We start from the raw sequence: 144,179 nt of genomic DNA, 5'->3' as shown, positions 1-144,179 counted from the left end.
GTAGTCCTCTGATTTCATTCCAGATTCAGTTGGGAAGAATAATAGTTTATGGTATGATATCATGGATTCCCATATAAAAGAAAATAACTGCTAGTGCCTCTCTGTGAAAACATTACTACGTTGGGAAAAGGCCAGAGAAGGGCTTCTGTTCAGTGCAAGCCTTGTCTTTACAAACTGAAACAAGAGCCAGTGAAGTACAGACCGGATATTTTTCTGGGTATTGTTTAGTGTCAACATTTTTGGTTTAATGATTTTTATTTAATTTGTTAAGTAGTTATTTCCAATTAGGCAGTGTACTCTCTTGGTTATTCATCTTGGATGCTCCATAAATAGGAAACTGAGAGAGACAACTCAAAAGGTATAATCTTAGCCTCATGGAATTCCTAAATTTTTTTGGGAGGTTTTTCAGTGTGACTGGGATTTAGGTTTTGATAATTAGGTACTACTGACAGGCCTTATCACATCCCTGAAATTAAACTCGGTTCTGCTGCTTTGTTACATTTTAGCTGAAGAGCTAAATTCAGATCAAAGATCAAGTTTCATTTGATCACAGAACGACCATTCAGTGTTTCATACACAAAATAACCAGAGTAAAAACAGAAATGAAGAGTCACACAGAAAAAAAAAAAAATTTTGTGGGAGAATTGGTCCACTGATTCCTATAATGTGGATAATTAGAGATTTCCCCTTTCAGAAAACTCTTAGGTAATTTTTTGAGAGTTAAATATTCATATGTTATCTGAAAGTAGACAAAAGGCAAACCAGAAATCTTTATTAATCAGCTTTGTGGTTTTAATAGTAGAGAGTTCAGATACTTGCCAAAGCACTTGAGTTGTGGAGCCACTGGGGTCATTGGGACTAATCTGTATGTAGTGTGGCAGCATTGAAGTTTCCCAGGTGGCTGTAGAGAATAGGGAGAGGTAGCTTGGAGCAGTTTGCCTTAGCCGTGCTGCATGGGTTTTGTGATTTTACACATCACTGTGCATCATGCAGTAGCAATCTCTGTCTGCATGCATGCCTGCTCTTTACCTCCTTGCAAATGTGAGATGAGGTGGAATAGCTGCAACCTCCTCCATCAATATGTGCCATTTTTTTTCCCAAAACCTGAGAATACAAACATGATTCATGACTGTGGCTCAATGGATGAACAGCAGTCTATGAAACTGGTGAAACCTTGCCTGTGCCCCAGATTTTAGATAAGAGGTAGCTGGTGGTGAGGTCTTTCAAGATGAGGCATTTTGCCAGTGCTTCTTGCCCTTCCTCCACGTTTAGGGTAAAAGGGTAAAAATCTGTGTGCAGCTCTGGGGTAGGGGATTTTCTTTATTTGAGTACTGACCTGTATTTAACATACTAAAATGATATGTAGATGGCTTTAGGGCAGAGTGCTCTTTAGTGAAGTGGCCTCTTAAGTGCAGGAATTATCAATGGGAAGTGAAGAGACTGCAGAATGCACAAGTACTCCCCTGGAGGGAATTCTGGGTTTGAAACTAGAGAGGTATCAGGCATGTTTGGTACAATTCTTCCAAATAAAAATGTGGCCTCTGTAAAGAAAATTTTGGATTCTGGTTAACAGTTTTCCTACATTTTATTCCATGAAAAATACAGAGTACTGTTGACTGGGGCCATTTTTCAAACTCCATGTAAAGGCAAAAAAGTCAGGAGAACTTGTTCAACTTAAACTGGCCTTCTGTAGGAGCAGGTGGAGAGCATATTCTTTGGAAGATATTTGTTGAAATGCCTCAATTTCAGGATCATTATCCTTATGCCATAGGCCACAGAAAATTCCAAGAGAAACCGACTAAGCCTGTGAATTTTAGAACATGCTTTGATAGTGACCTTTTAAATCATTCTATGAACTGGAAATAGTAGTTTCACACAGAAAGGAAATGTACAGTACACTTGAACAAGCAGATCACAGTAGGTCATGGAAACAAAGACCATACAACCCAAGGGAGCAATTCCACTCTGGCTCACAGTCTTTATTTGTAAATGCCATGTGGCCTGGATGTCAAAGCACTTGACATCTCTGCTTTAAATAATTTGTCATGGTTGCTTTTAAAGTTCAGAGCACTTGTTCATGGCCTCTCTTGAAAACCCACAATAAATATTATCATTGCAGATGAACTTGATTGTCTTTGAAGTTGTTTTGATTCTAAAAATGGTAATAGAGGTTATGTCCAATATTTTATTTTCCAAAATTAAGACTCTCGTACACTTATGGCACAAAAAATATGTACAAAACCCTATTTTTTTTTCCCACCTGAGATTCATTGCTCCAGAAGTACTGCAGTAGGCTGCACTTTGCTAGTTCTTTCAGTGTGACTTTGCACGGTGAATTTCATTCTGAAAGGCTAACAAGATTAGGAGCCTAATTCTGCATCATTAAGCCCCAAAAACATTACAGCTGGGTTTAGTGGAAGCAATATCATAGCGAAACACCAGGTGGTCCTTTGGTGGCAGGACCGCTTTTGCACCAGTGCCCAGAGAATCAGTAGAGAGAGGGTAGTAATGGATTGCAGAAGGATGAAACTTGGGAAAAAAATGTCATGGATTTTTTTCCTTCTTGAGTGAAAAGTAACCTCAAGAGTCATTGAAGAGTAAAGTATTTTGATAGCAGAAGGCATGATTGTGGGATGAGAACTGCTGGAAGGAAAAATAAAGTTATTGTTTTGGCAAATAACAAAGCATTTAACATGCAAAAGTGGTTTTTCCCTAAGCCCAGAAGGAGGAAAGGTCTAGGCCTGGGAAGCTGAACAGTGGGAAGAATGACTGGAAAAGCCTCAGAAAACAGATGAAAATTTGATTTACAGCCTCTTTGTAACTTGTGGCTACTAATATTTCCAGACTCAGATACAGAACACTGAAAAGACAGGACCTTACTTGACAGAATGGCTTTAAAGTCACATATTTTTCTACATGTTCTCATGTAGTTTATGCTCAACAAGCTTAAATAAGAACATGCTTTATGTGTCACAGGAGATTGACAACACTACATTTTCTTGAGATAACTAACTTGTGTTTTATCCTTAGGAGTTTTTTCTTACCCAACCTATTTTGCCATAAGGCCACTTGAATTTCAAATATCAACTGTGAAAAATATTCTGGAGGCTGTGGTCCCATTTTGCTAAGTAAATTAAACTGAAACACTTGTGCTCTGAGTGTCTGGATGGATTTTTTGCTTTTTGCTTGTTTTGAATTAATCAACAAAGTTGTCTTGTTTCTTCTTGTTCTTAATTAGAGTCCTAGAATTATTTTCTTAGCTTTTTGTCCTTGCTTAGTTTTCCTTTTTATTATTGTTTTGTTGAGATTCACTAAGAGAAACAATTCTATCCTTTTCTCTTGCTTTTGAAGGTATTACTGTTTTGCTTTGTATGAAAGATACTGTACAGAATGAAGCTCCTCTTTTGTATGATATCCTTGCTGGAAGAATCAGTCAGTCTCAGTCTGACCCAGCTCTTCTGTCACATGTGTTTAAATAGCAAAAAAAGGCTGTGTTCAATTTCTAAGGATTTTCACTTTAAACAGTTAAAGCAACTGCAGCTCATGCTCCATTCTAGATGCTAAACTGCCCTTCTGGGTGCTTCAGGAAAAGCAGTACTCACATACAGATAATGTTTGCATCTTCCCTTAAGGAGGATAAAGGTCCTCTTTTATCTGAGGGAAGGAAAACAGAGTTATGATATCATCTTGGAAAAACAGCTGATAGAGTTACAAGTGGGACAGACTGGCATTCTGGAAGAAATGGTGGCAACAGTCCTCAAAGGGGTACTCCTCCAGCTGAGATGTACTGATGTGACTAAAATCACAACCCTTCCTTCCTGCTGATGCTGCACTCAGTGCTCAGTGCCTGGCTCCTGCTCAGCTCACTATCTGATCCTAAAAACTACTTGTTTTGCCTACTATCCATTGCTGTTCCTTTTACTGCTTCTGAACACTGTTTCTGCTTTTGCTTCTTGTCACTATTTTGCTGCTGCTATTCCCTCTTATCTGGACACATCTCAGCACTGCAAAATTTCTTCTCTCTTGTGGTACAGCTGCATCAGCTGTGGGTTACAGCACAGGTCTGAGCCCTACCCGAAACCTCGTGATTTAAAAACCCCGAATCAAAGTTCTAGAGGTATTTTGTATGAAACTAATCCCTGTCTCTGTTTACAAATCCACTTATGTCTGAGCTAAACTTGCTTGATTCCCTCTACAGTTAAAGAAGTAACTACTGTAAGAGCACGATTCATCTTGTTCTGAAAATGATGCTCAAAGTAGGTCAGGCAAATTTCACCAAAAGCATGTTCCATATGATGGGGTTCCCAAAGTGATTTTCTCAGATGTTGACATCTTTGCTGTATGCCTCTAAATTCAGGTTAGAACTGAATCAGGAGGGTATTAGAGCAAAGCATCCTGTTCTTTTTCTCACAGTGGAAGATAACTAGCAAGCAGAATGAGGATCCTTGCCTAGATGGGCTTTTTGTTAGACTCAGTACAGCCATTCCTGTGTTCTGGAGTAAGGTCATCTTTTGTGCCTGAAGTGACTTTTATGGTATATATTTGCAAAAGTGGCAGCAGAGGTCTAAACTGAAAAATCAAAGTATGAGCTGCAATTTGCAGTCACAGTACACTGCTGGAGAGGAATAAAGTCACCCAAGCCCTCTACTTCATCCCTCTTCCTGACAGTGATGATCTTTTTTGTCTTCTGTCATTTCTTACCTCATTTTAGGCTTTCATTCTGCCATGGCAGCTGCATCACTGCTTGGTGTTACTTCCTCACATCCATCATAAAATAGGATGTCCAACAGTCTCTTAAATAAAAATACAGATGTTAATACCATGCTTAAAATGTAGAAATTTTTAACATAATTAACCGTAATGTATATAACGTACAAGAAAATAAAAAGCAGGTAAAAAACCCTACAGAAATTATGTGAATATTAGTAATTTCTTCTTCCTTTAAAATCATGAATATACCAACTGAATAAAAATCAGGCCAAATAGGCATGTTGGTATCAGATGAATTTCATGAAAGGAAGGAAATATGTAGTTATCTTGGATTCACAAAACCCCCTTAAATCTTCTTATGAAGCTATGATCTATTTTATTCAAATTGGATCCTATTTTCATCTCATTTAAAATTCAACAATTCAGAAAAATCAAACATATTTTGTGTGTCAGTGAATAGGGTGGAGATAACAAAGAGAATGAGACATCACTCATATGGAGATGAGGGATAGAAAACTAAGTAAAACAAGGTTGCTGAGAAAGGATTTGATGCTATATATGTGGTTTCTTGCTTATAAAGCAATAATATTGCTGTGAAAAAGCCATGATTATAACCTGAAAGTAGTTTTATCAGTCAAAGAGAATGGCCGAAGCTGGGAGGAACCTCAGGCGATTGCCTAGTTCAGTCACCTTGCTCAGAACAGGGTCTGCTAGAGAAGGCTGCTCAGGGCCATGTGCAACTGGGTTTTGAGCACCTCCAAGAAGGGAGCCTTCAGAGACTCTCTAGGCAATCTGTTTTGGATCTGACCACCTTCACAATGAATTTCTTTCTTCCTATGTTTAATGGTATTTTGTATATTTCAAGTTGTGTCCATTACCTCTTGTCCTGTCACTGATCACCACGGGGAAGAGCCTGGCTCTGCTTTCTTTACTCTCAGCATTAGGTATTTATGTCCCTTGCTAAGATGTCCCAGAGCCTTTGGCTCTCCAGGCTGAACAAACCCATCTCTGTCTCTCCTCGTATGATGGATGCTTCGAGCCCTCAGTCACCTTCATGGCCCTTCACTACACTCACTCCAGTATGTTCATGTCTCTCTTGTAGCAGGGAGCCCAGCTGTGCACACAGCACTCCAGGTGTGCCTCACCAGTGCTGAGTGGAGGGGAAGGATCACCTCCCTTGACCTGCTGATGATGCCCTGCCTCATGCAGCCCAGGAGGCTGGTGGCCTTCTTTGCCTCAAGGGCACATTGCTGGCTCATGGGCCACTTGTTCCCTGCCAGGAGCCACAAGCCTGCAGTGCAAAGCTGCTTTCCAGCCAGCTGGCCCCTGGTTGGAGGCTCCCACAGTGTGAGTCTCCCTTTCCCGACTGGCTAAGCAGAGATGCTGCTGATCCCTCCCTCAGTGCAGCTGGGGCTGAAGGTCATGAGGCTGCAGGTCGCAGAGAGGACCCAGCCACCCTGTGCCTCTTCACCCTGAGGCTGTGCAGGCTTCTGGCCTCCTCCTGCTGCGTGAGTTTCCGGGTGGTCACAGCCTCTTTCCCAGCAGCAGCACCCTGGTGTTCCTCAAAGGGTTCCCAAGAGTCCCCTGACAGGCTCAGGAGAAGTTCCCAGAAGACAGACAGGATCTCAGAGCACAGCCAGAAACCACTGCCTGGACTGTGGCGTCTGCCAGCCGTTCTGTGCTGTGCTGTGGGGCTCTGTGGGACTGGAGGGAAGCAGCTGCTCTTGTGCAGTGTTTTTGAGGAAAAAAAAGAAAAAAAAATGACCATCAAGGAAAACTAACCACAAACAGAGGAAGACAAATTATTCTTCTGTGAATAATAATACACACTTCTAAAAATACTTTTAGAGGTCTTATCAGTCCTTGAAATTTCTGAGAATGTTTGGGAATATTGATATATGAGTGTATTATTGTACTAAAGGCCTCTGAACACTTTCCTCTTTGAAAAGGAGAGATCAGATGAAGTCGTGGTTGCAGGGACTGTCAATTCTCATAGTTGCTGCAAGTAAATTCTTAATGGAGTGTTGTGATAAAGCTGAAGTGCTTCATTCTTCTTTTATTGTGTTGATTTCTATAGTAAGATTTATAATGGAAAGCTTTAGTGAGAAGAGTCTTTTTGATTTATTGAAATGAAAGTCCAGATAATACCCAATAATTCTGAAGTGAATTTTTCTAGAAGTTTCACCTCATGGGAAGTTTTGACATTTTATTTCAATTTCTGTCAAAAGGAAAGGTTGAAGAACTAAACAGTCATGCAGAACAGAAATTCCAGAATTTGGGCACTGTAACATTCTTTGAGATAGAGATTGTGGTGTTTCTTTCCTCTTCTGCCTATCCTATTCATTTCATATCTCTTATCAAGTTACATTTTAGTAGTAAAATCTGTACAGGGCGAGTAGATTTCAGTGTGTGCTCTAATGAGATTCATGTGGAAACAAAACCTCTGTGTTTGCAGAGTTGCTTGCATAGCTCTTACATTTCTGGTTGCCTCTTTCATGCTTGCTGAGTTTGAGCAGAACCACTTTATAAGGGTCCAGATCTTCCCTGCAGTCTCTTACAAAGGCTGAATAGCTTTGGAAAGCAGGATGAGTGCTGCAATTGAGAAACCAGTAGTTTAAATGCTTTTATGTTTAACATACTTAGTGTTTTCTCCTTTCTGGAGAATAGTTAATTGTAATGAATCTATTTTCTCTTGGTCTTGACAATGAAACAATCAAAAACTTGTAGCAAACAGAACTGTGTTCCAAAGACGTGGCATTACATAACAATAACACATTGATGTTAGCCAGAGAATATGGACAGAACTGATTAGTCAGGCAGAGGGCTCAGTTCGGTACTCTGTTTTTCATAAAATAATTTTTGATCTGTTTTTGCAGTAGGCATCTCCTTTAAAAGATTCTTTCTTGGAAATTAAAACTCTTTCATTTGAAGATACTTTCCTATTTGAAGATTATAGGATTAAAACCCCCCAGAACTCACTGTGAGTAGTGTTTATTCCTGCTTTAGTGTGACAGGCCCATGAAAGTAAAATTAGATTTGAGGAATATAACAATTATTATCTGGATTTAAATCCTGGGGTGAAGGACTACACAAATAAACACAGAACGTTCTCAGAAATGTGTTCATCTTTTCCTAATTATTGCCTCTTGGAATTGTCAGTCCAATAAGTGGGTGTGGACATGAAGGTTGCTCCATCTCCTTGGTTCTTCCTCCATCAAGCATCTCATATGACCGCTTTAAATGCAGCCATAAAATAAACAGCCCCATCCTTGAGAAGCTGTAATTTCAAATGCATCCTCCTACCCTGCAGAAAAAAATTGGTATGAAGGTAGGAAGGAGCTAGCTTTTAGTACTGGGAATTTTCTTTCTGTATTTTTCCTAAAGAGGTTCTTTATGGGATAATAAATAAGTTGTTATAGAAAATTAATGCTGTTATTAGGAAAAATGAAATGAGAAGGGTATTTTTTGTTTGCAGAAAAAAATTAAAGCCATAAAAAATAAAGCCCACCAGAGCCTTTCTTACCAAAATTCAAATACAATATGATTTAAAACTAATTGGGAATTATTTATCCCATAGGACTTATCACAGGATTAATAATAATCTATCATGTGCTGGAATGAGGGGCTTGTTTCATCTTCTTAGTTGCATACTCAGTTATTTTCCAATTGAGATCACTGAAATGTGATCCTACCCTGAATAAAAACAAATTCTGGGTTCCTCCCCCCCGTATGACTCTTTGTAACACAGCTTTATTTGTATGTCATGACATTCTGTTTCAGACATGCCTCTTTTCTGTGAATAACAACAACTTTTTAAGGCACATCTCTAAGAGACAACTACTGTGGGTCAAGGTCACTGGAATCATATCTCCCCAGGAGACACATTTTGAGCATCTGTCACTGAGAGCCTCACAGATGTTAAGTTTATTATGCACCCCTCATTTTTGGCACAATCACTTGTTTCTTTGTAACCACCACAAAAAAGTATTCCATTATAATTTCCAACAGTAGTCAGGAAGCTAAGCCAGAAAGTTAATCACTGGAAAAGTCATTACCAGGTCATCCTATGATTCAGTTCATGCCCAAAGCAAAATTATCACTACATAGTTCCACCCTACACCCTTTGTATTTTGTGTCTGATCCCTAAACTTTGCTCCTCAAGTCTCTCCTCTCCTCACCCACAGCTTTGGGCTGTGCCTGAGAACTCCTCATGCTCTGGTTGCCCTCTCCCATGGGTGCTGTGGTCCCTATCTGGGAAAATCACCTGTCTACGTTTGTGAATGCAAACTGAAATCCTATTTTAATTGCTAGGAGGGCTGAAGCAAAAGCCTGGGGAGCTAAATCTGCACTTATCTTTGAAAAGCAATGTTCAAATAAGTGAGAATCTCACTGTATTTTAATAGAATCTGGAAACTAATGCAGTTATTTACCCTTTTACAAAATTAAGCCCTTGGAATACATAAAATTTCAGAGTAAAGCATTACTAATTTGGAAATACAGAAGTTAAAACCTCTGACAAACTTTAAAACATTCCATCACCATTCAGAAGAGGATGCCAAAACCTCAAGATAACTCACAAGCATAGTCCAGGGCTAAAAGACACCAAGAATCTTCATTACTGCTGCCAAGCCTAGCATCTTTCACTACAAAGTATGACAGTGAAATGACCTTTAAGAGACTGTGTCTGGTAAACTGAGATCAAGAGTGACATCAGTCCTGAAGCAGCTGCACAATGGGTGATGCCTGATAATTTTTTCAAGTAATTTGATTCTTCCATTAAGAACTGGACTTTCAAATGAGTTCATAGCTCAGTAGCACCATCTGCAGCTCCCAAAGGTAAGGCCAGGCTTGAAAAAACACCTCCCTCTGGACACTTTCCCCTAAAGTTGTGGAAAAACTCACTAGTACAGCACCCATGTAAATTGGTGAACACCACAGCACTAACCTGGTGGAGAACTAGCTGGTATCTTAGACCTTTTCATTGCTTGCTTGTAAATATCTGATCCAGCACTGCCCTGAACCATACATAGAAAACTCTAAATTTTACTTAGTACAGTTTGGCTTCTGAGGAGGTTCTAGAAGTCAAAAAGCAATTATGTAGCTCAAACCTGAAGTGCATTAGCAGATTTATGTGAGGAAGCTTTCACAGTGGTTTTGCTCTGTGCCTATATTAAACCAAGGCTATTAATAGGGTGGAAATGTTTTGGTAAGTCTCATGAACTTTCACATGAGACAGAAACTTTTTTAAGTCTTGAAGAAACTCTTGTGTACTTTTCTGTGACTTGCTCTGCTTACCTCTGTTCTTATTTATTAGAAAAAACAGGAAAGAGAATGGTCAAAATGAAATATGAGGAGCTGTTCTCACGGTGATCCTGATCTGCCTGGCAGCCAGAGACATCAGAAATTGCCTGAGTATTTAGCTTTCCTTTATAGAAGAAAGGACCAAGCATGTTCCCAATTACAACTGGCAACCATAATAACTAATCCAACAAATATAGCTCATTTTTAGCTGGCAACAGCTAACAATACACTTTGAGTGATGTGTTCATTGCTTGAAAGCCAATGAATACTCTACTCAAAAGTAATGTAAGAGATAACTAGCTAGGAATGTCTGAAATATCTGGGGTTTGACTTATGCCAGGGATTCACTGTTTATGACTGCAGGTATTACTTCAAGGATTCAGCATGCTTAAAAATTGTGATCATTGTGTCAAGTAATGAAGAGAATTAAAATAATGTCACTCAAAAAGAAGTATGACTTTGCATATGGTGAAGGTTCTGAAGCCACTTTTTTAGTCTTCAAACATTTTTCTTCTTTGTACCAGCATGATACCAACATAAGCTTAAACTCTGCTTGTCCTCATCCCACACATGCACATTAACATACATGAACACATGCACATGGTTTTATGGAGGAACAGTTTTACACTGTTTGTTTCCATTGCTTTACTCCATGAGGAATGGTTAGTGTTCTGTTTCAGACCTTTCTAACTGGGTATCTCTTACAGTCATTAACCTCTTCCACTGATATATTTGATTATATACCATAACTAAAATTAATGAATTGACTAATTCAAGACATCAGTTTTTATCATATGCTCCTGAAAATATTCTCTGTTCCTCTGTGCCTGGGGAGACTATGGAACTGTGAAGAGTCTTCTGTGCATCGTTACGTTTATAAAGCAGTGTAATTCACATTCCCAAATCTGGCCACTGGTGTATCCTTCCTTCTCACCTTCTCATCCATTTTAAGGTGTTTCATCTATGAGTCCCACTTTGTCCACAGTTTCTTATTTGATTTGTAATACTTTCTGTCTTGCTTGACAGAATCCTTCACTTGAAGGATCCTGCATCATCCAAGAGTTTGTCCACATGTCTCCCTCTCATTTCATCTTCACTCCCTCATTCACACCTTTTACCTTGTTCAGTATGTCCCAAATACTATTACCACACAAGAGACTTTTAAACAAGAAAAAGGATCTGTCAGACTAAACAGAAATACTGTTTAAAAATCTTTAGTTTTGTTACCATGATTTCATGTCTTAGTATTTTTCTACCTTTCAGATTCTGTAGATTTGTCTTTATTTGTTATTTTTTTATAATTTGAGAAGAAACTTGATAAAGCAATTTATTTGGGTTACCTCAGAATTATCTACCTTTCTCTATATTTTCATAATTATCTATACTAATTTATGTATGTTTTTGAACCTTGTAAAGATGAACACACTATTAGTGAGCAGCAGTTAAAAATTAAACTTTTCAGATAAGTGGTTCAAATTAAAGTGAACTTCTGTATTTCTGATTTGAATTACAATGAGGACAGAAAACAAGATCCAAAAATATTTATGACAATGCTTTGTAAAAGTGCAGCATTACTGGGAATCAAGTTATGCATGGTAAACAGGGTAAACAGGCAAATAACATGAATCCAAGAAAGACCTAAAAAGAAGAGAAGCACAGTAACTGGTTATAAATAGCCTTGATTCAAAAGACTTAACTTTCCTTCTGTTTCGGAGCATATTTCACAGCAGTGTCTAATGTGCCTTGAAGCATAATTGGCAGGAAACGTAGTACAAGGTCATGTAATGCATGTTTTCAAATATGGTATCCTAGAACCCTGCTCTCAGATGCACTGTAAATATAATGTTGGCTGTCCCTCCAAGAGGTGATACTACCTCACAAGGAAAACTGCCTCGGTTCCTGCACTGGCTGTAGCCTTGGATATTGGCATGATCGTCCTTGAGCCCACAGAGAATTCAGGTTACCAAATGCTTCCAGCAGAGTGCCCATGGGTCCGACTGACACTTCACAGGCACTGCTAAAATGTACAGCATCGTTTGCATCAATGATCCTGGTGGACTCCCAGATGATTTTTTTCAGGATTGTATGAGTGTTTGTCAGTTGCATTTGGCTTTAGCTTGCCTCTTTATAAATAGGAAACAGAAAATTAATATTGGCTTTGTTAATTAAGCACAGTGTCCTCTGTTTAGTACCCAAATAGCAAGTCAGCTACATACAGTAACTCTCAGATGTTACAAATTTTCCTGAAATAAGGCTACGTGCTGCATGAGTCTTGCCTTTGTGATGATTTCCCTGTTTGTTGATATTAAAATCCTCTTCCCAGGAGCACAAGTCTCAGGCAGTCCAGGACAGCATGTACTGAACACAAGTCAGACTGATTTTGAAGGCTCTTTAACACAGCGATGGTAGCCTACAAAAGGAAATTTCCATTTCCTTGATATGAAATTACACTGACATAAACACAAAAGAAGCATTTACTAAACCAGGCCTACAAATTACTACCCCAGTCCCAAGTAAAATTCCAGTCTCTCTGAATTTCAGGTGTAAGGCTTGATTACTGTAGTCCTATCCTGCCCTGGAAAGCAATGCAGTGTCTGAGTAACATAAGAGCCCAAACCAAGAAGGAATGTCTCAGGAGAAGTGTAGAGTGTTTGTTTGCTGATAGGGTGTCTGGCTGACTCTTTATTAAGATTTTTTGAACATCCTCTCAATCACACATTTTTGCCTGACAGTCCCTGTCACTATGTAAGTTACTACTTATATCTTTCCTCAAATACAGCCTTGAGGACTCCTTTTTGACTTTATGGGTCTATATAAATCATACAACTGTAGGATTATGACTAATGACATGGAGCCATTGATGCATACTGCAGCACAAATAACATATTGGTAATAAGGTAGCTCAGCACAGCAGACAATTTTTGGAGGCTGCTAACTTTATAAACAGAAATCATTTCAATAACTAATAAAAATAATATAATAAGGACAGTCTAGTCAAACATCTGTGTCTTAATGAAGTGTCTCATAGCCAGTCTCAAGTAAACATCCTGCAGTTAGAAGAAATTCCATATTGGTATGGTGAAGAAAATTCAGAATGCCAGACTTCTAATATCGGTTTGTTCATGTCTCTTGTTCAAAATTTAAAGAGACAAAATTAGAGCAGTTTTTAAGTACCTCAGCAATGGGTTTCCCAGATGTTCAACCACACACCCCTAGAAGGTCATTGCTTTAGGCAATGGATAAAACTCATACTGTACTATTTGGTTCTACCAGGAGGTCCCAGATCATGGTGGCAGACAAGATTCATTTTCCTCAGGTCAGTGTAGGCAGGACTATGTCACCCATTCCTCCACTGCCTGGGGAAGAAACATTCTCATAATTACTCCATCATCTTGTCCTCCTGTGCAAAACCAGTGCAAAGGTCCAAGGTGCGTAAATCATACTATATTTGTCCTCCAAGTTATTTGCTGACATACAGACTGTGCAAGGTCATTAACTTGTAGTGGGGCAGCAGGAAGCACTTAGCCTGGATTAAGTTGAAATGCATTGAATTTTCAAGGGATAGAAAGAAATATGTGATGTTTAGATTCCTTGGGAAAAATAGTGAAAAAACTCACTAGGGAATGAAAACCTTTTGTCAATCCAGAGTCAGGTATCACTGTTTTGTCAGTCCTTCTGGTACATTTACTATTTTGATGTCATAAGCACATTCTTAGTACATAGGTCATGTGAACATGACTTATGAAGCTCTATTTTTAGCCTGAATGAATACATATTTTATGAGAGGAAGAGTTTTCTTCACAAAAAGAGCTTGCAAATGATGTGACTTAATTTTTTCCCACAGACTCTTACACGTATGTTGCAGACATTCGGAGTAACAAAAGTGCTTAATCTGACTGGCTAGGACAGCTGCAGTAGTTAAAATATAGCTCTAAATTCATTGGTAGATGTCTCTATTACCAGATGTTCAAATTGTTCATCCTCATACGCACTGAAAACTGTAAATTAAAGAATAATCTGTGATTGCATTATGATCTGTACTCTATTGCACTGCAGATTGTAGTAATTGTTTCAAAAACTTCCCAAAAGTTGAGGAACTGACTATAGCTCAAAATACTCTCCATTTGCTCTGTCAACCTTCCTTTCTCATGCAGAAAATGGTTTGGTTATGGCTGGAGAATTGGTATTTCTATTACCTCATTGATTATACATGATTCTTCCTCAGAGTGAGCCTGAGGTTCCCCAGGTTGCTGGCCAATGCATATGAGTATTTTGCCTCACAAAAAGGAGAGGCAGGTCCATAGTTAAGAGAATGCTTATATTAACTTCCTGCAATACACCACTCTTTCTTTTCCCTTGTCCCACAAGGGAAATAGAAATCCCCCCAAACATGTCACAAAGGAAATATGAATTAGGATTTATTTCAATGCCACTTTTCAGTTTTGACTGATGAAAACCTCTTGCAAAGCATAAGACACATTGTCTTTATGTGTTCTCTACTTGACTTCACCAAAATGGTTCAAAAACGAGTGCACTGGAGTCAATTGTCTTCTCTTGTCCTCTAGCAGTTTTGTGGGTTTTCAGTGTATTCTAGTTTGTGAAGTAATAAATTTTTTTCCATGGGAGCTATGGACCCTGAATAAAAAATTCAGACCATAATCGTGTACTCTTATTTTCCTTAGGGTGTAGTTGCACTGATATTTTTCAATAGGAAAAATGTCAGAGCAAATCTATACCTCTCCCATAATGCTTGTTTCTATGCTGTACACCAGCTCCTCAGATTTTTTTATGTAGCAGATTGTTGATTCAAACAATGATATGGTTAAAAAATAATCATGGTAGCAGAAAAATCGTAGAATCATAGATTGGTTTGGCTTGGAAGGGATCTTAAAGATTATCTAGCTCCAGCCCTGCTGCCATGGGCAGGAACACCTTCCACTAGATCAGCTTGCTCAAAATAGGCAATTCAGGCATGTATTATCCAAGACAGCATTTGCATGCAAAAAAAGAAAAAAAAGAAATTCCAGTTTATTGTGAATGCTGCTAATAATTTACCCAGTGAAACTGTGTTCCACAAAAACCTGATGGCAGCCAGCTGCTGTTCCTCTGCTAATTGCAGAGTTAATGTAGAGGTGATCAAGCAGCCTGTGATGGCATAGAGCAGGAAAGGAGTGAAGTACAAGTCTTTCCAGCCAGCTGTTTTCAGCAATTGCCAACATACTCACTGCCATGGGTAGGCAGAGTCCATCTGCCTGTTACCTACTAAAAGATCATTTAAACATCTACAAATACTTTTTCTTTGTTTAGTGTTTGCACAGTCACTTGCAAATTTATGAAAGGCTGGATGAGAACTTGTGAAATGGATATCATGTCCCTGTTTACAGAACAAATGGTTCATCACAACTGGCCTTACTGGACTCTCTTTTGCTGCCCTTCCCTCCTTGCTGTTACTGCTGGTGTCAGCACCAGCATTTGTATGCCTGCTCTGCCACTCAGACCATGAATCTAGTGTTGATTTGTTCTTGGTGGTTTGTTTATTTGTTTGTTTGTTTAATATTTTTCAAGGTTTTCCTGAAAGCCCTTCCCAGGCACCGGGTGGGAACCAGCAAGCAGGAGGGTGAGGGTTATGGGTTATTTTCTATCATCATTTCTATCAAACATATTGTAGGCTTAATCCACAGCCTAAGCGTGGGTTGGAAAAACCTGCAAAGATTAAAGTAGAAATCAGGGAACATGAAGTTACCTGAATTAAACTACCCACACTTGTTTCACTACACAGATAATTATCAAGCCTTGGGGAGAAGTAAGTTTTGAAACATGAGATTAGGAGACCCAGGACACAGATTTAGGATTCTACCAGTTTAAATGCTAATTGGATTAGAGTTTAAATCCTTGTGAGACTCGGGCACAAAGACACAGTTTTTACAGTTCCTTATTCACCTTCCTTTGAAAAATGTCAGTTTCTTCCAGGCTACTCAGTTCAGTGTTATGACTTTGCAGCCTAAAGTGGTAATGCTAGTGAACAGCCCAGCTTTTCAGAAAAGTTGGAACAAGAAGCAGAAAAAAACAGGTATGTCTTGTTCATAGAAAGAGGATTGGTTTTGGTTTCATTCTTCCCATTTGGGAATGTGCAAAATTAACTTAGAAATAAAAATACTGTGTTGGTAGATGTAGACACTTTTGCTGCTACAAAGAGTAACAATAATACAGAATAGTTCCTTTTATATATAATTTGTCATTGGCTTCTCTGTGAAGTACGCAGAGGAATCTTGAGGCCTTTGAATTACTAATCTCTCAGAAAGAATCTATCCAGCCTCAAAAACTGGGCTTATTTAGTACTTAAGACACCGAGCTCCAAAAACCTTCCCTGCGTTAAGCATTCATCAATTCAGCTTTTCAGATACCTAAAAATGTTAAATTTAGTTTGACAGATAAAAATCCACTGTATATATTTGTAAAGTAGACAGAGGGGCACAGACCAGGAAAATTTATATTTATATATGGGTATTTGTAAAAAAATAATCCTCAGACAGAGGAATGAATTTTTTTCATAGGGTCTTATAGATGCCTTCTTGTTATAAAATCAGGGCAATGTGTACACTCAGAGTAGGAGATTTTTTTCTTCAGGGGGACAGCTGGAAACATGGGTGTTAAAGGACAGACCAAACAATTGTCCAACTATTTGGGTCCAGTTGCATATCTTTACAGGTAGTGTTCCTAGAATTCCTATAATTGATTAGGTTACTGTAATTTTGGGAAATATTTAAATATTGGCTTTGCAGAGTCATCTCTGTGTGGTGCCATCTGTTTTTACTATACTGCAGCTTTCATTACTCTCTGACCATTTTTCACTTGATGCATGTTTGATTACCATTAATGAAAATTCCAAGTTTGTGTCAGATGGAGTCTAAGTCTTCAAGACTGGAAATAAAAGCTTTATTATTTCCTGCAAAGGTGATGTCTGGAGAAAAGACAGGTTTAGTTCTAATAGCTACTTCTTCCTTTTCTGCTCATTATGTGCATGTATTTACCTCTAATTATAAATTGCTGTTTTCAGAGCTACCGTACCTTTATTCAAGGATAAACACATTACACTTAACCAGAAGTACAATTTTGAATCTAAAATATGAAACAATTTGTAGTGTGCTTTGGGAAGTCTTAGAAATGTAATTTAGGTTAGAGAGATCTAGAATAATTCTGTAAGCACATACAGACACGGATTTCTCAGAAGAAATTACAAGGTTAATTATACCTATGTGGCATGATGGGACAAGTCCAGGTCATGAGATGCAATTGTGAGTCTCCTGGCTCCTCATTTACTCATATCTGCAACTGTTCCTGAGCACAGGAGACCAAGGATTATTAAGAATCTGCATTGCATTTACTTATCATTTACCTGTCTATTCTTGTTTATCATTTTAGGCTTAGCTATAAATAGAAAAAATGATTTTGCTTTAACCTACGTAGAAAATTTTGTATTGATAAAATTCATCAGCAGGTGACAAAAATATTTTTTTAATTCCCTCTGAATAGGGGCCAGGCTGCCAAAATCTCACCTGAGACATAGACACCTAAATCAAAGATGTGTGCATTTCACCTAGACAACAACCTAGACTTTCAGATTTCAGGTACTGACTAGTCCTGTAGGCACTTACCTACCTAGCCTGAAAGACCTTCAGGAATCCACCTTTGGCTCTCAAACATGCTCCAAAGAGGAGAAAACATTCCTTAGGAGAATGAGTAGGCTATACTTCAATCATAATCCAGGTTTAGGCAGAGAGTTACCTACGGTCTGTGCAGCTCCTGGAAGAAGAGGTATTACATATGTTTTTGCACTTAACATTTAGTGGATAAAGCACTCACTGCCACTTTAAACTTTCTCTCAGTCTACAGTTTCCACTCACTCTTCCACCTCTGAGAAAATATCCTCACCAGCACTGAGGGATGTTGAACTGGGAATGCTTCCTACAGCTCCTCATGGAGCTGAGTCTGGCGTCCAAGTCATGGGGCCAAAGGAAGAACAGACACGGGGAGTCTGATTCCAGCCTGGTTCTAGGCATTCCTGAAAGGCTAATATTTTGAGCCTGGACTTAGTTCCCAAAGGCATTTTTTCCGTACTCCTCTATTTCTTTCTCCATTCTGTGTCAGATTTGAAGCAGGGTGGATGCTGCACTAGAACTGGCTGGTGAAAAACACCTGCATACTCAGCCTCCCAGTATGAAGGGTTTGAACATCTAAATCTGATTCTACTGAAATGACATTTTAGACATCTGAAATTCTTCATTGAGCTCAGGCTCCATTTTTAAACATGCTTGTGTTAGTTCTTTAAAGATGAACTGACTTTTTTTTCCCTGTTTCTATTGGCCAAGGTGATGCCTTTTCCTGGTCTTAAAATCAAGAGGCATACATGGTTAGAAGGGGAAAAGGGATTTTACCTTGGTATTTATTCTTAAGGATCCTTAGGTGCACACATCCAGGTCATATGCATCGAGATGCACCCCACCGAGTCTTTCCCTGTGTCTCTGTGTCTCTCTTCTTCCGTGTGTCGTGTGTGTGTGTGTGTTCATCCCCCCCAACATTGGGTATAACCTTATAGGCTTTACTAATTAGCATATCTATCAAAGATTCCCCAATGAGAGGTTCAAGTGAGCCCCCCCTCCCCAGGGAACCTTCCCCTGGATGGTTCTATCTTGGTTTACAGAATGTGCTCTGGAGAGGACCTTGGGGTCTGGGGCACACTGATCCCTAGCTACGAAGCTTCTAAAATGTTTAGTCTCTTAGCTTAACAAACAAGTCCAAGAATGTAGGCAAAAAGCACTAGGAATACAGAAGCTGTAAAAAGGTATAATGGGTATAAAAGAAAAGGCAAAAATCTTCATGGCATCAAAGGCTTGCCTTAGTGTTGCCATGATGGTTTTGCCATAGTTGAGGTGCCAAAACTGTGTGAGTTGTAACAAGACACAAGTCTGTGCTAGTCAAAGTTTATGTTAGGAGTAGTGGTGTGCTTAATGACAGTTTCTTCTCATAGTTCACCTCCCATTTGCAATTCTGTCACTGTTACAATTAATACTGTAAAAAGAATATTAAGATAGCATTTATAGAAACAAGATTGGATTATCTCCCCTTCAAGATAACTTTCCTTTTGCTTACATTTTCCAATTTCTTTCCTGAACTGTAAAGATTTGCATTAATTAGAAATCACTGTCACTGTGTAACTCGTAGTGCCTGATATTATCTGCCTTTTGTAGCAAATTCTCTGTTATATTCTTCTGTTCTTCCACGTTTTTTTAATCCTTCCTTCAGTTCTATAAGAACAAAACCAAACAAGCAAAGAAGAAGAAAGACCAAAACCAAACAGCCAGAAAAATTCACTGGCTGAGCAAAGCACAAGATGGAATGACCTTTTTTTTTGGAAAGGGAAGAAAAAATATTTTTGAATAATGGAGAAAAGGGAGAAATCCTCAAAGCATCAACCAGTAACCAACACTAGCACTCCTCTTCAAGAATATAGATCTGAAGTTGTGGAAATCCTTAGGCCAAACAGGATCTAAAACACAAGGTTCCCTTTTCACCGTTGAAAGGACTTGTGATTAGGTTATGAAGCCTATGAATTCATTTTTTTCAGAAAAGCAGCAATGACTAGATTTTTGAGGACCTGAACCAATTATGAGTCCCAGAAGAGGCAGCATTATTTCTCCTAGGGTTTGGATAATGATCCACAGCAGACAGGAGTTCAGAGTCCAGAAACTTAGTTGAGAGTGTGCTGATGTAGAACGAGAGTTCAGGATCCTAAACATTAAGTGAGGGACACACAGCATATGTTGGTGCTTTCAGGATCAGTGAGGCACTAAGCAAAGGCATTTACGGCCTTTGGATCCCAAAGTTCATGTAAATGCTTTTCCAGAGTGCTACAGCCCTTTGCTTCTGTTCCCCAGTGCCTCCTTTTTGTTCTCCTGTACCTGAAACCTGCTTAAGACAGTACTCTGCAGTTAGGAATCCCAAATACTTCAGTCTGTGGCGACACTCATGCTGAGTTATTAATGTGTGCCCTCTGCTCACTCCACAGCCATGGCACATTAATCCTGGCTTGGAAGACTTTCAGCTCTCTGTAAGACTACAGCAAAACAGTTTAAAGAAAAGAGACCTGTTCAGAAGCTGTGATCTGATCCATTCTGGGGAGGCAGTTCCAGCTAGCCACAGGGTAGCTGTTATCTTCCACCATTCAAGCAAGAAGAAACAATTAAATAAAAAAGCCCCAAACACAAAACCCGACAACTTGCAATGCTGGGGAGAGAAATTTAGTACCTGTAGTGCAATTTAAAGAAAAGCAGCTCAACAAAGATTAGAGAGAATTAAAAGCAGCAAGTCCTACCTGCTGCCTAAATTTACGTGCAAGAATTGTGTGGTACTTGCTTCTGAAGTTTGTGGATTTGAAGACTGAACTCTGGAAGAATAATGCTCATCAAGTTGACAGAAGGAATTATTTCAGACCTCTGGAATTAAAGGCATGCCCAGCCCCAAACCCTGCAGCCATGAGCATCTGACAGTGCTGAGCATTGAGTGCTGTTCTAGCATGAACAGCAAGACTTGTACCCTTTCCCTCTAAAGTGAGCTGAAAATGTTGTCAGGGACTGTTCCATGCTACATTCTCCATCTGAACACCAGAAAAAAAATATGTGGGTTAGCTTCTGTCTGCATGGGTCATTGCACACTGTTTCCTTCTCTTTAATGTTTGTAGATAAATAGGATTTACAAAGTATCTTGATTTTAGCCTATGCTGAAATCTGATGAAGCTCTATCACAGGTACAAAATCTGGCTCATATCAGTTGTGAAACCCGACAATCTTCATTGGGAAAACATCCAGGCCAAATAGGGGTGTCACTGAAAAATGAGACCCTGCAGATACAAAAAGCTCTCACCCCCCAAGTACAAGTAATATAAATATATAAATACATAAATATATAAATACATAAATATATAAATATATATATGAACATACAAATATAAATATATATATATATATATATATATATATATAAATGATACATTGTGAAGCTAAGAATGTATATCATTAGAAAAATCCAGCTCATAACCAGACATGAAGGAGCATGTAACATCAAAGTTTCCTATAAATCTATTTTTTAAGATTAATTTTCTTTACAAATCTTTGGCAAAGTAAACTGCAGGCCTCTCTCAATACCACCATTGGGAATGTCTTGCTTCTGAACTATTGCTGCTGCTGCTGCTGCTGCTGCAAATCCCACATAGCCCAGTTATGCCCTTGACTCATGATGACACAAGACAGACATTCTCACTTGGATGCTCAGGCAGGTATGATGCTTCATTTGGATGCTTTCCCTCTGTGTCACATCTGGTAGTTACAATTGCTTTGATTTTTGCTGAATGGAACAGAATTGTTTTGCTTGATATCTTAATTGCAATGACTTTCTGAAATCAATATGATTCTGTAGAAAAGATCAGGAGTGAAGGTTCTTTTTGGGCTGTTACTCATCTTCATTTTAAAGTGGTATGCTGTCTTCAACTTATGTGACTGACACTGTTCATCAGTCACTGCCATTGGGTGCTAATGAAACTAAAAACCTGTTAGAGTTTAAGGAGCATTTAAGTGAAGTGTGGGGGAGATGGAGAGCCTGGGATTCCCCAGGTTGGAAGGGTGGGGCCTGGCACCAGACCTGGGCCTTTCTTAATCACTGCACAGCCATTAATTTCCTTCTCACAAGCAAAAGAGGTTACTTGAAGATTTCCTAAATAAGTTCATAGATTTCAAGTATTCCAGCCTAAGTGCTTGTGGTATTTCATTTTACAGATAATGGGAAATTTGTGTTCCTGAGATCAAATGTTGAGAATTTGACCTTCATCTGCAGACCGAGTTTAGTTTCCATCTTCATTTTTTTTTATATTTGTCCTTCTGTTGGTCACAGTCAATAAACAAAGCCTCAGCCTAAACCAAACAAAGTTGACAGCAATGTGGAAGATGATGACAAAATATAGAAATACATCTTTCATTTTATTGCTTTATGGATTCTTTTGTTTAATCTTAATGTGTAATTAATTCTTTAAGTATGCTTAATCAAGGTTATTGAAAATTGATTCCTAGTAATTTAAATTGACTACTATTAAATTTTATTGGAATTAATAAAGTAATTTCAATCCAGTACTTCACTTGAAGAAAAACTCGAAAGTTGATTTTCACAAAATATTTCTTATATTTTCTACTGGATGTACTTTAATTTTTATTTCAGAATTTAGCTCAAAAGAGTCATAAGGGTTCATAGAAGTACTGTAAGAACCTTCTAAAGTTTCTCTGATGCTCCCAATGAGGACTGGTACCAAATGGATTCAAAAGTCTTGAATCACTTGCTTAATAGCACAGAATTGATGGCTCAGTAAAATCCAGATATTGGTAAAATAATTATATTTCTATTCTGGACTAATGGATTTTTAAAATGTAACAAATTACATCTCTGTCAAACATGGGCTCAGTTAAAACAACTTAGTGATTTAATAAAACATAAACTAAAATTAAATAGTAATGATTAATACAAGCTATAATTTCTTTTATTGTCCTTACACACTTTTGGAGTTGGTACTGACAGTTTATGGACACGTCTTTCCCCAGTTTCCATAACTCCTGGCCATCAGATGAAATGCACACATATAGACTATGTCAGTAAAGTTCTTCTTTCACATGATAGCATGCAGCCCTAGCAAGCCCATTGCCCTCATTTTTCAGGAAGTCCCAGGACTGAAATATCTAAAAACCCAAGTGCAATTTCACAAGCTCCTCATAGCATGATATAGTTTGCTGCCAGCAGAACTGGTTCAAAAATTAGTAATTTTCCACTCCTTTTAGAGTAAATATTGAAGCATTTAAGCAAATTAGGCTATGGCTGTGGTCTATTAATATTTGATAGCCCTGGCCATGTGGGTAAACTTTAATGTGTTTGCTGAGAATGGCAGCTTGACTTGAACACACCTTCCTGTTCATCCTCCCTGCACTGGCACTGCTTCTTTTCCAGCAGTGAGGGACCAGTGCTCACCTCTTTGAGATGAGAATGGAAGGATATTTGATTATTTGAAGGCAGAGGTTTAGACTTTGGAAGATTTGTCCTCTGGGAAGTATAGGAAGATTTAATTACTGTTGCATGGAGACAATTTTATGATAGTGAGTAGAAAGTGTGTCTTGGTGCATGTTTTTAGATGAAGTAATGAGGAAATAACTATGTTTTAAGCTGCTGCCCAGTGCATCTGCATCAGGGCACATAGGGTCTACTTAAAAAACATTAAAAGTTTTTTTCTGCTAAATCCTGCTGCATGCCTTGAGTTGGTTTACTTTCTTCAGCAAGTTGTACAGCCAAGTCTGGGCCACTGTCAGGGAAATAATGCACTGCTCAGAGATGCCAGAGTTGCAGTATCTCCCCTAAATATTTTTCTTGTGTTCAATTTGGGAAACAAATACAAAAATCCACTCTCTCTTGAAGCCTCTAGGCACTGTTAGTGCCACAATTGGAAATGTCAAATGTGGCTCTCTCCACAGTCACTGTTAAGTATCTCCAAGGCTTTCAGACAACTGGCTAAATAAGAAGATGAATCACTGTCATCCATTTAAAAGGTAGAGAACAAAGAGCATGTCAAGGATGGTGTGAGAACCTCCCTAGCAGTTACCTTTGAGCTGAAACTATTATAGGCTCTATAACAAATTGCTTGCCTACAGGCAAGGTCACTCCTATTAATTTTTATGGATTGCCTTCACAGTTCCTTGAATCCATGAAATATGCAACCAAAGGCAAGCAATAAGCTTCACTAAATCAGTGTTTCAACCTTCAATAATATCCACAGCCTTTTGGAATCGGCTCAGTTTTAATTAAAGCTTATTGAAATTGATTCAGAACAAAACTTGGTGAATATGTGTCAATAAATAACATCTTTAAAGGGCAAACTTGCAGGAAGACTAAAAGAGACAATGGATCACTGGATCTACTTCTGGTCATTCTTTGTGCCAGGAAACAGTTTATCATTTTGTCCCAGTATGATCAAGCTATATAAAGAAAAACAGGCTTCCCACCGACTTTAGTGGGAAACCCAAACAGCTCTTAAGCACCAAATTTGGTGGAATGATTGCATGATGTTTTGATACTAGGACCTTCTTCAGGGTTGAAAACTGAGAGTTACTGTGTTTGGAGTAGAGCTTCTATTTACATTTTAAGTAGGTGCTGACATTATGGTTGAGAGTAAAGCTGGTCTAGAGATGATGAACAAACAAAACCTAGATTATACCTCTTCTGATGCAGCCTTACCTTGAGTAAGCAATTTTAGCTCAAGAAGAGAATTTACAGCCTGGATCTGCCAAAAGAGGCAGTCCTACTACTTTCCCCTTTCTTGGCCCTACTTCCCTTGCTTGGCACTGGCACTTGTCAGATTCTGTGATGAGCTGATTCAGCTCCTTAAACTGGCAAAAATGATGCATTTGTTTCTGATGGGTTCGTTCTTTGCTGGTTTAGTGAGCAGAATTGGTTCACCCTGATGGCAACCAGAGTGGTTCCAAGGGAGGGGCTGGGATGTGAAATCAGGAAAGCTGAACTGGAAAGGAGGGAGGAGAAAGAAAAGGACGGGGAGGCAGGGTTTACATTTTGGTAATACATGTTAGAGCTGCTCAACACGTTTGTAAATCTTCAAGTCCAGTATAATGTCTCTTAGACCATTACCTTTCCATAATATATGAAGAGTAAGACATCCATTTGTCATCCCTTCTAACTGAGCTCCTGTTTGCCTGAAGTTTAGGCAGTAAGAAGGCAAAACATGTTATACAGGGCAAAATATGACTTTGAATAATGGGGCTAAAATATAAAAAAAGATGTACAGGAAAGAAATTCCAAGGAAGAAGTAATTTGGAGAGTGACACAGGAGCAGCCCAGAAGGTAGCATGAACAAGGGAGTTAAAGTTAAGAGCACTTACAGAAAGCTATGGGGACAGCCTCAAAAGACAAACCTGAGGCTGATGTTGAATTATTTTGTGTACAGGATGAAAGCCAAGCTCTAGCAAGTGCATATGTGAGCAGATGCAAGGCATGTAAGCCTAAGGCATGTGTCTGTTCAGTGGGAGACAGAACTGGGACAGAGCATGTTTTGACTTTTTTTATTTTCTCACCAGTACATTGCACTTGACTTTAAACTCTGTCTCCATTTGCAGCTAACGAACTAAATTTAATTTAATTTTAAAGCATTTGAGGGAGGGGTTATAGAGTACTGTAAATTTAATTTTTTTTAATCTTGTGGATGCAGTTGAATTTCTAGTATGTGTTGTTGAGGATTTTTAGGATCAGGTCTAGTAGCTGTATAGTATCAATTCTGCTATATCAGTTTGTTGAGAGCATTTGGGCTCTTCCCTATTTATTTTGTAAATTCATTATTTATATCTGAGGCAAAAGAAGATACTATAGAATATATAGAGGCCAGAGTGACAGTTCTGTAATCCCCCTGAGCTTACTGAAAGAAAATAGTCCTTTTGGTATCCTGCAGGTCTCACCGAGTAAGAGCTCTAATGTATTCTGCAAAACTTTCTGTGTGCAAACAGCATCTCTATCCCTTCTCAGCCAATAACAGATATGTGCAGCCATACTTGCAATCAAATATCTCACTTTCGTATACGGTTTGGCAACACAAGAGTGTCTGAGAAAATGAAAAGAGAATGTCCTACACATCCGGGATATAAATGGAAGGAATTTTAACCAAGTCATTTAACAGCCAAAAGCTGTAATGTACTTGTAATGGGAAAATTAGTTAGGTGGGACTGTTTGCTCAATTCCTGCTTAGATTTGGCCTAATACCCGGCTCATGCTAAAGCTTGATGCGTGCTGGGAGCAGTGCCATTAGGTCAAAGCAAGGACTACACATAGGCAGGACACCATGGCCAGAGTGGGCTAAAGGTCATCACGTAGCCACTGCCACCTGCAGCTTGCTGTCTCCTGTGAGATCAAATTCCAAGCTCAAAGTCAAGAATATGTCACCTTACCCAAAACGTTCTGGAAGCACATCCAACAGCAGCTGGACTGTTGAGCCTTTTGTGCTTGGTGTGATAAAGGGCATGACTGTGGTGTGGCAGAGGGCAGAGAATGAACTCCCTCACTGTCGGCCAGTAAGTTGTGCGTAGGTGCACAAGGTACAAGTTGTAATGAATGTAATGTATGAATTAGAGAACTTGTGAGTTAGAAACCTCATGAACTAAGCAATGAATCAGTGAGTCACTTGTGAGACTAGTCTGTACAAAGGGGATCGAGCCCTTGTTTGTCATTTTTGTTTCTTTTTTTTCTTTTCCACTAATCTCATAAAAATAAATTAAATTTACAGTGGACACTGTCCTGTAAATTTGAGATCCAAACACACTGTGAAAGTCAGGCTCCAGGAGGGCTGTTTTAAATACCACCACAAAAATCTAATTCCACCCCCTCAGTGTTCAGAGTGCACTGCAGTGATGCTGCTTATCATTACTTCAGCCTGGTCTTTGATCACAAGTAATATACAAAAACAGTGATGGATTTACTTCTTGGAACTTTGAGCTTCATAAATTAATAGATCTAGACCTTCTAAGATTTTTTCATGTTTATTAAAAAAAAAAAGAACAAAAAAAAACCCCCCTAAAACAAAACAAACCCCAAAACCCACAGAACAGAAAGAAAAACAAAGAAAGGGAAAAAAAAGAAAAAAAGAATAGAGTGGTCAGTCAAATTTCTGACTGAATCAAGCATGTGAACTTGAGTGGTAGAAACTCCTCAGCAGCCAGAGAGTTTTAAAACTTTAAAATGGCCTTGAAGCCATTGGGCAATATTGGTGAAACAGGTGCAAACATGTGGGTATGTGTTAGCTAAAACTTCTCTACCTCTGAAAAATGCAGCTTTGCTTTTGGCATGTCACTCCAATGACTATCATGTTTATTTTTTGGTGAAAGAGAGTGAAGGACTTCTAAGTGGTGCTTCTAATTCAGGAGGCTGTGTCCATTTCCTGACACTTGGCTGGCAGATACAGCAGCTTACACATAAATTGTAGTTATGTTAGTAACTCTGCTAGACAGATGATCCTTGAAATGCCAGGTTTCATGTCAAGTGCCTGAATTTTGTATGCTTGCATGCAGAGTGTGATTCCCCAAAAGACAAAACTAGATAGAGGGATACAGGAGAGGAATTCTGTAGAGCATGCAGGCCTCAATACTGCTCTCTTTTGGAGCTAAAATTAAAAAAAAAAAAAAGAAATTTACCATTGGATTAGGATATAGAAAGGCACAGGCTAAGAAATTACATTTTTAGGAGATGGAAACTGAGTGTTAGCCTCTGCTCAACAATTTGATGTAATAAACACTCATTTTAGAGCATCTTCTTTCTCTATAAACATGTTTAAAATCAGTTCTTAGCTAAAGTGCTGCTTCTCACCTGATTCCAATTTAGCAGAGCTGACGGACATTCCCAGTCCCTGGGACAAGAGGCTGAATGAGCCCAGTTGTGCACATAACAGCACACACAGCTGCAGAGGAAACGTCAGTGACTCAGGTGTGTGTTCTTAAAGGAGTTTTTAACAGCTGCTCATGGTGCTATAAAGAAATTCCTGAAATCTCAAGTAACGTGCAATTTCTGTTCTTCAGTAATAGAGCTAAGTTTAGCACCAGGCAAAAAGGAATACAGAAAATGCTGCCATAATGGCAGTGAAATTTATTTTGCATTGACAGAAAAATCATAAACTATTTCTAGAAATGCTGCTTGCTGATTAAACTCCAAGCAAACACTTGAAAAACGAAGCTTTTAATCAGTGAAAAGTAAACTATCATAAATAATAATGAACAGTAAATAAACATAATGATAAAATGTATAATTTGAAACTAATTTGCATGAAAGGTAAACAAATAAAGAATCAGTTGTATCTTATAGGATTTGATTTCAGATTTCAGAACATCTGAAATTCCTTGGTGTTTTCTCATAGAATATAAATTACACTTCAGGAAAAGGAGTAGTGTCAGAAAATTAGATTCTCAAGCTGGACTCCAGCTTTCTTGTGCTTCTCAGCTAGAACTAGGCATCAATACAGTAAGTTGCAGTGTGGAAACACACAAGGAAAAGTTTCCCCTAGATAAATCTGCTAGAGCATATAAGCAAAAATTTACAAAATCAATATATCTTTGAAGTGTTCAAGGTTGGATGGGGCTTCCAGCAGTCTTGTCTAGTGAAAGGTGTCCCTGCCCATGGCAGGGGAATTGAACTGGATGATCTTTAAGTAAATGGACTAAGATAGAGGCTGTATTTGATGAGAGTAAATCACAGTAACGTCCTCAGTACATCTATTGCCTAAGCTACTATTTAATGTATGAGCTGTTAATCTTTTGCTTCTGGTGACTCTTCTCTGTGCCAGCTGCTGCAATTCAAAATGCACTTGCTGGTGAAGTGGTGAAAAAAGATGAGAGAATGCCCAGGTGCAAGTTGTTCAGGGCTGTGAGGCTGTTTTCCAAGACAATTTCAGACTAGATAGTGCTTGCAGACAACTCTGAGACAAGAATGAAATGGAGGAGCCATAGGAGGGATTAAACCGTATAAATGAAAGCTGAAGGGGTCCAATATTATGGTGCTTTTGTATGGATGAGAGAATTTATCCATCTTTCTTTACTGTGTGCCCAGTAACAGTAAAGGCTAGCAAACCACAGTGCTGAAAGCAGTGTCAGATTTTTTTTCCTGAACTTTTGTTACCAGAAGTAATTGGGTGAGAATTAATCATCTACCACTGCAGTATGAAAAAGTCAGCTCCTACTTGACATCTTTGCAAAGAAATTGGCCTAAATTGCAGTGACTAATATTTCTAGCACAGTGGTGGTCTGTCCATGCTTTTTGAAGAGGTGCTTCAAGGACTCCAGTGTTAACCAAATCTCCTTTGAGACACCGTACAGGCATCCATGCTGGATATTGCTATGAAGGGTGGTCTTAATATTCCTGAAGCTTTATTTATGCCCCTAGTTTGTGTCTCAGAATATTTCTTGACATAGTTTGGAATAAAAAATTGGAAAACCTGGCTATCACACAGTAACATATTTAATAAAAAAATCACTGCTGGCTGAACAACCAATCAGTATGTTTGAAGCTAGAGTTTCCCAGGAGGACTGTTGTTCAATCTGACTTGAAGAGTATGTTTGAAGATAAATCTGTTTAATCACAAAAGCCATGGTTTATTATACCCTGTACAATGCTTCTGTCAGCACCTGACTAGAAGCAAAAAGGGACAAGTTTAGATATAAAGGAGTCAGTGCTAACATGCTTATTTGTGCCTCCCAGCAAAAGGGGAAATAGGAAAACTAAACTAACATATTCATACTGAATGAGCTAGTTTTTTTCACTTATAAAGCCTAAAAATTGGCTTAAAAAATAGTTTTTATTAGAGGGAAGAAAAGAAGTCTGAAGAGGTGGACAAATGAAGTAATTCTGATCTCACAGCTGATCTTGTAATACCAGTTGAGTGTTGGCTGTTGCTGGTGTATGGACCAAGAGAAAGCGCACAAACTATAAAAGAAAAAGTCAGTAGAGAAAAGGAACATTTGATACTTAGAGATTTTTTTACACAGGAGCTCTAAGATTTGTGGGGAAATCAGTAGAAAATCATTTCATGTTTGTCGATGTGTTGTGTGAGTATGAAAGGAAAAATGCTCTCTTACATAGGAAACCTCCAGGAAAATGTGTCCTCCAAGGCACATGCTGCAAGGTGAGGGGGTAAGGTGAAAAGATATATGAAACCAGACAAGAATAAGGTGGTAATAACTAAATTTTGGCTAAAAATCCAAAGGCCTTTCTTAAACATGGCCACAAGAGTCATTCTGGAGTGGTGAGGTGAGGAATGAAATATGAACTTACTTTTAGGTGAAATTCAATAATAAATTTATGATGGGGATTATATGACATAGCACATTCTGTAGCCTAAATGATTCAGGAGGTCTTCTTCAAGTCTACTTCAAATGATTTGAAGTAAAAGTATTCTCTGAAAATTGTTTATAGACCAACTCCATAGTGTGTCATACATAATTTTCATTGACAGTGAGCAATATGTAATTTGCGAAGCATCTCTATCATCATTTATACAGCAATAAATTAAAAATTGTCACAGAAAATGTGCTGTTCCAAATTAGCCATAAATACTTCAGTTTTGAAGAGATATTATACCTTTTTCTTCTTAGATTGTTTTGAGGGGAAAAAAGAAGAGGAATTAAAAACAGCCCTTGTCCTTGAATTAATAAAAGTGCTTAGTGCTGAATATTTCAAAGAATGGAGCAAAGAACTGCTCATGCATGTGCTCTGAAGTCATCAACTATACACAGGTACATGGAAACGTTGTGAAGTGGGTTTGTATATGTGTGTATTTAAGTGTATATATGGCTCACCTCAGGGCAGAAAGGCATGCTTCAAATGCTGCCGTTATGGACCGAAATCAAACTTGAATGCTGAATAGGATTGTAGTAATTTTTTTCCCCATATTTGACTAAATTATTCTTTGAATGGTCCATAAAGCATGTGCAACAGATGCAAAGCAGTGCCTCCTGCAGATGTCTGAAGCACTAAGATGCTGCTCTCACACAGGAAACAGTAATTTTTTTTAAGAACTGACTTCTAAAAAGCCCCAGAGAAGAACTAAAAGTCTTTTAATCTTTCAAATGGATACCGACCCTAAGGAAGCTGTTACCATGTCATATATGTCAGCTGGAAATGAAATTCATGTATGGACAAGAAAAGCCTGAATTCCTGCAGTAAAGGAGAAAGGAAAACATGTTGGGCTAAGGGTTGGGTAATGGGTGTTCATCACAGCCTCATTTATTGCTAAGAAACTATTAGAAAACAGCACAGCTGTGCCTAGAACATGATCTTCACAACATATATTTTTTAAAAAATACTCACTAATTTTTCTGGTTTGCTCTGGATTAATGTCTATAAAAATGTAAAATTTTCTGTAAATAACAGAGGAAGAAGGAAAAGAACAGAATTTGATGATGGTGAATTGCTTTTCTAACACTAATGTAGTTATCTTAGACCAGCATCATCTGCCCTAGACCAATTAAAGTACCCAAAGGCATTCTAAATATGATTTTTAATCCCTGTCAATATATTGTGTAATAAATATGAGAAACATATTTTAATGAGACTTCACTGTGGATCATCTCATGGCGAATTATCACCTCCTGTACTCCCTGCACAAACTGGCAACATGATGCCTCACCATGCAGGGGCTTCTTTCAAAGAGAGGGCTGCACCCCAGAGCTTGCATTCTAAATGGGGGACCTCTACCGTACCCTTGTCAGGGGATCAAAATCAGGAGTTTGGTGTATAGGCAGGGGAGAGTGGCAAGCACCTTTGCAGAAGCTAATCAGAAGACAGAATTAAATGGATAAATAGGTTAAAATCTTCTATTAACTGATATGTAGCCACTGGTAGGTGAGGTTCATCTCTTAAAATTGTATCAGCTTGAAAGAAATGTAATCAGGATGATACTTGTGCTTTACTTCACAAGGTAGGCAACCCTCCCACAATAAAATTTCTAAGCAATTCTGTCTGTACTTTGTGGAATCAAGAACACAGAAATTTTTTGCAACAAAATATCTTGAGATATGTACAGGATAAATTATTTTAGATGGAAATGAATCATGCTCCTGCAGTGAAATGCCTCTCTGAAATTGCTCAGTAAGAAGTAATATGGAGTCAGTTTTGCAGTGATGAAAACATCACCCTGAGAGAGAGACTGGTGAGGATAAAAGCTCTGCTAGCTTTGACACTCATGAAATGTGGAGATTTACTCACACATCACTGATTCTGCAACTGGTGGGTTGCAGCACAAAAGCACGAAGTCTGAGGGCAGCTATGCTTCTGGTGGTGGATTTTATGATTATTTTTTAACAGCACTCAGTGATCAGGACAGCTACACTGGTAAAATAATTAGATTTGTTTTGGATGCCAACAGAAGAGGCAGATGTGCAGACTTACACTAGGAAATAGAATTAACCCTTCAGAGTCATTAGGGTTTGCCAAGAAAATTAAGACACCCACACGTCTTCATTCAGGCTGAAGGTGATTAGGAATGGAGAGGGCTCTGACACAGCAGCCATGAAATAGAAGAAAAGTGATCCAAGGTGAAAAATGGCTCAGAGCCAGCATGTATTTGCCATATTTAGCTCAAGAACTAGCTTAGTGTTTTTTGGGTAGGGCGATGAGATTGGACAGGAGAGAAGGTAATATTAGCAATGAGTTATATTATTTGTCTGGGCTTTACAAATGACAGCAATGTGCGCAGCATGGACTGGAGGATTGAGGCAGTGATCCTAATTCAAAAGAATTAGGGCTGGACACAAAAGGTGACACTGCATCAAAAAATAAAATAGCAGCCCAAAAGCACACACAATATTTGCAAGCTTTGGCTTGGATAAAGAAAGGTAAAGAGGAAAAAGCTGTGCCAGAAACAATGATATTAGGACAACAAAGAAGTGAAACAGCTAAAAGCTGGGCTGTGTAGCACTGGTCTTACAATAGAGGGTGTGATTATACAATAGAGGATGTGATTATCCAGGTACATACCAGCTGGGAAAGAATCTGTTCTGTAACAATGCTGAGGAAAAAGGTGGGTAAGATGAAGGTAGAGTTCTCAGTTTTATTTACAGGAGAGCCACTGGAAAGGCAATAAACTGTCTGAGGACAGCCCAGTAGTCAGAATACAGACCTGTACAGACTAAAGCTGAAAAGTTCAATAACTCAGGGTCAAAACTCAAGAAATGCTACCACGGCCCTAGAACAATCCAAGCCATGGAAGATGGGATTCAGGATGCAAATAAAATATCTCAATTTATAAATGTGTAAATGTTTGCTTATGCAGAAGTTTGTCCAAGCTTCTGAGCCCACAGAGATTCAAAATTGAAGTTGGTTGCTGATATGTAAGTATTTAGCCCTCCCCAGTTTCATGTTTCACAGGAATGTCTCCACTACCCAGAGGAGACATAGATTGGGCAGCATCTGTTTGCCAAATTGTGCATGTTTAATGCCATTGTAGGTCAATGGCTGGTTTTGCTGAACTTCCTTTGGCTGTACCAGTGAAGTGTGGATTTCTAGTGGGTGCTGCATCAATTTGCCAGTCCTTTGTGGAACTTATTTGATATCACTAGAGCACCTCAGAGGGTATTAGGTATCCATGATGAGGAAAATTCATTCTGCCGCTAGCATTAGATCACGGTGTCAGGGAAAGGACTTGGGGCAAAATGTGTGCTCTGGTTTCCCTAGCTACCTCATAGAAAAATTCTGGTACCTAGTATTGATGCCTTTTCCTGGTCTTAAAATCAAGAGTCAGACACGGTAAGAAGGCAAAAAGGGATTTTACCTTGGTGTTTATTTTAAGGATCCTTAGGTGCACCATGCCCAGGTCAAATGCACCTCAATGCCCACTGCAATGCACACCACACCAAAGACCTGGTATTACATTATAGGTCTTACTAATTAGCATATTTATCAAAAATTCCCCAATGAGAGGCTCAAATGAGCCCCCCTCCCCAAGGAGCCTTCCCCTGGATAGTTCTATCTTAGTTTACAGAATGTGTTCTGGAGAGGACCTTGGTGTCATCTTGGGGGGCATTTTGATGCCTACCTACGAAGCTTCTAACATGTTTAGTCTCCTAGCTGAACAAACAAGTCCAAGAATGTAGGCAAAAAGCACTAAGAATACAGAAGTTGTAAAAAGGAATAAAAGGGTATAAAAGAAAAGGCAAAAAATCATCATGTCATTAGTATGACCTAATAAAATATTTGATCTTGGTATGTCAGCCAATACTGGTATTCTCTTTAAGAGCTACAGGACAGAGACATTTAATATTTTTCTCTAATATCTTGAAAAGAATATGTAAATGTCATGTGCACATTTTAAAAATTCTGGGAAGAAAGTCCATGTTTTAGTCTTGCCTTAGATAAACAACTGTGTTATGGAACTGGTCAAGAGTCTTTAATATCTCAGAAGCTGGATGACTGGAGCAAAACATGCTGGGAAGAAATTTGTAGGAATGATAGCCCTCTCCCAAAAATAAATTTAAGAAATTAATCTAGATTCATGCTTCCTGGTGCAGCCATACCATAAAACATGCCAGCTGGACAGAGCCCTGTCTGTGAAGGAGCATGCAAGACGTGTTACGTACCTCTGTTCACCTCATGCTGCCTCTGCATTTCTCTTTGCCCCAAGCCCTAACAAAGCACCTGGTCTCTGTTGGAGTGAGGCAGAAGGGAGTCAGTGCAGAGGAGGAAAGCGGTGCCTGCAGAGGTGTCCCCAGTGAGAGGTTTGTCCTGGCTTCCCCTGAGGCCCAGCTGGACACTGGCTGGCATGGAGGGAACGACTGTCCCTCACCGATGTTACAGCTCTGTCCTCCTCAGCAGAGGGAATGGGCTGACACTGCTGCTCATTGTACAAAATCCCATTAATGCCAGCTGAAGGATTTCTCCTGCATCATGAACGGGCTCTTGCTGAAGTCACAGCAGAACTTAAATGCCACTCTGCTGATGAATGCAGTTTCATCAGGATGATTAAGTAATGAGGCAAGTGAAGCTTAACATATTAAAAACATAATTTCATGTGTGGTAAAAATGTTTTGCATTGCTTGGGTAGCAATACCTGTAGATATTTCAGGAAAAATCCAAGTGTTACAAATAATCAGCTTAGAGAATTTGGCACAGTGAAAGAATGACATTCATTCTTAATTAAACTAATCTTTCTACTAAAGAACTAATATTCGTTTGTCAGACAATGGATTCAATTTCAATTATAAATTATAAACTACTAGGCATTGTTTTAATGTAGCAAGTATGAAACAATATGAAACAATATCAATAAAAGTCCTGGAGAAGAGAAAGTCTGGGAAAAATACTAAATTAAAAAAAGTACTGTCATGACCCAGAAAATATTTTTGAACCCAGACATACACCTTGTTGATGCAGGTGACTACACAGGAGTCAAGGCACCAGGAGTAGAGATGATGTAACAGAATCTCATGGACCTTGATTCCCTGAGTATTAAATATTATAAATATTTCCAATCCAGGAAGTCCCATTTTCAGCTGAGCTACCTGGGCCTCTTGGCAGTCTTGCCTGTGTTTATTTAAAAAAGATTATCTTAATCTCAAAAGCAAGACCCAGTGACGTGAGTCCACAAATACACAAAAACTAAGCAAAACATCTGTGCTTTCATTTTAAGTCATGAAAATTACTCAGATCTTCATGTAAGAAGATTGCATTTACGGAAAAATTAAATTCAAGCAACTTAATGGAGGAAGAATAATTTTTAGAATTTTTTTTAACATATTTTTCTTTATGGTTCTGTCTCGTTATGAAAACTGCAGTTCAGATCTAAATCTTTTTCTTTTGTTCTCAAAATGCCAATTAGACTTTTGCCAATAGTGTCTGGCATAGTGGTAGTAATTCTCCTGTTGTGAAATCTGTATATTGCTCTCTGGTACATCAGAATTTATTGTAAGCTACACTGCTGCTACTCTTACAGCTAAAGCACCCTTCCATACCATGACACGATTTTTTGCATTTAATGGGGCCACTCATGAATCTGTCTTGTCACTTCACTATACTTTGAGTTTTTGATAGCAAATCTGTGTGTTTCCAATGCTCTTCTTTTCAGACAGCCGAAACGAACAGCTTTTGGTTAAGTCCTGTAATTCAGTCTGTAAACTAGTCTTAGTTACAATTTGCTATAAGTAATGACCAAGATGGGAATGAACTGAATTTGTTAGTTATAGTGAATTTAGGTAGTTATGAAATACAGTTATCCAAATACGTACTTTACAAGTCTAAAAAGAGCTGTCATAAAAGGTTTTTATGATAGAGCAGCAACTGGTAAGATTATCACATACTTATTTACAATTGCGAATACATTAAAAAGCAGATTTCTCCAGGTATTAGTGCCATCTGATTATAAATAGTTTAAATATTTTTATTTTCTTCGAAATTGACAATATATTTCATGGAAGTGTGTAAAGAGGTACTGCTCCATATCGTAAATCAGTTATTCCAACCCAATTTCCCAGGCAGTGTAGAGATCTAGAGCCATATTATTAGCAGTTTTCCTACTATCTAACACAAATCTTTCCAGCCTAACAGGAAATTTTCTAGCCTGTTACTACTGGAATCATTAGGCATGACCATGAAAAGCAATTTTTTTCATTCCTTTTATATAAACCATTTATCAATTTCTTCTCTGAACTATCCCTAAGCATTCAGTGGTTTTCCTTGGAGTGCAGTTTCCAAAGCTGAGTGCAGTATTAGGGCAAAATATTTACCAGTGTGGTGCAGAGAGTAAGGACTGCTTCTTGTGTCTTGCAGGCCATATTCTAATAAACACACACATTTTTAACAATTAAGATGTTCATAACTGATTTCGAGCTTGTGATGTCCCTAGAGTTTCTAGGAAAATATTTCTAATGAATTGTTCCCCATGACACTTGTAAGCTTCAATATCCTGAAATAAATACCTTCTACTTATTCCTGTTGAATTTTGTCCTTTTTTTCCAGAACCCTCCACAGGAGCTCATTTTGTATTGCAGTTCTGTTTCCAAGGCAGTCTTTTTTCTCAACCTCTTGTTACTGGCAAATTTAATAGCACATACATTCTGTTCAGTTTTTCAGGTGCTACAGGAGGCTATTGAATAGTACTGAATCCAGTGCATGTCATAAAATCCCAGAATGGTTTGGGGTGGAATGGACCTTAAAGGTCATCCAGCTCCAACCCTCCTGCCATGGGCAGGGAAACGCTCCATGAGATCAGGTTGCTCAAAGCTCCATCTTAACTTGGCCTTGAACACTTTCAGGGATGGGGCATCCACAGCTTCTCTGGGCAACCTGTGCCAGTGCCTCACCACCGTCACAGTAGAGAATTTCTTCCTATTATCTAAACCTACTCTCTCCTTATTTGCAGCCATTACCCCCTTGTCCTACCACTACATCCCTACTGAATAGTACAACCTTGCATTTTGATGTTCAACAAAAAATAACTACTATCTGAATCAGATTTTCTAACTAATACTATATCCAGCCTACAGTAGTTGTATCATGTTTTAGAAAAGTGAAGCCTAATCCATTGTTTTGCCTGTGAAATTCTATGCCATACTTGACAAGCACACCAATGGCTTCTGCCAAAACAAGGGCTTCTGCCTGTCATGCAGTGATGGAAAAAGCTATTCTGGTTTGACAGCATTTGTTCATAACAAGTTTGTGTTAGTATGTCTTCATTTAAGATCTTAGCTAATTATTTTTAGGAGAATTTCTATGGTAAAATAATTGGATCAGTTTGTAAATGCTTGACTCCTTTTTTTAAGGAAAGGTGCTGTGTTTGCCTCCTTTCTCTATTCTCCACAACTTCTCAAATAGGGCAGGCACTCCTCTGATGCTGCTTTAGCCAGTTCTAAGTATCTTAAGCTGACATTTATCAGGCATGCACCCCCTCTACTCAATCCATTTTAAGCTGTAGTTTTAGAATGAAAAACGAATGTGTGAAAACATTACTTGCATTTCACTACACCTAGTCTGTCTGTAGGTTTTGTCAGGACATGGAGCATGTGCAGCTACAGTGATAGCCAGTGGTATAGAAACAAATGGGTTCTGCTTTAAGTTACTTTTTCGCCGTGTTCTGTGGGTTGAAACATGCACTACGATGTACTGCTCTAGGATCTAACACTTCCTTCCAAAGGTTATTATTCTTTAAAAAAAAAAAGAAAAGAAAAAAGAAGGCTAAAGGAAACCAGGAGAATGTTGCACTTTGCACTGCAAGAACAGTATTGCTTTTCAAGTGCCAGCTGGATTCTTTTCTGAATTGGGAAGTCTTTACTGTAATTGCCTGAAACACCCTAATCTAACTGTGAATTCCTTACTGAGATTGTAAGAAGGTAATTAGAAAGTAGTTTGATTTTATTTATTTAATGTGGTAAATTCACTATTCCCTGTTCCAATAAGATTATGTCCAATTAAAATGCAATTACTTCTAGACTTCCTCAAACAAGTAACTACACAAGGGAGACGTTTTCAGGCTTGGGGAATCCTTTCTTGTCCCCATTCACACTCTTCTACCAGAGTGTGGTAAAATTTTGTTGATTTTTGTGGGGTTTTTTTGATGGTTTGGGGATTTTTTGTTTTGTTTTGTTGGGGTTTTTTGTGGGTTTTTTTTGGTTTTTTTTGGTGGGGGGATGGGTTGTTTTTTGGGGGAGGTGGTTTTCTTCTTTTTTTGTTTTTAATTGGGGTTTTGTCTGATTGGGCATCTATAGTGAAAACATATCAGTGAGTAATATCAGCTGGTAGAAGTAGATGTGAGCATTACCAAAGAAGTCTTTAAACATTCCGAGGATGTTCTGCAGTAAGAGGTAGATGCCCCTTTCCCTCTCAGCACCTCTGTCCTCAGCCTCCCTTCTGTTCACCTTCTCGATTTCAGCATCCTTTCACAGCCTTCTAGGCTTTCTTTTTGTAAAGTTTCTACCACAGTAAACTTTAATTCTGGTTGCTGTAAGGTATGAGCACAAAGCCGAGGTCACTGATAATAAGTGAAAAACTGTGGCAACTCAGATTGAATCAGTAAGAGCCAACAGCCAGGGCATGAAGATCTGTGAACTTTGTGGAAAGAATTGTAGTGCTTTTTCTCTCCCCAGACTGTGCATCTCTTCTTCTGGAAGTCCTTCAGTTAAAGCACTAGAGGTTTGTGGTAGCTCTGTAATATTTGTGGTGGCCAAATTTCATTGTTAATTTGGGCCGTTAGGTTAATATTGCAAACAATAGTTTCACAGGCTTTTTTTACTGTAATCAGTATTTTCCATTTTCAACATTCTCAAATTATAAAGTGATCCTTACGGTGAGGAATGTGTTCTCCAGACCTAGAGTCATATATAGATTTGGGCTATCTCTGGAAAAAAAATAGGAAAAAATCTGGAGAGGAATTACTTATATATTGGAAGAAAGAATGTAATTTTCACAGGCTAACTGTAGCCAGGTGACCTTTAGCAGGATGGTGCTCTAGTAGGTTTGAAAACAAGGAGGGAGTGTAGCAGCCAATCTAAAGCAAACATTCAAATATATGAAACAATATGTTCACTGAATATGGGCACTGTCTGTCTTTTCCTTCCACACCACTGGCCTTATGTACAGCAAGCATGAGGGTCTCTGGCAATGAAAAATATTTCTGACCTTGGAAGATGTGTCATCAAAGGCCTAAAATAGCCAAACCAGGCTGGTCTTCCTCTGGAAGACACCTAAATACGGCTGATTTGGAATGCCAAACATCAGAGTATACCTAAGTGTAAAACAACCTACACTGTGGATTTTTAAAAAAAATCTCCTTCCAAGAAATGCTATTAGAAACATAACCACATAAATTCATCATGTTTTGTATTTTGTATGTGGAAAGACTTGACAAAGGGAAACACAGATATCCTGATGAGACCAGTCTTCAAATAGGTGTGCAAATGAACAGTTGGTTCGTGTTGGATGAGTGTGTGTAGTGCACATTACTGGCATTTGTAAAATTAAGTTTTGGGAAAGCTTAGGAGATTTGTATTCTCTTTCACATGCTCTTGCAAAACTCTGTGTGAAGATTTCAGTGTATCTATAACCAGCTCATGAAGCACCATGTATACATCAGTTAATCCTGGCATATCTCCATTTGTTAAAAGACACATCAAAGCAGAATTCATGAGCTTTAAGTGCTTTCACTTCCTAATGGCATGGGGAGTGCCACTGAGAAGTTGTAGTTTCATTTAAGTACAGCCAAAAATGTTTTATTTCTTCACTTTCAGAGGAAAGTTTTCTTTTGAGGAAAGTAAAATTTCTTGTTGCATGGGAATGAAATTGAGTTCTTGGAAAGTTGTGGACCTAAAGGAGCAGTTTAACAGCTCCTTAAATGTCAAGTTGAAGAAACACCTTCTCTTGGGCTCCATTCTCTCCCTTTCCATTATTGATCGACGAACCTAAACAGGTACAAATCCCAAGGAGCACTTCAGGGGCCCAAATATCTGTGACAAGTGCAATATGAAAAGATGTTTTATTTAGCTTCCCATTGCCACTTGTAGGTCAGGCATGGTTGATTATCAAGTACATCTTCCTCATACAGATGTCTCAGATACATCAGTTTATTGCCCACAGTGACTCAATTATCAGTATTTCTGTTTCTCTGAGGAAACACTTTGACTGCTACAGTCTAGAACTGTATTTTTTCTGTCATGATTATAAAGACCAGTGACTCACTTTCCACCCTTATTTGATTTAGACAATTAGATCTCTCTCCTGGTTGTCAAGTTTCATCTCAGTTCCGCTGCTGCAGTAAAGACCACATTTATTAATAGTTCTATTCATGATTTGGATGCTATAGAGCAATACTTGTTCCAAGATAACCATTTCCTTATAGTGAAATATTATTGCTGTATGATTTTAATAATTTCCACACATAAAAAGTAATAAGTGCTTTTATAGTAAGGAAGGAAGAAATATCAGGAAGTGTATTCAACAGTTCCTATGTTTTTGGTATATTTTCATGGATATCATCTGAGCCTACATCCTTTGAAAAGGACATCAATATAAACATGAATCCTTGCAACCACTGTATTTTTTTTTTCCTTCTCTTGCAATTTTTGTGACGGAGATGATTACCATAACATCCCATAGGAAATTTAATAACTAAGCTTTCTATACAACTATAACAGCTATTAGGCTGTGTTAGGTTAATAGTCTTGAAGTAAGTTAATAAAAAATCCCCAGTGAAAAGAACTTCTATAGAAAAGTGAAGAGAGAAGTAGGCAGTAGCCTTGTCCAATAAATAGAACCAAGAAATGCATTTGCTCAAAACATGTAATTCAGATCCATAGATGATGCATAAAGTTCATGTGAAAGTTTAGAATATGTTTTCATTCATGCGTGCTTGAGGTCTGAGACTAAATTATCCAGAAAAGATGTCTCACATGTTATCCAGCCCAGTTCATAGTCCAATAAGAGAATTACTTCATCTGATAACATTTAAAAACTTTTAGATGATATCTAACTTTTAAAAGATAAAATGGCTGCCTCTCTTGTTGTTAGCTTGCAGCCCAAAAGAACAGTTCATAACCCAAAAGATTATAGTAATAACCACTTTCAAGTACTGTAAGTTAATGAATAACTCAAACATAAATGCGCTATGATGAAAACAATTGAGGTTGCTAAGAGACAAAAATACCATGAAAAGTAAATCACTACTTTTAACATCAGTTTATTCAAGCAATGAAGTCGTATGTATTCTTGTATCACTATCTCACATATGCATACCCAAGTCTGAGATTACACCCTGAGAATTTACAATTCAAGTGCATATATTCATAATAACAGTGTTCTTTCATAAAAGCATTTCACAGCTCAAAAAAAGGCCAGGGTTTCAGTAATAGGAATTCATGTTCTCCATAGATCCCCAGTATATTTCTGATTATGCATCAAATGTTGGACACTTTAACTCCAATGAAAAAGTTAATAGGTCTCTGTGCCTTATGCCTGAGAAGTAATTGTCAGTTACACAACACCATTTTTTCCCAAACAGGGAAGCATTTGCTTTCAGTCTGTAACACTGCCATGACACAGAATCATATTTGGAAGGCTGTAAATGAAACTAAGACCTAGAAAAAAACAATTGATGAATTTAAAAAAATCAGTCATAAGTTTTCGGGTAACATGTACATGTATTAAAAAATATTAAACATCTAGGAGAAGAAAACTGCCATGGTATTCTCTAACTTTAATGTGAATTCCTGTGTGCTAAGCATCAACACAGAAAATCACTGCTACAGTAACTTCAGGCAGAGACCAGTTCAGATGCTCCTAAATCAAGGGGGCTGCAACTGAGCATACCTTGGTGCTCTTCTACAACCCTCATTTCATTATGGTTTCTGAGCATCTCACAGTGTTTAATGCTCTGTCTCTCTCACAGTGGTGCTCCCCCTCACGAGATGGGGAAATAGTAGGACATTCAATTTTTTCTGGTGCTGGTACAATCAGATATTTGGGGGCTTCACTGCTGCACTGAAATGCCCCATCCCTGCCTATATGCTTGACGTGTCCATGAAGTGCCTGGGAAGGAAGAGTGATGCCCCAAAGCAGAGAGTGCCCAAAGATGAGAGCAGCTAAAGCAGAGCACTGGCTGGGAAGCCATCTAAGGTCATCCTGTGGAGAAACACTGAAAATAGGCTATATAATAAATGCCATTTCTGTCCAGGGATGAGATGCCTCATGCAGGGTGGCAGATAAGTGCTTCTCTCCACTTGAGACTACCACTTCTGAATTCTACAGCAGGGATGGCACCTCTTCTTTCTTTCTAAAGCAGAAGCAGGAACAGTTGCTGTTAAAACTGAATCTTTAGTCATATGCTGCTGGTTTTGTGCAGTATCTTAGCACTTGCTCAGAATGTGGCATCCTCACATTCAATTCCCTCTTGCACCCAAGTGAATTTAGGCCTCTTTTTCCCTGGAAACATCCTAGCTTTAAGTTATTCTTGGGTTATGATATTCTCCACCTCTCTGGGTTTTGTACTTGCTGAGCAGCAATTCCCAATGGGAGATGGAGTAAGTTTCAGTTTCTGCCCTGCTCAATGGGGTGTGAGGAGTGGAGCTGCAACTACTCCATGGCTCAGAGCCTACAGGATTAAATGGCAGAAAGAGCAGGCCCTATAATTCAACAAACTGCAGTTCACCTACACAGTTCTTCAGCTTTGGTTTATCGCTAATTACAATCCTCCACAAACTGAATTATATGTCATTATAGGTCATTATATTTTACCAAGGCAGCAGAATTTTCCGTGAGTGACTGTTTTGAACAGCTTTGTGTGGGGTGGTTCTGATCACAGTGTCCCACGCAGCCTGGCCATGTGAAATGCAGGAAAATTGGCTATAACAGAGCCAGGAGATAATTTTAGACCTTTGGCTTGGATGCTTGTGCTGGGCCCTAAGAACCCCTTTGCAGTAACAGCAGCCTTTAGAGAGTGACTGAGAACAGCTGTGCTGGGAGCCTCCTCCACTCCCACAGGGGCTCCCACCTTAGGCACAAAGTTAAATGCCTCAAGAAAGGAGGGTGAATATTGCCGTTTTCATTAAGCTTATTAGAAATGACAAAAAGGCCAAATCGTCATGTGCTGATGCCCTAGCAATTTTTTAATGCAGTGCCCTTGCTGTAACAGCAGAGAATGTCATCCCATAAGATTCCTCCCACTGTTTGATGAGAGAAAGGTTAGGAATAGATGAGAACAAATATCCTGAGATAACAAAATCTTTAGGATTTTGCAATGGATTACTCCTCAAATAGTGAAAAGCTACATGGAAATCCTAAAGTTAAATATCTTGAATCTCCATTTTGATGGTAGAAATTAACCCCTTCATGAAAAGCACAACCCAGGATTCACTTCAGCTCCTCAATGTGTGTCTCAGCCACAGGGCTCATCACCCCAGCAGCAACTTAGCTGCTTTTTGAGACACAAGGGGGTCTTTACAAAGTGTTGAGTGGCTGCTGATGTCACTCATAGTCCCAGGGCTATTAACTTCTCTCAGTAACTCACTCAAGAGCTGGAGTGTTTCAACCACCTTCACTTGCAATGGTTGTGGACAAAGGAGCACACGAACCACTTTTTAATTCTATAGTTTTGTGTTAATACAACTGAATGCAAAAATACATGGATATTTACTGGGGCTTTAGAATGGGGCTTTTGAAACTTTGTGTACAGTGGTGCCACAAGGGAACTTGAGCTAACATCAAATGTGTTAGTGGGAAACTGGAAGCTATGTGTCCATCCTGTCAGGGTCTCTTTGGACCCAGAAAGAATTCAGCTTGGCTCAACTGATGAGTAGGTGATTTTCCTATGGAAAGTCCAAGTGGGATTTGAGATCCTCATTCATATTGGTGTCCTAAATGATCTTGTCATTTATGGGATATTTTTGCTATGCAGTTTCTGTTAAAGGTACTATAGATTATGTTCTATCATCAAGATGGATTTTCTGGTTGTTCTTCAGCCAGGTTTTTGAAATAGAGCTGTGGAAATGCAGAGGTTTGTTCAGAATATCTTATCTGAGAAGCTGTAACACTTCTTTAGTTTATAGCAGCAATTTTGGTAAATATTCTTGTTTTGAGGAGAGCAAGGCTACAGCAAATATGCAACCAGTATAGGAAAAACATGCGTAGGTAAGAATCAAAAAGAAACACTTCACATCTATTGTTAAAAAAGTATGTAATACCTTTCCTCACATGGAATTAAGACATTAAATTAATGAGTGCATAAGGAAGAACAAGTACCATTGTAATATATTCACAATTGCTTTGGCAAAACATTTGCATGACTTGCAGTTTCATATGACTTTAAAATATTACAGTTGTCTCATGCTCACAATTGGATTTATCCCTTTGGTTGTTTGCATTGGAACAAGAAAATCCAGACATGTTTCAAAACTGCTGTAAACGTTCAGTGGTGTCCAGTGACCTGGCAGATCTTGCAGAGCAGTCTTCTGGCTCAGCTCTGAAGAATGGCAGAAATTACAATTGTTTAACTTGATTTTGCTAAAAATCAAGAAAGCATTAATTATTAAATTCTGAATAGTCACCTATTCCTGTCATCATATTATCCTGTTTCAGGCCTGAAGTATTTTTTTTTCTGTGCAACTATTTCCTTAGGCCTTTGCCAGAATGTTTTAATGAAATTTTCCTGCCAGAGGCACAAGGTGGGTATTCCCAGCTCCCTCAGCTCAGCTCGCCCTCTCTGGTAGAGTGGGACTTGCCATACTCTCTGTAGAACATAAATGGAATATAAATCACATGTTCTTGGAAGAATGAAACATTTGTGTTTAATCTGAAATTAAGTTTCCCATAGTTTTTAAATAGTGCTTAAATATTCCCACTTCATTCCAACTTTCTTTTAGCTGTTGTTTTTTTTTGCTTTGTTTTTCTTCTCTTCATTTGGACATGAACTAAAGAGGCATTTTTCATACAGCTGTACATTTTAAGTGACTTGTACATTTTACAGTGCACATACCAACACTGAGGATAGAGACTTCTGTCTCTAATCCTTTCTAAGCATTATATAGTACTCTGTTTATAAAATCCAAGTCAAGGAAAATAATCCAGAATTGGGGTATTACATTGCCAGGATAAATTATTACAAATACCTCTGGGTATGCAGGTGGAATTCCTGAAATCCTCGGAAATTAAGACACTCACTCTGGGCCACACAAATAGCCCAAATGGGATTCTGAATTATTTTTCTGGGGTTAGGCATAGCACAGAGTCATTTGTGTTTCCTTTGCTGTAGGAAGCATAATTACAGAAATTTATGCAGATAAAACTTCAAGTGCACTTCATCAAATTTGTTTTGCTGAGGTATGGCTCTAGGAAATCAGCCAAAACAAACAGCAAATAGCAATTGATTTACACCAAATTTTTACTAATGCCCTCCTTATTTTTTATATTATAAATCTTCCTTTTTTCATGGTGCTCTGCAACGCCATGGTTTGGATAGGAGCACATGCCTAGTTAGTTTGGCTCATAAAGTGCGCAAAGCAACAGCCTTTCATCTTACTCTACAAAAAGATTGTTTATTATCTAGGTTTTCAAGCAAACAGAGGCTGGTGATCCATAGAAGCAGCCTCATACATTTTCTATTCTTGTTAGTTTTATCTTTCACTGTAGAATTTCCATGATCAACAGTTTGATTTATATCTGTCTCTTGCTGTTCTTTTCCTTTACAGGCAAAAACTATGTTTAAAGGCTCTGTTCACTTCATGTGTATTATGGCCTGCACAGTGGACATCTGTGGGATGTGTTTTAAATTGTCAGATGAAAAAACATTTCATAAAGTATTGGAAAAACAAATTCAAACATAACGAAGCCTCTGTCAGCTTGTGAAGCTTCTCATTTGGGTAAGGTTTGTATAAAAAGAGAATATCGCGTTCAGATTTTCCAAATTGCCACATGATTAATTGAAATGTAAGCGTAGCCTCTTACTCTTCCAAGGCACCATGCAACCAGAAGGATGAGGGATAGGTCTGCCAGAGACATTCCCACTTAATCATGGGTAAGTCACAGCACTTTGCTCTTTCTCCATTCTTGGTTATAGACTGTAGATAATCTGGACTTCATAAATACTTGACGTACTTGGTAATATTTCCTTGTAATCCTCTCTTCAAAGTGGATATTGAGTAGAGCACAGATCAAGTCAGATAATTTTTTCAAATTAATTTTCCTTTCTTGAAAAAAATAATGCTCTTTCAAATTTTTTTTTTCATAGGAATAACTGCGATGTTGTACATATAAGTTTTATGACGACTCTACCAGAAATCTTTTCTCCCCTCAAATTCCAAAGACAAGCCAAAATCAGATTTGTATGGATTACATATTTTGCATCTCAGAATTTATATCATGATCTGCAAGACTCACCTAACCTGGAAGGATGGCTTGCTTGTGTAAAACAACATTAAAGCTAGTAACAAATCATGAAGAGTAAATTTATGATTATTTTTCCTTAAATAAAAGATTTTCAGAACATCAAAAATGCTCACCCACGTCGCAGAACTATAAACATTCGAAATGTAGCAGGTCTGCAAAAATGCGCAGAGCATGAAAGAGTTTCAAGAAATCTGCTGAAAAGTGTTCTGAGGCACTGAATGCTTCATCATTTGGGAAAAAGAGGAATGATAACAAATAGTTAGTTAAATCAGACTTTTGTATGATCTTCTCATCAGAAAGCTGAATTGTTGCATAAAATCAGTGGCAACAAATGTGTTCTTATCACTCAGTGCTTGAATTGATGGCGTTGTGTTGCTGCATCATGCACAAGTCTGTGTGCTGAAAAACTGGGGCTGAGCTGCTGCATCAGCCAAGTAAGGGAGTTCTCTGCTTCTGCTCCTGTAAAGACCCTGCGCAGCCCTTCTTGCCAGAGGCTGGTGCGTGGGAGATGGCAAGGAAGCATTAAGGTATATACCATTGAAGACAAATGTGTCCGTCTCTAATTACCCTTTTAAAAAGTAATTTTACACCCAATAGTGGATATCCAGCCAGGGAAAAATTGCTATTATCTGTCTTTTGTCAGGGTTCACTTCATCCAGCTTCAACTATCTGATTTGTGCAAGTTGCCTAGTGTCAAGAACAGAATCAAAACAGGAGAGGAAAAGAGCTAGGAAAAAGCACTGGAAGAGAGCAGTCATAACCACTGTGTGCCTGATGGATGGTCCTAGGACTTCCAAAGGAGAAAGCAGAAATACTTTGATGAAATTTTAATATGCACTATTGAAAGGTTCTTTCTTAGCAAGATGAACGTATAAAATTCCTTAATAAAACATAAACAAATATACAGTGTCCTATTAAGCACCAAGGAACTGGTAGTGGGTAGCTAAGTCTGCAAATGTCCATGTGCTTGTATGCATGGACACTCATATAAACACACAGACAAAGCTCAGAGGTTCCCTTCTGTCTCTTCACACTCAGAATGGAGAGATCTCTGAAGTATCTTGTGTTTGAAGACCTGTTTTCAGTGCTGCTAAGCCTAGAGAGCACCCACTGCGCTGCATTCAAATTGCCTTCTGCCTGACACAAGGACATTGCTGTACAGGAGAACTTTCTCAACATGCTTGTTGCTTAAAAAAAGGCAATGATCTAGAAGTACTTTAGAGATGGCAATGTTGTATGTGTACTTGGAATAGGAGAGTCCTTCTCAAGAAAACCATCACATCTAGTGAGCAAAGGCATTATGGACTTGAGAAACTGTAATGACATCAGGTCTCTGCTCTTGAGTTTGAATTTATTTTAATGTTACTGCTATTTTGAAGACTACAAAAGGATAAAAGATGTGTCATTCAGACTAAGGTGGTCACCTCTCATGAATGGGGTATTGCTGTAGATTTTACTGAAAAACCCCTTACACTAAGATTTTGGACAGATATTTACTTTACAAGTCCTACTGCACATGGTTTTCTGCAAAGTGCTCATCGCTTTATCTGTTCTAGAAGAGACTCCCACACTCTTCTGAAAAAATCAGGATGAGGGAGAAGGATTTGTGCAGACCTTGCATCATTACTTCAAGAATACAGGACATTCGCAATCTGCGGCTTCCTAGTTTACTGACTAAAAGTCAATTGTCACACATATTTGCTTTTCTTTCAGGAGATGATATAGCACTTCTTGAGAAAATGCTTTGCTCCTATTACGACTGTTATTCTGACCTATATGTTATCAATTTTCATATTGGTCTGATATTATTTGATCTTTATACTTGGTTTCATATTTTTCAAATCCTGTTCATATACACTCACACCTTTTGACTGCATAGATAAGATGGGTTGACATTTTGATAGATCACTATATTTCTATTATTTCTTTTCTATCCTTTATCTTCAGAAATCAGTTTATTTCATCTGCAGAATCTGTGAGATTCTTATAATGTGCTGGTGTGTGGTGGGCTCACTCTGGCCACAGCTAAACCCCACTCAGCCACTCACTGACTCTTCACCTTTAACTGGAGAAGAGAGAGATTAGGAAGAGCAAAAGCAAGAAAACTCATGGGTCAAGATAATGACCGTTTAATAAGTGATGGAGTTGCGAAAAACACAAACAACACCTGAGTGATGTAGGCATCAAGATGGCCAGTAGCAGAGCAATGACCAGTACACATAACTGTTTTATTTTTGAAATAAAACATCTAGAACATACACTGTGAGGTATTTCACCACCATCACCAACATAGGTGAGTGAAACAAAAAATAGTAGTGCCTGCACTGTTACACCTCAAAAAAAATTACTTTGTATCCAAAAGATTGAAGTTAACTGCTGGTTTATTCTTTCAGCAGCTAGACATTAGCTAATTTATTTATTTTAAAGATGGATGTTGTGAATCAGGATTGTTCAGTTGATGTGAGAATCTAGTCCACATTGAAATTGCTTACTCTCCTGCTTGGGATGGACTGAAGAGAAAATCAAATTTCTAGACTGGAGATTTGAATGGATTTCAAGTCAACCTCTGTACAGGCATCTGAAACAGGACACATAAATTTCAGTGACATCTGTGTTCTGAACAACAAATCTCTTAGACATGCTCAGCAGCACATCTGCACATATAGACCTCTAAAATCTATTACCTTCTATTGCTTGTAAGAGACTGATCTAGGACTTTTAAAACCATTTCAGTTCCCTCAAAATCCCATCCAATGGTGCTGACTGCTGCTCATTGTGCTGCATTTGAACATAATTCAGCTTCAGAAAAACCAGCTGAATCCCAGGCTGCAGCCAAAGTAGCGTGGGTGAGGGAGGGGATTCTGCCCCTCTGCTCTGCTCTGGTGAGACCCCACCTGCAGTGCTGCATCCAGCTCTGGGGCCCCAGCACAGAAAGGACATGGAGAGAGTCCAGATGAGGGCCACAAAAATGATCAGAGGGGTGGAATCCCTCTGTTATGACGAAAGGCTGAGAGAGTTGGGGTTGTTCATCTTGGAGAGAACGTTCTGTGGAGGTCTTAAACTGTTCTATGATTTTTGTTCCTCTCAGGGTGAAGAGTTAGCAGTAGCAACACTTCATAATCAAAAAGATAAATCTGAGAGTCCATGTACAACAGCCTTTAGAAAGATAAGATTTTAGAATTCTAATTACACAGTATTATTGTGAATTGCTATGGGATTTTATAAACCTTACAATTTCAAACAGCCCAACAGGAAAAGTTATCTTTTCTCTAAATCAGATGTTTGGTTGGTGCAAATCACACACAGAGTATCAGATGAGCCATGTTTCTGTTTTACAAAAGCTGTCTACTGAATACACTGATGCCTATTTGAGAGAAAATTTTGAGAGTATTAGTTTGTCTCATGTGTTTCTGCTATTTATTCCTAGGTGGGAAACCAGAAGAGGAACAAATGAAACATACAATTGTGTTGAGATAAATTTTCCAAAGGTTTTTCCTCCATCTCTGGGTTGAGATGGAGGGAAAGTAGTAGCTCTGCTTTTCTGAGCTTTTTTACAGTGATTCTGTGAGAGGAGCAAGAATGAGGAATTGTTTCTAGGCTCTCTGTAGATTAAAAACTTCAAAATACCCAGAGCCCTGGATTTGTGGTGCACCTGGATGTCCCCACAAGTGTATGTAGAGGTCAAAATGAAACAAAGAGCAAAATTTTGGCTTGTTATTCTTTCTTTCTTTTAGATCTTCTACATACAGGGGATGCCTGCTGCACAATGATCTGAACGTGGAATGAAGCAGAATAGGAACCGCAGAATCAGATTCAATATTTCATAATTTTACTTGGATCAATTCTGACAAATACGGGTCTAATATGCTTGGAGTGTCATTTCCCAAAGCTAAATTTGTGCTATTCTTCAACACTAAGAAGATGAAAGAGATGCTGATGAGTTAATTGGTAAATGAGTTAATTTTGAATGGTTTTGGCCTGATTATTTAGTTTTGTTTTAAGAGCATTTTCTTTAGTTGGAAAACACACTGAAATGAATTGCTAACCATACTAGGTCTCCTGAATTTAGCTGTGCTAATTTTAAGCAAGTAGTTTGATTCAGATACTTTAATTGCTTGCCTAAAGAAGGACTTAAATATACACATATGGACCAGACTGCACTGCACCATCAACGTGCTTGTGTGTAACAGCCCAAATGGCTTTGAAGGGGTAATTCAGTACCATTTTCAAGGAGCGTCACAACCTCCTTTGGTCATCTACCTGCCCCGGCATGGGCTCCTCCACAGGCTGCAGTTCTGTTCTTCATTCTACTTCTCATCTGTATTGAAATACAGCAATTCAAAAATCTTCTGTGTCTTCATTTACCCATAATTCACTCTTGTCTCCCAAAGTTGCTTCAAAGATTCATTAATTAATTGAAGTTCATGTAAAATTCAAAGTCCTTAGCTGAAGTAATGTGTAAGTGCTGACATGATAGAAAAAAACCCCATATTGAACTCTATAGAAACTGTGGAGGGAGTTCAGTGGTAGTGCATTTTATCAGATATCAAACTAACAAGTGTAGGACTGTGGCTAGTTTTATTATTTATATTGTCTGAGAACGAGACTGTAAAGTATAAAAACATGGATATAAAATCAAGTGGGCAATTGTGTATGATAAAAGTTAAACATAGCAGCACACTAGATTTGATTTTTTTTACAAGAAATCTCTGAAATGCTAATTCCCCCAAATTAATTATTTAACACAGATGGTTGAATTATTCAGGTTTAAAAATACAAAGTCATGCACAATAAAACTTATTGTAAGTTACGCAGGAGGTACTAAATCCTCTGGAACAAGCTCTTTGATCAGCCTTTGTTCAGCCCAGACTCTCATAGGAAACTTCCAGTGGAATTTTGTTGAGTGAGGGTCACACTGGAGCAGTCTGTGAGGATTTTGCAGTAGATGAAGATGGTTCAGGTGAAAATCAACATCTTCTGTTTAGGGCTTGATGATTAAGAGAGGAGAAAAAAGTTTTAAAACTCCTCATATCTAAAGATTTGGACGGGAAATGAAAGTTTGGCCAGGCCATTCTTCTAATAGCCTAATGGTAATTAAGAATTAAGGGTTTAACATGACAGCTTTAATGTGCATATATAAACTGTGATGCAGCACTCAGTGTGAAAAAAACACTGGAACAGACTCATAAAGAAGGAATGCATAATAACTGCATAATACTGTGTGATACCTTCAGAAACAGATTGCATAGTAGTGACTTACTGCTAATGGATAATTACTCAAGGACTTAGATTGCCTTATTCAAATTCAATGTATCATGGACTGTTGAATGGGTTCTGTCTCTACTGTACACCAGCGGTAACATCTAATAGCCTACTAAAAACATATTACATCTAAAACTGCAGCATGAAATGTAAGCAAAGAGCAGCAGGAGATGAGGAAAAGAACAGTGACTGCAACGGCAGTAGGATCAAGTTTAAAATACAGAAAAAACAAATCAGGGAAAGGTGACTTCATGAAACACCTTGCTGAAGTATATATGTACTGCAGTGGAGTAATGGGATCACAGCAACTCCACTAGGTTTAGAATCACAGAATGGTTAAGTTTGGAAAAGACCTTTGAGATCAAGTCAAACCGTCAACTCAGCACCACCGCTACGTTCACCATTAAACCAGGTCCTCTCGTGGCCTAGGCTGGTAGGCTGGTGTAGGCTGTGCAGCCTCCCAGCTGTGGCACGAGACCATTGATGACACCAGCAAGTGTTAATCTAAGAGACTGCTGCACCCTCTGCTCTCCCAGAAAGTAGTTCTGGACTAAGTTATTACAGTTCTGTTTCAATCAGAATGAAAGTCAATAATGCAGGAAAAAAAAAATATACTAGTTTTGTTAAAAGTAGATTTTGGAACCTATGAATTGAGCACCCAGTTGTCAGAGATTTGTATTACATTGTGTAGTATTATATTTCCTTCTTGCATCCTGTGCAATGTAGCAATATCTCTGTGTTTGGAAATTTATACTTCTCTCCTTGAGCAGCTGGTACCATCACCAGGACAGTATTGGATGTTGCTTAAAATACAATTTTAAACAAAACTGTATAATTGTGTTTTTTACAGATAAACTATATAGATATTCTAAATCTATTATGACTGATTATCAAAAGGCCACGTTTAAGACTTTTCAATTCCACAACTGGTGATTCAGTTCTTGTGATTTTGATGCCTTTTCCTGGTCTTAAAATCAAGAATCAAACATGGTTAGAAGGGAAAAAGGGATTATACCTTGGTGTTTATTTTAAGGATCCTTAGGTGCACACATCCAGGTGGAATGCGCTGAAATGCACACCACAATGCACACTGTAGGAACCCAGAGTGCTGAGAATATTTCTCTGCCTGTTTTTAAGGGTTCTTACCCCCCTGAACAGCGGTGTTTTAACCGCCAACCTTGGAAAAAATTACCAATGATCAGACAAGAACTAGAAAATACAGTGGTGTGAATTAGGTGATAGACTACTCTGTAAGATTGTCACAGGGTGAAAAATATAGAGGTTTTCGGCTTCTCTTTGTAGTAAATAGATAAGAGTAAAAAATATCAAAATGGAGGATTGTTGTTGTTCTCTAGACCTTCTTCTCCTTCTTCTACTACTCCATATTCTGCAGTAAAAGTAGTTTGGAATGATTGGATAGAGAATTCTGCAGTTCCTGCCCGTGTAATTGGTAGGAAAGTGAAAATAATGTACATTTTTAGTAACTATTGGTTAAATTATCTTTAAAAGGCTGTGTAAATCTTGATAATTAGACTTCACTCCTGCTTTCTGTGCTCTGTGCTGTACCTGGGTCACGCTAGTGGCTCTGTTCCTCTGATTAGACTTAATAAACAACTATCCAGCAGCATTGAAACTCCAGGAAAAGTCTCAGTTTATCTTTGAAACTCCTTGCAAGGACTTTTAGAAAATTCTCTCCCATCAGGAGGGATTTGATTCATGGCATGGTTCAGTGTCACAAACACGCAATAGATCTGGTATAACATTATAGGTCATACTAATTAGCATATCAAAGATTCTCCAATGAGAGGCTCAAATGACCCCCCTCTGCAAGGACCCTTCTACTGGATGGTTCTATCTTAGTTTACAGAATGTGTTCTGGAGAGGACCTTGGGGTCTGGGGCACACTGATCTCTAACTGCGAGGTTTCTAAGATGTTTAGTCTCCTATCTTAACAAAATAAGTCTAAGAATGTAGGCTAAAAAACACTAAGAATACAAAAAGCTATAAAAAGGTATATAAAAGGGGTATAAAAGAAAAGGTAAAAAAATCATCATGGCATCAATTTAAATCTGACAAAAGAGCATCTCAGCTCTTCTCAGTTGCAAGATATGATTTTGAATTAGTATTCTCACTTTGAACACAACACTTCATAACTGAGTGGAATTTAGAGCTAATTTTAACCTACCTGAAAAAAAGAGCTTCTTCTAGAGTCCTGTTGAAAGGGCTTGGAAAGGCCTTTTCATTGCTGCTTCAGTGGGTAAGAAGAGGATACTGGCACAGGGAACTTCCCAGAACTACTGTGTCTAAACTGGGAGTCTACTGCATTTTTTTCCCCTTATAATTGGAACCAATTCCTATTCTTCTTGAAGTCAAAATTAATTTTAACATTAAAGCCTGAGAATTATTTTAAACATTATTCCCAAGAGGCATGTGAAGTGGATTCTTATTTTCACTTCTGTCTTTGCAACTCAAAGCTTTTTTCACTGAGAATCCTCATGCAAGTAACATGGTCCAAGAGCTGATAAGTGAAGAAGTTGAGCAGATTCTTTGACTCAAGATTCCAAAGAGCTATTTACAATATGCAACACTTTACTTAGAGATGAATAACAGCAGTCTTGTAATTCAGAAATAGTTCCATGGGAGTCCAAGAATTTATTAAATAAATTTGTTAAGTTACAACAATTTATTTTCTCCAATGAAAAGGAACTTCTGAAGTAAGCTGTTGCCTGAAAAATCCTCTTTAGGATGCTACTGTGGCCTTGGAAGTCTTGCACTTAGAAATATTAGTGTTTCAGAAAAAAACACAACAAAGAGGACAGAAACCAAGGATTCATTTTTTGCAGAGATTTCTTATCTCCAGCCTCACAGCTCACATGTTCCTTTCCAGTGGAACAACATACACTCTTAGAAAAAGTATTGTAGCCAAAGTAACTTACCAATATTTATCCACTGTAGGTACCTTAGCACAGAAAATGGATACTAACCATGATTATGGGATTTGAAGAACAATTCCAAAACACTTTAGTCCTGCAAAGATTATGTATGAAGCTTCAAAAATGTACATGGTGAGTGAACAAGGATGCCCATTGTCCTGGTTACAGCCAGGACAGGGTTAATTTTGGCAGCAGCCAGGAAGGTCATGGCCAGGACCCAGAGGTCATTTTCCAGGGATGAGGTAAGGGCTCCCTTATGGGTCAGTGTAGGGTGGCAGAGGGAGCAGTCAGGTTTTCTTGTGAATTTTTTGCCTCCCTCTTGTACCCTCTGTCACTAGTACTGTTGCTATTACTGTTGGTTTTCTTATCTCATTGCTGTTTCCAGTAAATTGTTCTTGTCTCAGCCCGTGATCTTTGCCTTTCGTGCCTTCAGTTCTCCTCTCTAGCCCACCATAGGTAAGGAGTGGGGTGGGGGGGAGTGAATGAGCAGTGCATGGCTTGGAGTGGTTTCAGTGGGAGCACTAAGTTGGAGAATACCATTCCTAAACTGCAACAGACTTAAAAACACCTGCAGAATTTCAGGATTTGCTAGGTATAAAATGCCATGATATAGCAACCCATTAGGTCTTCTGAATTCGGTGACTGGATCTATAACTGATGATTCTTCAAGCATTCATCAAACATTCATGACTCTAAAAAATATAACATTGCAAGCACAGATAACGTAATTCCATGTAATGATAATTTTTAAAGTAATTTTCAACAATTCCCAGTAAGCAAGACCAAAACAATAAAATGGAATTCCATGGGGCTGGCTCATGGTTCTGGGAGAATTTTTGGTATTATTACTAAGTATTAATGTTACAAAGATGCTCATCTAGCTCATCCATACAGGTGGGATTTGCTTAAAGCTCTCACCAATCCGGCTAATATGCAGAAAAACTCTTGTTGTAGTCCATTGATGACATGATTTCCATGGATTCCAGTGGGATCAGAATTTTATCTCAATAGTTAGTTCTCTGGTGGACTATCTACTGTGGAGGCTGACAGCAATAATTTTATCTTTGTCAGTAATTCAAACAGTTTATACTAATTGTCGCTGTTTGGAAAGATGAAAATGTTTCAATGCTTAACCAATGGGGAAAAAAATCAAGTTTACTTGGCTTCCTGAATCATTTAACTCTGAGGGTGTTTAAAGCATTTCATTCTCATTTTAGGTTTTCAAATGTAATTACTAAAATCAAAATAAAGTAATCATGAAAAAAAAGGAGATACATTTTGAAGTGACAAAGAATGACTGTTTTTCATTTGGGGATTTAATTTCTTTCCAGGACAAAAAAACCCTGTCAAGTAATAACTGACAATTTTGTGGACACTGGATCTTCTGAATATTTCAGAGAAAAGTTTTGTGAGAAAAAATTCATCTAATCAGAATATAATTAACATTATGCAGATTAGCTCGTGCATCTTGGATAAGACTCAGCATTTATGTATTTTTAAATTCTTCAATACCTTTTCTTCTTTCTACCTCAATGATCCTGTAGAGACCAGCAAAATATTTTGTTAGTCATATTCTCAAAGATGCCATGTAGAGTTAAAAGTACAGTGGCTCATCTTTTTATATAAATGAGGAGGGTTTTTCTATGAGGAGATTCACCCATGATGTAGTTTGGAGGACTCAGACATGATTAAAAATACATCATACAAGTCTGGATTCATATAGGTGGCATGGACTACAACAGAATGAGTGCAGGACACTTGCATAGTTTTTACTGCAGACATACTCCCTTTGGAGTAAAATCCCAGTAACACCTAATTCAGTGAAAAACCATCTTAGAATCAAGGTGAACTGCACAGAACAAACTGTGCTCCACAAAACTGATGTGTGCAGTAGATCACTGCTGTAGTTTGCATAGAGTTAGGGTACTTTTTGCAGTCTGTTTTCTTCAGCTCTGAGGAATTAGCAGACTGGTGAGAATCTGGGAACTGTGAAGTCTGGGACAATGATGCTTTGCAACTGCAAGTTGTTTAGCAACTTCACCTAGGTGAAGAAAACAGAGACCTGCTGACTAAACAATCAAAAATCTGTTAAACTTTACCTGGAAGTGTTGAGTGAATAGCTCATACCTGGTGAATATTCACTCTAGTTAGTGAAATTCACTCTAGCTAGTGAATAACTGTCAGCAGGCCTGCTTTATTCAAAATTATTTCATATACTTCAAAAATGTATTCAAAATACCTATTTTTTCACCTGACAAATTTTCTCTGGGAGAGTTTCTTCAATGTATTGATCATCAGTAATCTTTAAACATTGACCATGTCCATAAGACTTAACTTTCAATCCAGTCTTGCTTTTTACATGCATCTTTATTCATTCCTCATTAATCCTACTTCTCAGGAATGAACTGAATACCCAGATTCCTATTGTGGTATCTGTGCATACTGATACTGTGCTGAATCTCATTACATGTGGTACATCTGGTCTCAGGGGATAAAAGAAGAACATGCATATTTACTGAAAAGGATATGAGCATAAAGATTCAATGCTTTCATCTCCACATTATATTTCTTTGGTAGCATTATTTACAAATACACCAGCCATGCAGATACTTTACAAAGCCTGAACAAAAGTAAGAACCAGACTTTAATTTATTGATACTAAATTTAAGAGATCATAAGAGTATTTTGGAAAGATTTCCTACTACATATCAGTTGTCATAAGATTATGGAAAAAAAACCCCAACCAGATCTTTCTAAAGATGTAGATTTTCTCCAATTTTTGATGAATATTTTTTAATCAGAAGAGTAAAATCATGTTCCTTAGAGCTGTTCTGTCTGTTTGCCTGCCCTAACTTCATCTCCATCTGTCCCCATGCCCCAACCTCATCCCACTTCTTTAGTGGACTAATTTTATGTCAAAAGGTCTCTGTTAAATTCTAGAATTGTCTTTTTCTTATCTTTTGAGGGTTAAGTGGTCATGGCATGAATTTTTGCTAGAACTGTAATATGTTTGTCACTCTTTATGATACTTGTTTACCCTTTATACATTTGCAGGTCTAAATATCAAATCTCCAAGATAAGCACCACATGATTCTGCAAAGTATGTTCATGGAAGGCTTCAGTGTATCACATTCTTTGCTGCAGTGACAAATTTAGGTGACAAGTGGAGATGCTTTGAACCATTCAGGCAGGACACAGAAGTTAATATAGTGCCTTGCATGAACATGGAACGGACATTGAAAACCTCTTAGGTTAGTCATTAAAATGACAGATTGAAAATATTTTATTTCTTTCTGTAATGAAAGAAGGTAGAAAGGGGAAGAAACTTAATCTTGATCTCACTTAGGCTGTAAATCTATTGATTTCTGTCAAATAAGTCTTGCTTTTTATGACACACATGATCTCTGGTCCAATATCTCTTTCCGTATACACCCTGACTGGAAGGTTAAAAAACTTTTCCACTTCCTTGGAAACTAGCAAGACATCTTCTAGTTAATTCTATCTAGTTTTGACTTCAAGTGTCCTCCTACTCACTTAAAATAGAGAAGGAGTATCTTATTATCTGTAATGGGAATAGGGGCTTGATGACTAGTACTGTTCTTCATCTTTGAGCAATATGCCTCAGACTACTGGGTTGGAAACACAGTATTTATTCAAAACCCACAAAACTATGTGCAATGAAACTGCAATGGATTTAATGACAATATTTCAATTGGACTGACTTTCACAGTGTAGATATAGTACAAGTGGGTGTTAGTGCGTTTCAAAATTTTTAAATTATTTGACAATAATTAATTATACCACGTAAACCAAGGCAAATGTAGCCTGACAGATCTTGTGTGAAGGCACATTGAGAAGAACTGTATGTTTCTGTAAAGGATAAAGGCTAAGTGGGATCTTGTAAGGGAGGGGCAGTGTGTGTACACACGTTTAAGTGATGGGGGTAGGAATCATCCCTAGCAGTCCAGCAATAATGATGCCCCCAGAAATCTCTGTGTCCCCACAAACTAGAGTCCTGAGTATAAATGTCCCGGCAGAAACACATCCTTAAATTAATTCTGTCTCATTGTAGACCCTACTTCTCTCCCTACTCTCTTACAGTGCAAAACTCCTTCAGTATCTCTTGCCCATGAACAACCAAGACTGTTCTTAGCCAAGACACTTTGAACAGCTTTTGAACATGGTTCTCCTTTTCCTGTGATTCAGTCCTATTCTTCTCATCTGTCTCACTAGCCATCTAAGCCCAACTCATCAAGCTCTCCTTTGCAGAAAAAAAGGTTCATCTGTAATTTCTGACTAAGTGATTAAAACTTGCACTTCAGTTTCATAAATACATCCAGGCAGCCTTCTGTGCAAATAAAAGGGATGCAGCTATGAGAGCCAAGTCATAGAATCATAGAATGGTTTGGGTTGGAAGGGACCTTAAAGATTGCCTTGTTCCAACCCCCCTGCCATGGGCAGGGATACCTTCCACTAGACCAGGTTGCTCAAGGTCCGATCCTATCTGGCCTTGAACACTTCCAGGCATAGGGTACTCACAACTTCTCTAGACAACCCATTCCAGTGCCTCACCATCTTTGTAGTGAAGAATTTCTTTCTAATATCTAATCTGAATGTGGAACAGCAGGTGGGATTGTGGCCGGAAGAGACTGTACAAAGGAAGAATTTTAGAAATAGGGAAAGGTTTCTGGTTGGCACAACATGATTCTGCGCTCATTCACATTTAAACAAAGGCAGAAAGCAGCTGTGATTAGAATTAGTAGTTGACAATGGTTATTCTATTTTTCTTATGCAGAGGACTAACAAAACTACTAAGTAGCAATGGTTCCATTTTCAGGCTTTCTAAAAGCAAGTCCCGAGTTCTGTACTTTGGAGCAGGAAAGAATTCCATCAGGCAGGTTACACATCCTTCACACCTCCAAGCATTCTTCTTTTCTTTCCAAGTGATACTCACACCCAAGTGACTCTGCTTAGCCATTGCACAGTTAAACTGACTTGCACCTTTCCTGGTTTATTCAACTGTGGTTTTGAAAGTATTCCCAATGCAGAACAGAAAGCCAGGAAACACTACTATGGCATGTGCAGGAATACCCTTGTTAGTGCATTCTAACTAGCTTACACAACAAGACTTTGGTTAAACGTGAGCAATTAAACATCATTGCATGAATCCTTGAAAACTTCCTTGGAAGCACAGATTGATGTTGCCACTTTCTCTTGTTCTTGAACAAGTTTAGATTAGTCTACAAGTGAGCAATACAATTGCACCTATATATGTGTTCTACTAGATAGAGATAACCTTTATGTGAGTTATGCAGTGAGGCTGAGTCATGGTACTTTGCTGTTCTGCATGGCATCTTTTGCAGCTTTCATTGCCATGGCACCCAAGTGACTTCTAGTAGTGCATTAAGCAATGTGCCTGTCACTCATCAGGCAAGCTCACTCCATCTCTCATCCTGTCCCTTGCACAGAGTATAGGAGTTTTCAGCTTTTGTTTTTCATCTTTCTGAGTGAAATATCTCAGTCACTAGACTTGATTGAGTGAATGACGATGGAAGTTTGTAACTTGCTGTCTGTAATAAAACCAATTAAACCAACTCTAAACTACACTTACATTTCACATTAATGCATCAGTTCCTTTTATCTGAGAAGACAGATGTATTTTCTGATATGTACTAAAAAAGGTGCACGATGGAGATATTAAGCATGTAAACGTTGCAATTTTTGTCAAGGTTATGTATTTTTTACTTCTAAAGAATGAAAGGTTAATATGTGTACAAGTCAGATAAAGACTCAGTGGTGGTTTAACCCTGTCTGGATGCCAGGTGCCCATCAAAGCTGTTCTATCACTCCCCTCCTCAACTGGACACAGAAGGGACAATACATGGAAAGGCTCATAAGTCAAGACAAGGACAGGGAGAGATCAGTCACAAATTACCATCACAGGCAAACCAGTCTCAACGTGGGGAAAAATCAATTTAAATTTTTACCAATCAAATCCAAGTAGTATAATGAGGAATAAAATCTGAATCTTAAAACATCTTTCCCCCAGTGGCACAGGGGGACAGGTAATGGAAGTAGCAGTCAGTCCATCACACTGTGCTGCTCCTTCCTCCTCAAGGGGAAGACTCCTCACACTCCCTTGCTGCAATGTGGGTCACTTCCACAGGGTGCAGTCCGTCAGGAACAGGCTACTCCAGCATAAGTCCCCAGATGGTTGTAAGTCCTGCCAGCAAAGCTGCTCCAGTATGGGCTCCTGTCTCCAGGGGTCCACAGATCCTGTCAGCCTGCTCCAGCACAGGCTTCCCATGGGATCAATGCTCCTTTGGGCATTCACCTGCTCCAACACAGTTTGGAGCCCACCTCCATGGGCTGCAGGTGGATCTCTGCTCCATGAGGACCTCCATGGGCTGCAGGGGCACAGCTGCCTCACCATGGGCTGCACCAGGGGCTGCAGGGGAATCTCGGCTCTGGTGCCTGGAGCAGCTCCTCCCTCTCCCTCTGCACTGACCTTGGGGTCTGCAGTGCTGTTCCTCTCACATACTCTCACTCCTTTCTCTGGCTGCAGCTCTTCTTGTGCAGAAATTTTCCCTCATTCTTGAATCTGTTACCACAGAGGTGCTCCCACCATTGCTGATGGGCTCAGCATTGGACAGAAGTGGGCCTGTCTTGGTGCCAGCTGGCACTGACTTCTGACATGGGGGAAGCTTCGGGCACTCACCCCTGTAGGCCCCCCACTACCAAAAACCTGCCACACAAACTCAGTAAAGACTCAGGAAAAACAGCCTGTTTTTCTAGTTCAGTATTCACTCTGATTTTATATATAGATAGATCTAGATATAGATATATACACATATTTATGGGAAATACTAGAGTGAAGATCTGATAACGTTTTCCAGAATAGCAATTCCATTGTAATTCAATTTGCAATTTAAATGTCTAATAAATGTCTGCATAAATATCAATAATGGATAATTCATTAAAAAATAGCATATGTTCATCTTTGCAACAGAAATACCAAGTCACGAGGAAAGTCAGAATAATACATAAATTTCATTTTGGTGTTGGAAAGCCTTGCATGAAGGGTAATGAATAGTTAAAGTTATACTCTCTGCTAGGAATCTCTTTTCTTGTCTCTCACAGAAGGAAAGGATCACACCTTGCTTCTTCATTCCAGCATCTTGGCATACAAAGTAATTCTCTTTAACCTCACCGGCTTTCAGATAGTTACAAAATGGATCATCATCCCTAGCCTAAAAAAGGAAAAAAATGCAAGTTCACTCCCATATCCTGAACCATTCCAACATAAATGCATCAAAAAGGACTGTAAGTACAAGAAGACACACCACCTTTAGCCAGGGTTCCCATCATCTTGTGACTCTTGGAAAACCCCCAGATTCCAGAAAATCTGTACTTCTCTGACCTCTAGGAGAAGTATGGCCCACTCCCACAGTGCTGCATGTTTTCACCCTGCAACCAGGCAATGGAGACTAGACAGTTGCTATAGCATGTTGAAAGATGTGTTTTTAAAACATAAATGGGGTTGAAAAGATTCATAATTTCAGCTCAGCATCTTTTTTTTTCCTTTCAAGGGCACTGAAAATTATTTGTTCCTATAACTTATCCACCCAATGTTTCTGAAAAATCACACAGCTGTGTCATCACTGTGACCTGTGAGTGTTGCTTTCAGGATAGAAAGTTTTGGTATTGATGAGAAAGTAGAAGTGCATGGGGGAATATCAGAATTTATGAGGCAGAAATAAGAATGAAGACCAAGGGAAGTTTGGCATCTAGGAAGGGTAGCAACTGAGATAATGAGAAATATCACCTGGAAGCTGATAGAGCTTCGTGTGGAAGATGGGAAATAATCTAGGGAGCACTCAAACAGTAAGCACAAGATTGAAGGAAGCAGCAGAATAAAATAGAGAAAGTGGCTGTGCAGTCTCTGAAATCAAAGGATCTGATAACCCATCAATGAAGTAGGATGGTATTCACTTTAAAAAAGAACAAAATATACCAGAGGGGGAGAAAAATAAGAACAGAGGGAGGGGAAGGGGAAGGGGAAGGGGAAGGGGAAGGGGAAGGGGAAGGGGAAGGGGAAGGGGAAGGGGAAGGGGAAGGGGAAGGGGAAGGAGAAGGCAAAGGCGAAGGCGAAGGCGAAGGGGAGGAAGGGAAGGAGAAAGGGAAGAGGGAGGGGAAGGGGTGGGGGAGGGGGAGGGAATGGAAGGGGAAGGGGGAGGGAAGGGGAAGGGGAGGGGGAGGAAAGGGGAGAGAACAAAAAGGTACCTGGAAGAAAAGATTTGAAACATCAGTCTAATATCAAATAGACTACTTGAAATAAAAAATAACTGCAAACATTTTGGGAATATACAAAAAACACTAAGTGGAGAAGCACTGTCTCTTCATAACAGAGTAGAACAAATGGAATTAAATGGTTATGCACAAGAGCAGTGGAACACATCAAAATTCCTCCCATCACAAAGTATTCTAGAAAACAATTTTCTTTCAATAAAAATGTGAGATAATATTGACAACATATTTCTCAAATGCAAAGCCTGCACATAACTTCGTATTGTCTGTTTTTATAGTAATATGAAAGAAGAATCAGCATGAGAACTATAAAATACACATGGTATCATTGGTACTAAACTTCCTATTCAAAATGAAATATTCTTTAACAGCAAAAAAATTGGTTTGCAAAGAAGGGAAGATTTCTAAAACTCATTAGAATGTAATTTTGAGAGCTATAGTTAGGACAGAAGAAATTTCAGAAATTTGACTGCAGGTATTTCTGCACCTCCTCTAAAGACCACATAAATGAGCAGCAGATCTCTTTACACATCTCTTCCTCTGGCAGTTTCAGTAGGTGAAACGAATCCCAGTGGTTCAGGAAGTCATTGAAACCGTGGCCTGGCAAGGGCTGCTGGAGAGCACAGGCAGTGTCAGTCTGCTTTGCAAATGAGTGTACTGGGGCTTGCCCAGTTATTTTCTCAGTGCATCAATATATCAGGGGAAGGTGTGAATGCCTAAAGAGTACGGGGCTGTGTACTATTCCAACACAAACACTGGCAAGAATTCAGTATGTGAACATGGCCAGGGGTGAGGGAGTGATTTTATTTGGATGCACTAACTTTTTAACAATACACTTACAACATTTAATTCTAAATATTTCCTTATGAAATAGTAAGTACTATGTTTAATGTGAAAGATGCCTAAAGGTCAGATGTGAATTCTTCAGTGCCATGATTTTTTTCCTAGAAAAGTTATGTAATTATTTATTTGCAAAATATAATCAAACAAAGTGCTACCAGAGAAATACAAGTGGACTGAGTATTGCTTAAGTGTTATTACTGCAAAACTATTGTGCTATTTTGTTTTGGGTTTTTTTTACTATGATATTTGATGTTTTGTCCCTGCTCTTATGTGAAATTATTAGAGGTGATTAAAAAACTGGCTCTTCTCCGAAACAGGTGAACAGCGCTTGTAAGAGGATGCTTCAGAGATAAAAGAAAGACGTAAAGAGCCTGAAAAGGAAGTGGAATTTCCAAGGAAATTTTCCACTTTCTGGGGAAGACTTAAAATTGCAGATTTTCTGGGTTTACTGGATTAGCATTCATTTTCACTGATGCTCTTCCTCGGCCACTTACACGAGGGCACAAGCACAGCGCAGGATGTACTACCAAGCCACAATAAAGCCAAGCAAGAGCTCCTGTTCCCCAGCCACGGGGAGCCACCGCCAGCAGCACCGCCGGTCCTGCCGAATTCCCACGGGAGCGTTCGGCGGGATTCATTTCAGACCACCACGGGCATGCCCTGGGAGAAGCGGCGGGAGGTCGGCACCGTCCCGGCCAGGCGGTCAGCGGGACACGGCCCCTGCCCGGGGCAGCGCTGCGGGGTCCGGCCGCCCAGGGCCGCTCGGGGCCGCAGGTGGGACGGAGCTGCGGGCCACAGCTCCGCGGGGCCGGGGCGCTGCGGGCAGCGGCGGCCGGAGGGGGAGGCGCGCAGGGGGCACCGAACCCCCAGGGGAGGCGAGCGGAGCCCGCCGCCCTCCCACCTCCCGCCCCTTCCCTCCGGCCGGGGACAGCCGCGCCAGCTGACGCGCCGCAAACTTTCCTGCCCCCGCTCCGATCTGCGCCTCGCCTGCGGCGCGGCGGGCGGCGGCTCCGGCTGCCGGGAATCCCTTCCTGCCGGGGCGCGGAGCGAGCGGGGCCGCGGCGCTGCCGGGGGAGAGCCCAGAGCGGTCCCGAGCGCCGGCAGCTCCGCGCCGCTCCCGCCGCGCCCCGAGGGAGCCGCCGCGCCGCCCCGCACCTGAGCCGCGGGACAGCATGAGCCAGGCGCAGCCCTACGCCCCGCGCAAGGGCAGCTCCCCGGCGCCCGGGGCCAGGCGGAACGACAGCCAGGACTACCTGCTGCTGGACGCGGAGGTGTGCGAGGAGAGCGCCCTGCCGCCCTACGCCTTCTACCCCGTGTGAGTCCCCTCGGCCGGACCGGGGGTCTCTCCGTCCCTGCGCGGGCGCGGGGGGAGGCGGTGGCGGGACAGGCGCAGGCGGGCGGGGGTCACGGCGCGGGGCTGGGGAGCGCTCGCGGGCAGCCGCGGGGGGAGACCTGTCATCTTCCCTCGGCCTCTGCGGGGGAGGAGCGGGGTAGCTGTGTTTGTAAGGTGGAGGAGCGCCGTGCCCGCCGTGCCCGGCTGGCAGGTCTCCTCTGAGCAGACCGTGGTGCCCTCCCGCTGAAAGGGATGCGAAGGGTGGCTTGGGCTCAGCTCTGGAGAGAGGGACAAGAGGCGTCGGTTGTACATAGAACTTACGGTATCTAATGGGTTTAATGCAATTACAGAAATTTTAACTCCTGCGATCGGTTGCTCCCGCTGACAGAGCACACATTGCAGGTGTGTGCATAAGACCATCCTCCTTTCATTATTGCATTTTGTCAAAGCCACGTAGCGTCGTGTAATTTCATGATGTGAGTTTTGGCAGGTAGTTATCATTTAAAGCAGAGTGCAAGAACATAAGCAATAAAAGCTAAATTACATAAACATAAATTACAAAGGTTCCAGGAACCACAACTTAGCATCCACGTCGACTGGCTTTCAGTGTTGACAGTGTCCCTCTGGTTGTGTGCTGTCAGCATGACTACTATAATTACCACTTGTTAATGCTTCTGAGGAGAAGCTATCCAACAGAGGGGGAAAATGGGTATTAAGCAATGCAAGATGAGTCCTAAAATCTCAGATGATTACCAGAAGATGCGTACTTTCTTTTGTACAAATTATATTTTATTGCTTAACTGGTAAATTCTAATTATCAGTCTCTCCTAATATTTGCTGTTCTGTTTGTGAGCCACCTACCAGCCACTTGACAACTACCTGGATATAGGAAAGGAATAACAACAATGAGACTGGGAACACTCACAGTGTTTGAATATTTATAAACTCAGCTAAGAACAAGCAGAGTTTTCAGAATTTACTGCTGTATTGCTATTCTCAAGTGTCTGTGGATCACTAATTCACTGTGCTCATGTAGCTGTTACAGCATACATTATTGCACATTGGACTTAAACCCCATCTCAAAATATATGAATGCATCTGTCTAATGAATCCTTTCAGAAGAAAAAGCCTTGTGATGTTTAGTTCAGATTGGTTCTCACTAGTGGACTAAAGCTTTGAACTAATATGGCAATTCTGAAGTTCTTTTGCCATGTACTCATTCAGAATGGCTGTGCAGCTGTGAGAGGATAGATCTTGCATAAGTGTTTCAAATCATCTCTTCAAACAAAATCTGCAAGTCTGTGGGGTGCTGATATTTTCCCTTCAAGAGTGAAGTGAGAAAAGTGCCTGTGCTAGCAGCTCTTGGTCCAGCACAGTCCCAGCGTGGAGATTGCCTCTCATCACCTCACAGTGGCCATAAGGAAAGCCTGCATCCTAATCAAGTTGCTCTGGAGAACGAGAATAGCACTAACCACAGGAAGTTATCAAGGGCTGGTTTTAGACATGCATGTTAGGCATGGAGAAGCTGTCCTTCGGGGTTTCTCTGGATGTGGAAAAGAATCACTTCACAGAGGTCTGTAGCCAATGCCTACATGCAGCCACTGCCAGGACTTCCTTGGCTGGCAGGAATGAATGCAGTGAGTGAATAAGCTCCTCCAGGGTATGGTGATTACCAAACACAGTTTTTTGAATTCTTCTGCCTAAATTCCACCTACATCACATTTCAGGTACATTTTGCAGATGTGCTTTCTCAGCCAGAAGTCATTAGTTTTGCTATGGCTAAAAATTTAATAAATAATGAGGTGGGCTGTGTTTAGGATATAATCTTTATACTTTTTATCATCTACGCAAAACAAGAATACTTTTCTATACTTTTTTTTTTTTTTTTAAATCTTCAAATTACTGGTAGTTCCTGATGTTATTGTGGTGATCAATGGAGAACAGTAATGCAGAGTACAGCTGATGTCCAAACAAAGCTGAATTGTACCTCCTTTTAAACATTATTGAGAGGGTAACACACGTACTGGTATAACAGGGCATGTAACTGCTGCTTGAAAAGTAGCTTGATACTAAGGAATAGTTTTTCTCAAGTGGTGATTTAGTGCTAATGCTGATGTTACTGCATATGTTGTTTGTAGAACATGCTTTTCATGTGTTGTTTTGTGACTGCTGTTAAGTGCTGCAGTTTCTGGATGATAGTAAAAGTCCAAACGGTTTACAGAGATCTATTTCCTGTCTTTTAGCTCCTCTTTCTGGACAACAGCTTTATTGTATCCAAGGTAGCTGCTACCTTTATTATAAAAAAGATTTCAAGAAGGTAGCTTGAGCTCATCAACTGTGCCAAGTAGGGTCACACAGTCTTTTGGCAGTGGATAGAAGGCTTTTACCTTTTTATGTGGTATGATGCAAAACAAAATTCTAATGGAATTTTGTGCTGAAAAATCTTGCTTTTCTTTTCCATTCAGAACCTTAGGTAGGAAAACCACAATTTGGGCAATCCATGGAATTTGTAAATAAGTTGACTTCCAAAAGATGAGGCTACCTTTTAAGGCTTTAATAGGTATGTGTCAGAAATTATATGCAAGTAAACACTTTCTTTCTAGTAGTGCTCTTCCATCTAGTCATCAAGTCCTGCCCCTTGTGTATCAAGAAATACATTGCAACATACATATCAGAAGATTGATTCCTGGAATGAAAAAAATGTGCATATGTTGGGGTTTTTTTCCTGTGCAAGTATTTCATTGGCAGAGTCCAATTTTGAAGTTTAAAACAGGATGGAAATCTGAGTGCTGATGTGCAGTAGGATTTGGAAGTGATAGCACTTGTATGTAAACTTCCCTGCTGAAAAAATGTTAGTGAAGGACAGATTGTCAGTGTACTAAGTTAATGAGAAGACACTAATCCAGTCAGACATGGTTATACTGCTTACTTATACCTTCAAATATTTTTCATTGTGAAAAAGAAACTTTTTCTTATACACGTGAGAAGGGATAATTGTGTATTAAAATGTCAGTTGTAAAGTAAATGAGGCACACAAATTATCAGATGAAAACAGGGGGAGAAAGGGTTTTGATGTGCATAACTGCCTTGAGGCATAGACTATTCCTCAACTTTTGTGGTTTTCCAATTAAGTGTTTCTCGGAATTACCAAACCTAATACGTACTTAAAACCCTATTGTTTGTTGAATAATATGTTTAATGATTTCTTTCCTGCCTGCAATATAACAGTTTCTGCCATTGAAATAACGTAATTTTTATATCTGGTCTCAACTGTCTTGCTTGAAATGACCTGTAAAATTATTTTCCAGACTCTTTAGACATAATCTCTTTAGGGAGTACTGTACAAAGTGGCAGCTGTGTTTCAGATTGTTAGCCTCTTTGATGAGATGCTTTGTCTTCTGAAAATATGTTGCTATAGCTTTGTTGAGATCAAAAAGGTGGACGAGTTGGTATGGAGGGGGGGTCGTTTCCTTTTATTGCCTGGAGTATGGAACAAATACACAAATCATCATGGAATTTAGGTTTGATGGATACTGGGCACTGGGAAAAAAAAATCATGTCTGAATCTCTCATATTCTGGGTGACTAAATGTAGTCCCTGAGGTTTGGAGTAAAAGGACAACACCATTGTTATCAAGCCCCAGAAAATCCAGCTTTTAGTTCACTCTGAATATCTTGCAAGTATGTAGAAGAGAATGCTTCACTTTCAACATTACACATATGTTTTTTTATTTTATATTACATAGGCTTTTTCCCTCCACATGTGTTCACTTTCCATGAAGTCTTGTGAGATTTCTTGGGTTTAGTTGTTAGGCACTTTTGTGTTCACTGTGTAATTTAACAGTGAACTTCTTTGGTCAGCTACAATACCCAGTTTCCTATACTAATACTTCATAATCATTTTGCTTGAGCCATTGCAATATATCTGCAACTTTATTTATACCCTAACTCTCATGTAGTTACCAAATAAATGAAAGTTGCATCCCTGGGGGACCTAATTTTATAAAACTGGAAGATTTCCATGAAAATATAAGCAATTTGTTAAATTTGCATGAGGAAGGTGGAGTAGTGATTCAGAAATGCATGGGTTGTATATGGCATACTTTTCAATGTAAATGTTGATAACCAGGATGCTGTTTGTCAAACACTCTCCCAGCAGCATTTGCCACCACAGAAGCCAAAGGTTATAATAACTGGCTACTTGAAGAATTCCTGCCCATATCGGTATCCCTAAATAAAGGCGGTTTGGCATGGTGGGTCTGCGTCATCAGGCTGTGTTAGACTTTCCAGCTCTGCAAACATAAGCAAAAGAAAATTTTGGCAGTAAAACTATATTCATCAAATTCTTTGTAACTTGGTTTCATACCTCAGGCTGTTATGCAGTGCAAGGCAATGCCTTAGAAGAAGGCCTTAAACTTGAAGTGCATACAATGAGTCTTATATACAAGTTTGTGAACTTGCTTGTGAGTGTAGCCACTTGCACACAGAGTCTTCTCAACAGGAGGCTTAAAGGATTTGCGTTGATAAGCAGTATTTAAATGTAAGTTTTGATAATTAAATGTGGACAAAAAGCTTAATGGCAATTAAATGATGGGCAGTGTTATCTGGGATGGATTAATATTTTTGTCGTGCAGTAGAATGGTTATTATTTGTTTAGCACTGACATACACAATCAAGTATACTATTTTTAGTGAAATAAAATGCATGGAATATAATGTGAAGATGACTGACTAAAGTCTGGGCTTATTTTCTATATCCATTTCTGTACTGCTACCCTTTTTCATACCAATAGTGCAACTGTTAGCACAGGTCTATTGTAATCCCCAGTCTAATACATTTAAATGAATTTTTGTCATTTTTTGAAAAAAAAAGGCAAGCTTTGGCATTAGGAATAAAATGTGAGATTTACTATGAGAACCCTAAGTGAAATAATGGCATATCAAGTATTGTTGGTTTTAGGCGCGTTCTCAAAGCTATGCGGGAAGTGTGGATAGCTTCTTTTCTGGAAGAGTTGAATGTACTTCCCTTTTGTTTAAAAAAAATTACTCGTATGAATAAAATATCAGTGTTGTGGATGTGGATTTGCTGAGTGAAAGCTTTGTTGTGAGTGGGTCGTTTTTTAAATCTGGAATTGCAGTGGTGAAATAAAAGATGACAAATAATAATAGTAAAAGTGAATCATGAAGAAGTAGATGTGATGCCCACCTCTTCACTCAAACATTCCTTCAGTAGTGCCCTTAGTCATACCACTGCTCGTCTCTGTGAATAATTAAATAAAAAACAAACCCAGCCTTGCCCACTGCCAGCTCAGTCGAGCGTGACTGGAGTTCTTTCTTGGTCTTGGAACTTGATTAAACACTGTGTTTGATGTCAGTATTTACCTTAGTGAAGAGAACAAAGAAGTGAGGATATTTAAAAAAAATATTTAGCATCTAGGAGGCCCTTCATGCAGATAGAAAAAGGGATCATAAACCAAAAGATCATGGCTGATCTGTAGAAAACAGAATACAGACCACAAGGTCTGGTGCTGCTGCAGCACTAACAATTTTGCAGAGTATTGAAACGGGAGAACTTTCATAAAGCTTTGTGCTTTGTTACAAAATCATAGAAGGGTTTGGGTTGGGGGAGATCTTAAAGATCATTTAATCCCAATGCCCCTGCTATGGGCAGGGATGCAACCCATGAGATCAGGTTAATCAGAGCCCCATTGAACCTGGCCCTGGATACTTCCAGGGATGGGGCATCCACAACTTCTCCGGACAACCTGTTCCAGTTGTCTCAGTACCCTCTGAGTAAAGAATTTCTTCCTAACAGCTAATCAAAATCTCTTCTGTTTTAGTTTAAAGCCATTCCCTCTTGTCCTGTCACTATCTGCATGTGTCACATCAGCTTAGCTAGCAAACAGGTAAGTGCCCAGCAGGCTGAAGGGGTGGATTCAGAGCTGGTCTGTTGCCTCCTTTTGTCTTCTGTCAGCACTGGTGTTAGTTAGAGGAACACTTGGTTGTGCTGATTTTTCTCCTGGCCCAGCCTGGGTTTCTCCTATTGTGCACACTGACTGACTTTAGGACTGATGTCTGACTGCTTAGCAGGTTTTCAAAGGGGAAGATTCCCTTTGAGAGGTGATTTATGTTTTCCTTCTGTAAGATGTTCATCTGCCATCAGCATGTTTCAGCTTTTCTATGATTTTCCCCGCCTTATTTGGAACAGGTAGCCAGGCCAGACTGATAAATTTTGTCAGTCCTACTCTGTGTACATGTCCTAGACCTGCCAAGTAGTAATAGCTCAATACTTGGAGCTTTTTGTAAGGCTCTTGCAGTGCACTGCAAACAGGCCCATTGCATAGAGTCCAGCTGTCAGCCTTACAGCTGCGGGGTGCTTGGCTGCAGAGAGAGAAGTTCTTACAGCAGCAATGCTTTAAATCATGGGTTACATCAGGCAAACACCTCTACAGCACCTGGCAGGTCGCAGGAAAATGTAACAGTGGTATCACCAGTGTGAATCTAGGAAATAGTTTTAACTGAGGTACAGCTTGTGGGAGGATGCTTTGGAAAACTGTCCTCATGAAGCTCAGAAGGCCTGTGCCAGTGAGACCTGTGCTGTCAATGTCACAATTACCACTTCTTTGCTAATTGTGGTGTGGGAAAGTGCCTTCCCCATGTGCCTATGCGCACACCAAGTCACGTATAGCAGAAGCCCCCACTTCTAGTGGGGGTTTGTGGTGGGGACAGTGTCTGGTATGTGTGATCACTCAGCAGTGGGCTCCTGCATCCAGCCCACACAAACAGCTCAGTTCGAGAGAGAAATATGACTTAACTTGCAAGTCCCACCACACAGACAGCTTAGTGCCATGGAGAATCCAGATAATAGTTAAAATAGTGGATTTTAGGTTTTTCCTAAGCTTTTGCAGTATGTGCCAATGTTTAGGGTTACAAGTTTCTAACCATGTTTAGTGATTTATCTGGGATCTGAACCATTGCAGTGCTGATTTTTTTCTTGGTAATTCTTTCAGAAAACACAGTAAACTTCTATGAGACTTGTTCCTAAGCAACTGTTTTTCATGATAGATGATTATAAACCCATTTCCCTTTTCTGTTTTTCAGTGCAGTAATTGATTTTCTGTACTAGTTTAATTCCACTCTGCTAATCTTTAGTTATGTGCTTTTTTCTTCCTTAAGATAACTTAAAATTACTTTCGATTTTCAAGTGTTACAAAAAAATTTCTTAATGAAAGAAACATGTACTAGAATTTCTAGTGTATTATCTTCACTTGCTGAGGTTGTTGTATTGTACATGAGTTGAAGTTATGTTTCTTTGGAGTTTTTTCCATCTGGATTTATTGATTTATAGTTAATTCCAGTGAAACTACAATTATCCAAGTAAATTACCTATTAAAAGATTTTGAAATGGTAATTGAAAGGTTATAAAACTTTATTTGGGGATATGTGGGAGAGGAGTTCTTAAAGTTACATATGTGCTATACTGGTGGTGCTTTTTCAAAGAGAAACCCTGTGCTCTGAGAATTCTCCAGCTTCTCTTAGCCCTGAAGGATAAATCTGAACGCTCAAGGATCTGCCTGCACCACGTCCACTGCTTGTCTTTTGCTTTCCTTTGTCCTGTAGGAGCACACAGAATAGGATGGTTCCTCAGAGGGTCCAGGCTCTGCAAAGGACCACCTTGTTCCACTGGTGAGTGGGTTACCTAAATATCTTGACAAATCAGATGCAAAAGGCAGGCTGTGGGAAGGCAGCAATGGCTCTTTCTCTCTGTAGATTTCCTGTTCCTCTCCCTTTAAGAACAAGTCTCCTGTTAATTACTCAGGACAGTTTTGGAAGACTGCTGCTCTTGAGCATTTTAGAGTGAGTCTTGTGGGTCTCAAGTGAATCTTAGAATCATACTTCTCCCCATACAGTACACAATTTTGTTTTCTCTCTTTTAAGTGTAGAAATCTGAGGTAAAATATGCAACAGCCATTGACAAAAATGCAATCAAAATGCAGTAGCACTTACACAACTTAGCTAATATGACTTCATTTTCAAGTAGTAGGCATGGAGTGAAACTTTTCAAGGATACTGGGTATTTTGTATGAACTCTCATTGTGAGATGTTCTCACTTCAGGATCTTAAAAACTAAACCACGCAATATCAAAAGTTCTGGAAATCTTGGGCTGTAATCTGTGTTACTGTTCAAGTCCCTTGAATGTTGGTGAGGCTGGGAGTCTGTAACAACCTCTTGCTGGCCAGGGAAGACTAAGGAGTGGCAACAACATGGCAGATACAGTGGAGCAAAAATAGCAGTATCTTGAACTGAGATCTAAGCAACGAATAAAACAACCAAAAATTAGGAGGGAACAGGGAATTAAGTTTCTGAAGATACAGTCTATATTATTTGAAACACTTTGTGGAGCATTTTTAACAAAAAAGTCAGCAATAGCAGTATCTGCAGGTCTGCAGAATGAATGCTGAATATGGTACAAAGCTGAAGAAGTTAATGTTCCCTACTTGTCTTCAGAAAAGAATTTAGAGTTTTAATTCAGAAGGGTATTTAATCATTTATCAGCATCTGATGTAAGCACATTTTTAGGTAAACAGAAAATGATGTGACAGAGAAATTTCAGAACTTCTTTGTATGTTAAAATAGTAATGATCTTACCTAACAAGTTGATATATAAAATATACACTGGGATTTCTTACCCCACAGCCATTTCTGTCCTAGAATCAACAGCAGCGTTTAATGCATAACAGGAAGAGAAACTTAAAAAAATAATCTAGGCAGGGATTTACAGAGACAGCAAGGCTAATGTCTCTCATCTTACAAAGCTGTCTGAGAATCTTTGATGACCTGAGGTTTCTATGTTACTGATTTTACATCAAATCTAAAAACTAGCAGAAATTTCCGTAGTTATTGGTGAGAGCATTGATAATGCCTTAGAGGGAAAGAATATCCTTTGTGGTTTCACTAGCTTTTTGCAGGATTTGTGACATGACTCCATGGATCAATGAAGACAGTGCTGGTAGCAGGACTGCTGGGTATCTGTGTGCCTTTTTCAACCTCTGTCTATGACAAGACTTCTTACTCCATGCATAAAGGTCTTGATATCTCCAGAGGGCCGGAAAAGGCATGGAAGTACACACTGAGGAAGGGGGGAAATAGACTCACTGCAGGGGCATATGGTCCAGTTCCTGTATGTATTTAGAGACATAAGAACAGTTTGGGGAATCAGAATTACATGACAGATGCAGCTGCAAAGTATCTTTTTTGAGTGAGATGTAATTTCTGAATAATTTCTATGTCTGGAATAATTCTTTTGAATCTATCAGTATTATATTGGCAGAGGGGGAATGTTGCCCCATATACAAATTTCCAGCCAGACAGCCCCTGGGCAGTGGCACAGTATAGCTGACTGCTCTTTATTGTAAGAAGTATGGAACAAGATCTGTGGTGCTGAATGTCACCTGAAAATGGAAATGTGTCCATATGTGCTATCTCACATCCAGACTCAGGAGCAGGCTGCTGATTGTAAGGAGCATGAGCTGGCTCTTTTGGTGTTTGATACAGGGTTGGGATCCTGCCTCTGTGCCTGCTGGGGTTGTACTGCTCTGCTATACCTGAGAGAGCAAGCAGTTAAGATCATTCTAGCTGTGTCATCACATTATACTGCCTGCTTCTTCAGGTAAGCACAGCTTTTTGTTATGCTCACTGGGCCTGTTCTCATGTTGCTGTACTCATAACATTTGTCCTGAACATAGGCAATGGGTCATTAGTGGAATATGTTCCAGTGTACTAACAGGTGTCATTGTCTTGGCTGAAGAGTCAGTGATCAATAGGATCACCTTACCTCTTGCTCTGCTTCATAACTGCTGAGCCCAAGACTGAGACACAAGGTAGAAAAAACCATGGAAGTATCTACTACTGTTCTGTATTCTTGAAAATATCAGTTCTGAGAATATGAGAGGCAGTAAATATGAAATTATCACTGCTAAATACCTTACAAAAAAGGCAAGGTGCTAAAAATGATGTACCTGGAAGGGATGTTTAAAAGGAATTTAAAAAGTTATGGATGTACAAAATAAGAATGCCTTTTTTTCCCACCTGTCTCCACTCATCAATTAACAGCTTCCTAAAAATTCAGTGTAATTTCCAGAAAGCAGCAAAGACAGATGAAGCTGCTGTATATTCTCATGCACAGGAATGGGACATTGCAGAGTGGTGGAGAGGGATGATGAAACTGTTTTCATAACACTTTTCATGTACAGCATCTAGAGAAATGATAGGAGGACTAGATTAACTTTATATCCCAGACATTCTAGCTGCATGGCTTTCTGTTCCTCACTTTTGTACTTACTGCTGCTCCAGAGAGTACATAGCATAACACTTACAGGAGGATCATGAGGAAAAAATCCAATTTCTAAGTAAACAAGAATTTTAAGTAAAACTCCAAAAGTGCATGTTTTGTCTTTTGGGTTTTTTTCCTTTCCCTGTCCCTTCTTCTGGGATGTCACCTCGTATGCTTGGCAAAACAGAACAATTTCATTTTTCCAATAGAGAATATAGATGAAGGCTGTGTTCCCATTTTCCCAAGTCCTATGTAAAAATGAAAGCTGAGTAAGTCTGAAACTTCTGTTCATGTGGAATGTTACTGGTTTTGTATCTGTTTTCATGGTTTAAGAAATTACTTTCATTCTTATTTTCCAAATAAGTCTTGACAGCACTGTTCTCAGAAGTATTCTCCATTGGCTTTTTGATCAAAAGTGTTTCAGTGTGTCTGAAATAAGAATGTTGAAGCTGCCATGAATCATACATGGATTGATTCAATAATAACTGCTTTTGAATTCCCCCCTCAGATGGCTGTAGAGAGGGCAGTTCCAGCTCTCTGCTGAACTCTTTCCTGCACTGCATACGTGACTTGACTCCCTTGGCAGTTGGCAGTACTCAGAGTGTATCTGCTTGCTGGTTTTCCAACTCATGGTCTTCTCTCAAGAGACCAGCCCAGCCAAAGCAATTGTGACCAAAACTACAGCTGTGTCTCCCTTCGGTAGGAAAATGTAGCTAATTGTGCTGTGGAACTGATGCAAAGTTGTACATTTCAGATGAGTTACAAGCAGCCATACAAATGCTTTCTTCTCCTCTACAGTATGAAAGTTTGGGTTCAGGTAACCTCCCCTTCTCCCCTTCACTTTAATGTATTTGGTTAAAATGTATTTGGTAAGCGAAGTTAGGCAGTTAGACAAGCAAGAAGAATTCCTGATAAAAGTTTTTGATTTTCAGAACCTGTATACACCACCAAATTAATGGAAAGGCCACTTTGATTCTTATTTCTCCTGGTGTAGTTTATTTCTTCATCAGAAGAGTTTCCTTCCATCCCAACAAGCTGCTATTGTATGGGTCTTAACTCTGCAATTAGTCTCCATGCAATTTCATGCTAAAAAATGCTGTACATTGTTATTCTGCTTTGTTCACTGGATTCTCTGGATGTTAGAATCATCATTCTTTATCACTTAAAACTATTTAATTAGAAAAAGTTTTCATTAAATTACAGTTCTCCAGAGAATGTTACAAATCCAGTATAATTTGATAATAAGTAGAACCATGTGAGAACTGGTTTTGATTGGTATTTACCGTTGCACCCAAAAGTCAGTGCTCCAAAATCTTTTAGTTGGAATAAATGTATCAGTTTGAATAAATACCCCTCAGGAAAATTTCCCATCTCTATATTTCACCATAGTGAATTAATTAGCAGTAAGGTAGGTGCTTGGGATGTCAAAGACCCAGGTGCAAGACCCAGTTCAACTCGGGAAGAACAGAAATCCCAATCCACAACAGCTACCTGCCAGAAAAATATTAGCAAGGAGGAACTGTTCTTCTGTCTGTTCCTTATGCTTTTTCTTGAAGATTAAGGTCTCAAGGTTTTTTCAGTATGTGTTGAAACTTTATTTCTCCCCTGTGAAAGCAAACCTCTTGATTTCATTTTAGCTGTAGTAACAGTCTTTGTCAAGTGATTGTAAAAGCTCCCTATGCTATTCTATTATTATTACCTAACTGGAGAGCAGCAACAGCTAATGACATTGTCATATAACTAACTAGTTCATGGATTTCTTCTGTTCTGTGGGATCAAAGGCAACATGGTGGTCAATGGAGGCCAGGACCTTTTCATCTCTTCTGAGTGACAACTTTTGCAAATGTCACATATTCTGCAAAATATTCTGTGATTATGAAGTAACAGTAGCTGTTAAAGGTCTCATTCTATGCCTTTGATCTATCAAATCTGATCACAGCTCTCTTTTATATTGTTATATATAATGTTCACCATTATATCTCAGGTCTGAGAAAGGCAAATGATCTTTTCCTGCTGGAATTGAATGCGTGGCTTGTCACCAATTGTGTTTTCACTAAAAGTGTCACTGAGGTCATGATACTAAGTACTTTTTTTGTGTGTAGCAGGGAACAATAAACATCATCATTGTTTCTTTATTCTTATGAGGTAATTAATTTTTAATAACAGTAATTACAGATATTAGAAGTAACCCAATTCCTTTTTTTATATTGTTTTCCCTTTTATGTAAGCACACATTGAAATGCTAAGCTCTTCTGCAGGAACTCTTCTTTATCCTGAAGTTATACTGCTGCCATTTTTATTGTATGTGTGTTAAGGTAAATTTAATGATATTGCATGGATTCTTTAATTAGAAGTACATCACATTTGCATAATGAAAATGGCTTATTTCTAACATAGATGCAGGAGGAGTATCAGTATTCACACTCCATTATTTTCCCACAAACAGAGTTGTTAAAAAAAATGGTCTCCTGGACATGAACACTGTATATTGTGCAAATCTTTGTTTTATCTAAGAAGGAAAAGTTTGTTTAGATCTAGTTTTCTCTCTGAAGTTAAAGTTAGTGTCAGCCTTTCATTGTTGGTTGAGTTACTAATGCAGTTTTTCAGTGAAATGTTAATTTTGTAGAAATACGTGGTCAGACCAAGATTCATGTTAGGTGATGGACACATTTCATTGTGCTACAGAGTATAATGAATGAACAAATGGATAAGCACATTAAGTTCCTGAATCAGTGAAACGTGGCTGCTAGAATAACCTTACCCATTACTGTTTTCTCAATTGTATTTGCTATATTATTGCATATCTGTGTTATTTGATACACAATTATCTCTAGATTCATTACTGTCTTTAGTATAGTTATATTGTCTTCTGCTTTTTTTGCAAAGAACAGACAGCTTACTGTTTGTCCTTCCTCAGGTGCTGAGCAGAAAATGTATATGCTGCTTCTGCAGAAGGGAGTTCTCTGTCACTAAACCCTAATCACACATCCAATTCCAATAGATTTTCCTATTGCTCTTTTCTTTTCAGACATTTACAAGATCTTTGGTACTTTTTCCTGTACTCTGAGTAGTCCTGAGGTTGTTGGTTGTAATTCTTCTTATCAGTTGTTTACATGGTTTTCATTTCATATCCAGTCCCCTTTATCCACAATTTCAAGCACTCATAAATTACCATATTATTCTAGTTCTCCTGCAATCATAAGACATATATTCAGCATGCAGGATCCGTGATGTTAAAATCTATATTTTTCTCCCATCCTTATTTTATTGGCAGTTTTCCTCAGTTCAGGGCCCTCACCCATGACAGATCAAGATCAGTGAGAGATACACAAAGGAGAATATATTGAAAGATAGTACAATTATAAAAAGGAATAGCATCTGAAGTAAAAAAGAATATGCTCTGAATAATATTTCAGCATGAAAAATTCTGAGTGTGGAGACTCTTCCTAGGAATTTGATGAGATCTCAGGGTTGTTATATTTAATATCTGCAGCTCTCCTCAGATTTCAACTACATTTGATATTAGTAGTCAGATTTTCAAGAAATAAATACAGACTGAATAGGTCTTCTGAGAGTAAAAGAAATAGTCAATTTTTGATGACAGCCCAGAAGCTGACAAATCTGATTAAAGCATAATTTATTCCTGTGTTGGTTTGCTAGTTCAGTGCTGACTGGAGGGCACGTTGATCTGCCATAGCCCTGTTGCAGACTCACTATTTTGTGTCATACACTGTAGGCTTTATGGGTAAACCCTGTAGGTGTATTTCCCCTTATTTAATTAAAAACTTTTTCATTTTGTTCCACTCTCTTCTATCTTTACTTGCATTGCACGTGGAAATACTGGAGTAATCTTAGTTGCCACGTTGTTTCCTGTCTAGGATTCACACTTTGCAACTTGATGGAGTTTTGTTGTAAGCTCTGTGCTATAGAGGATAAGAACAACTCTACTGAGGCTCTTGTGCACATTTTTCTGCGCAGTAGTCTTGGTTTAGAAGTAATAAAAAATGTGACTATCTAAAATTAATAAAGGTTTATAAAAATAGAAAGTGAAAGTAATGTATTTACACTTGTTACCTTTGACAGCATTTCTCTGACCAAGTAGCAGAGGAAGCAGCTACCTAAAGAGATGTCTTTTTAAGGTGTTTGACATGACTTTTATCATTCTTTTCCTAATAATCTCAAGCTCTCCTATTCAAGATGATTTTTGTATTTCTCTGACCTTTTTTGCTGATACAGTACCCTATTGCCTGGAACTACAACTGTAAAATAAACTGTGCTAAAGGTAATGGTGAAAATTGTGTCTCATGCCAGAAGTAATTCATACCTCTAGAAGAACAGGGAAGAAGAAGAAGATGAGACCTTGTGAACATGAGAGTTTGGTCTAAATTCTGTTCAGCATTTCACCTTGTGCTTGAATTCCCCCATGCAATTTCTGGATTGCTGTATTGCAGTGATTTAGATACATTCAGTGTCTAGGATGAGATCTATTATCTGTACTGTTTGATAAATGTTTGTTTTCCTTCCTTTTATAGACATATGTATAGAACATATGCATATGCTCATACATGTTCCCCTTTTTCCCTTTTTGAAAATAGATGGCGTTAAATGGAATTAAGGGAAATTACCTTCTGTCATTAATTGATCAAGGCAGAGAGAGCTCAGCAGAGCTCTTGACAATGCCAGCACAAGCTTGTGTTGTTATCGTGTCACTATTGTCGTGTTCCTCATCTGCTGAAAGTTCTGTGAATAGGTGCTCTCTGGACCTTACGTGATATAAATTGTGTAAAGGCAGTCAGGAGTTCCTTCTCCCTCCACGTCACGTGGCACCCCTAAGGGTCCTTGCAGCTTCTGAGCTAAGGAAATGTATGGCACTTCTGGCTGAATATCCTTCAGCAGGGTTACCCAAAGATGCATAGAGGGACAGGGAGAAGATAGGATCATGTCTCTGTCCCACAGGTACATAAAAGAGGTGGCTGAGGTAGCCAGCCTTGTGGGGTGCACCTTTTACATACAGAACTGTTCTATCTGGTTGGGTTTTTGCAGTGTTGTGTTGGCCACCACGTGCTCATTTGTATCTTTTAAATGCCAGGTGACATTGTTTAGAGGCTTGGACAGCTTGAGCATGAGTTTAGCAGGAATCAGCACGTGTAGCATCATGTCTTTTAAATACAAGGCTACAGAATAACTGGAGTCTTCCCAGTGCTGAAGCACCCTTTGTTATTTGCAATAATGTGAAGTACTGTGCTCTAACATTTGGCAAGTGATTGCAAACATAAACAAACCAGTTGAGTAAGAGTGTGGCATTTTCAAACGAGGCCCTGCAGAGCTAGAGACACAAATATCTACTGCTGGAGTTTAAATTTGTTGTTGTCTGGAAAGAAGACAAGATTCTCGGGTTTTTCTATTGGCCAGCCATATAAAGTTGGGAAGGAAAAGCAGGTGTTATCAAGCACTGTCATAGGTGGGTCTTGTTTGCAAGCCTGAAATCAGTTTTAATTCCTGTCTTTCAGTGTATGCTGGCTGATCACTTCATAGTTTTTTGCAGTTCCCAAAACCAAGTTGTTATCTGTACAACTCCCCAAGATGTGGAAAGAAAAACAAAGTGCTCTGTAAAGCTCACCTGCTGCTGGTAGATCATGACATTAATAAGGAAAGCAATTAAATATTGTTTAAATACTGGAAAAATAAGCGTATGTTGAAGAGGCTGGAACTGAAGCATAAGACATGAACCTTTTCAAAGAAGTGAATTAAACATATGACTGCAGCACTGAGGATGCAACAGTTCAGCAGAATGTCAGAGAACCTCGTTTGACAAAAGCAACAGTAGCTTTATAATGTCAATGTTAAGATGGAGAGTGCCACAGTTGTCCTTTTGGTTTGCCCAGTTTCTTCATTCTGCTTAATCACAGCTGCCAACCAGAGTGATTTTTGTGTCTGGGGAGGCAAAATTCCAGACTTAGGAAACAGGCAAACAGTGTTACAGAAGCTGCTGCTTCTTGTGATGCTGTCTCTGAGTATAGGGGCTCCATTCAAGCAGAATAGTTATTAATTTATGACCAGGAATGCACGAAAGAATCATTGTTAACAGCTTAAAATGAGAGGACTACAAGGCATTTGATAGCTATTAGTTTGTTTTGACAAATGGGATTCTCTGCACTTAAATTGCAGTTCTGTAAGCTTTTTAATTCATCTGTACACAAAAGGTATGGAGGGAGCAGTGGAAGTAATATGAAAATGTAAATTATCCAAGCCTACCCCTAAATGTGTATTCAACCTTAAGACCCCTCCAATTCAGAAAGCACTTGACCCTGTGATTAATCTTTATGGTTTTAAGGCAAAGTGAAAATCAACAAAGTTCTTTAATATTAGTTGCATAAAAGGAAGTGGAAAGAACCCATTTGATATTTTACTATTCTTTTGCTTTTACAAAAATATTTTTTCTGGTTTCACATGTGTAGTGCAATCATTGTACTGACCTTAAAAAAAAATAGAGTTTTAAATATACTAAACCAATTATTTTAATTTTCCTGGTGTGCATATTGTACCACACTCCTGAACATGATTCTGTCATTCTGTGCTTCTGCAGAGTTTTAATCATTTTTATGATTTATTACCTTTGGAAGCAATAAAATAAATTTTCTGTAGTATTTAATTGAATATTAATGAGTCATTTAATAGAGTTGATAATAATATGAGTGAGAAATTTTGAAAGGCAAAAATTTATTTCTGGCATTTAACATTAGTTAACAGCATTCATACAATTTGATAGAAGGATGGGTAGGCATGGAAGTATTATCCTTTTATTGAGCTAATCTGTTTCTGTATGTGGATTTTATAAAGTGTGTTATAAGGCTTTAATGCACTTGTCAGTTTTGCAGACTTAAAGGGGTTAAAAACATGAGTTGGTTTGCATAAATAAAGATTGACAGATGATTTGGCATAATGAGCAGTAGGACTTTTATCTCCTAAGAGGTTTTATTGACTGTAAAGTATTAGAATGAGAATTAATTTAACACTGATGCTTTCTTTTTGCTACCTGAGATGATTTAAACCTGTCAGTAGTGGTGTTAACTCGCAGTAGAGTCAGTGCAGAGAATTACAATGTTTCATGCCTGGTTGAAGAAGAAGAAATCGAGAATAAGGGCTGACTAAAGGGAAAAAAATTGGCCACTAAATTAATTTCAAAGAGCAATTTGTAGTACTTACACACTAAAACCTAGATATATCTGAGAAAGTCTTTAAAAACATAGAGTGTATATTGGCTTTAGACAAATTGTTGAAGTATCTACTGCCAGAACTTCAGATATTCTTACAGATGACAGTCAAGATGGGAAAACCAGTGCTGTAGTTTTAGAGTTCTCCTGAAGTAGCATTGAAAGTTGTATTTGAGAGAGAGGTAATTTTCAGCTTAGTTTGTCCATCTCACATCTCTGCAGTTTTTTTATTGCAGGTGAGCTGTATTTGACTGGCTGTTGCTGGACTTATGTAACACTTTCATTTCTAGTTATAAAAACTGTACTCTGTTTCCCACATTTCTCCAGATATTTACCAGTTGACTTTTTCTTGTGCAGGCTGAAAGGTTGTATGGATTCTCGATTACCTGGATGGCTTGCATTCTTACTGGTAAAACTGTCTTTTGTGTGTGTCTTATGAGGGGTGTTGTGTTTTGATTTGAGAACCTTAATAATTTGCATTTTTAGTAGTTGAGTGGATGACTGGATGGTTTCTAATTTGCAAAACTACAAAAAATAACTTTACTGTCATCCACTTTCTTTAATGACAGTTCAGGCCTCTTTATGTTTATCTTTGGAGTTCCTATCAATTTACACAAACAGTTCTTTGGGATCATGGTACAGATGATGTCATAAATGCAATTAAGTGAGACATAGATAAATATTATGGGGATAATGGGGCATTTATGCATGTCATCATAACTGGGAGAAGATCAGTGGTTTTGTAACAGCTTACACCATCTGGAGATAACCCTTATTTATGGCATTGACTGTGGGAAGGGAGCAGTGTTTGTGCAAAGTTTATATAGATGGACAACACTGAGAAGACCAACTTATTATGAACTTAAAAAAGCTATTTTTTCATACATGCAAAGCCCTCCAAATAGTAAATTTATTTTGAGATTATGAAGATTCATTTTTCTGATTATGGATGTTAATTTTGTAACACCACTCATAGAATGAGGAACTTACTTCATGGGCAGTTATAACTACTGTGAGAATAAATGTCTTTGATTATTTGTATCTGACACTAGATTTAAAAGATCTGTGATTTTGTGACTTCCAAGTGGATTTCCTAATGTGAGCTCTTCAAGGTCTGATGACGTTGCCTGTGTATGATTGTGGAATAATGTTTTTATGTGCATTCTGCCAAAATTTATCCTGAATCTGAAAAAGTACTAGTCTGCCAGCAACTCATTTAGCTATATTTTTCCAGTTACGAGTGTAATAACTTCAAGGAAAGTTAGTGGTGACCTTCAAGCCCGAAAAACACTGAAACATTCTCAATTTTGAAGTTACATCTCAAGATATATAGTCCACTTTCAAGCTGGGAGCTTTCATTAGGGATTTCTATATTCTGAGTTGATGTATTTTTGATTTTGGGGGTTTCTGAACCAGATAGACATCATGATTTGTTTTTCTGCAATAGGTGAAGGTTTTCAGCTCAGGGCAAATGGACACTCTTTGACATCTTTATCCTAGGGTGAGTTTAGTGAAGCAGATTATTATCTATGCTTCCTTTACTCTAAAATGTCCATTTCAATGACCAAAATTCCTGTTTAGAGTCTGAAGGCATCATTGTGCTTGACACAATAATTCACAATAGAAAGGCTCTGTAACATATTCTCATGTGGGTATTGAAATGTCAAAGGGTCATGTAGATCACCAGCTAGAGTCCATTAAAATTAGAAGCTCTTTCACCTTGGAACAAGCTTGAGCATCCTAAATGTGTTCAATAACTAGAAATTTATGAAATATGATCAGTATAAAATAAGCTACATTTCAGTTAGATAGATGCTCAGAGGAAGAATTAGAAGTCTGTCTCTTAAAATGAAATTTCATATTTGTAGAGTTGATTCAAACTGCATTATAAAATTCATATGGAAAATATTAAAATAATTTTTTCAAAGTCTAACAGAAGCTTTCAGTTCTAAAGGCAAATAATCTTTTCTTTGCCATTTCAGTTTTTAATAGCACTATCAGATAGGGGTGATACTTGACTAATGAGTGGTACATGTACCAACTCCATTTTAAGAACAGAATACAAAGTTTTAGACAGAAATTTGAAGAAAAGAATAATACGACAAAATTGAATGTAGTGCATTGCCAGGTACTGCAAGATTAATTGTATATTAATAAGAAGGACAATAGAGTTAATGTACCAGAACTCAAGAATGCATTTGATATAATGTCATATAGGAATTTATTTGTTAAGTTAGGAAATATTGTTGTCATTGAAGAAATTGGTTTGGTGGAAGGTAATAAGTTGTTTCATTCTTGTTTCCAAATATTTAACTTTTACAGTTTTTCATGATGTAACTCCTGGCCTAGTTCAAAGAAATAGTTTTTACTTTTGCCTTTGAAGCATTATGGAAATTTTTTGTATAGTGGAGATCTTCCCAGATTAAGAATAAATAATCCAGTTCCTCAATATTTTCTCAGGAGCTATTTTCTTGACTTTTAATAATTTATTACCACACACTTGCTGGTGATTTGGTCCATATTCAATCACTTACAAAAGAAGTTGCCTCTCAGAAACAGTTTCTGTTTCTTATGTTTCTCTGCTTCCAAAATATACTTATTTATTTATTTTCTGTGTGGAAAGGGAGGCTACATTACTGGAATGCAGATTTCCATGGTATTAAACTGATCAGAGTCACCAAATCATAGAACAGTGTGGGCTGAAATGAACCTGTTCAGGTCATTTTGACCAAACCCCTGCTCAGAGAAGGTCCAGCTAGTTCATATTGTACATGGTATTGTTCAGCTGAGTGAACAATTTCAGTCTGCAGCAGTGGAGATGCCACAAATTATTTTGTCAGCCTGTGTCACAGGGGAGCATTTTTTCTTTAAACCAAATCTGAATTTCCTGTTTTGCAACTTCTGCTTATTGCATCTTGTCCTTTCACTGAGATGAGTCTGGCTCAGTTATCTTCATTTCCTTCCATCAGGTCTTTATAGAAAGCAATAAGATCTTTACCTCAGCTTTCTTTCATTCAAGATGGCTAAGAACAGTTTCCTCAATCTCTCCTTTCATTTCTTAAGCTCCAGCATCCTTGAGCACTTGCTGGGCTTGGTATGTCCGTATCTTACTTTTGTCCTCTGAGTCCAGAACTGGACACAGTACTCCAAATGTGCCCAAAAGAGTCTCAACAGTGCCTAGTAAAGGGTAAGGAAAACTTCCCTTGATCTGCTGGTAGCACTACTACTGATACAGCATTGTACATGTTGATTATCCTTGCCAAAAGGGGACATTGCTGAGTTTTCTTTACCTCGAGGACCTTCTGATACTTTGTGGAACACTGCATATTCTCTAGCTGTCCTCTAGCTTGTTGCATTGGTTTAATCCATCTTGGACATAAGACTTTACAATTGCCTTTGCTGAAGCTTATGATATCACTTTTGGCCCACTTCTGGGGTCTACCCTTTGAACAGCAGCCCTACCTTCCAGTTCATTGATGCTCCCACCATCTTCCTAAAGGTGTGCTCTTCCTTGTCATCCATGTTGCACATTGAACGCTATTGGCACTAGTTTTGTTCCAGGAGGGATGCAGTGGTAACCAGCTATAGCTGGACTTCTCAGTGCTTATCGCTACCCTTTGAGCTCAAATACCCTGGCACTTTTGTGCTTATGTTATCATGTCCCTCTCCAAACCATACTAATTTGTCTGTCCCACTGAGGGGTCATATTGAAGGCCTTGGTAAAATCAAGGTGAGTGATGCCATTGCTCTGACTCGATGCAGGGAGCCCAACATCTTGTCATGGAAGGAAATCCAATTGTCGGGTGTGATTTGCTGTTTAGTAAATCAATGTTGCCTGTTCCACCTTGTTATCCTTTGTGTGTGGGAAATGTTTGCCAGGAGAATTTACCACAGACATCCTGAGATACTGAGATTGGGCTGATGCACCTACAGCTGTGCACAGGTTACCTCTGAGGAAGTCCTTTACTGAAAATGGATGCAACATTTGCCTTTTTCTGGCTATCAAGAATCAGGAACCATTCTCCATTGCCAAAACCTTTGAAAGATAGTAGATGACAATCTTGCAATGGTATTGGCAAGGTCCCTCAGCAACTTTTCATGTGTCTGATGTGATCAGTTGTACTTGTGTATATCCAATTGGCCCAATTTAATCTTCTAACAATGTAGATAATGCTTTACTCCCCAGAATTCTCATAGTTGGCTCACAGACTTGACAAACTTTGCCTGTCAAGGCAAAGAAAACACCAAGCACCTCAGGCTTAGTCATTCAGTTAGGTTCAGTGCCACATTGAGTAATGGATATATGTTATTTTCAGCCTTCCTTTTTCACCATTTGGTATCTTTAAAAACATTTAGAGTTACTTTTCATTTCCTTTGCTGATTTTAACTTTACCCAGACTTTGGTTTACCTAGCTCCATCCGTATGTGGTTGGACAGTATCTTTGTATTGAATCAAGTAACTTCCTTCTTCTTCCACCAGCCCTGTGCTTCCTTTTTACACCTATGCTCAGTCAGGACACTGTTGTTCATCCATGCTGGCCTCCTACAGTGATTTTTTGGTGTATCACAAAGGGCTCTTTTCATACTTCTGAGGAGGGTGTCCTGAAAGCCAAGTCCTCCTTGACTTTTTGCCTTCCTACAGGATGCTGCCAAGCAGGTTTCTGAACAACGTCATGTTTGCTCTTCTGAAGTCCTAGACTCTTAATTCTGTTGTTTGTCTTGCTGCCTTCTTTCGGGGTTTTGAACTGCACACCCTAGAATTCCTGATGACAAGGCTGTTGATGACCTTTGTATCTTATACCAATTCTTGGTTTGTGAGTACCGAGTTGGAAAGTTCCCCGTCCTGCTGAAAGTTCCCTAATCCATATACAGTGTCACAAACAATTGCCTTCACAGTTTAAGAATTGAGAGTGTTTCTGGACCTGTTTCCAGTCGTTCATTTTCATGCAGCCACCCTGTTCTCAACAGTGAGAGAGTTTACTGGAACTGAGCACAGTGGCTGTAGTGAAACATTCCTTTTAACCAGCATAGAGGTCGCTGAGGATTAGCCTCACAGGCCTGCTGTGAAAACAGGGGACTAAAATTGTGAAGAACGCTGTACCAGCTAGTGCCAGTTAAAAAAACACATTTCTTTGGTCTGTAAAAGAAGACTTTCATTAGCTCTAAAAAGAGGAAAGATACAGAAGAAATTATAGAGAAATTTAAGTGTGTGTCTGTATGTGTTCCCCCAAGCCAGTCCCCCCCTGAGCCAGTCCTGACCTGGGAAAGTTTTAAGTAGAGGGTTCACTGATAGTAAGAGACAAGGGGTCTGTCACTCCCACCACACCTCTGTTGCTATATTGGTTTTCCTTGCTCTAAAAATTGGATTCATGCTGATTTTAGAAGGAAAGCCTGAAGGAGTAGCTGATGCTCTTTTACTCTGTCTAAACTGGTCCATGCACACTTCCAAAGCCCTGCACCTGACACATACACTGGAAGCTTCCAGGATCACAGTGTCCCTTTCCATTTCTGTCTTCCCCACCCCACTCCTGTCTCCATTTGGCTTTATACAAAAGAACCTCTTATATACAGGTTGGGAGGGAGCCATATAACTCTGCAGTTTCCTCAAAGCAGAGTTTGGACTTAGTCTTAATAAATACATCTACTATGACTGTTTAATTTAGCTGCATATTATAGCCACAATGTAACCATTGAAAAAATCTTGTCTGACAATACACTGGAAGGCAGTGTATTTATAATTATACAATAGAGGTGTAAATGTGGTCTCAAATCTAATAAAATAAAAATGTGTCATAGTAACAAAAGAGAGAAATTGTCTGGAGCAATGCTTACAAATTTATTGTATAATATTATTTAATTGAAAAGTTACAGTGTAGGAGGGTTTTTATGATTTTGTGGGTTTTTTACTGTTTGTAATGCTTCTAGTGGATGTTTTACTTGCATTAACTCCTCTATATGGTACTTCTTACCTGTAAATTTATTGAAACTAATTATGAAGGTTTTGCATTTGTAGTGGTGGAATTTAAGTCTGTGTACTGATGTAGTTCCGCAATGATGGGCGTCTCCTTATGGATGGACATGTTGTGGTTTGTACTGAACTGGAGCTATTCAGCCAGGATGGGTCAAAGCTGGCTCCTGCAGAGTCCCCATCTCATCATCAATCAACACTGCTGGGGACATGTAGTAGCTGGGTACTGTGGGTTGTATGTCTTTGCTGGCCCATGTTTACTCCAGTGCTGCAGTCACTTGTTTCTCACTGTATCAGTACTGGGACACTGCAGGAGTCCTATGGACTCAAACACTTCAGTTTTTTTCCCAGCATGTTAGCTCTAGGCTGCTTTGTGCAGTGCGAATTCACAAAATCACAGAATATGCTGGGTTGGAAGGAACCCATAAGAATTATTGTGTCCAGCTCTGGGCCCTGCAGATAACATCCCCAAGAATCACACCATGTGCCTGAGATTATTGTTCAAACACTTCCTGAGCTCTGTCAGGCTGATGCAGTGACCACTCCCCTGGGGAGCCTGTTCTGGTGTCCAGCCACCCTCTAAGTGAAGAACCTTTTTCTAATAACCAATCTAAACTTCTCCTGACTCAACTTCAGGCCATTCCCTCGGGTTCTGTCACCACAGAGAAGAGATCAGTGCCTGCCCCTCCTCATCCCCTCACCAGGAAACTGTAACTGCAAGGAGGTCTCCCCTCAGTGTCTTCTCCAGGCTGAACACACCAAGTGACCTCATCCTCATGCGTCTTCCACTCCAGGCCCTTCACCATCTTTGCTGCCCTCCTTTGGACACTCTCTATTAGTTCTCTCTCTGCAGCACACTCTCGCTGTGTATTGTTACAGGTTCTTCATTACCTTTGTAATCCCAGAGTGTTAATAACACTGCTAATGAGAGTTTGGGTGCATTAATTATGTAGGACACTGGTTTGCAGAAAATAAAAATGCTTATGTGCAAATAATCATGGAATGAGATTTCCTGACTATTTCAGTAGCAGCCAGTTCATGACTGAAAGAGGTATGAATATAAGGTTGATAAATGTTTCTTTCTGCTATGCAAAAGTTTCTTACAGAAATTTTTGTTGTTAAACACAGATTATTTTCTTACTGGTGTGTGTGATATGTGCTTTCTCCATACTAAAAACAGGTGGAGAAAGGACAAAAGTCTGCAAGTAGTTACAGCAAAAAGACTCATCAGCCTAAAATGTAATTGATCCTGAAGAATGGAAGACCTAGCTAGATGAATAATGGTTTCTTTAAAAGCTCCTCACATTTTATCAATATTGTCTCTGACATGAGAAGCCACATAAATTCTGCTTTTAAACTGTGTAGAAGAGATTTTCAAATATTTTATGAAATACTTTGATTCAGTTTTTTAAAGGTTTCTTTAGTTTCAAAACACAGATTTCAAGACCAGTATTTTTAGTTTACAGTTTTCATAGGTATTTGAGGTTGACTATCTTAGTACTCTGGTTTCAGCAGGTAAGTACAGATAATTCCCGTCAGAAAGCTGAGATTCCTTTTTTCATACGAATAAGTTCTATTTCATGAGTCTGGTTTTGAATAAATATATCCGATGTTTCTTGGTAACATAAGAACAAGCAACATTCCAATAAAGTATGAGAATGAGGCAATGAGAAAATTAGGACTCTTTTCTTCATCCAGTAAATTCACACCTGAAAAGTGGAGACAGGTTTCTTGAGCTTTCCTCGAAACCATTCCCTGAGGATTGCATAGCAGCAATCAGATTCTATGTTGACAGGATACAAGGATTTATACTTCTGTATAACAAATTCACATCCACTTTGTGCTGTTATAACTAGAGGAAAGATCCTTACCTAACTAATAATGTCACACTTAATTGAACTTCAAGAATCTAACTTCATAATTATTAGTAGCTTCTTGCTCCGCATTCATAAGAAATTACGTGGCATTCTCATTTTAATTCCACATATACTATCAGCATACATGCACCTAATGTTTCTGTCTGGCTACAGAATCAGGTATTTCATATGCATTGTACAAATAGTGTATTGCTGTTCCCACAGGGAGCCTCTACATGGATATGTATGCACAGTCCTGCACAGCTGGGTGCCGGCTTGGCCTGAACTTGCTCTTAGCTTGGAAGTGCCATTGGCATGGTGCAGCATTTGGGTTATGCACTCAGCTGGAAGGCAGATGGCTCAGGCTGAACTTGCGGTTTAGCTGTGATTACTCAGCTTTGCACTTGGTGGAGGTTCACATCAGGCCAGCTTAGAAAATCAGAAGAAGGAGCCCTTGCCTGTAGGCAGAGATTATACAGATGTCAGAGTGTAATTTTTATGTCCATTGTTTGCCCAGGAACTGCAATGTGGCTTTTCTGCTACATGAGGGAAAAGGAAAATGTTACAGTGATTACAAGTGTATGATCTATTCTACTTCTACCATTACCTTAATTGTAATTAACATACTGCACTGTTGCTTATCAATAACATATTGATTACAATCGTTTGCTTCCACTAAAATATTTTGTTCCTTGCCATCTTATTTTGGTTTCATATTTCAGAACACTTGGAAGGTCTTTGTTTCTTCCTACTGCTCTATTTTTCCACTCATCTCAGCTCTTACCTTGACAAACAGGTGAAAGATTGCAAATTACCTACATAGAAGGATTCAGAAGACCCAGAGGATCCTGATATGACCATGAATGATGATGAAATTGCTATGCTGCCCATTTTGAGTGACTTTTCCTCACTTTCTTTCATTTTCTAGAAAATACCTCAGCGTAGCATATAACAGTTGTAGTCCTAGAGATATCATACATTGAAGTTTCGGTTTCTTTCAATTGTTTTACTTTTCCATTCTTCAAACTCCCTTCTGTTTCAGATTCACATAAGCATTAGTGTAGATCCATCCCAAATATCTTCTAATTGTACAATAATATTTACATTTTCACTTTGCAAACAGCATGTCCAGAGAAAACAGATGGCTCATTTTTTTCTAATAGATGTAAATCTGAATTGATTAAAAAAAAGGAATTAAGGAAAACTGGGAAGAAAAGCTGCTGCTTCTTGTACAAAGGACTTTTTTGATTTTAGGAGTGCCATACATTTGCAATGGCTGCAAGACCTCAAGCTTTTTTGTCTCCCTTTCCTCTAAAATCCGACAATAACTACACAATATTCTTTCCTTCTCTTTGTTTTGTTACATCGCCTGTCCTTGGAAATATATGGGGGAAGGGAAATCTTGTCATTCAGCTAGCCATGTTTCCTGGGATATGCAAGGTTTATTATTTGTTTTGGAAACACAGGAGCTTTATTAGGGTTATTCTTGGGCATCTGCTCTCTACACATTTTTCTTTCAGGACCCACTGTGCCTTTTCCAGCTTTTTGAGAGTACCCAGCAATTTGACAAAACACCTGTAAATGGAATCAATAACTACTAGGAATTGAATTAAAAATTATAATTTTGTTTCTCGTAAACCTCTTGGTCACAAAAGTACTCTTTTCTTATGTATCTGGACAGCATCTCACACAACAGGTTTCTGCTCAATTTCTAGTCCTTAGGCTGTCTCTGTACTAATAAATGAGTAAGTGCCAGGGAATGTTCTTGGGATCAGAACTCGCTCTGTATGGCTAAATTATTAGCATGGTCCCTGGTATGTTTTTGGGATAAGCCAACTAGCATTCCCAGATATTCCCACGCACCACTCAGGAGTTAATCCAGGCCATGGAAAATTTCCATTAGCTAGTCTGAATGCTGCCACCCTGTTTTTGTAAATAACAGAGTTTGATAAAGGGTCAAGGGCTGTTCAGCACCAGTTCACTTTTTAGTGCAGATACACCAGTTCCCATATGTGTGTCCCACACATATTCTCACTCATAATTTTCTTCAGCTTTTTGTCCCATGTCCTGGGGCTTCTGAAGAAAGAAAGTGAATCTACTGGCTGGAAGGCAATCATAGCATGCTCCAGACAGGTCCTCAGTATGGACAGGGACGGGACCAGGACAGTGGAGCTGGCAGCAGAAGTCACCTGCCATTCTCTCTCTTTATACCTTACGTGATGTGTCCTGTTCTGAGCATAAAACAATTATTTCAACTCATGTTTCCTGCTTTGAAAGGGAGGAGTCTGTATCTTCTTGGGAAATTACTTGTATTTTAGGAACTTGAAAGCTTCAGGGACCCGGTGTGCCAGAGGCAGCTCGCTAGCCTTCACTGTGATCCAACAACACACTGCACTTGGAATTTGAGGTCAAGAAGAGTGAATGAACAAAACAGAGTGGGGAGCTGAAAGCCAGGGAAATGAATGAGCTTCATCCTCTCTATCTGGGATTCCATATGTGAACATTTATGTCTTAATTATAGAGTTAAAATCAAGTACACACAGAAAATATGATATGCAAAATTTGTCCGTATTTACATAGGTTGACTAATATTCTACATTGTGCAGCAAAGCAGCATAGATTTCCTAAGAATTTTCATTTTGATATACAGTGACATACAGCCAAGTCATACAGTAAAATCCCAGCCTCACTAAAGTGAGCAACAGAGCTTATATTGTCTTTGATCGAGTAAGAGTTTTATCCCTGTAGTTTTCATGGGTGTTTGTTCACTTGTTTTGTTTGTTTTTCAAACATTGATGTTCTCATACATTGTGCTAACTAAAGTAAGATGGTGGCATATTTTAATAATGATTCATCTCTTCCAAACAGATAACATTATTTCATCTCATTACAGAGATTACAGATTACATTTTCAGACCCTTTTTGACTATTAAAAGTCCAGACCAGTTCCCACACAAGTTAATAACATTTGGGTCAGATTCAAAAAGATGTTTGGCTTTATCTAGCTTATGCTGCCATGGTGAAAATCCAGCTGCCTGGGGAATTTTCACAGCATTATTTGACCTTTTGCAAGAGCTTAGACTTGAGTATCAGAAAAGTATGCTTTCAAGAGGGCATTGGTTCTCACATAAATCTCTCAGATCCATGCTTTAAATCTAATATCTGATATAACTTCTAGCTAAATTCCCTGCATTCTGCTTGACAGAGTGGCACAGTTTGAAAAAATGGCTTCAATTTACAGACACAATGTAATAGTCAGAATGATTTAAGGATGTTGGCAAGTTAAGGTTTGAGGACAAAAGTGATACCTTTCTTGAACCAGTTAGTTCAAGTTAGCTGAGTCAGAACATGAAAAAGTCTTAATCTTCTTGGATACCTTTAGTGATATATATGTAGATACCTACATCTCAACTAGGCATGCTTAGCTCTTTATGAGAAGTGGAGATGAATAGGCACTTCTAATGTGCAATGCAATTTAGACATTTACTTGGGGCAGTGAATCATGCTGTGGAAGGGCTTATTTCTGTCCATCAGCAGGGTGGAGGGTTCGAGGTGCTGAGTTCAGTTGCAGATGTCTGCACTGTATGCATCTATATTTAGTCAAATCAATCGTGTCTGATTGTGTCACACATAATGGATGTGATTAGATATTATTTCATTTTCCGAGTCAGTTCTGGTGTCAACATGAGTGTACCCCATTAAAAGCATCAGATTATTTTCTACTGTGCTGAGTGACTCATGTTTAAATTTTTTTTAAAGAGAAAGAGACCATTCTGACATACATTGTGTTTCTTACTAGTGGGTTTCTTGTGCAGCTAAAGTCAGAAAGATCTAGTGTGGAGAGGTAGACAGAAGAGCTCCTCCAGATCTCATTAGCAGTAGAAATGTGAATGAGTCAGCATTCTGAATCCTTTTTAGGGAATACTTGCAAATACCTGGGGTGTTCTGCTCAGGTGTGTTGAAATCCTCTGCGTAACAGTATGAGAATCAGAGTGTAATTTGGTCCTCCTAGGCAGAGTTGCTGGCATTCAAACAATCCTTCAAAAAATTCTGCAGCTGTTCAAAGGAAAGTGATTAGTTTACTAACTCTATCAGCAAGCATTTAGGAATTAAAGTCAAAAGAAGAGGTGGTAAGGGACTTGTTGTTCTCTGAGTTGTAATTAAAACAAAATAAAACATTGAAACTTTGATTAAGAAATTAAACTTATAGATTTAAGCATACCAAACTCTGCTAAATCTATGACTTGAATTTGATTACATATTTTGGTATTTCTTACAAGTTATTGCCCAGTGTCTGGACTCCAGCATTGGAAACAATTACAGTACTTGTTCCTTAAACACCAGTTTTCACATCCTGATTCCTGCAAACCCTGTTGTGCAAAATGCATACACAAATGCATACACATCCCTTCCTTGCTCATTTTACATAAGTGTCCCTTTATGAGCTAAGCCACAAATTGAGCTTGTTACTTTGGAAATTGAGATGATAAAACATTATTATGAGAGAATGTTCTCTGAAACCTCTCCAAATGAAACCTACAGTGGGGCAAGGTCATTAATTGACCATATGAACCCGTATTTTCATACATACTTAGCCTTGCCATAAAATTGATTGAGGTGACAGGGCATGTATAGGGAACCCAGAGACAGCTGTGATAGTTAATTACTGAGTTTGATTGTCAATTTGTCCTCTTTGAAAAAATGTAGTTATGACAGATGGTGCTCATAAAGGTGTAGATCAAGATTCCTCTAAGTTCTTCTGAGACTTCCTGGGTGTCTGTGGAGCAGCCAGAAAAATAAGGATTAGAAGAATTAGGAGCTACATCAGTAAACAATAATAAGGGCAAAACTTTTCTCATAAGATGAGTGCTATTTATTTAGTTTTGCATAATATTTTCAAATAACTCCTGTCACACCATTGAATTTAGGACACATGAAATGGATGAGAGTTTTTGTTCTGGCATAGACTCAGAGGCAGTTTTTATGTACACGGTCATAACCAGATATGGGGAGCTCATGCAAAGAGCTGTGGCTCCTTGTCACAAAAGCAATTTCAGAAGCTCAGAAAATAGAACACAAAAAGTGACATGTCACAAAGCACAGGACATTTATTAGTACTTTACCAAGAGCAGCATTTAGGACACACTTCTTTAGTCCTAGCAAAAGAGGTGATTTGGGAGCATTATTTATCTTCTGACTGTGTTAAACAAAAAGACACCCTAGACATAACAATGGCTACTGTAAAGGTGGCATTTTATTCCAGATCTATTTTATGGTATTTATTATTCAGCTTTTAGTAGTTTTGCTTTTGCAAAAAGCCTGAGGAAAAGCACACTGTTGCTCAGGGATCTGGTGACACAATTATATTGTTTCCAGAAGCAAAAGCAGACAAAAATTGATGGTTACATCTCAGGGCCACTGACACCAAGTATAAGACACAAGACTTGTTCTTCCTTTTAAGGCACAAAAATGGCAATTTAGCAACTAGCTTGTGACCTTGAAGATCAAGATTAAAACGTGTCCTTTTGACACTGAGCAAAGCACTTGAGACCGTATTTAAACTTTGCACTGATTGCCCTGCAGAGAATCCCAGGTTAATATTTGGGGTTTGCTCCATGCCTGAAGTCACTAAAACCTTTTATTTCCTCATTAATGAATTTCAAAACAACCAAAAAAAGAAATTTCCCTAGAAAATAAGCTGCTTCATCCTTTGGTCTTATTCCAAATGAATTAACATCTAGGGTAATGTTTTCCTTTGTTGTCTGCAGGTTTTGGATCTGAGTTCTTGCTGCATTGAGGGAAGTGGACTCAGCTTGAATTGTTACCTTTTTTAGGGAAACAGAATCAGCCAGCAGATACAAAGCCAAGTAGGTTATGGATGTTCAGTATTCCACATAGTGACATCTGCAAGTTTCTTGGAATTTACTTCCTTTTTACTGCCCCTGAAGACTAACTCGTCTGGGAGGTCTACTTGCTGGTTTCCAGTATTTCTGTGGAATTTAGAATAAGTGTAAGAAGCCTTTCCTGCATTCTAGGTAACATGAATTTTGGCAGTCTAAGAAAGCAACATGTTCAGACTGTTTCCTTAATATATTATTGCTGCTGCCCATGATTTCATGTGAAAATAGTAACCAAAATGCATCACCACCTGCTATTTCACTGGTTTTGGGTTTGGTTTTTGTGGGGTTTTTTTTTGTTGTTGTTTTTGTTTTGGTTTGGTTTTGGTTTTGGTTTTTCTGCTTCACTCACAGGCCCTGACTAGTAGCAGCACAGCTGTGAGTAGAACTGGTGTAATCCTGTTATGCCAGACCAAAGCTTCAACCAGGATCTGCTGATTTCGTGATGCAGAAGGAGAGGTGAATATGCAGCCTGAAAGGGTCAGACAGTGCATTTTTCTGGAGTGTGTGTGATCCAAATTCAGGCTGCCTCTGACACCCATGGATTTTAGTATTGCAAAGAAATGTCCAAGATGCTGTACTGTTTCAGGAAACAGAGTTTGTATTCTTGAGTAATTTCCTGACTTGAATTCCTGGTTGTTAACTTTTACTTTAATTTTCTCATGCTGCTCCGTACTTAAAGAGCATTTTCCCTCTTTGGATCAACTGACTGCTATCTTGTCATTTTTTAAAATGCCTTAAATAACCCAGATGCCAACAAGAGAAGTATGTTTATGAGCCAAGTTTCTTGCATTGTATTCTTTCTTGTCAGCAGGGTTTCCTGATAGAGCTGTGTTATGAAAATACAACTCTTTTAGGTCATTCAACCAATTCTTTATGAGCCAGTTCAGCCAGTCCTATTCAGATAATTCTCAGACTTCGTTTAGGTTTTCTTTTCTCTGAGAAAAAATCTAAAATTGAGATTCATATTGTTGATGATGTTTCAGTGCTATTGTTCAATGTTTGATATTTATTTTGATTGCTTATTTTTGATTTTAACTAATTTAAAAGTATTTTAATGTTTGCTTATCTTCTTTTATGAATGGAAATGAGTCAAAAACTTGTGAAATTATGCCCCAGAGACAGCAAAAGCTAAAGGAAATATGTAGTCTCTGTCAGAGGATTGTTTTTCTTCTTCAATCAATTTGCAATAAATTTAGCATCCTTTCAACAAGTTCATTATAGCTCTATATTGCTCAGTTCAGTATTTTAAAGCTGTCGTGATTGCTCAAGCAATTGCTTTATCCATGAAAAGTTATGCAAAGGAACACTGAAGAGCTCGACCATAATAAATAGACTGTAATGTTTGATGACGCAGACAAAGGGAACATAATGTATGAAATTTATTTTCTCTCTGCCACAGCAATGAAAACACATTGATTTTTTTGGAAAGGATGAGACTGACACAGCAAATAAGCATACTTTTGCTATTACTGACCTGTCTAGAGAGTGGAATAAACTAAAAAGAAAAGAAAAGTTCTAATAAAGTCTCTAGCCCAATTTTCAGAAGGTTTCTGAGACTCATAGGTAGAGACCAATGTAGAAACTGGGCAAGAGGGAACAGGAAGAAATAGTACAACAACTCATATATGAAGACCTGAGAACAAGGTCCTTAGGTTTTGTATTTGTGTGTTATTCTGGGGCTCTGTCATCTATACAAAACACAGTAATCAGGATAAAGGTAAGATTGAGTGGTTTTTATAAGGAACATCCAATAGTCAGCTCTTTACATCTTTTGTTTCCACTGTTTCTACTTTATTTCATCTTTTATTCAGTGTCAAAGCTATTTTAAATTTACTCTGAATTCTTTAACTGTTTGTGTAAATTTTCTTGTAATGGGTAAGAGAAGTCTGTTCTCCTCTACATAATTCTTCTCAGATTCCCATAATGCCTGTCCCTTTCCCCCAGTAGTATTTTTCATGAATAAGAAATAGAAAACACAATATCCAAAATGCAGATCTCAAAAAGAAAGACTGAGATAATCCAACATATTTTTCATAGAATTTTTAACATCTGCTAGTGCCAGGCATTTAAGGAGACACAAAAGGTGCTTCAGTAACAAATTAGTCCGTTCTGAAACTAGAGGTAGCATTAAATTAATCTGTTCACTATTTTGGATAGCTGACCTAATTTTTCTAAAGTGAACTTGGCCCAGATGCTTCATATCATTATTACTTATTTATAGGTAAAATGCAAAGTATTTTTAGAAAAAAAGTAAAAGTTCATTCTTTGCTTACAATAATTTTTTATTTAGGTCACGTAGAAAGAATAGAGTGGTGAATTTTATACAATATAAATGAAATGTGAATAAGGGAATCTAGTTTTGCCTAGTGTTTCAAAGCAAAGATACCGCTCTAGAATCAAGCAGCAATGAGATTTGTGGCCGAGAAAGGAAAGGGTAACAGTTGCACCAGACACAAACTTCTTTCAGCTAAATTCAGCACAGCTTTAGGTGATCAGAATTGCTTCTTCTGCTTCTGCAAATGAGATAATTTGATGATTATTTTCCCTTTAGTACTAGGCACTGGAATGCTCTCACTGTGCTTTTCAGAGTAGAGAGCACTTCCTATTGTTAGTCTTGTATACAGAGATATCAAGTGTCCTTACAGAAAAGTTTTCTTTGGGCAATGTGCAGGTAGTCTGTGAGGAGATTTTGGTTACTGGTGTGATAAACTGAAGACTAGGCTTTGGGATGTATCACTTTGTCTGCTTACTAGTACAAAAAGCAATTCAGGGTGACCCTGGACTATGTACTAGCTTGACTAATGTTGAATAAGCAGTTGAATAGGTTGGTTGGAAAGCTTCTAAAACAGCCTGGTACATTTGCTTAATATTCTTTATTAGTGTGGAATTAAAACATTGCAAAAACTCCTCTCCTTACCAGGTTATTAAATATTTGAAACCCTGTTTGATGATAGCTTGTGTGGACACGATTACCTTACTTCATCCCAGTCTGGTACATTTTTTCTGAAGCTGTGGATTTATTTTCAACAAAACTGGCCACAGCATAAGTTCACTGTTTTTATTTATTCCTGGAAGATCAAGATTTACATAGATTTTAGGTAGATTTATTGTTTGCTTTGAGAGACAGACTTTTAGTGCAAGATAAATCTCCTCATAAGTGGATCAGAGCAGGAGATAGATAGCAGTTGTTCTCAAGTACAGCTGAAGCTTGTACAGCCTGAAGTACTTCAACATGCCTTCTCTTTGCAGAGGCAATTTCAATCTGATTCCTTTCAGTTTCTGTATATCTGCTTCGTCTCTGTATCAATAACAGCTGCATGTTCGTGAAGTATATTCAAGATGATGGTAGCTAAAATCAGGAATTGGCATCAGGAGGATCCAGTTAGGGACCTGTCATGTTCTGATTCCTCTGCATCACCAGTGATCTCTGAAGGCTCAGCCAAAAAAAAAGACCAAGAAAATGGTATGCTTTAAAAGGAATAAGGAATGGATGTATTAAGTTTAATTAAGCAATATTCAAAACTAATTAGTTGAGGTGGTTAGTAAATCTAATGAAGAATAATGATTCCCCTTTTCTGCTGAAAAAGTAATGACTGTCTGGGCTCTGTATAATGCCCAAGCTATCCCTTAAAACAGTGGTCAGTAGGGCTAGAAGATGACCTACTCTTTGTACAGATTTAGCACTGTTTGCTATAAAATGTGTGAATGGAAATTCGGCATTCTTGCAAGTGGAAAGTGAATCCAAGCTGTGTATGGCAAGACATATAGCTGTGTTCCTCCTGTTTTATTTCCAGTCCTTGTACTTCAGTGACCATCTTTCTTTCTATTGCTGGGTTGTTCTAAAATGGTTTGTGGAAAAGCAGCTATCTACACTATGCATAACTGTAATATTTTAATTTGATTGATTGTTTGTTATATGAACCCTCTGACATTTCTATGGCTTGAGGAGCTGGAGAATCCCTGAAAATAAATTATTTATCCATCAATAGCAGGAAAGTTTGAAAACAAGAGAGCGTGCCTTGTTAATTTTACAAAGTCCTTTCTAAGCACCGTAAAAATGCTTCATGAGATAAGTGATATGCCCTAAGTTTTCTAAAATCACTTGACAAGATTCCTTGCTGGAGATTATGAGCTGTGGTAAAATAGTGTTGAGTGAAAGATGAAATAGGATGTTGGCCAATTTCCAGGAACCAAGAAACAGCCATAGATGGATCTTTTCTTAATGGAAGGGAGCTAAGGTTGGAGTAATCCAGCAGCCTGTTTCTGTCAGAAGGGAGATTTTATTATACTGCTGGGCTTCTTCATGTCTCGGGGTGAAAGACAGTTGAAGAGTGGTAACAGCACAGACAGGAGAGACAAATGCTGTCCTACATCCTGAAAAAATTGTACCATGTTTTCTGGGAAAATAAAAATATCCTCTCTATTTTAAAGAATCAGAAGTAGAAATGGTAGGTGAGTTGTTGTTTGAGGTTTTCTTCTGAAAATGTAATCTCTTTTGGATTGTTGTATTTTAGGGGTAAAACCTCTACATTTGTTCTTACAGTTACAAGGCAAGGGATTTTGGGCCCTGATTACCTGAGTAGATATTTATGTCTGCTGGAATCTGGTGTATCTCCATGCAATATTTGTGCAGCTTTTTTACTGTGTGTATTCCCTGAAGAATTTCTAGGTAGGGTGCCTTTTCTGTCTGATCTGGTTCAGTTGATGATATTAACAGCTATTTTCTAGGCTCGAACCATGTGAAGTGCAACCCATCGCTGCTTTAAACACCTTTAATTTTACATGCAAAACTAGAACCCAAAGTATTGGGAAGAATATTGTGGTGGTTTTCAGTTTTTTTCTAGTATATTTTATTTTATTGTATATTATTATTTAGAAGCAATGTATTAATTTCTTTTGGCCGATTTTGAATATGGATAAAGTAGGTGACAATATTGTCCCTAATAAGCGTTGGTTTAAAAATAAATGAAGGAGTTAAGAAAGTGCTTGGGGAGAAACATTTCACAAATGAGGTTAATTAACACATATGTCAGTAAGCAGCATTCAGTTTATGAAAAAAACCCAGCAGAATGGAAAGGTCTGTGGTAAAAGGGCACAGTTAAAATAAACTGAAGAGTAGCAATGCTAGCAAGTGTGTGGAGTTTCTCTGCTTTTAAAATGTCTTCCTGAATGTGGCAGCATTACAAGCTCAAATGAAATTAATTTTTAAACAGCTTCTGGTAGCAATTCCACTGCTGTCAGAAGGCTAATGCCTCAGGACTGTAATAGGACATCGCTTCATATCTGGGACATGACTTAAATATATCCTTTCCCAGCATTGTTTGCATTTTCTTTCTGTTTTGCATTTTTTTGGTCAACAAAATTCAACCAGAATCTTTCTTGTACCTCTGTGTAGTCTCTACAGATCTTCCCATTCTAGCAAGTGGAACAGAATCCTGCATTCAGTGCTGTTCCTAAAGGCTGCTAGGTTAGGTTTAGCCATTGTTTCACAGATTTAGGCAGTCTTTCACGTGCTGCACCTACCCACAGTGTTCAGCTGTGGCCATCTGGAGTCACAGCCCCTGCGGTTCCTCATCTGGGATTTTGCTGGAGCTCATAAATGCGTAGCTATACTCAAGGGTCCTACCTCTCCTGCCATTACTCTTTTCTTTGGGAATATGAGCTAGTGACTGTGGATAGTGTCACTTCCCTGACTGCAGACAGCCTGCAGTTAGCCTAAATTAGGTGTCTGAGGTTTCCTGCCTTTATTTCGAAATTGCCTGGTCCCAGCAGCATTAAGCTTTGCAAATAATAAAGCACTATTAAATGGGATTAAATCCCATTAAACTGAAACCCCATGTACTTGCATCTAGTGTTTTTTCCCCTCTAAAGGTCAAGATATGCCATGCAACCAACGTATGTTTCATACATTATGGTGTGAACTATTCAGAAGAGGGTAGCTGTTAGAAAAAGGTTCTGACTGTGCTGTCAAGTTCTTTAAAGAACTCGAAGTTCAAACTAGGTTTGGAGAACATGGGAAATTTTCCTCAGCTGTTTTTTACAGCTAATTACTCATGTAGGAAGAAGTTGATCATCAGAATCATGAGGCTTACATCAGTGTTGTTCTTTGGCTGTGAGCCACAGTTGTATAAGATTTTGCAAAGGCAAGAGGAGTGAGATTTAGAGGATGATAAATGAACGCAGTAGTACACCAATGTTGCTGGGGAGTTTACAGGCTGTTGCTGCAGCATTGAGAGCTCATGCCATTGAACTTTGACATTTCAGCCCTGGAATGGCTGATGAAGAATGGGCTGTTACAGAGCTAATCAAGTTAATGGTTGAAACCCCTGTCTTTCTGATACATTGTACTCAGATGTTACTGTCTTTTAAAGCTGTTGTTTAATTTCAGACATTGATATTTATTATAGAGGAACTTAAATCAAGATCAGCTGTCTGAACATCTGAGTTCTTCAAATTCTCAGGAGACATGGCAGCTCAGGACAGCTTCTAATCCTTACATTTATTTGCACTAACCTCTTGAGTCTATTTTTTCTCTTAGGCGTGAAGTGATTTTTATAAACATGAAGCCATTAACTCTAAATTACCATTGTACTAAATCAGATTCCATGTCTCTCTGATAAATTGTGGCTTTACTCAGAGGAGCAACACAAATGTAATTTTGTCTCTAGTACATAAATGTACCTTCCTGTTGCCTAATTTAATAATCTTTATCCATACTCAAGTTTGCATAACAAAATGTCCATAAAAAAATAATTTTTATTAGGCTAGATTTTTACAACGTAGACAAATCTATGCAATACAATATTAAAATTACTGGGACCAGAATAGCTTAAAACAGAAGATATTAGAATGTGCTTTAGGCTGTGCAAACAGCTACAGACATGGGAATGGTTCAAGAAGGCCTTTTCAGTCAGGGAACTGTATACAATTAAGTATATTATTTGGTATACACATGATTCTGTGCATAAATACATATATATTTAAGATGTAATTTAGTCCCAGTAGTGGATTTTTGTTGGCTGAATTTTTCTAGTTGCTCCTTGAGCCTATTTCTAGCTTTTATCACCTGTAGCACTGTGTGGCATGTTGCACATACTAACTGCACAGTATGAGGGAGCACCTCCTCTGCCTTGTTTTGGATCAGTAATCTGCAAATTTACTTCTTGCTCTCTTTTCTTCAGTTTCTTTTGTAGGGAGAAGTTACAGGCTCTGCTTGTGCTTGTTCCTGGGAAAAAAAATGAATAAGAAAGGAGAACAGTCAGTATAAGTCATCAGCTCTCCCTCCAAGTGCTACTTAGAACATGCCTATGTGTGGTCAAAATCGAAGAAGACATGGCAGAAGGAAAATGCACACTATAGAAGTGTGATGTTGTGTTGGCAGATAGTTTTAAATACATTGTTCTGTCAGGGTGTTGGCATATGTTCTAGACAGAGGGGGTGTGGGGGGTGTGTGTGTGTGTACGAATGCGTCTTTGATCTTTATCAGCTCTCAACCAATCTCTGGGATCCTCCATAGCTGTTCAGTAGTGGCCTTAGGATGACTCAGAAGTGTGAGCAAGAGAGCTGTGCATGAGCAGTCCTTGGGGCAGGGGATCAGAGCAGGGTACCAACTGCAAGCATCCCATTTGTGAACTTCAGACAGTGAGCAGACAGTAGAGCATTAAATGGTGAGAAAATAACCTGGCCCCTCTGGACCCATAGGTTTCAACCTGTTTTCTGTTTAGGATTCACTAAAACTAGAGATGTAGTTGCTTTCAGGGTTGCATTTTCCAGTTTTGTCAGCTGAAGGACCACTATTACTGATTTAAATATGAATGGTATGCCTATGTTCTTTCATATTATGTGGTTGTGAAATAGGCAGGCACAACCCAGAGCTCGATAGAGAAAATCCACATGAGATTGCATTGTCTATTCTGTTTTTACCCTGTCTTCTAGATCATGTATCATCCTCAAAGATAGATCACTTGATGAGTGATACAAAATGCTAGTTTAAAAAAATCCCCTTTATTTTGCATCGTAGCCTATTGTTTTGAGTAAGAGCTCACAGTATGGTGGTTCAACAAAGGGAGAGCACAAGGAAAATACAAATTTGTGTCTAAGCAACTCCTGTAGACAGTAGTCTTTGTGAAACAGACTGGTATTAGAGTCAAATATCCTTCTCTCCTCACTCCCTTCCACTGATTTCTGTCCTCACACTGCCTCCTACCAGGGGCCAGCACAAGGGTTTGCATCTCTATGATAACCTGGGTTAAAGAGCTGGACTTAGAATAAGCATTTTTCTGGGAGTGTGGGGGAAGAGGAATTTGCTTATTTCAGAAATGTTAATTTTCATTTAGATAGCTCCTTGCTTGGGGTCAACCTGGAGATATCCCAGCACATATGTCAGGATACTGAATGACATGGTACAAAAGGGGCAATGAGCAGCTGAAGCAGAGCAGAGGGCTGGGATTGTTTCTGCAAGAATGCACATGAAACAGCATCCTGACCTAATTTATGAAGCAGGTAGCAAAACTCTTGCACTGTATAAATTATGAAAGTGCAGTAATTAATCTGTTTAGTTGAATAGAAATTAAGCTTTATCCTTTGGAAAATAAAAAAAAGAAATTTAATTTGTACCTCTATCTCTATGGAATCAACATTTTGTGTAACAAGATTTGCAGAAATAAAACATTGAACCTTGTCTTTAGTTTATTGTTTAAAAGCCAGTTTCTTTTAAAGAATCTCAGTTTCTAACAGGGGAGGACCAACATCAATTGCTTGTATCTAATAGAGATTTGCTTTGTTTGTATCCAGTTTTAGCATTGGTACAAGTATCCACGTGCTATTTAAAGTGCTTTTATTTATTGCCAGCGGGACACAGCACTAAAGCACGTGCTACACGGTAGCATAACATTCCATGAGCTATAAGAGAAGTGGGTTTCACTTTTGTTTGACTTTCTTGTCTCTTTGAACTCTGGGAAAGTAACAAGGGCTGTGGTGTGAAGTCTTCTACTTCACTGCTAATGTAATAATGTTCTGTTTACAGAGGCATGTTTGTCATAGACAGGCAGCTGTGTTTGTGTTACAGCCACTGTATCGATTGTGATCCTTCTAGCTGAACAAAGTTTCATCTTCATTTTACAAAACATGACCTGTTAGCTTTGGTGATTTAGTCTACAAATCATCAAGAGTAGTCTTATGGTAGTAATAATGATAAGAGAGTTATGGAAATTTCAGCAGTGAATCTAATATGAACAGGATGTACTTTTTCAGGGGGCGCCTATCTAGGTAAACAAATGGTTCCCTAAGTGCCATCTCAGATAAAGTCAGGTCTGGAAGTTTTAAATTGCTAACTGCACTGGCTTATTAAGACAGGAATGCCAGTGATACTTACTAGAGAGGAGAAGCTTGCTTCAGGCAAGCAGGCCCCTAGCAGTTGTTGTCTACAGTAGTCTTCCTGATAGTCATCTCACAGCCAGGTGAGCAATGAAAGCCATAACTCACCGGAGGTGGTGGGCACAGCAGACTGCTGGCAGGCAGCTGCACTGTACAGTATGAGTAGCTCTGCAAAAGGCAGGGCTTGAAATGGACAGAAAGGACTTGACCAGAAAACTGAGTTTCTGAAAGGGGAAGTAGTTCCAGGGCTAACAGAAGGAACCTGCTCAAGGACCATCAGCTGCGGTGACAAAGTAAGGCATTGCCAGGTAACTGGGGAGTGAACAAGGCACAAGACATTAAATTTTACGGAACATGCAAGCTTAGATAGACCTATATAAATTGTTTCAGCCCCAACAACAATGACACATAGAAACCTTCAGAACTGAAGAAGTATTTACTTCATCTCAAAATGACTATGCATAAGACTGTAGGAATATGGAATTTAACATATCCCTTCACATATGCAAGTGGAATACCTCTATAAACACCTGACAGAGGAGACTGTGATGTATTTTAGGTATTCATATAAACCCCACAAATTAGCAAAGTAGGCAGCTGATAAAACTATGCTAAAGTCATTCACCCTAATATGTTGTATTTCATGTCTTCTAGTTTTCCTTTTTCTCCCCAGTCTAGGAGATAAAATACTAGCTTTAATTTGAATTGTTGAGATTCTTTGATCTTTATTTTACTGTTCTTGAACAAGTGAACTTCAGGTGGTCTGTCTCCAGAGGGGCAGAGGATGCAACTAGGTTGTACAGTAGGCTGGAAGTCATGTAAGGAATGTGGAACCATATAATTTTTTTTATTAGATGCTGAGTATAGAGGAGAAAAGTGGTGTTATCAAGTGCCAGGCTTAGTAAGGTGTTCCCTCTGGTGGGCACACACCACTGTTCTTCTCTGCCTTCTGCAAGAAACAGTCCAGAAAAAAAAAGTCTCCTATCTTTAAGCAACCTTGGAGTAGCACATTGATCAAATAAGCTGTGAAAATAGGCAGTTAAACTTGAATTAAAGTGTGTTTTAAAGGGTGAATTCACTCAGCATTTTTTTTACAGTTGAGGAAAAATGTTTGAGCTGGTATTACAAAGAAAGGAACTAGTTTTGCAGACATAGCTAGACACCATTCTGAGCAAGATCAACTACTGGAAAATAGGAATTCAGTTTTTCAGTAATGACACTAAAATTAGGCTTCAAAGATTACATTTAAAGTTTATTGTCAAATGTTTTCAACAGCCAACATGAAATTATACATGTGCTCAGGTACAACCCCATCTTCAGATCTACAAAATCCACATCCACAGTAGTCTTTTAAAGCTTAAAATGATAGTAATACTCAAAGAAAAGGATGATCTCTTTTGACACTGCATACTTAGCAGTCCCCATCCATTTCTTCATGTCATCTGCCTTGCTTTACCATCCTATGCTGACCTTGAGATTGGCTCAGTTGGTCAGAGCATGGCATAGTAACACCAAAGTTGTGGGTTTGTTCCCCATACGGGGCCGTTCACTTCAGAGCTGGACTCAGTGATCCTTGTGGATTCCAACTCAGAATATTCTGTGAGTCTGTTTGCTTTGTTTTGCAGTTGTGATGTATAAAAGCCTCTGGGCTGGTAAAGCACTATTTTCTCTCTTTTTCACTCTTAGGAAAGAATTTAAATCTCATGCCCCTCTTTAAAAGCTTCAAGCAATCTGAGTGCTATAATCTTTTATGTGTTGTTCCTGATAAATCTGCAAGCAGACTTGGTTACAGTTTTTCAGGTTTTTTTTTTCTCCTAGGCCTTTTTTATTCAGACACTGTTTTCCTAATCATTTCCCTAAATACTTCTATTTACTTGTCATTCCCATTTCAGTGGTTGGAAGCCGCTTCATCAGTAATAAGACACTGGTTTTATTACTCAGCTAAGTGTAAAATTTAGGGTGAATGAATGACAAATAAAATAAGGAGCCTGGGAACTGGTTTGCCTTATGTCGGGTGCTTTCTCTCCATCATCCATTAGATAGTCACTAAACTACTTTTCAGGAGAGAGAGAAAAATCTTTTGTTATTTCCTGAAGAAAATGTTTGTCAGACCATTACCCTTTCAGGTTCACAAACTGTGATTGATGAAATACTCTCTAAAACATAATTAGTTTTAACTGCTTCTGTACAAAAGCATTTGCACAATGTAATCAATCAGCTTGGAGAAAACATTTCTCAGCAGTCTGTAAACAAAAAGGCTTTGACAGTCCAGGTCTCAGAAGGACCTTCAGGTCAGTTAGAGAAGGCAAATCAGTTTTCACCAAAATTTCAAATAAAAGTCTTAAAGATTATATATTTCATACTTTGTGTTAGATGTACATCTTCTGATAAAAACCCCATGAGTAAAAATACTCTTACCTTTCATCTGCTACAAAGTTAAACACTTGAGGGATGCCCATTATGGGGTTTTCTTCTAAGACAGGCACTGTCACTGATTATTTGTAAGTTTTATTTTACATGTCCACAGATGGTCTTGGCGTATTTACAGTGTGCTTCAGCCCCAGCCCACTTAAAGTTCACCACCAGTTTCTAAAGGTTATGGAGGAACCATGGATCCTCATGGCAGAGGATGGAAAACCCAAGTTTCTTCAGATACCTGTTTCAAGATGTCCACTGTCTTTACATTTAGAATTGCAATCTAGTCTTCCGTTCTACAGCCTGTCACTTTCTGTCCCTTAGCGTGGAATCAGAGATTCAAATCGCATATCTGTCTAAACTCCCATCCTATCTCTAGTTAGATTGAGTATGTATAATTTAATTTTATATATGCTGCTATTATTTTTTATATATATATCTCGAAATATAATTTTATAAAACAGATGTTTTGCAGATTATATATCATGTTATATGCTACATGTATATATTTTTATATACAAGTGTAATAAAGAACAGGGGAAGAACGGAACATCCAAATCCAAATAATTAGTTTCAAGCTAATTTATTTTTGAGTGTTTGGTGCTGATAATCTTGTTTGGTGTTACTTCCTATCTGATCTCCTAGCTAATTGCTAATTATTGACAGTTTACCAATAGCATATGAGAAAATTTGAAAATGATTAATTTAGTTTAGCTTTTTTATTCTGTTTGTAAAAACAGGGCCATGGCCTTTCAAGTTGTCTGGAAGCTTCCCCCCAGAGTTGGTTCAGAAGTGGTTACTTATGGTTTCAACATTGTTTCAGCTGTGTCCCTGACTTTGAGCAAGCAGTGGATGCTATTGTCACACTTAGCGATCGGACAATTTTCAAAATTCTTGAACTTCAAAAGATTGAGGAGTTTGTGATTAAACCAGTGGGGCAACATAACTTTCTCCCTTTAGTTTGCTCTGAGTGCATTTATCTCTATGACTTTTTTATTTAGGATGCTGCCTTCTTTTTTCCTTGCTGTGTTTCCAGCCTGTAAATTTGCATTGCTGACAGCATACATGAGTACACATTTATTTTCTTTTCATGAGAAAAACAGGCTTTATATCTGGTTCTGAATAAATATAAGCAAATCAGGAACTTCAGTATAGTCTCTTACTAAAGCATGGTCCTGAAGATAGAAGCAAAGTTGGAATTTTTGAGTTTATATGTTCTAATTTCTTGAGATGTTGTATAGTCTTCTTCTAAAGGTTAAAAACTTTTGAAGGAAAGCCAAACCTCAAGTTTAAATGCATTAACAGGTTACTCTTATAAGGTAAGTTTAAAGTATAATAAGCTCTTTTAAGTGAGTAAAAGAAGATGAGGAGTCCTGTCACTATATAAGCTTGTTCAACTTCTAGCAGATACTGTAGACTCTCCTACAAAACTTTTTACTTTGGATTATAATGCTGTGGATACTCACAGTTGTTTCCCATGCCCAAACTTTCCCAGCTCCACAACTCTTTGTAATGACAGTTCGTATCCTTAAAGGGAGTTGAGGGTCAAAATCAGATCTTTCAGCACAGTTTTTTCAGTTCATAAATCTGAGACTCGTTGTCTGATGCCTGATTAAGGAAAGTCAGCAAAGACAGAATTCTGGCTCACAGGAGAATCTGTAGTGCCTAAACGATTTCTTGGATGTAAATGCACCAGAGAGATAGCCAGAGATGTATTGCACTAGGAAAGGTGTCTAATCATTTTGCTGCAAGCACTGACAAAAGGGATTACTGTAATTTAAGTTTAGGACACGGTACTCAAGCAGGGTTTTGTTCTGTGGCAGATTTAACTGCGTGGATGTAGCAAGAAATGAGAGGGGCTTAATTTCACTCAGCAGGATGAAGGTTGAGGGGGGATAAGATTGCCATGTGTTTGTGTGTTGCAGGTAGCCACTGTTGGGGAAAGTGCTACTTAGTTTTAGTTAAATAGATCTAAATTGGTGATTTTTAAATTTAGGCTGAAAATGATATTAATGTTTCTGACTACTAGAACAGTCAAATTCAAGATTAGTCTTTCAGTGTGATTAGTGACAGGAAATAAAATTTCAGCAAGACAGCAAATTCCTTCAAGACTGAGTCTGATATTTTAATGGGAGTTGTTTGAGGTGATATCTCTACTTGTAAGAGACTTTACTCCATCATCCTTCTGTGGTATATATTCCTGTTAAATTCTATGCATTAAAGGAGGCCTCTCACCTAATCTGCTGGGATTCTCTTTGAAACAATGTAAAAAGATAGGTTCTTCATTTATAAAGTAGGTAGGAGAAATGTCTCTCCTTTATCTACATAGAAAACAAAAATGACTAATTTATACTAGAATTCTACTGATCCTAGGGTGGAAGTGAGATGAGTGGAGTACCATCCTATATAATTGACAAAATCAATCTTACTATGTTTAAAGTGGAAATTACAGTAGAGACTGTGTGACCTCCGCTCCTGTCTTGCATTTAAGTCTAATTTTGTAGAACTCCCTCCTGTAATATGATATCCAGATTGATGACAATATTCCAGGCTTGGTCATACTGGCTCTTCAGTACTAAGTAGTAATGAGTATAGTCCTTTAGAATGCACTTGCCCAAAGTGCATTGTTAGTGTCTTGCAACTAACAGTTACAGTCTGAGAAGGATGAGGTTTCAAGTGGCTTTAAGTTTTATGCAGACTGGAAGGACCTTGGTGAATGTGAAATAAATGTAAGAACAGCAGAACATAACAGGATTGAACATACTCTTCTGGATCATCAAAATCCTCTCCCTGTGCTTGGAGGCAAGTGTCTTACACTTTTCTAAACAGACTCCTGAAGTAATGTTTACTGTCTCTATCTAATTAAACAGAAATAATAAAACAGAAAATTCAGCTTTCTTTGTTGCAGTTAAACATATTTATAGCCTTGTGCTGTAAGAACCAGTTTTAATTACAGATCCTTAAATTTAATTAACTGTAGATGCAAAATGGACAAACCAGGAGGTTCATTTCATACATATGAAATACATTGGTGCTGGGAAAATGGGTTATGCTGAGATTCTAGAGGTCTGCATCAGACATGTGCTACAGTCCAGCAAACAATGAAAAAGATCTTCTATTTCATTCTGTAATAGGTTCTAATTCAGATGATGAGCTGCTGTGTAAGGAATGTATGTATTTAATATCCCGTTTAAGCAATGATTTTCTTCTAAATGCAGGCAAGGAAGGAGGAAGTGGGGCCAGACAAAGAAGCTAATTCTAAGTATTCTTCACTAGCAATGATTACCCTTTGCTTTGATAAACCATAATGAATGTATTGCTAGAAATAAACATAATCTCTTCCCATTATTTGAAAAATGAACTGCAGTTTTTGGCTGTGTTCTGGGTCAGTTCATCACCACAGACTGATTACGCTGGTGGACCCAGTGACAAAGGACCCAGGGAAGGCTGAGGTACTCAGTGCTTCCTTTGCCTCAGTTTTAAGCAGTAAGGTCTGTCCCCATAAGCATTACATTAGGTCAGTTAATCACCCCAGACTGCTGAACTGAAGTTGATGCATCTCAGGAAATAATGACAAAGATTCTGTTGAAGGGTTTGTTTCCTTGTTCAAGGATCAAACACTAGCAAAATAATTTTATACTGGGTTTGTTTTGCAGGGCACATAAAGATTCGTATTTTATACCAATGATGTTGTTATTGTCAATTAGTTTAACTGAGATTTGAAACTACATGGAACACGCCTTTATTATTTGGAAGAAGTTTAAAAAATATGTTACGATTTTTTATGAGTTGAATTTATTATCTGTTTATCATCTGTTCAGAGGAGGTTCAAGTTGCACATCAGGAAGAATTTCTTCATGGAAGGGGTTGTTAAGCATCAGAAAGTACTGCCAGGGAGGTGGTGCAGTCACTTGGTACTTGGTACTTAGTGCTGTGGTCTAGTTGACAAGGCAGTGATCAGTCAAAGGTTGGACTTGATGATCTAGGAGGTCTATTCCAACTTAAATGAGTCTGTCATTCTGTGAAATAACTTCAGTATAAATTACTTAAATCATGTTTAGCAGTAATTGGTCGCTGTACAGAAGAAAGAACCAGTTCAAGATAGGGAATTTGCAGCATGCTGCTCAATAGGATGGATTCTGCATTTAAGATTATTTTGCTACTGCAATTAATAATTAGTTTATTCAAAACTGAGAAGCCGATGTGGAGCTAGCAAAGATGGAAAACCTGGTGCACTTAAAAGGTGGTAGAGAACAACCTTTCCATGACTTCTCCCTCTGTACCCTTGCATGACAGGTCTCAGGACTGTGTGTCTGGTTGGTTAAATTGAAGCCCAGGTCAGTCTACCTTAAATGTAGGTAGTGCCTCACTCTGCTAAGGACCTTCTCTGATACAAAAGAACAAATTAATGAAAAAATTATATGAAAAATTTGCACTGTTTTTCAGACTTTCAACAAATGTGATGTCACAGGAATACACTGAACTGTGAAAATATAGCAAGCTTACAAAATTCAACACATATACAAGAAACTAGGATAAATATAAAATAAAGCTCATACAGCTTTTTTTTTCAGAGCTACAAATCACAGTTCCTATGATTTGTATTTATCACTAGTAAAAAAATTTGCTTTTGAAATCAATTTAAACATAAAACTAAATATTTCTTTGCTTGATTTAAATGTTTTGTGAAATGAGAGGAAATGTTCCCCTAACAATTCTGAAAAATTATTTATTACAAAATGTCAAATAATGGAACTGATAATTATATATGTTGCTATTGTCATTTGGGATATATTCCACATTCCATACCTTTCATTATCTTGCAGGAAAATGATCCTTTTATATTTAAGATTTTGGCAATTTGAAGTAGGTGACTTGAGAAGTCAAGAAGCAGAAAGGAGATTTATACGAAAATTAAATCTAAACAATCTAGAATAAATAATGTCTTCCAGTGTTAATTTTTGTGAAAAAATTTTGAATCACAAAGGGCTAAATTTTTTTTACTTGCATTTAAATTCATATTCATTAGTATTTAATGAATACAATATTGCTCGTGGCTATTTTTTTGTATTGAATGTATTGGAGTATATTTGAGCATATGTATGTAAAGAATAATTAAGCTACTATTCAATAAAGAAAAAAGATGAAGTTGTGGGGAATATTAAGTAGTTTAGCAGAGTAATTCTAGAAGAGAAAATTATTTGCAATTGAATTTCTATTGAAGATTGGATTTTAAGATTGGGATATTAATTGGCTGAAATAAGATTGAGATAGTGAATTAGATTTTCTTCTTTTTAAAGAGAATGTAGCATATTTTGTAAAATTTCTCAGCAAACTTCAGTTTGATCTGTTCTTTTTTTGTTTTAATCATTAAGTAATTATTAATGAGGTATTTAATAATTAGGGTTGCAAATGGCTGAGGGTTTCAGTAGTAGCAGACTGGACAACATTTTAGAGCTATCATGAATGAACAATTAGCAGGATTTGTTGGCAAGGCCCTGGGTGAAGAAATAAATAGCATATCAAGGTTATGAACTGTAGTAATGAAAAGAATGGTGGAGATGGGGAGTAAGAGATTTCATACAGTGTATTTGATGTGCTTTTATCTTGTCCAGATTCAGTTAATGCCTCAGCATTCAATTATAGATGTCAGAAAAACATCAGCAGGGTGAAGAGGAGAAACCAGAGCCAAAATGTAAGTTAGATGGTTGCTGAAGTAGAGTAAGAGCAAGTGGGGTCAGCCTGTCTGCTTTTCTGAAGCAGAAGGGAGTTTAGAGAATTTCCATCTTTTTGTGCCATGCTATCCTGAGCAATCCCTCATTTCTCATCCCATGACTGCTGATTCCTTTTACACTGTGGCTTGTTCTCACTCTGAGCTGTGAGGGCAAAATAAGGAAAAAAGTATAGTTTTAAATGATGATTGATGACAGCTTTTACTTCTTGTTGAAATAAAATGTAGCTGGCTACTGACTCCCAGGTTGTGTAGAAACAGTGGTTGCAAAATGCGTTGAAGTCGGGGTTTCTGATCTCCCTGCTGCATTCAAAATACGCAGCAGATAAAGGATTGGAGTATTTTTATTAGTTATTATTCAAAATGGCTATGCCCTTGCCTAAAGAAGAACTAATAATTTCTCTGTGTGCACACAGCCGAGGCAACGAGAACAGGCTGGCACTGCGGCGACAGACCATTCTCCGGGAGAAGGGCAGGAGGCAGGCCAGCCGGGGGCCAGCCTACATGTTCAATGACCACTCCACAAGCCTTTCTCTGGAGGAGGAGCGCTTTCTGGATGCAGCAGAATATGGAAATATTCCAGTGGTCCGCAAAATGCTGGAAGAATGTCCCTCACTCAATGTGAACTGTGTGGACTACATGGGACAGAACGCCTTGCAGCTGGCAGTGGCCAATGAACACCTGGAGATTACCGAGCTCCTGCTGAAGAAGGAGAACCTGGCCCGGGTGGGGGATGCCTTGCTTTTGGCCATTAGCAAAGGCTACGTTCGGATAGTGGAAGCCATCCTGAGCCACCCCGCGTTTGCCGAAGGCAAGAGGCTCACTCTGAGTCCCAGCCAGTCGGAGCTCCAGCACGATGACTTCTACGCGTACGATGAGGACGGCACGCGCTTCTCCCATGATGTCACGCCAATCATTCTGGCTGCTCACTGCCACGAGTACGAGATCGTGCACACCCTGCTGCGGAAAGGAGCTCGGATCGATAGGCCACATGACTATTTCTGCAAGTGCAGTGAGTGCAATCAGAAACAAAAGCATGACTCTTTCAGCCACTCTAGATCCAGGATCAATGCCTACAAAGGTCTGGCCAGCCCTGCTTATCTGTCTTTGTCCAGTGAAGACCCTGTCATGACTGCCTTAGAGCTCAGCAATGAGCTGGCTGTGCTTGCCAACATTGAAAAAGAGTTCAAGGTGAGTAGAGGGACGCTGATTCTGACAAACACAGAATTGCAGACTTTATCCTTCATAAATCTGAAAGATAGCGTGGGAAAATATACAGTTGTTTACTGAGTGGAAATCTTTGTGAATGTCTTATTGCTGTCTGCTGATTGTAATCCATGCTGGTTTTGTAGAATGTGCTAGTGAACTAATTTTCTACTTCCTATCACGCAGGAGAGTAAAGGAGGCCCTTCAAACCCATGGCTGAAGCTGGCTTAGGGCAGGGGAAAGAGGAGACTAAAGTGGTACATTTTAGTCACAACAGACAAGTTGCATGATTCTATTAAAGCCTCATGCATTCTCATTAGTTTCTTGTATTTGGACTTGAAGCTTTCATACTTCTTATAATGTTTTGCATTTATTCACAAGGAGGATTCTAAATAAATGTCCTCCTTTTTTAATGTGCTATTCTGGTATTTCTATTCACTTCTTTCTTTTTCTTGCTTACTTGTACTTAGTTATATGTGAACCCTCTAGAGTTAAAAGACTTTTTCAGTGTTACATAGAAATTTTAATATTTCATAAATGCAAGTTTTTAAAAAATATTAATAGTTGAGACCCAAGCTCCATAGATTCTTGAAGCATGAGTTAAGGCAGTAAGAATGTAAGGTTTTACCTGTCAGCAATTGGGAAGTCAGGCCTTGTGCAAATATTGCCAGTGTTAATTATGACCTGGGTTAGCTAAAATCACTTAGCCTGGGTTTGCCTCATAGGGCCCTGTTGAAAGCAGATGCTACTGTGACAGAGAAATATACGTGGACTTCACTAGCAGGAGATGACTAGAAGTCCCTGGCAGAAACCTTTAGGACCTCAGTGGACTGAGATTTCATCCACTGATTTCATGTACAGTTCAGAGAAGAGTATTGAAACCACATTCTTGTTTCTTTCTCTTTAGCAGCTGCTGATGGGAACAAAAGGACTTGATTAACTTAAAGCAGAGTAAATTTAGAACAGAACTGAAAACCATTTTTCATAAACCATAAGTGCAGCCTGTTAATTTCACAGCTATGTTGAGATAAATAGCATGTCTGATTTGTAGGGACTGTATAGATCCCTTTTCCACAGTTGGAGTGACACAAGCTAAGAGTATTATAAAGATAAATAAAATCATCATCTGGAACAGTCAGCAAGAGGTGTCCTTCAAATGTATGCTGCTGTACACAATCAGTGAGATGAATGGGAGCACTGTACCTGGCTGTGGCATCACCAGGCAGGGCATGGAGCACACAGGTGAGAACCCAAGTAGGCTGGGTCACAGAACAAGCTTTTGCAGCCAGCTCTGAAGTGCCATGAGGAAGTTCCTTCTTTGGTGACTTCTGTTTTTCCAGTCCCTCTTTTGTCTCGGTTGCTTTCTCTAAAATGAGAGCTTCACTTCTAGTGTAGTGTTGTACAAAGAATTTTGACAGATCTTGGATACTGTCCCTCAGGAGAAACTGAAGACTAGATGAGGGAGAAAGCAGCTCTGTACTGCTGGGCATTAATCATCCAGGCTCTGTTGGGAACGTACATACTCTTTGTTTAGAGTGGAGGGGAATAGGAGCAGTGAGGAGCACGAGTACAAGGCAGCATGGAAATTTAACTCTCCATTAATTTAAGGTTTCACCAGGAGCAGGCAGCTGGCAATATAAGGTCTTTTGGGAACGTTTTTATAGATACTAAAATCATGTGGTGATTCTGGATAAATAGTAAAGACTATGGAGTACATTTATAACTGAATTGATGAGAGTTGACATTTACACTATTGATAAGCTGTAGAATTTACAATATCTAGACAGGCCAGGGACTTTTCTGCAAAATACCTGCCTTAGGTTCAGTGGAGGCAATACTAGTGTTTAAAAGTTATGAGAAATGGACGCTGTCAGCTTTACTGAGTCTGGGCTTGTTTCCCTTCTTGCAAGCCCATATACCTGCTTGCAGCAATTAATCTAAAAAATTATTGCCCTTGCTTTATTTCAGGCATTTGCTACAATTATTTGGATAATGTAGTCACTGCAAAAAAAGTGTGGATTTGGTAAAAATGTGTTATCTGTGTCAGTGTAATCAAAACAAGTATATTTTTAGTGCATAGGTTAGCTGGACATGGCAAATCTTTAGCTCCACCTAGGGTCAGCCTGAGCCATTTAAGGTATTTCAAGCCTTGGCCGAAACGAAAACTGAACTTTCTGGTAATACGCCATTTTAAGTCAGCTATTTTTGAGTGCTGATGGGGTATTGTTGCAGGGGAACTTTCAAGTGGTTGCTTTTTGCATCCAGTGACACAGATAATTTCCTGGTCTTCCTCAGAGGCAATAGGAAGGATCAGTGCTAAATTGTGATGCTGGTTGTTTTATGATTGTCCTATAATTTGCTTTTGTCTCCTAATATTAGAGAGAACAATGACTGTGGAACTGTTATTCATACAAAGTAGGAAATGCCACAGCAGGGGAAACCATTATTCTCTGGAATAAACCCCTTTTTTTGTACAAACCTATGCAGTAGTGTCATCTAGCATGACATGCCTTTTGCATTTTGTTGCAGGTATTAAAAGTGTTGCAGTATTTAAGAAGGTTCTGGAAGAACATTCTTAGGAGTAAAACCAGAAATAGTAGAAGATTACTTCTGAAGGAAGAGTAACTGGACAGACATGTAAAGCAAAGTGTAGAAATATTTCTGTACCAAACAAGTAGCTAATTCAGGCTTCCTGAGTGATTCTCAGATCTTCAGGATTTTCCGAAGACCATTTAATTTAGTTTTGTGTCATAGAATGATAAAATGGTTTAGGTTGTAAGTGACCTTAAAGATCATCTAGTTCCAACCCCCTGCCAGGGCAGGGAACCTCCCACTAGACCAGGTTATTCAGAGCCTTGAACATCTCCAGACACGGAAACTCCTGTCTGGAAAACCTGTTCCAGTGCCTTACCACTCTTACAGTGAGAAATTTTTTCATAAAATCTAGTCTAAAACTATACTCCTTCAGCTTAAGGACATTGGCTCTGGTCCTGTCCCTCCAGGCCCTTATCCAAAGTCCCTCTCCAGGTCTCTTGGAGCCCCTTTAGGTACTGGAAGGTTCTGTAAGGTCTCCCCAGAGCCTTCTCTTCTCCAGACTGAACAGCCCCAGCCCTCAGCCTGTCTGCATGGGAGAGGTGCTCCAGCCCTCTGATTGTCTTTGTGGCCTCCTCTGGACTTGCTCCAATAAGTGAACCTCTTTCTTATGTCGGGGGCTCCAGATCTGGATGCAGCACTGCAGGTGGGGTCTCACCAGAGCAGAGCAGAGGGGCAGAATCCCCTCCCTCACCCTGCTGCCCACGCTGCTTTGGATGCAGCCCAGTTGACTCTCTGGACTGCAGTCCCACATTGCTGGCTCATGTTGAATTTTTCATCCACAAAAACTTCCAGTCCTACTCCTCAGTGTTATTATTGATCCATTCTCTGTCCAGCCTGTATTTGTGCTTGGAATTGCCACAATGCACATGCAGGACATGGCTTAGTGTGAAGCTTTACAGAGTTTGATATTTTTGGAGGTGGTGCTCACGTTTTCTGTCATCTCAATGATTTACCCACCTAAAAGCTAGTATGTGACAAATGTTGTTGTGCAGAGATGTGGCCTGAAGTTTTGAGAGGGACAGCTGTGGCCCAGTGCTGTTCAAAATGGATGAGATCAGCGTTTATTATAAAGTCCACTGCAACTATAATGGCAACTGACTGGTTTATTGTTTAAAGGGATGGAATGGAAAATGTATTTTTAAGTTAAATGTAGATATGTTACATTTTTGCTGTAAATTAATCCCCCTAATAAGGTCGTCCAAGTTTGCTTTTCTGATGAGAAGCAAAATTCAATTTATCATCTCAAAGTCTGATTTTTTGGTTTTTTTTTTTTCTTTTTTACAACCCCCGTTACAGAAATGGGATCCCAGTCTTCATTACCACTACTGTCAACTTTCCGAAAGAAAAACTAACATCACCTGTTAGAGAAGAAGGAGTGAAGCACTGAAGGAATAAGGGCTGTCTTTGAAAGGGAAATAATGTGTTTAGCTACCTACTGCGACACCTAAATCCAACATTACATCACACTTTGAAGTCCTCAGTTCTCTCAATTCTAGTATAGCAGTATCTGTATTTCTGATCTTGGCCTCTACAGTTCACTAAGCAGAGCCAGGATGTGGTCTGGAGCACTGCTCTGTCTCATCCATGGGGTTCAGTGTCAGCCTGCATCCTGAGAGCATTCTCATCACAGACACAGTCTGGGGGACAGCAGGAGCCTGTGACTGGTCACGGGGTACTGCATGAAAAGAGACCCTTTCTTCTGGGAGATACAGCTGTAGTGATGCTTTACTGCTCTTCTGGCTGTGGTCTTCTGCTACGCTGTCAGAGGTAAAGTAAGGCACGGTCAGCTGAGGTTCTCAGAGTGACTGTAGCCTGCTTGCTCCCTTACTTGGCACCCCGAGAGAGTCTGCAGTTGCCATGAACACTAAGAGCAGGTGACTCCTCTTCAGCAGTGCTACTCTTATTCTCAGCCCTCTGCTGCCAGCATTGTTCCCCATGTTCCTCATCCCCCACACTGCTCACCCCAAATCATCACCTTCCTTCTGCAGGGTGGGAGCAGCTAGTACTGCCCCCTCATCCTTGGTGTGGTGAAATTTGGCACAATTTGTTTTTCCTAAACTGCTGAGGAACCCTGAACCAGTGTTGTCACATGCAGAGAGTAAAGCACACATGCTTTACTGCAGAATTAAGGGCTGATTCTTTTTAGAGCCTCCAACTGTAACTTAATTTATAACTACCATCTGAAGTTTCCCAGGAATGGATTTTTTTTGAATCACGAAGTTTACCATTTGCAGTAAAGGACAACTCATGGAATTATCCATGCCTTTGTCCATTTTTGAAAATAAGCCAAACAAATTGCTACATTCCCCTGGCTCACATAAGTGGCAGGAGACATGTGAGACTCAGGGAGGGGGAGCTTTATGTGTGTGTGTGACAGAGAGACATTGAAGAGTGTATCAATCACTTTTGCTGTAATTTCATTTTTGTTCTGCCTTCAGCTGATGCTGCCTGTGCCATGGCTGAGGTGGAGACAGTGATGAGCGACGCTCAATTCCCAAAGCTTGTTTGCCATAACCTGACTGCCAACTACTTTTCAGCTTGGCTACCACCAAGCCACTGATCATAGTGGCAGTATTTCATGGGAGGGGGAACTGTTTTATTGCATTTGCAAATGAGAAAATAAACTGAAGGAATTTATGGGTGAATTTACTGGCTGCTAATATATACTGTGGTACTGTGTACAAACTTAAATTCAGAAGGAATAATTCCCATATAGAGTAATGATCTCCTCACATACTGTTTTTAAACTCCATGTCAGGTGTCAGTTACCTGAGCTGGAAAATACTGATGAAGAGTGTGTGTGAGTGTGGATGTATGTACCTATCTTCTACCAGAAAATATGCACATATTAATATATTGCAATAATTTTAATAGTTATTATGAAGTCCAAATGATATTGTTCCTATATTTTTCGAAAATTATTCCTTTTTAGATTTAATATTCAAGGGTCAAATATCAGTTTGGAAGAGTTGGTGTATAAGGTGTGTAGTTGCCTTTGTTTCTCCTTTGTGAATTTAAAATAGCTAATTTTCCTTTCATTTGGAAGAGAAAATTTATGTATTAAAAATATTGAATACTGAATCTTAGCTTCTGCCACAAGAATGAAAGCCAAACAGAAGGCAATATATTATTCTCGAAAAAAGTCTTTCCGTAGTGCCAGAAGTCAGGATTTTAGTTAACCTCTCCTGTTATTCATCTGAATAGAAGAAAAACAAATAATGCAATAATAGATTATCCAGAATGACAGGAAATTATTAGTTTTAGTATTTAGCTTCTGTTTTCTTTGTAGATAAATGGCATTGAAGTGCCTTTCTCCTTTATGACAGATCTGAGTTACCTTGTTTATGTTATATTATTAAAAAAATAAATCACTAGCAGTTATATGTAGATGTAAAATAGTGTCTGTAAATATTTCTCTGTGAATGTTTGCATTCATCTAAGCAAAGTGAAGTATAAAACTTGGATGCAATCCTGTAATAGATCCAAGTAATAAACTGTTCTTGTAGTGTTGTGGGCAATAAAGCACAAAGATGCATGAATTACACCCTCAGCAAATAAATTAGGGTATCCTGTCTGCTCAACATAATGGTTTCTCTTCCAGGATGAGGTATTGGATGCATTAGATGGCAGTTAGTATGAAGGATAAAGAGAAGGGGCTAACTAGAGACTTAAGAGTGGAAGAAGGGGAAATACCCTGAAGAACAGACTGGAAGAAGGGGAAATGTGTCAGTGTAATAAAAGCATTTGTAGATAATTACTTTGAGCATACCATAGAGACTATGTGAGCAGTCCTGTATGGCATGGAGTGGTTGGAGGTTTATTCCATTCTTTTGTTTAGGAAAAATTATACAGTAATTTAATCTTTTTAAGACATTAAAATGAGCAGAAATCACAAAACCAGCAGAAGTTGTTGGCCCATGCATGAGTAAATCTCTTGTGAGATTTTTTTAGCTTTAGATATACATCTATACCTAACTCCCTGTCTGCCTAGCTATATCCATCTCTTATGACCCAAACACAGCTGCATGTAAGGAGCAGTTAATGAGCTGTGGATTGAAATGATCAAAATACCTTTTTCTGTTTTGACTTATGTCCTTTGGAAAACAGTACCCAAGGAGAACACTTGGTAGTTAAAGCAATAAGCAACTGAACCTGCAGTTGCAGAGCAACATTTTGGCTGACATGGTGAAGTCTCTTGTGAGATCCTTGAGCTGGAGCAGATCTGCAGTCAGAGATGTGGTATCACCACAGTAGCTGTACCACTGCTGGCAGTGTTGCTGGAGAACAGCAATCAAACCTTGTGTTTGCAAGCTGGAGGAGATGCTGGAAAATGAGAAAGCCAAAGTTTAAAGCATAATTCTAGGGCTAAGGAAATTCAGTATATTTATGCAATTCTGAAGAAGGTTGGGAGTTTCTTTAGATGTGTTCTGTGTAGGCTGCTCATCTTGTCCAGTTGAAATCTCTACAGTGCAATTTTCTACATCTGAGTTAGTTGTCTAGGCTTCTGTGACAGGGAATAGAAAAATTTCCCCATGCCATTCATCTCAACTTGAACTGGTCATTAAAATTTGTTATTACGATATTTCTGAAAGTGTTTTGCTTTTTTTTTTCTCTTTAATTGCCTCTAAAGCAAGTCTAGAGGAGTGACTCAGGTGTGAAAATTGATGATGTAGATGTGCAAGACAACCAAGGTGAGACGAATCCCATTCCTTGAACATTTAGGGGGAAAAAAGCATAGCAAGATGCTAAGAAGCTGTTCATGTTCACGCAGGTGTAGATGGGATGTAGAGCTATTTCTCTCATGTTGGATTTAAACAGCAAGTTTCTTTCTTTCTGCTCTGTTTTCTAGAATGATTACAAGAAACTGTCTATGCAATGCAAAGATTTTGTAGTTGGACTGCTTGATTTGTGCAGAAATACAGAAGAAGTGGAAGCTATTTTGAACGGTGATGTAGAGATGAGCCATAATAATGGAGAGCATGGTCGCCCCAGCCTCAGCCGTTTAAAACTCGCCATCAAGTATGAAGTTAAAAAAGTAAGCAATTACATTGATCAAACAGGCATGTCATGATGCTGGTATAAAATTGTGCTATTATTAAATTTTTTTTTTTTGATAGTCTACAACACTGAAATGAATATTTGGGCCCTCTTGCACAGTGTATTTTACAATCAAAAGAATCCTCGCTTGCAATAAAAACAAGAAGCAGATGTTTGGAGTGAACACTGGTCCCAATGAGTATGAGAGCAAATGGCTCTAAAACAATGCATAGCTATATGAAAAACTTTTAGATATATATTTTTATTTGAAATCTGTTTTTTAAAGAAAAGAAAAGATGGAAAAAATTTGCACTACTTCTGAAGCCTGGAAAAATGTAAGATTTTATGAAAGCTAGAGAACAGCGCATCAGTCCAGTGCACTACATAACAAAAATTGATACATGTTTTTGTCAAGCTGTTGTGTCTTGCTCAGAAAGTTGAGAAAACCTAGTGAAATTGCCTGTCTCACAGAAACTGTGTTTGTGTCTGTACAGAGGGACCAGAGACATAACCTGGGAATATTCATACTGTGCTTCTTAGTTCTGGAGAAAGCAGGCTTTAGGCGGTGCCAGCTACGGGAATTTTTGTCCCTTCTTTGGCTTGCTTTCATTTCTGCGGTCAGTTTAGTACTCTGCTCTCCATCTGTATAGTGCTCAGTGAAACCAGCTGAGTTTGTAGCTGCATAAACATTGGAATTTCCCGGGAAACTTGACTTGGATAATACAGGTTGTAAAATTCTAGGTGACTTGTGTCGACCAGGGAGAAATTATATGTGTGGTGAAGTTTGTACAAGCAAAGATCCGGAATGCACAGATAAATAGTATACTTCAAAAGCATCTTACCCTAAATTTTTACAAAAATTGAGTTCACATCCCTGGGGGACACACAAAAACTTTATATGTGAGTTCTGTGTTCATGAAGGGAAGAAAAGAAGAAAACCATTTTGGCTGAACCAGTATACAAACATGAACCTGCAAAACACTTGCCAAGCTACAGTCACTAAAGAGAGCTGAAAGAACTGTGAAGAGAACAGATCCCATTGAGCTTGGGTCCTTCATAATGTTTGAGTCTCAGTGCTTCTGCAAATGTGAACTTTCTTGCAACACTTCCTCTTGTCTCAATGTGTACATTTCTTACACCTTCAGGCAGTCATCTTTTAAGTACAGAGAAAGATTCTAGAAAGAAATAGTACGTTCAATTAAATTTTTGATTTTATTTACCTATCTCAATTTTAAAATGTGCAGTGTACAAGAATCTACTATTTTTTGTATCTGCCTTTGTAAGGTGCTTCTTATATTATCCAGAGGACACAAAGAGCCTTATAGGACAGACTTCTCAGTTTTGCAGTTTGTCCAGATGGTTCCAGACCCAAGTTACAGATAATCATTATCTGATTTCCTGCAAATGTGCAAAAAGCTGTTTCTTCATGTCAGCTGAGAAAAATGGTATTTTCTGTGTTAACATGTGTAAATTGACATATTCTTTCTTTCCTAAGTGAAGATTATGTAGCCTTTTTTGCAGAACAAAAGACTTAAAGTGTTGGAATTTCTGAAGCAGTAAAAATTACCATTTTTTAAATAAAATTAAAATTATAAATGTCAGAAACATATCGAGTTTGTCCAGATAAATTAGCCTTAGATGACGTTAATAGTTTGTGATGGAACATAGTGTTAATAAATAAGATTTTTATGTTAAAGTATTTATTGTTGCTGATGGCAACATGCCTGTTGGGGAGATTTGGCTTATCAAAATAGTTTTTCTTATACCCCTGTCAATGTTCCTTTGAATATAAGCTGTGTTTTAGCTATTCCATCGTTCTCAATGCACTTCCTATAGCTGTGATTTAACAGAAGTTATTCTGATAGCCATATTATTTTTGTGCTTACTTCCTTTATCACAGTTCGTAGCACATCCAAACTGCCAGCAGCAACTCCTCTCGATCTGGTACGAGAATTTGTCGGGTTTGCGGCAGCAGACGATGGCAGTGAAGTTTCTGGTTGTTCTCGCGGTTGCGGTCGGACTTCCCTTCCTTTCCATGGCCTATTGGATTGCTCCTTGCAGCAAGGTCAGCCTGGGAAGCCTTGTCAGGGCCTTCTATTAACTCCTCTGCACCTAGATTCCTGTATGACAAAGGCACACTTAAATAACACTTCAGGAACATGTTGTTTTAAAGCCAAGTTAGAATGGAATGGCTGCAAGGCTGCATGTCTAGACAATTGTAATTTAGACAGGTAAATGTGTTGTGTTAATTGCAACATGTAGTAAACAAAAAAGTAAAAAGTAGTAAAAAAAGTAAGTGATGATGGTTGACCAAGAGTTGCCTTGTAGAAATCCTGCTTTATAAACAAGGAGTCAAACAGTTTTTCATTTAGTTCTTGCCTTAGCAGGCAGATGCCGAGGATACTCACTTGCCTTGATTCAGAGCTAAACTAAGTTCAAGCTGTGGGTTGATTCCAACTACCTCAAAGGCAATTTTCTTTTTCATTATTAAAAATATATAGATAAAATTATAAAATATTTCATTATTAAAAATATATAGATAAAATATAGACATATATAGACAGTGCTAATAGTCATATTTCGTGAGGTCTTCAAAGCAGTTACACAACCTGCCCTGCATTCTCTTGTGATGCACTGTCTGGGATTAAGTGCTACCAATATATCTGGTTTGGTTTATATGTAGTATGGAAAACCTTTCCAATAAAGATGGGTTGCAATTTCTGACCTCATTGAGCTTTGTGTTGAACCTCTGTTTCAGTTGTCCAGTATCCATTTTCAGTGGACACTAATGGAAAATTTCCCTTGACAGTATGTTAGAGGGAGCAAATAGCCTCCTATAAGGATTGTTCAAGATGTTGTAGTATGAGATCCACAATTCTAGCAGTTGAATCCTGTGCATGTACAATGATTTCAGGGGAAGAGGAAGGTTGAAAGAGAGGACTGGGCTCTTTTTCTTTTTATTGTTCTCTGAGATGAGAAAGGCAGGCCTTTTAAGTTTTGCCATAGTTTTAAATTTCTTTCAGTCTAGACAATAAAATCAGTTACATTATTTTCATTTTTTGGTATTGTGATTGGAGGTTTTATGAGTACTTTTCTCTTAAAACATGCTTTGAGACACATTTCACACATTTCAGTAATTGATTTTCTGCTATAGCAGTGACTTACCTAATTGTTATTTTCCTTTTTCAATGATTTATTGGTAATATACAAATACAGTCCCTCTGAAATTAAAAAGTACTTTTCTGCAGCTGCCAGATAAGTGGACAAGCTAAGACTCTTAATATCAATAAAAGCACTTTCAAAAATAAAGAATTGCTAAAAGTTCAACCTTCTGTGAATGTGCAAGGAACCTTTAGGTTTTTAAAGTGTTGCACTAAACCATTTTTTGAGTTTTTCATAGTCATTACAAAGCTGAGAACTTTTCCATTGTATTAGTCAGGAGGAAATTAAGACTCTACAGAACCACAGATATAACCTTTTGAGGTGTCACGACTTTTTTAAAAAAAGAAAATAAGTTGGGAAAACTGCACAATAACTGCTAAATTGAGTATCACATCAGTCAGGAAATGGAATTCTTTCCTTCATAATTCACTCATGGTGATAATCCTTTTAGTACGTGTGTCAAAATCTTATTTTCTGTCTTGTCTCACAATGAAGCTGGCTAGCATTAAGAAATTCAACAACAGTAATAAATTTTTCTCTTGATTATCTATAGTAGACATAGATGCCACAAAATAATTACAGGATTATTTCAAATCGCTGAGTTAAATTATATATTTTATGCTTTTTTGTTTCAGTTTTGCTGTTATTCTATCACTGATATCCTAACTGAAACTGGTAGATTATTCCTCTGAAAATAACAAATCAGTAGAAACTTCTAAGGATGACTGTGAGCAGGGCATCCTAGTGTACAAACATTTTCAAATATTTATTCCTTTGTATTACTGAAACGTATGATTATCTGTGTTACTGCTCTTTTTATATAAATTTTATTTGGAGTCAGTCAGTGCAATATCCTTGTGTTTCTTACTCTCTGTTGCAGCTGGGGAGGATAATGCGTGGACCATTTATGAAGTTTGTAGCCCATGCAGCCTCTTTCACCATTTTTCTCGGTCTGCTTGTCATGAATGCAGCTGACAGGTTTGATGGCACCAAACTCCGACCTAATGAAACAACAGACAATGTAAAACAGCTTTTTAGGATGAAAACATCCTGTTTTTCATGGATGGAGATGCTCATTATTTCTTGGGTAATAGGTAAAAATCGTTGCTTAAATTTGTCTAGCTATGATTTCAAGTGAAGCTGAACCCAATTGTAGCATTTCCTATTAATGTTTTGTGTAAAAATTTCAGCAAAGGGAGTTTATTCAGCTGTCTGCATTCCCACATGGGCCTTGTGGTTTTATTGGATGTCAGCAGGATTCATATGTGTCTAGTTGATCACAAACATTCAGACTAAGTATTTAGGTGAAATTTATATTATCTGAATATGACGAATTCAGTTTTATGAATATCAAAGCCAAGTGTCCACCAGTTGTCTTTTTTTTTGGGGGGGGGGGGTGGGGAAGGGGTGTCCAGTCACAGTGTGAGCTTCCAAGAGGAAAGATTTTTACATGAGAAGCCAAGATTTTCTGTGTCCAGTGTTCTCTTTCTGCTAGAATTCTCTTACTTTGCAAGCATGCTTGCAGAACTAATAGTGTTTTGCTGAATATATTAGTGACAAAAGAGAAGCATATAGATCCCTGAAGATTCAGTGGTAGATTTTTCCATCTCAACACGGGAATGAAATGAGTGCTATGAGTAGTACTTTGAGCTGACCCATCCAACTTAGTGATGTAGGACTACTCAGAATTAGAACCTGAGCACAAACCTTCCAAAATATTTTAGCTGTCAGATTCTTATTTACAAGTCTACTCCCTTTTATTCCAGTGGGATTTAGATGCTCATATATTTTAAGGATCTGGGGTCTGGTTGCTAGTTAAGTCAGTAATATGTGAGAGTTTAATTCAAGCTATCCATTCAATAGCTTCTATATTTAAAATACTTTGCTTTTGTGATCCCAGTGTGAGATCATATATGTATGTATTTAATTGTAAAGCTGTTTATAAATTGCTATAATTGTGTTTTTTAGGAATAATATGGCACTTAGATTTCCAAAGTCTATAAATATCAATATTTTCATCTGGTAATAAAGAAGTAAATAATAATTTCTCAGTTTGAAGTTCTAGTTTGCTAATTTAATCTATTTTTATATCCGTGTCATGCATAAGACAGTTTATGAAAAATTGATTCATGCATACAGATGTGACACTGAATTTAGCTACTGTAATTGACATTATTATTGTCCTTATCTGAAAATGATGAAAAGTGCCTTCCAACTTGACAAGTGTAAAAATTAGTGACGTTATTCTGTTCAGTTATTAACTGTCTTTAGAATCCTAGAAATGTACTTCATAGTCATACAATTTTTATCTCAGAAAAAAAGGATTTTCACAATACAAAAAGTTGTCATAAGCTGATACGGTACTATTATTTTATTACAAAGGGACAATAGTTAGGACTCAAACAGATACCTTTGTCCTATTGAAGAAGCATTAGGTCTGAGTCTTACTTTCATGCTCATTTGTCACATATATTTTCAATTTCAGCAAGAGGGACTGTACCCAGGGTAATGCAAACAAGAAATTGTGAGCTCTGCTTTAGTGGTAAAGCTAAATATGATCATGCCAGAGCATTTCTGCTCTTCTCATCTCTTTCTGTGTCTGTAACAGATAGTAATACTCAAATCCCATTCCTCGCTTGGAAAGCTTTTGTAGTTTTACAGCAAAAAGCAGTCTGAAAGATTGTTATTGTTACTCAGATGAGAAAGTAGTGTTGGAATTTATATGAATTTACAGGTCCAAGGATTTAGTTTTGTGTTTGAAGTTCCACTGATCAAAATTCTTTTGATTTTGACTGCAGCCACGAGCATGTCCTGTATATAATAAAAATATAAAACAAGCGTGAAGAATAAAGAACACACTGTTTTCTCTGTTCTATCGTATACAGGCATGATATGGTCTGAGTGTAAAGAAATTTGGTCTCAAGGTCCAAAGGAATACCTCTTTGAGTTATGGAATATGCTTGATTTTGGTATGTTAGCAATTTTTGCAGCATCATTCATAGCAAGGTTTATGGCATTTTGGCATGCATCCAGAGCCCAGAACATCGTTGATGCAAATATGAAAGATCTGACAAGTCCAACACTGGAGCCCAACATAAAATACTACACCTTGGGTGAGTTGATTGCACATGACTAAGATTTACTTCTTGGGCCAACACAAACTGATTTTCTTTTAATAGGTCCCAATACCGTAGTTTCACAATGTAGTACTGAAGAAATTCCCAGTCCTTCTCTTTCTTATCCCTATGACAAGTTGAACATGAGTCAGCAGTGCCCTGGCAGCCAGGAGGACCAAGTGTGTCCTGGGGTGCATCAGGGCACAGCATCACCAGCCGGGCACAGGCTCCCCAGGGAAGTGGTCACAGCACCAGCCTGTCTGAGATCAAGAAGTGTTTGGACAATGCTCTCGAGCACATGGTGTGACTCTTGGGGATGGTGCTGTGCAGGGCCAGAGGTTGGACTTGATGATCCTCATGGGTCCCTTTCAACTCAGCATACTGTGTCATTCTGTGACTCTACTATTTGATCATAGATCCCCTGGCTGTGCTTATACATCTTTTTGTAGACTGTTCTAGACAGCAGGCACTGAAATTATCTAATATCACAGTAACTCACTGTCACCCACCCCTTTTCTAGATCATTTTAATCTGTTCAATTACACAATACTGTCCTGCAAACCAGTCTGTGGTGGTGCAACTGTGAATGGAATGTACTGTAACATAGGGACAGAACTAAAAAATAAGACGCAAGAAGTTCTTAAACCTGCTTTGCCAGCCAAGCCAGTATATCTTTTATATATTATTTGCTCAGAGACTCTATTTCTTTAATATTTCTCAATCCACTCTCTTTACTAGTAAGAGATAAAGATGTTAAACTTGCTTGGCATATTTGGGAAACTCTAGAAGCTATTTTGCCCACATGAGAAAAAATGAAGCACTGTTGGCTTGTGTTCACTCTGAACACCACCACATCTTTCTTACCATTATTAATTATTTTCTCTAGATACTGAATTACATCAGTCTCTATCTCTATTCTGTGCTTCAGACACTTATTTCTGAGATGGTTGCATTTTTGCATTATCCAGTCTACAGAAAAGCAGAATAATTAAAATGTCTATATTCTAAAACACATTAAATTGTAGTCTTATAAATTTTACTGGAAAGTTACAAATTTCACATAAGTCCTAAAAGCAATTAGTTAAGGCATTTTTTTATGTATGCATGTACACTGAAGTCTGCTTAGAGAGCATCTGTGTATGGATAATATTAATAGTGAATATTTAATGCCAGTTTTTTTCATAGGGTAGCAAACATAACTTGATGGATACCAGGTTGAACATGAGCCAGCAATGGGGATGTGCAGCAAAGAACTAATGTATCCTGGGCTACATTAGAGCACAGGCAGCAGGTGGTCCAAAAAGACCTCCCATAGATGATTACGTGTTCTGCTGAAATACTGACAGGAATTCTCATCTTTTGTTTTCAGCCAGAATAAACTGGGATCCATCTGATCCTCAGATCATTTCTGAAGGGCTATATGCAATTGCAGTGGTGTTAAGTTTCTCACGGATAGCCTACATCTTACCAGCTAATGAAAGCTTTGGACCACTGCAGATATCACTTGGGAGAACCGTGAAAGACATCTTCAAGTTTATGGTGATATTTATCATGGTGTTTGTGGCTTTCATGATAGGCATGTTTAATCTCTATTCCTACTATCTGGGGGCAAAACAAAATGAAGCGTTCACAACGTAAGTACAACTGATTAAACTGTGACTTTTGTTTCTTAACAATAACTCTATAAAATCCTAAATGTTCTTTGCAATGCTACTGTATTTTTGGATGTGAGGAACTGAGATCTCTTTATCAAAGTGAGGGAAAATATGTCTTCCAACTGATAGAGATAGATATGAAAAAGTACCTCAGAGGTTTGGACTTATGTTTATGCATATTTATAAACTGGTTTAGAGAAATACATATATTTAAATGAACTAACCTGAAAAAAAATATATCACTATTCCCACACTATGGCTTTACCCTGGAACTGTGGAATAATAAATACTCAACTGGAAGACTATGGTCCAAAAGACTCATTTTTTTGAAAATTGATGATTTGCCATCAGATATTTTGTCTACTTCATAGTTTCAGAATATTTATTACATCAGTGGTGAAATAATTCATAGTAAGTGAACTAGTGGTGCAATTTAAATACAGTATTTACAGGTTAATTTTTTTTTTTTACTTCCACATTAACAGCAAGCTTGTTAGCATGTAGATGAAAGTAGTTAACAAGCGATTTGTTATAATATTCTTTTGATGATGGATATATGATTCCTAAAGCCATCTAATATGAATCAGATGGTTTTATTGTCAGTCCTAAGCATTAGGAATCTTGTGTTATGAAACAGCCTGTACCCATGAAATTAGACAGTCTGCTTTTATGCACTGAGGTGGAGTTCAACATTATGATAATGGAAAAATTTGTGCAGTGTATAAAAATGATAACTGGCAATTGCTACAATAAGAATATACAGCTTTCCTTCAATAACATATGCTTTTGTCCAATTTCTCCTTTTAGTGTTGAAGAAAGTTTCAAAACATTGTTCTGGGCTATATTTGGACTCTCAGAAGTTAAATCAGTTGTGATCAATTATAAACACAAATTTATTGAAAATATTGGTTATGTTCTTTATGGAGTCTATAATGTTACCATGGTCATCGTCTTACTGAACATGCTTATCGCAATGATCAACAGTTCATTCCAGGAAATTGAGGTAAAAAGTCCATTTATAATGAAATATCACCCTATTTACTGTTACAACTAATTGTCTAAAGCTCCTGGGAAATTTTCTTGTTGACATCTGATTTAAGACAAGTACCACAAAGGCTTTTGGAATATATTAGAAGAAAATATGAATTCCACTGTTCATTTTTATTATAAAATACCTGGCAATTACTTAGCTGCATGTGCTTGCAGTAGTAATAACCAGACTGGAATAAGAAACTACTGCTGAACTGTGTTACGTGTCCTGAAGAGTATGGGCTACGTGGTGTGACTTTGTGAATCCTTCATTTGCCTCATTTGTAATTACTTGAGAAGTGTCCTTCTTGCTGCGAGGATGTTCTCTTTCCTATGCCTCGACCTTGCAAGCAAGTCTCCAACATGCTGTATTCTTTCATTGAAACAAGTGTTGCTCTAGACCTCTGCAGTGAACAAAACTTCACTTAGCAAAGTAATCAGCAGGGCTACTGAAAATCATTATGAACTTTTGCATTCCACGTAAAACAGAGGGTTAAATCATTACCACTGTTTAGAGAAAAAGTAAGCAAATCTCCAGGAGCTAGGCCATCCCAGACTTCCCCAGGGCATCGATGCCCTTGCCAAAGCAGCAGACTCAGGTTTGACTCCACTCTGGTACCCAGTTCTGGGCTCTGGTTGGGGGCTGTAGTGTTGTCCCGCTTGATCAGGAGCAACACATTGTCTAGGGAGGTTCACACTCTTCTGACTCAGGAGGCCACAGAGCAAACCTATCAGGTTTGGAGCATTAAGAATACAGTGATTGGACAAAAGAGCTTCTAAAAACAGGTACAGCAGTATTGAGTCACGACCTTGAACTGATGTCAGTCCTTTCTGCAGAAAACCCTCTTAAACTTTACAGGGAGGAATAGAGTGGTTTGGTGATCATAGATGGTAAACATAAACCATGGGGATGATAGTATATCTGGTTTAATCATATACTCCAGCAAGTGGAAGGAATTAGGTAAGAATCACCTAACTTTTTAAACTTCATGTTAACAAAGTCTATAGACTATTCATGGAGTCTGTCATTATGATCCTGTATTGCAGACTATTAGCACTCTCTCTGGAATAAACAATGTTTAAATTAAATCCATTCTGTCCTTCTGCAATTGCATTATTTTAAATGGATTAATAAGAACTGTTCCATTAGTTTAAATTTTGATTTTCATAGATCTTGATCTGTTTGAGAGTAACTTCAGCCAGTTACACTCGAAACACACATGTTTAGCTAGAGCATCTTCAACAGTCAAAGTGGTATTAACAGTGTATTAACAGCTGTGTTTCTGTTTTACAGGATGATGCTGATGTAGAATGGAAATTTGCAAGGGCTAAACTTTGGTTTTCCTACTTTGAAGAAGGGAGAACTCTTCCAGTACCCTTCAACCTAGTGCCAAGCCCAAAATCTTTGCTGTATCTTCTAATCAGAATCAAAAAATGTATTTCTAAACCATATTTGTGCCAAAAGAAAAGCTTTCAGGAAGACGCAGAGATGAACGAGGTAATTTTATCTTGTGTATACTGACTGCTAATTTTAGAAGATAAAGCCAATTTTAACTTCAATTTTATTGTTGCCCTGCTTTACCCATTAATTTCCAACATATTTCATTCGTACTGAGTCAGTCACTAATGTGGGAGAATAGAATAGAATAGAACAGAATTGAGTGTAAATATCCCTGCTAAAGTTCAGGTCCAAAGACATCTCCTGCTCTTCTCTAATCTGCAAGTCATTTCATTTCAGAATGCCGTCTAGATGGCCAGACAGATTTTACTTTTCGGAAACGCATACATGCTTTTTCCAGACACCATCTGTTCTTGCATGTGCTCCAAGAGGTTTCATTTTTCATTCCATTGTTTTGCCAGTTACTGAAGGGAGGTTGAGTGGCCCAGCGTTGCTCAGATCATAATTTTGACCTTTTTTGAAGATGGGTCTGACACTTGCCTTTCTCCAGCCTTTGGGGACCTCTCCCAATACCCATGGTCTTTCAGAGATGATAGCGTATTTGCAAGGTGTTGGTCTGCTCTCTCAGATGTAGCTACCTGTGGATGTAGCACTCTGGACTTGCCTGGGCCAAGTTCTTCCTTGTCTCCTTGAATTCATTCGCTAAGCACAGAGGCCTGAGAGACTGTGATGAAGCCTGAGGCAAAAAAGACATCAAGTCCCTCATTCTTACCTTCATCCACTGTCATTTAAATACCTTTCCCCACTGTCATTTAAATACCTTTCCCCACTGAGCAGTAGGCCCTCATTTTCCTTGTCTGCCTTGCTGTTGTAGCAGTAGAAGTTCTTACTGCCCTTGCAAATGTCAGCTTAAGGAGAGCTTTGTCTTTCCTAATGCCACCCTCCTAGGCCTGGGCAGTTTCTAAGCTCCCCCTTGGTAGCCTGTCTCTGCTTCCACTGAAAATCCACCTTGCTTTTATTGTGAAATATATTGTTACCTGTTTTACTTGCACAGCTGCAGTAAAAAGCACTTGAGTTGATTCACTGGACGTGCTTAAAGGGTTTGTAGTCAGTGTATTTTTTCCTGCACTGTCTTGGTATAAATCAAATCAACTGCTTTAGAAGAACATGGACTGTTAGGTGGTATTGTAAATGTAAAGACTGGCACTATTCTCACCCTATTGTGACATGTTAGGGAAGAAGAGTCATGCAAGGCACCTGATCAGATGCAGTGGGTAGAAAGGTGAGCATATGCTAACATACGCACACCAAAAAAAAGAAAGTTAGGATTTGTCATGGTGGCAGAAAAAAATTTTCTTCTGTGAAAATTTAAATGTGGAAGGATCTTTGTTAAAATGGGCTGTGGTCAGAGCAGCGGCCTGTTCAAGTTTAGGAGTTCTTGAGTCTGTAGTCAAGAGCCATTAGTCATTAGACTGGGGACCAGTAAAGAATTTACAAGGGTTTGTCAGTTCTCTGTCACGAATGTTACCAGCACATTTTTCACACTTATCAGCTGAAGAGTACAAAAGGAAAAAATGCTCGCAATTCTAGAAGGAAGAAATGGAGTTTTGGGGGAAAACCCTGTGCCTTCTGGTTAAGTTTATAGCAGTTTATGAAAACAAACATAGGTATTACAAACACTGTCACCAAAGTAAAAATCGTTATTAAGTTCAAATGTCCCATCTCTATTACCAGAAATTTTTCTGGTGTTTCACAGATCTCACTTCATTTTATTCAGGAAATCTAATCCTAATGTATTTAAGACCTGACAGAAATGATACTGCATTTGCTCAGGCTTTTAATTACTGACATTTGCAAAACTTTTCATCAAGCTTCTTGATGCAACTTGATTTTAAAACCTTTGTGAGTGATAAAATCATCACTGAAATATTGCGCATTCAAGGAGATGCATATGAACTTAAAATTGAGTGATGGTGGAAAACAACCAATGGTTCTTTCTCTAATTCACCTAATTTGTGGATTTGCAAAGTGTGTAAGTAGGTTACAAGCCTGTTTTAGAGACTTTTTAGCATGAAATTTATGTTCCCACAAAACAGGTACTCTTAAAAGTCCCATTTATACAGCCTAAGGAAGATGTATTTTTATAATTCCATTCAAACTTAGAAATTCATGTTTCTAGAAAGGTGCAAAGTGTAATAATTACCAGTTCTTTATAAAACAGTAACAGGTTTGTCAGCTTTTACAGTAGTCCCTGTGGAAGAGAGCTGTAAGGATGCAAACACTGTTTATCAGATTTTTTCCTAACCCTGAATTAATTTTAAGTCTTCAAATATTAATGCTTTACACTCATTGCAGATTGTAGTGTAACTAATCCTAAATGAAATGTGCTTACTCCCCAGCCAAAGCAGCTATAAAACTGCAAATCAAATTAAAAAGGAAAAAGCTTTTATGTTGAAAAACATGAAGTGTCTGAGTCGCATTTTGCAGCAGATATTGGCATATGATTACATTTTTACTTACCTTTTGGACTGCCACATGCTGTGGAGCTGACTTTATCTGAATCTATGAGACACTGCCGCCCTGTGCACTTCCAAAAAGCAGCTAAAGTGGTTTTGTGTTACTTTTTGATCCACTGTTGATGATTCATTATTGTTGAGGCTGTCATGGCATCTTCTCAAAGGCACTCTCAGGCTTTTGGGATTTTGACTTTTGATTCATTTAGTGCTGAGCAGGTTGGTGCTGGTGTGACTGCTGAACAAGAAGCTACCTGTGCAGGGAGCTACTATCAATAAAATGAGCTGTGCAAAATAAGGAAAGATTTGGCAAGACCAGACCCAAGGCTTGGTGGCTGTGTTTGTGCTAGTAAAATGTGGGTAGCTTATCTGGGTATTGAGGCCAATTCAGGAAGGGCTTGCCACTATTGAAGTAGCTTGTGTTGCAGTTAGGGTTGCTGCAAGGTCTTGTCCCCAGACCATTCCAGTTGCCACACTGTGCCTAGGAAGATAGAAGGTGGTTCTGATGCAAGTCCTACCTGGGAGGACAGTAAAAGTTTGCTGATGGAAGACATTGCATTGCAGTGCCCAACAATGTTAACGCACGCTTGAGGTTACTGATTCACACCCAGCCTCTGGGTTGTTCTGCTGCACAGCCTGCATTTTCTCAGTGCAAAAGCAGCAGCAGCTTCAGAGTGAGTGTAAAGACAAGAGCTAGGCTGGGAATGAGGGAAATTCTGCTCCTAGATCCAGCTCTGCCCTGATTATTGTTGGCAGAAAACAAAGCCAGATGTTGTCAGTGCTACACAGTAAGTAATTTGCATAACTGTGTTCAAAGTGTAGTACACCAGAAATTAAATTCCTGAGACATATCTAAATACAATACTAAAGACTGTGAAGATGTTTTCTTTCAGGCTGTTGAATAAAATCCATAGATTTCCTGTTGCAAGCTAGAATTGGCATTTTAAACATTGAGTGAGAAACTCAAACCAATAAAAGAGAGAAATAAATGAAGAAGAAGGAGAGTTTAAAAAAACCCCCTACTTTGACTTTTATTCTATATTTAAAAATTGCCTTGGCATTGATGAAGTTTATTGTTCAGGTGTCACAGAACTTGCTCATCTTCCTGAGCTAAAAATCAGCAGTGACAGATGATATATTTAAATTTTGTCCTTAAAACATGGCCTTTCAGAAAAGAAGTAAGGGACAACTATCTATTGAAGTAGCTTTAAGTCCCCACTCAAACAAAAAAAATATGTTAGTTTTAACTCTCATAGTTTAAAACTCTGTTTCTGAAATTTGCACAAATGATGTCTGGTTATAGGAGCACAAACTGAGTCATATTCTGGGAACCCTCCCTTCTGATCCAAGAACATACAGTTTTTTGGAATTGCAAGTTGACAGCAGCTTCTGATTTAAGACATTAATAAAGTGCTAAACAAAACAGCTACAATAATTACATTACTATTCTGATTGCATCGAGTTTTAAGTAATACTAGAGAATGACGATATGAGAGGGAAGTTTAAAGATGAAAGTGTTTTCAAAGAGCAGTGATCCACATATTCTGCATTTCATATTTCACACAACACTCTAGGAGAATAATTTTTTTTGTTGGGATTTATATCATTGTTTTATTTAATTTATATCATTTCCCCTCTGGTTGGTCATATTCAATAAATGTTAACTTAAAAATACGAATTCTAGGTCAGTCATCAATGTGACAGGCTGAGTGTACTCTAGTACTAATTTTGGAAAAAGAAAAAAGACGTAGGCAGGAAGTTGAAAGAGAGTTTAAAGAGAGCTTAAAGAGAGTTTTAAAATGTTATTAGATGTTATAATGAAATCTTGGCAATCTCTGCCATCTAGTGGTCATTCAGCAATTTACAATAGAGCTTGTGTCCTGCTGCTGGTACACGTAAGATTTAATGAAGTTACAGACTCCTGGTTTACCAGCCAACATTCAAGATGCGCTCTGTAGCTAATTAAAAGTACATTATTCTCTTTTAAAATGTGCTGAAGTGTGAAGGTTAAGATAAAGGCGTTATGCTGAGCCTGGTTTTACAAGTTTGCAGTGTCTTAACTCATCTCACTACATATTACCAATTTTGTTTTTTCAAGTGAAAATCAAATTGTAATTAAGCAATGGATTAACTTTTGAGGTGAACCAGTGTAGAATAAATTTGAAACTGGTAACCAGCATGAAAAATTGCTTTTAAAATACATAATAAAATACATAGTAAATACTAAAAAATACCTAAGGAAAATAAATGAATTTGTAGACTGTGTTTAGACTGGTAAGTAACAGGATGTAAGTAAATGGATGGCATCACAGCTGCAGAGTCAGAGATCCAGAAGTGCTGGGATACCAGCCACACAGCTGGAGCCCAAGTTCACAGCCTAGAGCAGCTTTACCCAAGGCAACTTCCCTCTGTTGCTGCAGAGGAAGCATGACCTTCCTCTTACTCTACTGTATTTTTTCCAAAAATGGTGCATGAGAAATCCAGGAGCTGAAATAGCAGGAAGATTGTTTTCCTCTTTTAACCCAGTGTTAAAGGTGAGGCCTAAGAAAGTATTATTAGTTCTAAAATCCTGAAAAACATAGTGATTACATAGTGATTGTGTGAATTCACTAGCCATTATTTTTTATTATAAATCAGATACCTAGTTTAAGTTAAAACATTTTGATATGATTGTTTTCTAATATATATTCAGAATATTTAAAGTTGCTTTATTCAAGCATGAAGAAATAGGAATTTGCCCTTTTGATACATCGTTAATTTCCATCCGTGTGTAGATTAATATGTAAGAGAGAAATATTAATTATTTTATATTTATATGCCATTTATCTTTTATCACTACTTTTGCTTAGTCAAGTAAACATAGAATAGATAGGGTTTTTTTAAAGTATGTGCAAATAGATCTTTGAATCTTTCTAAAGAACTAAAAAAATTCCCAAATTCAGTGAACACTTTATATTAATTGCTAATGAATATATTTTACCAATAGATGTAATCAATTTTTGTATCAAAATACAAGCCTGATCTAATAGAAGGTGTCCCTGCCAATGGCAGAGGCATTGGAATGCATGTTTTTAAATGTCTCTTCCAACACAAATCATTCTGTGATTCTATGGAATGCTAAACAAAATCTAAAAGTATTTAAATTATTCCCAGTGTACAGGTGCATAAGCATCGAATATAAGCATCTGCCTATTTGCATCCCCAACAAATTATATCCCAGAATATCCCACAGAGTACTTAACAGGCTTCAAAGGGCCCCAGTCTTCTTATCAGTAGGTGCTTGATATATTAGGACACAACATAGAGAAGTTCACTGGAAGTACAACACGATCCCACAGGATTTGAGACACTGCACTGATAGTCCCATCCTTTGAAACTGTAAAAATTTTGTTAAACCGTGTATAATTTCAGGGAGCTTGTTAGTGACAGTCCCACTTATTCCTCATCCAGATCCATCATGATTTGTATTTCTTGCACTGCTAGTTGAACTGGACCCACTCTATAGCTGAAGTAATACTATTTGTTTTTACAGTTGCTGTTCACTCTTATTGCAGCCCAGTCATTCAACTTGAGTCCCAGTTCACCATTTTGTGATGCCTTAGGTTTTCAAAGATGTAAATCAGTAATGAAGCCTGCAAATTACATCCTCAGCGTTTCACCAGGGATGTCCTTTCAGCATGTGTAGTGAAGAAGATGCAAATCAGAAATGGCACCTGATAATCTTGTGGTCCCTGGAACAAGCTGCTTAACTTATTGCATTCAACCATTAGTACAAGTGAGGGGAGAAGCAAACTTCTTGTGTATTTTGTGGTAGTAGAGGTCACATTAGTTACAGGCAAGTGCCATGAAAGGAAGGAAAGGGATAATGCTGCCACCCTTCTTTCACTGGCTCTCTCACACCCTGCCCTGACTTTGCTACAAAGCTGCACCACTGCTGCGTTTCTCCTGACATGGATTCCCCCTCCTGTGCACCAAGGGAGCCCACAGGGATGTGGCTCTTCTGCTCTGGTCCCTTGGGAATGTTAGGAGCTGGTGAGAGGCAGAGTAAAGGAAGGAACCCTCCTGGTTCTCGCCTTCTGACATCACAGTCTGAAACGGTTTTTTCAACTCATGTGATGAAATTATGTAAAGGTATGAGGACTTTACCACAATAATTTAACATTTCCCAAAATTCTCTTAACAGTTAATGTTCTGTCATAGGATATATACATGAGATATACTTATTGATATCTTTTATTTATTTTGTACTATAAATATTTTTTCCATTTCAGCTTGGTCAAAGGAAGCAATCAAGTATAAGAAGCTCAGATGAAATCCACTTAAACAGTTTAAACAATCCTCCAAGACAATACCAGGTAAAAACCAGTGTATTTTTAAATAAAATCAAGAAGCATTAGAATCGGCAGACTGATGGCATGAGGACAGTTTTGAATTGATACTGAGCAACATGAGTCAAGAATAAATCCACAGACCTTGTATATATCAGAAGTAAATGAAGTGGTTTGGGTATTTGCAGTACAATCTGAGGGTGTTTTTCTCTCCTCTTAGTTTCTTAAATGGTACCTTTATAGTGCAATATTTTAATGTGCTTTAGAAAAGTGTTTTTAATTTTAGAGACAGGCTGTCTTCAACTGCACAATGTGAATTGAGAAAACCAAAAATAAACCCAAAATCTTCCCATTCCATCTGCTGAAGCAGATCAGCTTATTGTGGCACACCTCTAGATACAAATGCCTCAAGCACTGCAAGTATCTGTCAGCCTTTATCCTATCAATGCAGTCTCTTTTTCCTTTGCCTCCTAAACAACTGCAATGAGCCTTTGTTGAGCAGTTAAGTATAGAGAGACCCAACACAGTCCACATAAATCTCAGTTATTCTGGTCCAGAGACTGCTGCTTTCCTTCTTGCAATATTACAGAGTAGGTGGAAAGGAAGAAGCAAGAGCTGTCTGGGCAGTATAAAAAGACAATCTGAATGAAAAAGGGTAGAGAAAACAAGTATACTTTATTGACCACAAGACAGAAAAAAGATTTTCCCTTGCTTTGCTCCTTTCTTAAGTTATGCAGTGTCTACACAAGTCAGTTCCAAAAACTCCTTGACTTTTTCACAACCACTTTCATTATGATGCAGGGATAGATATTAGCATTAAAAATCTACCCCACAAATATGTGTGGCTTTATATTTGAAACATTTTTGAATTAGTATAATAAACAGTACAGCTGCTGACCTTGCAAGCCTGACTGTAGTGATGGCCTGGGACCACTAATCTGGGATGACTCGCCTCACAGCTAGCTCTGGTCAGCTCTATTATTGTGGAGACAAAGCAGGCACATAAATCTATGTATGTTTTATATCTTAAAATGGAAAAGAAAAAGTATCATGTTGTCATGAACTACATCCTAGGAAAATATTAAACCCAAAGGCAGAAATACGTATCCTAAAATGTACTTGGGTACCTTGTTCTTTTTGAAGTAATTTGAACTAGTGGGAGAATCAGGGGCAGAATTTTTTTTCCTGGAAAGGTAAAATATACAATAAATTTGCTGGCATAGGTTCCCCTTATTATTAGCAAGAGGTTGGTCATTCTAATGGTATGATCTATTTGATCAATTTTAGTTGTTTCAGATGAACTGTGCTCTCAGGTTTGCTCTTTTTATCCACAGAATGAAGTAAACGTGACAGATATGTATATTTACATTAAAAAGTATCTGTCTTTGGTTAGATGAATCCCAGCTGAGATATTTAAATGACTCTTAGAATTTTGGGTCCTATTTTCTCTAAGCCCAACTCTGGGAAAACATAACTTAGCAAATACATCAAAATAGGTCCAAATAAAATGACAACAAAAGGGTTTAGCAATCAGCAGGATCATTATCATCTTCAGGTAGTAATAGAGGCCAGATGGCTTCATCTTCTTGGAGATCAAAGCTGCAACTGTATTAAGCATTCTTGCATACTCCAGTAGTAGGTTAAACCTTGTTAATTAGAACATTCATAAGATTGTCTTTAGTTTTGTAACTTTCAAGTATATATGTGTGTGTGTGTGTGTGTGTGAATATTCATAAAGGTTAAATACCTATGCTAAATGAAAGCAGAGATTTATATAACCAGTTACTTGAACCTGTCATTTCCTGTCAAGTCCTACACTGAAATACCTGAATGCAACAGAAGGTAACAAATGTGTCATAATTTAATCCCAGCTGTCAACTAAGTGCCACAGATTTGCTTACTCACTCTCCCCACACTGCCCCTTCCAGCTGTATGGGATGAGGAGGAGAATCATAAAAGGTAAAACTTGTGAGCTGAGATAAGAATACTTCACTAATTTAAATAAAGCAAAATACAATAGTAGTAGTAGTAGTAGTAGTAGTAGTAGTAGTAGTAGTAGTAGTAGTAGTAATAGTAGAGGAGCAGTGATCAGCCTTCAAGGCCAAGCCTTCCCCAGTCTGAATCTTGAACAGGATGGTCTATGGTATGAAATATTCCTCTAGCCCAGCTTCCTGTGCACCTGCTCAGTAGCAGAGCATGAGGCATTGAAAAGTCCTTGACTTTGGGTAATCACTGCGCGGCAACAATTGAAACACCAGTGTGTTTTCAACATTATTCTCATACAAAACACAAAACTCACACTGTACCAGCTACTAAGAGGAAAATGAACTCTGTCCCAGCAGAAACCAGGACAAGAGCTCTTACTTTGAAATACCATAGCAATACTAGTCCAGCTAAGAAAACTCTTTCTTTCTTTCTTTCTTTCTTTCTTCTCTGCAGAAAATAATGAAGCGTCTTATTAAGAGATATGTGTTGAAAGCTCAGATAGATAAGGAAAGTGATGAAGTCAATGAAGGTGAGTATGTTGATGAATTTCATCACAGAATCAAAACAAGGTAAAGTGGTTTCATATGCCACTTGAAAAAAATGTTTGCAAAATACTTAATCCACTTGACGTGTTTACAAGTGCAAGATGTAAAATTAACATGAGATGAAGAGGGAATGGGATTTCTGTCTCTTCTCTCCCTACTATCACTGATCTGACAAGCTTTAAAATGTGCTTCTACGTCTAGTAATAATAGAATCACAGGATAGTTTGGTTTGGAAGGGCACTTAAAGATCACCTAGTTCCTTAAGGATCTGGTGGCCTGGGCGGTGCTGGATTGATGATTGGATTCGGGGATCTTAGAGGTCTTTTCCAACCTAAATGATTCTGTGACTCTATGATTCTGTGATCTCTCTTTCAGCAGAACAGCAGCTTCCATTACATAGATTGTGTGAGTTTTGTGAATTCATGTGGTCTCTCACACTTTTGCCTTCGGATTTGTTTGATTTTTCGTGAACTGCATCTTCATATTCCTATCCCCAAGCCACCATTCCACGGAGGTTAGCTCAGCTGGTCAGAGCATGGTGCTAATAACATCAAGATTGTGGATTTAACCCCTGTGTGGGCCATTCACTTAAGAGTTGGACTCTGATCATTGTGGGTCCCTTCCAACACAGATTCACCCTATGATTCACCAACAGGCAGCAGAATATCTACTTTTCAACAAAGAAATACAGAAAAAACCCATGATAATTGTAAGACATTTGGATATGGTGTTTTTTTCTTTTGTTTCTTAATATTGTGATCTTTTAAAATCTGTTGCAGGTGAACTGAAGGAAATTAAACAGGACATCTCGAGTCTCCGGTATGAACTCCTTGAGGAAAAATCTCAGAATTCTGAAGATCTGGCAGAACTTATAAGGAAACTTGGAGAAAAACTGTCAATTGACTCTAAGGAAGAAGAAAGCAAGAGATAACCAAAATGTTTAAGAGATGCAACAGAATGTTAACAATTCACTTAAAGCCATATTTCTGTTTTCAAGTCTAGCTCACATTTCTACAAAGATTCAGAAATTAAATCATTCCAATTCTTTATTGAAAAAACACAGTGGCAAATCCTCTAGGTCTACAGCAGGGAGGAGATACCACTTCGGTAAAAATATTTATTCTTTACCTGCTGAAGAATAGTAGATCTGAGATAATTTAAATATTTAGTTTACCTCTTTTAGAGCTCCAGTGGAATCTTGATAAGCCCAGTCATGAAAGATTAAAAGCATAGATCTAAACTTCTCCTCTGTTAACTGTTTATTTTTCGCAAATTTTGTTTTTTAAGCATTCTTACATATATTTTATTGAAGCAAAAGAGAAAAATTCCAGGCATATATATATATCTCAAAAGCTATTGAATTTTTCCAGTATCCCCAACTAGCAAAAAAGCTCAAAGAAGCTAACTGCCTTTCTTAAAAATGTCTAAGATATTAAAATAATTTATGAACATTTCCATGTAGAGGTAGATATCAGGACACTCAGAGCACTGTGTTGTACTTTTCCCTACTGATCCCTGTCACCACTGGACTATCCTGAGATACCTAGGTTCCAATGAGAGTTAATGCATTAAGAAAGAAATATTTTTCACCAAGTTCATCGAAAAGCTATTGCTGAGGCTGGAAGAAAACCTTCTTTAATCCAAAATA

The 144,179-nt window shown here is 38.5% G+C and overlaps 1 protein-coding gene across 1 annotated transcript; it reads left to right on the top strand.

Annotated features, from left to right (window-relative positions):
• Positions 1–65,008: 65,008 nt before the first annotated feature.
• Positions 65,009–143,462, top strand: TRPC6 (transient receptor potential cation channel subfamily C member 6; the record flags this gene model as incomplete). The annotated part of the gene is made up of 12 exons (XM_082277384.1): positions 65,009–65,151; positions 114,377–115,151; positions 122,611–122,796; positions 124,699–124,863; positions 126,841–127,054; positions 128,846–129,073; positions 130,446–130,710; positions 131,539–131,734; positions 133,055–133,258; positions 139,944–140,027; positions 142,440–142,515; positions 143,311–143,462. 12 exons carry the CDS (start codon positions 65,009–65,011, stop codon positions 143,460–143,462), a joined length of 2,688 nt encoding a protein of 895 aa, XP_082133510.1.
• Positions 143,463–144,179: the final 717 nt, after the last annotated feature.

This window comes from Coloeus monedula, assembly GCF_965178545.1.
Source record: "Coloeus monedula genome assembly, chromosome: 3".
Lineage (NCBI taxonomy): Eukaryota > Metazoa > Chordata > Aves > Passeriformes > Corvidae > Coloeus > Coloeus monedula.
This window is presented reverse-complemented; position numbering and strand designations above follow the sequence as displayed.